The following is a 144179-nucleotide window of genomic DNA, read 5'->3' as shown; positions in this document are numbered from 1 at the left end:
AGCTGTCTGTCATGACAATGTTCTTATCTTTTATATCAAATGGATTCAATCTCCTTGGTTGCATAAAAAAGAGGGGAATATTCTGTTATATTGGTAGGCTGTCTTAATATTGCAACCTAATTCAACTCCAAAGCCTTGCTGAAGAACTGCACTATCCCATATTCTTATTGTAGAATCAGGGCTAACAGAAATAACCAATAGGTAGAGAAGATAATACAACTTAAACTCCTCAACACTGAGTTTATTTCCTGATTCATTAAGGGTTTCAGGAAACTGGTCATTTCTAGGGAAGAGATGACTTGATTTTCTCAAATATGCATGCTTTGATTTACATAATTTATACATGACATAAACTCCCTCAATCTTTGTTCTCTGTTTGGCTGAGTCCGTATTTTATCTCGTACTTCTGTTGGTTTTGCTCATTACATCTAAAGAATCAGCATCTCCTTTTTCTTTTTTTTTTTTTTTTTTTTTTTTTTTTTTTTTTTTTTTTTTTTTTTTTTTTTTTTTTTATTTTTTTTATTGGTGTTCAATTTACTAACATACAGAATAACACCCAGTGCCCGTCACCCATTCACTCCCACCCCCCGCCCTCCTCCCCTTCTACCACCCCTAGTTCGTTTCCCAGAGTTAGCAGTCTTTACGTTCTGTCTCCCTTATCTCCTTTTTCTATATGCAAATTTGTCTTATTCATTTACTTTAAATTATCATGCCAATAATAAAGGAGTGCTTTAGGATTCCAGGCTACCTTGTTTGTTTCATGGCGAGTGGTTCCCAATGATAATCCCTATTCTAAGTGAATTTTATCTAAATTGAAGTAAGCCATAAGTTGCTTCTGCATTGACTATTATGCAAAATATCATATGCTTATTTTCTATTATATTGTTTAGAAAGCAGCTGGTTTTAAACTAGCATGTCTATTTTTCTACTGACTTTATAGTTTTGGTTCTATTTTTGGTATAAACCAGTTCTTTTATATTTTACAGTGAATTTTACACACATGATTTTGCTCCTTTCATATTAAACATCTGACTATGATTTTTAAATTGGATGCTTTGATAACAAAGTATATAATTAAATAAAAACCAAACTGACTATAAAGAAACAGTACATAGTAGTCAAGTTTCTTAAGCTACTAATTTTTTGGATTATTTATTGTCATTTTAGGATGGTTAGAAACTTTGAAGGATCAAGTTTGACAATTTGGTGACAAGGATCGCTTTGGAAGAGGTATAAATGCTATGTGAATGTGTACAAAGTATGAGACTATTTGAATATCATATGAATGCATCTGGTGCCATTAAACCTTACTGGTTAAGATATCTTGTGTAGAAACGCTCTAGATGTTTACAACTTTTAGGATTTCAGAAACTCCATCAGTTTAGTTTCTATTTAATTCCTTCTAACATGATTTATTTGTTTATTTGGTATGAAATTTTAATTGAAATATGTACTAAAAAGTACATTAAAGATACGTATATAGGCCAATGAATTTCCACAGTAAGAGAGCACACCTGTGTAATCAGCACTCATATCATTGGATAAAATATTATTTAGAAGCATCCCAGAACTCACTCTGGCCCCTTCCAGCAATATCCCTTTCCAACAGTGACCAATAGCTTGACTGTAGATTAGTTTTACCTGCTTTTGAAATGTATGTCAGTATAATAATTCACTATGTTTTTCTCTGTGTCAGGTTTCCATCAATCTACATTGTAAGGTTCACTCATGTTTGCCATATATAGTTAAAGTTCAAGATTCTCACTGCTATATGGTATTCCATTTTATCAATATATCATAATTTCTTTATATATTCTTTGTCTATAGAGATATGAGGAGTCCTGGTTATCACAAATAATGCTCCCATAAACATTCATGTACTTGTCTCTTGGTGAATACTTTTTTGTTGTTCTTGGGAGCTAGGAGAGCTGCTGGCTCAGCGGTTATGCATTGGTAGGTATAAAAATAGTTTCTTCTTTTTTTTTAAGATTTTAAGATTTTTTTTAAGATTTTAAGATTTTTTTAAAGATTTTTTAAGATTATTTATTCATGGGAGACAGACAGGCATAGACTAGGCAGAGGGAGAAGCCTGCTTATTGGAAGGAGCCCAATGCAAGACTCAGATCCCAAGACCCTGGGGACCATGCCCTCAGCCAAAGGCAGATGATCAACCACTGAGACACCAAGATGCCCCATCAAAAGTGGTTGCATCAATTTTTACTTGACATTTCTTTGACAGAAAGCTATTGTCTCCTTAAATTTTTACCCAAGACATTTCACCAGCTACAGCCTAGTGCTGACCTCACATTTTCTTAATGAAAAATGAAGTTTCTGATGAATAATTTATTCATCGCTTATTTGAATATCCTTTTTTTTGAAGTGCTTGTTCAACTCTTGCACATTTTTAACTGAATTGTTTATCTTTTCCTAATTGAATTTTATGAATTCTTTATATATTCTGAATGTGTCTTTTGTCACATATATATGTATAATGAATATTTTCTTCCACTCTTAACTTACCTTTTATTTCCTTAATGGTGGCTTTCAATGAATAGACTAGTTCTTAATGTAAATGCAATATAAGTTATCATTTCTCCCTCTGTAGGCTAGTATCCAGTCTGAGATATATTTGACAACTCCAAGGTGTGGTAAATATTATCGTATATTTTTTACTAAGAGCTTTATGCTTTACTTTTCTACTTACACCCACCTGGAAATAACTTCTGTGTACATTTCAAAGTAAAAGTCAAGACTATTTTTTTCTATATGGATAGTCATACTGTCTTTTATCACTATTCTTCAATTACTTTCATCATAAATTATCATATACATGAGGACTAGAGTCTCCAAGCTATTCCATTGATCAATTTTAAAATTATTGTATCCATATCATACTGACTTAATATAACTTTATTTTAGACCTTTGTTTCTATAAGCAAAGAATATTATTCCTCCAACTTTCTTCTTTATCTTCTTTAAAATTTTCTTTGTTGATTGATTCTGTAGTTTTCATTTACATAAAAATTTTAGAGTTTGTTAATGTCTTCCACCCCTCATTACCGAAACCAAAACTAAAACAAAAGCAAAAAAATTTTAAGAGATTTTAAGGTATTGTATTGAAAGTACATCCTTATTGCATCTGGGAGCACTGTTGGAGTGGCTTAGTAGGGCATACATCTTATCACTTAGGCTACCATATTTTAAAAAGAGAAACCTATTTTCATTTACATAAGACTGGTAAAACTTTTGAATCCTTGCCAAAAGCAATCTAGAAGAGCTGCAGTAAAGTGATTTGTCACTTCTTATTACATATACAGGTCAGTAGAAAAAAAAAGTGATGAAAAAAGTGATGTTATGTGGTACTACCTAAAGAGTCTGCAGAACCTCCATGCTTTGAGTAAATTGATAGTATCTAGGCTTCTCTCAGATTCCATGCCCAATAGATTGCCAGTGGCTCCCTGGGGCCACATATGAGGCCAGGCAGAAGGATTTAACAATCAGCTAATGAAATGTACCATCAGCATGGGAGATAGCATCAGTGAGGAGTGGAAATGGCATGCATCCCACATCTCCTGCATTAGACCAGATTTTTGAAGCTTCTTAACTAAACTGTTTGGTTCTGTTTCCTTTACAGAATTCTTTTTCATATTTCAGAGTGATGTTATGATATTGGCTTCCATTAAAAGAGATGTCTCTAAAACTGTTGTTGTACATATTTTTACTCATCATAAGTATGTTGTTCGAATGTTATTAGCTGGATTATAGTGTTCTTTTTGTGAAGACAAATAAGAAAGTAAAATATTACTTTCAGGTTCCTACCTGAAAGAATTTAGTTTCTGAACTGTCTTGTGTTTTTCTTATGAAGACCATGAATTATGTCCTCCTCTTTAAGTTGGGGTTAAAATGTTGAAACAAATGTACAGATAATCTATATGGTACATGGATAGTTTGTTTTTTTGTTTTTTTCAGAAACAATTTTTTTTTGTATTAACTGTATTCCTATCTTTACTTTGTCTCATCTCTTTTTTTGTCCAACTTTTCTCTCCACTTATTTTAGGTCATGTTATTTATTTTGTATTATTGTGACTTATATTATTTCCAGTTTTAAAGTGGATTTTTTTCTTCTCTTGCAAATTATTAAGAATGTATCAATGAATCCATGAATAGAAGGAAGCTTAGAGATTCAGGTAAACACTGCATGAGAGAGAATAGCTGAGGTGAGTTAAATTAAGGACTTTGTAAACAAATATATTTAATAGCCTTTGATTATGGAATCAACAGTGTTATGACTTGAAAATGACTTAAACAGGAAGGAGAACATTAAATGGAGAAGAATTAAGACAATAAGAAGTCCTGTCAGAGGAGATGATTCTTCCTGCCAGCTGCTGAAAGGCAACAAATGACATCGTGGTTATTTTCCAAAGTAAACTGTGAGGCAGAGGCCTCAGGTAGGGTCATGAGCTTTGCATGATAGTGAAAGCAGTTTTGTATATATGGAGGCCATTTACAAGTTGGCTTTGTGGCCCTAGCACAAAGATTTAAATTTAGCTAGAGTCCTAAGTAAGGTTTCTTTGCAAAAGATCAGATTGTGCAGCCCTCAGCTGGGAATGGGAGAAGTGGTGAGCTGGGCACTTTCTTCCAGAAATTGGGGACTTTCTTCCAGAAGCCAGGAAACAATCATACCTACACACAGGCACACAACTGAGATGGCGTAGGAAAGGTTGCCCTAAAGAAAAATCTGCCTCATGATTTAGGACAGAGATAATGAGGTTAGGCCTGCTCTATTTACTCTGGACAAATGAATTGAAGATTCGCCTGCTAGTGAAGGGCTCTTTTGAGGCCTGGCTTGAGATTTCTAACCTTGCCCATGCTGGTCAATAAAAGGAAATTTCTCAAATGGGGATGAAGAGCAATGTGGCCTAACACATAAATACTACCATCATTGAATAACCAGAAGTCAAGCCTGTAATTCTGCTGAAATCTTTCTATGGGAATACTGGAAGGTCAAAAACAAACAAAACACCTTTTAGATATCAAATGATTTTCTGCTTTATGTGCCTACCCCATCCATAAAGTTTTAAACTATTGAGAAATTTAATGGATCCTAAATGTAGAGGTAATTCTTGGGGAAATGCTGGCTTATTTCAATAAGTAATACACAGAATATTGCTATTAAGATCATACCTTAACTTGTATAACTTAAATTCTCTGAAAACTCAATTTCACATCAGTAGAATATGAGTGTTGGATAAGATAATCACTAAGATGCCTTCTGGCTCTCAAATTGTATAATGCTCTAATTATGTGTGACTTCTGGTGGTTGAGTTTTCTCACATTATCTCACAACAACCACAGTGCTGCAAATACTAGGAAGCTAAAAATGTTTAATGCATGAGTGGATTTTAGTTTGCATTGCTTACATTTAAATAAAACAACTTAATGAAATAGATTTCCCACCAAAAGAGTTATTTCCCATGAAATATCTTTAAAACACACTCTCCCTACTCTAACTATTCAAAGTAAAGATAAACTTCAATTTGCTTTAATAACAATAAAACAGATAAAAATATGAATTAATACAGTGAAAATGGAATACTACACTAAAATTGTCTTGGCAATTACTTTTGTATTGCTTAGTCATGCTGCTACCCTTTTTGCCTTCTTTTCATATATAATGAGTATTCAAGAGATAATTGGACAAAGATGCCACAGAGGTATGCAATTCAACCAAAAGAGCCACGTGTGACTTATAATACAACAGTTGTTTATAAATAAAAAGACAAACATAGTCAGGTGTTATCCTGTCTAAAGGTTTGTGGTAAGGGGAGAAGAATTCAACTGACTCAGAGCTCAAGAAAAGTATAATGAAATCGCAGAACTTATTGGTTTACACATTCTTGAAAATATTCTCTCTCTTTAACATTGGAATTAGTAGTTGGCAAAAGAGTACATCAACATTTGGAAGGGTAATAAAATACAGAAGTCTCAGTCTAGAGGATGAGAAATATTCAGGCTCAAAAAGAGAAAATATTGCATGGTCAGAATGTTCTGAGCAAATTTTACAGGAACTTGGGTTAAGGGACAAACTTGAGTATAAAGATGACTAAAGGGACAGTGAGAACTTTGGAAAGATTGAACTTCCTAAAGATGTGTTATTATGTATTAAAATGGAGGGAAGGGATGCCTGGGTGGCTGAGTGGTTGAGCCTGCCTTTGGCTCAGGGTGTGATCCCAGGGCTCTGGGATCGAGTGCCTCATCGGGCTCCCCATGGGGCGCCTGCTTCTCCTTCTGCCTATATCTCTGGCCCTCTTTCTGTGTGTCTTATGAATAAATAAATAAAATCGTTAAAATAAAATAAAATAAAATAAAATAAAATAAAATAAAATGGAGGGAAACTGAAGCCATGGAGACATTGTAGGGGTTGCAAATCTAGAGACACTCATCTGCCTCCTAAAGTCTCTTATTTATATTTCAAAGTGGCAGAACTTAGAGCACTCCCTTTCTCTTCCTGAGAAGAATCTATTTACAGTAAGAAGAGTTTCTTTCCTCTCTTCAAGAGTGGGGCAACATGTATGTGAGTTCCCAGATTCATATTTTTCTGGCTCCTCACCTGTGATGGCTGAATTCCTTTCTGTGTAAATACAGAGTCTCATAGCATCAAGTAATAAAAGAGAAACATTGGGTAATGGAGAACCAATCCTGTTATTAATATAAGTAACAGTAATTCTGATCTCTGCTCCAGAAACTCTGTTTTCAGGATATAAATATAGATATTAAAATCTATCAGTCATCAAACAAATGAAGGCTTTTTCTCATACAGTTTCCACCAACCTCTTTATAAAAGTCTCTCATGAGGAAATCTTTTTGGCTATTACAATTTTCTCTCAATTAGTAAGTTTATAAATTCACTTATCAATCAATTCATTTAAATTTCAATTGTATCAGACACCCAATTGATTACAAAGATGTGCAAAACCAAGCCTTGACATGAAAAAAAAAAAATAGAGCTGATCAAAAAAGCAAAACTAGAAATAACCAACCGACTAAGCAAGAAATAAAATCTAATTCCCTTAATCACATGATGTACATGGAAATGTGTTGTAAAACATTTATGATTCATGCAGTCAAGAATAACAAGAGAATTTTCATCAGAGATTGAGATGACATTTGCCTGAAATGTACAGGGACATTTTCTTAGTGGAAGTCTTTGATGGACATCTTTCCCACCGAGAGAAAAGGGAAATAGCGTTTGTATTAAAATATCTCCACTTTGGGAACCAGAGGCAACAAATAATACCTAATTACTCAATGGCATACTCTGCTGAATAGTTTTTATTATACTGCTCATTACAATCAGATATTTTTTTCTAGTATATACATTTTATTAAGATTTAAAACATCTGGCATACCTTTCTTCATTCAGTACAAATAACTTGCATTTAATGTGAATAATTGGGGCAAATCAACAATAAAGGGCCTTTATTTTTTTATTTTTAAAAAAGATTTTATTTATTTATTCATGAGAGACACAGAGAAGAGAGGCAGAGACAGAGGCAGAGGGAGAAGCAGGCTCCATGCAGGGAGCCCAATGTGGAACTCAATCCTGGACCCCAGGATCATGCCTTGAGCCAAAGGCAGATGCTCAACCGCTGAGCCACCCAGGCGTCCCTAAAGGGCCTTTAAAATGATAATGTATTTTCTCAGCTAATCATGATTAAAAGTAGATGACAATTTTTGGAGCAGTAAATTCAATTTTTTTCTTTTTGTAAAACTTGTGATGAAACATACATAACACAAAATTTACCATTTTAATCATTTTCAAGTATTCAGTTCTGAGATATTAAGCACATTCACATTACCGTGCAACCATCATCACCACTTGTCTACAGAATTTTTCATTTTCCCCAACTAAAACTTCTTATCTATAAAACGCTAACTCCCTAGCCTTCCCCCTTCCAACCACTGACAATTACCATTTTACTTTCTGTCTCTATAATTTGACTACTCTAGGAACTTCATGTTAGTCGAATCACATGGTATCTTTTTCTTTTGTGAATAACTTATTTCACTTAATATAGTGTCTTCCAGATATATCCTTTCTGTAGCATATGCCAAAATTTCCTTCCCTTGTAAGGCTAAATGACATTCAAGCACACATACAGACCACATTTTATCTATTAATCAGCCTCTGAACATTTGAGTAACTTCCATCTTTTGGGAATGTGAACAATACTGCTATAAACATGTATGAATATCTGCTTGAATTACTGCTTTCAGTTTTTTTGGGATTGTTTCCAGAAGTGAAATTGATGGATCATGTTAATTCTATGTTTAATGGTTTTAGGAATCACTATACCATTTGTCACAGTGGCCACATCATTTTACATTTTCATGGGAAAGACAGTACTATGGAAAAACAGGTTCTACTTTTGCCACATCCTTGCCAACACTTGTTATTTTGTATTTGTTGCTTTGTTTTTATAATAGTCATACTAATAGGTAGTGAGGGTTATTTTCATTTGCTAGGTATTAAGACATCTTCACTATGTCATGTTTTACTAAGTAATGAGAATGAAAAGGAATTATATCTTCTCTAATTTCTATGTTTAAGGAATTTGGTGGCAAGCACTCTTTTTAATATCTGTGAAAGATACCTCTCTGATTACTTGTGACCAATAAATAATGCTTGTTTTATAATATATATAAACAGGAAAATATTTAAATGTTCAAGTACTATCTGCTTTATAATTGCACTTCAGAGATTAAGGGAATGCATCTTTTTTTACTATTTTATAGCATAATCAAAGGAACTGCTAATATGCTGATAAGGTACACAGTTGATAAATATCAATGGTTAACTGTGGTCTCCTTGTCTGTATTAATCAGTCTTCAGGCAAGATACATATCTAAGGAAATTAAATAGATATGCAATAATTACTGTTAATGTTAGTTTTAATTTCACATTTCATAGTACTTCTTTAAAGCACCAAAGAAAACCTACAAATAGAGGCATTCTATTTAAATCTACCATTTTTCTTTTCTTTAAACAGGTTAGTTATTTTTAACTCAAGAAACTTAATGAAAAAGTTGATTTCAAAAGGGCATAGAGCAAAGCAATATTTTTACAATAATATTTTGTTTTACTCAGCAACTAACACCAGAAAATATAAATCTGCTTTGGTTTACTCTTAATGAATGTGTAATAATATTAAAATAACAAATATCAATTTGTATTTAAATGGAAATATTTTCTGTTGTTAACCAAATTTTTCCTAAAGAATGTGATTGTAGTCCACAGTTTATAGGTTCCAATTAGAAGGAATTAAAATTCATTTCTCTGCCTCCTACTCAAATGGTAAATATTGCCTACTCCTTATAATTTCCAATAGACTATCATAGACATGTATTTCTGCATTCCAGTAAGACATTTTTTTTCCAATATGCATGCCCCATTTTTCTAGCTTCATCTCCTTATATGTTTTTATTTCACCACTATTCAACTCTGCTTCCTTATACCCTCTGTCCACCAAAAATTCTAAATTACTAACATGAGACAATATCCTTTTGTTTTCTTGTCTTCCTTGTCCTCTGACAAGCAAAATGTTTATTTTTAAAAACTCATCTTGTCTATTTGAACTCATGATATATATTAATGCCTTACTAATTTGGGGTTCTTTTCATCGCTTTAGATCATTTTAGCAGAAAAATATCTTTTTGAAAGAAACTATTTTCCTATTGACTTTCATTTTAATGTTTGGTGTGTTTTTAGAGACAGAATTCCCCTAGGGAGAAAAAAAAATAGTTAAAGTGATTAAGATTGTGTTTAGGCCTGTGATATATTCAAAATAGAGCAGTGATAGTCTTTGGAAATATATTTGGTACTATAAACTTTCATTTTTTCCCCAAAGTTGTTTATTGGAAGAGGCAAAGTATTGCAAAGCCGAATAACTGCCACAATTTTGGTTCTTCCATTTTCACATCTGTAATTTCTCCAAGGCAACCAACATGTATAGCCTTCAGTTATTTACCATAAAAAAAAAAAAGTTGCATAAAGAAAAAACAAAAAAGGAAGATTACTTTTGAAACAGAAAAAAATTCCTGAACAGCCACTTCACCTGTGAGTATAACAAAATGATCAATAAATGTAGGAAAAGGTATTCAGCATCATTGGTCATCAGGAAAATGGTAATTTAAACCACATGATATATTATAAAAGCAAAACCACTAAAGAACAGTAATAACCAACAGTGGCAAAAATCAGAGCCACTAAAGTAACCACAATGTTGATGAGAGTAGAAATTGTCACAAACAGTAATAAAAAACTGTTAGCAGTTTTAGGTAAGGCTAAATGGATAGCTACCCTATGATCCAACCATTCCAACTCTCAGGTATATACCAATGGCAGATGAGAGTTTATGTCTAATAATAAGAATTAAACATTCAGCTCTTCAATTAAACATTCAATTAAACATCAACTTTTAATGTGATAAAGAAAAACTTCCAACAGCTGAAATGGTCATAAAATGAAGAATGTATAAATAGTATATTGGCTTAAAATGGATTATTATACAACAATGAGAAGGAAGAAATTATGCTACTAAAACAACATGGATGAATATCAAAGATACTGTTGAGTAAAATAAAATTATGAAATTTAAAAACCAGTTAAAATAATCTAAGGTGATAGAATTTAGAATAAGGGTTACATATGGGGAAAGTTAGTGACTAATGGGGGAGCAGGAAGGATTCTGAAAGGTTTGTAATGTTCCTATCTTGATCCTAGTGACGATTTCTCAGTTCTATATATTTATAAAAGTTCATCACAGGTGCACTCATATGTTATATTACTCCTGTTGTGTTATACTTCAATAAATGGGGTAATAACAATAATGATGCAATAATATCTCTGTGACCTCTCTCAAATCTAAAATTCTATGAGGCTATGAAACCTCTAATTGCTCGCATATTCTATTTTCTTTCTCTATGTCTGCATAGTATTCCTTGCTTCACCTGCTTCTCGTGTCATTATTAATTATTCTCATGCCTGGCAATTCCCTAATACTTATCAGATGAATAATTCGACTCACAGTTTATGCCCTCAAAATTCCCATCCCTCCACTCTCAACTTTATCTTGATTTTCTCTTTTTCTTCCTGCAATAAATCTTTATAATTAAACAGATTAAGGTAGCAATGTCACACATCAATTGTAAACTGCTTTTCTAGTTGGCTTGAGAGAAGAGCATTAGAAGATACAAATCCTATATTGATGATATGTTCGTAGTCCACTTTTATATTTATTGACTCTGATTTCAATTTTTGATCACGTTTTATTGAGGTTTCAAGATGAATATCTGAAAAAATTTTATTGGGGAATAGTTTATTTTTTAATTGCAATTTATTTTTTAAAAAGTATTAAATCTATATATTTAATTGCCTAATAAATCAAGAAGCGTTGTCTGTTTATTTTCACATTTTACTATTTAATCGATATTCTTAGAAATCAGTCCTTGTTTATTGGTATATGTGAATTCTAAAAATATTAAGAATAAAAAACAAAGTCTTAAAATACAGGAAATTCGACCTTTCATTGATATAATAGAACTCAGAGGGTTTTTTTCGGGAATTTGTCAGAGCACTCATCTAAGATCAATTCTCACACACAAATGTGTGTTTTGAATCCTATGTTATTTGAAGAGAGCACCTTCTCCATAACAATGTGATAGCACATCTAAATTCTAGGGGATTTTATACCTCAGTAAACATCAATACAATGCAAATGATGATTTACTGGTTTTCTTTTATCTGTGATCTTTTATTCATTGCCTCATGTAGAGCAAATGTGAAATGTAGCCTTTGTTCCTCAAATACAGAGAGAAGGCGCAGAATTCTTGGATTAGCGATCCTTTATTTTTTTTAAAAAATGAGAAAGCAAGCATCCAACATTTTTGCGTTTTATTTTACGATAAGTCATTTCCAGCATTTTAAACAATTTTAAAAGCCATGGTTGGTCCTGAAGAAAATGAATTTGGTTTGGGTTTTTAGGGGTTGTATTTAAATATTTTTCTCTCTCAAAAAGGATTTTTATGCAATAAAAACTTAAAAGTGCATTTTTATCACATTCGAATATGCGGAGCTGACGTCCACAAACCTGATTTAAATTTGCACCACCTGAGCTGTGGCGGCGCGATGTGTAGTGCAGAGGCCCAGTATAAATACCAGAAAACAGACTCTGGTGCTTTATGTTAGAGGATATTGCACTTAAAGATTAGTAGTGTTTAATATTTAATTTCCAAATATAACAAGCGATAGGTCTCACGTAATCTCATAGTTCAAGAGCACCTTAATCCTTATCAAAACAAAGCATTTCCTAATGAACCAAACTCCTTCATGGACGTTTCTCTCCAGCAGTTCCCAGGTTTCTAAGTAGGTGGTAACAAAGCTGCCCATTCTCTGGTCCGTAGCTCTTAACTTTGTCACTTTGCTTTTGGTGGCTGTTGTTTCGTTTCATTTGTTTGTTTTCATGTTGAGACATAACCGTTTACCTGCAATTTCTGCCTTTAGTTCCTTACAAGTGCTGCCTTCCTTGCGCACAAAGATCTGTAGTCGCGGGACAGGACAGAGCCTGGATGCATGACCTTGCATGCAGACCCTTCTCATAACCTTGCACGCAGGCCCCTCTCGTGACCTTTCCGAGCCTGCCACCTCAAGATGATCATCTCCATCCTCATGTCCTTCAACCCTTTCTTTCAATACCCTTCCTCAACCTTCCCTCCCTCTGTCCCTTCTCATTTCTTTTTCTTCTTGTTTTCAGTAAAAACTTAATCAAGATCTACCGTATAATGAATATCACCATGGCCATTGGGGCTTTATGGGTAAATAGGATCGAGATGTTGTCTTCAAAGAACTTTAGTAAACTATCTGCTGTCAAGGAAATAAATGACTACAATTCTTTGAAACAAGGGTTATAATGGAAATAAACATGTAGATTATTACTGAGTTCAATCCTGACCCTGATACTCTTAGACATGGGTATTATGATGTTTATTTTGCTACATATAAAGGTAATAAATGCCTATTATAGAAAAGTATATACGTGTGATGACAATAACAACTATCATTGGAGTTATCATTGCGGTGAACTTCTATTACACATTTGCTCTGTGTCAGGCAATTTGCTAAGCAGTTTGCATTTGTTATCTAAGTTAAAATTCACAATAAAACTTTGTTGTGTATCCTATTATTATCCCTATTTATGGGTGTAATTAAGTGAGGTAAAAAGAGGTTTAATACTTCAAAATGGGTAATTCATCCTTTGAGCAAAGGTTGTTTGGGTTTGCACTTTTACAATGTGAATTTTAAACATGAATATCATTCAAAAGCATTAATGGACATGTTCTGGTTTTGGCCTTAGTCATTCATTTTCCCTTTTCTTTGGCCAAAGCACCCTGATTTTTCATTCAAGTGTTCACCTCAAGCTTGGAGCTTGCTCTGTTTCTTACAACTCGAGGTGTGAGCCTTAAAGCAATAGGTGACGGCTTTTTCCCATGAAACTGAATAGTTTGTAGATGCTCATGACACAAATCCAGATAATGTGATATTAAGTGAAAGCTTCTGGGCGAGAAAAATTCCTTTCTTTTGCAGAAGTCACCTGAAGAAACAGAAATTGTCCTAAGGGGAACAAGGAAGCCCTTTGAAGCTGGTGAAGTCATGTCAATGTTGGGAAAATCAAGGTTATATATTTTAGAAGCAAAACATAAACAAAATTGGTAAACTGTGCTACAGGGTAACTCTTTATTTAAACTATTTTGTACATATGCCAAAAATTTCCTTTTACTGTTCTAGCCTGTTTGGATTGGATTTCTGTTATTCAAAAGCATATATTCTAACCAGATACAGGTCAATAAACAAGGTATGCTTCATTAGCCCATCATAGTATAGATAAATACATAGTATAGATAAAACTGTCCTTTTATGGTCCCTTCCAAATTTTCCCTAACTACAATCTTATTGACTTAGTTGATCTTGACCCAGAACTCTTCCATTCCTTTCCCAAAATTCATATTGATAGTTTTGAGTCTTATTCAAATAAAATAGGAAAGAGAATAGTCCATAAAACTCATGTAATGAACTGTATCAGTAAGTTTAAAGACTGGGATGGGATGGGTTATATCCATTTATATATTTATTCAGTAATATTCACTAAGCATTTACTGTGTATCTGCCCTAGGGGATAGAAATTTGGACACAAAGAAAAAACGCTGTGCTCACAGAGTTTATAGTCTCCTGTTCTCTTCCAACACACATATAGTCTTTAATGACACTAAATGCAGATACAGTGATCAATTTAGATGTTAGTAGGAAATAAGTGTAAAAACATACAACATAAATTTTTCTAGTAGCACAGTCAACCTAGAATACCAAAAGTGATCTGAATGTTCAGGTTTAACAAATACTCTTCAACTACATAGACATGAAATGATCGATAATTAGAAAAATGTCACAATGGTTCCATGTCGTTTCTGTAGGAACCTTTGCTATGCGGAAGACGTGACATACATTCTACTGTTTTGACATGATGAAGTGTCAAGGGAGTGACATTTCTGAAGTAATGCAAGGTTGAGTTATGCTGACTAAAAATACAGATTTCCACTACCTGAGCTTGAAGGAATATATGTATAACATTTGTGACTGTGAATGATTAATAATTTAATAGAATTTGATTTCTTTTGAATGGCATGAGAAAAAAACTACTAAATTAGAGGAAAATCTCCAACCTTAAAAGCAGGTAATATAGTATTGGAAACATAATCCATTGCATCTTTTTTTTTTTCATTTTAATGCTATTATTAATGGATTTAGTTGAAAACAGATTTTTTTTATACCAGATCAATGCCCAATGGAACCTTATGGGTCAGACATTTCAAATTAGCCTTGTCTTATTTCAATAGTCGTGGTTGAGTATTCAATTGGTTCAATATTATTAGCTATTTTGTTTGTTTTAATTTTAGATATATTTCAAAATAAAATATGCAAAATATTTCCTTCTATTGTATTTTAAGAGAAAGATATTTTCTTATAGTTTATAGAAAACTGAATTTATAAAGAATAGATATCACCATCTATTCTTTCTTTATTTGAGAAAGAGAGAGCATGAGTGTGGGGTAGAGGGGCAGAGGGAGCGGAAGAGACATAAGCAGAGTCCTTGCTGAGTGGGGAGCCTGATTCAGGGCTTGATCCCAGGACCCTGATGTCATGACCTGAGCCAAAGGCAGACACTTAACTGACTGAGCCACCCATCTATTCATAATTTTTTAAAAATATATTGTAGAGTTGAAAACCTACATCATCTATAATTTACATGCAAACAGTTATCTGAACTTTTCAGCTTGTGTTTATGAAAAGAGTAGATCATTTCACACTGTTTTTTTTCCATCACAGATTGTGAAGTTATTTTTTAGGAAAGAATCAGTTAAATTTGTCAGTAATTGCTTCAAAAATAACATAAAAATGGGTTTTTGATTTTTTAAAATTTTGTTTAAATCTAGTAGCTTCTAATTACTATTTGAAGGAACTTCTTTAAATTACTGATGATGATCATATGGGGGTATTTTCAGCCTAAATAATATACTAAAGTGTTCTGCAGACTGACTTGTCTGTGCCCACCCCTCCAGATTTATTTGTTGACACTCTACAATCCAGTGACTGTGTCTGGAGATAGGACCTATAAGGAGAAAATTAAAGCTAAATGAAGGCGTAAGGGTGGGGCCTTTAAAGGATTCGTGTCATTAAAATTAAAGAGATACTAGAGAGTTCCTTTCCACCATGGGAGGACACAGCCAAAACTCAACCATGCAGGAACTCTGATCTCAGACTTCCAGAACCATGAGAAAATAAACATTGGTTATTTAAGCCATTCGATCTGTGGAAACTTGTTATGAAAGCCTGAGCTGACGGGTAGAAAGGGAGATTTAAAGTGGGCACCTAAGACTATAGCAGAAGAGAAAAGGAATAATGAGAGTGGTTACTAAAGTCATTTCTCTTTATTCCTCAATTCCTTTATTCAGCAAATTTTCATTACATACATATGTGCTAAGCAGTGAGAAATAGCAATAAATAAGGCTATGATCCTGGCTCAGCAGAGTGTGTATCTTAACAGAAGGGGTAACAATAGATATGTAATATCAGGTAGCCTTAAGTGCTACAAAAAAAAGAAAAAATAGAGATATATAGTAATGTATTGTCTTAGAGTGTGAAACACTGCTAATTTTTAAAAAGATTTATTTGTTTATTTTTAGAGAGACAGTATGCATGTGCCCACGAGTGGAGAGAGGGCAGAGGCAGAGAGAGAGACCTCAAGCCGACTCCCCACTCTGCGCAGAACCCAACTTGGTGCTCAATCTACAAGACTGTTATTTTAGGTGTAATGTCATAACAGTCACCGAGACCTGAAACAGAGTGGGGTGGATGTTGGAAGAGAATCATTCAAATACTCAGAAGAAAGGCATTCTGGGTAAATCAAGAAAGCAAGTGCAGAAATCTTGAAACAGGAGGGGTAGCATATGTGGTGTATCTGCACGAACATCTAGTAGTTATTATGGTTGAACAAGTGTGTATGTGGTGTGTGCAGTGGAAGGAAATAAGGATTGAGGAGGATGGACATCATGTTGGTCCCTGTAGGCCATGGTAAAGACTTTCAAATTTATTCCTAAAGTTGTGGAATAATAGTTTATATTGGACCTATATTTTAATTCACTATAGAATTTACAAAGAAAACTGAAAAACATGCAAGTTATTTAAAAAGTTTGATTTTTATTAATAATAAAGAAATTCACAGAGGCAAGGAAAAAATAATAACCCATATTTTTTTTTTGCCTTGTAATGTGATCAAACATTTGTGTGTAGTGAATGAGGCCTTCTCCAATTATCTATCTGATCTAAAAGATCTTCACCTATAAAAATCTTTTACTGCTTAACTTTTTTTCATAGTACTACTGTCACTCCATTTGAGTCTATATATTTATTTATTTATTATTGTTTAGGTTTATCTGTTTTACCATTAAAATGTTAGCTTTATGAGTGAAGGGATTTTGTGTCTCTTTTTCAGCGTTATATTCTAGATGGCTAGAGTGGTGCTCCTTAAATGTTGAATGACTGAATTAATGAATCTCAGCAGTTGAAATGCAATTTTGGTATGTTGATGACAGAAATTGCATTTTGTTTAAGATTTTATTTTTTTATTCATGAGAGAGAGAGAGAGAGAGAGGCAGAGACATAGGCAGAGGTAAAAGCAGGCTTCCTTCAGGGAGCCCAATGCAGGACTTGATCCCACGACCCTAGGATCACACCCTGAGCTAAAGGCAGACACTCAACCACTAAGCCACCCAGGTGTTCTGATGACAGAAATTTCATAGATAAAATGGCAGTTGTACTATACTGGAATGTTTGTCTATTTGCACTATAAAATTTCAATTCCTAAAGGACTGATTGGATCTGTCTTATTTATGTACAAAGCACCTAGTTTGCATAGCACTTTACAAATAAAGAAAGGCATCTTCTATAGATAACCTAAAGAAAAATTAGAGTTAGCAGGAACATGCCACAAATCAGCTTCTTTTTTTTTTAGGAGGGAGAGGGGCAGAGGAAGAGGGAGAAATGTGGGGCTTGATCTCAGGAACCTGATCATAAGCCGAAATCAAGAGCCAGACAGCCATTCAGGACACCCAGGTGTTCCAACTCAAAATATTTTTTGAACTCAAAGGAAATTTGTTTTAAGGACAAAATAAATTGAGAAAATAACAGGCTGAAGAAACATGTTGCAGTATAGATACCAGAAAATTAAGTGAAGGAGTGAAAAATCAACAAGAACATAAGATAAGAAGAGTAAATGAGGGGCGTCCGGGTGGCATAGTCAGTTGAGCAGTGACTCTTGGTTTTGGCTCAGATTGTGATCTCAGAGTCATAAGATCAAGCCTCACATCAGGGTGAACACTCATTGTGGAGTATACTTGAGATTTTCTCTCCCTCTCCCCCTCCCATTACTGCTCCCTCTTTCTCTGTCTCAAATAAATAAATCTTTTTTTTTTTTAAAGATTTTATTTATTTATTCATGATAGCCACACAGAGAGAGACAGAGAGGCAGAGACACAGGCAGAGGGAGAAGCAGGCTCCATGCAGGGAGCCCGACGTGGGATTCGGTCCCGGGTCTCCAGGATCGCGCCCCGGGCCAAAGGCAGGCGCCAAACCGCTGTGCCCCCCAGGGATCCCTAAATAAATAAATCTTAAAAAAAAAAAAAAGAGTAAATCAAACTAGGCAAATGAGAGTCTCTCTTTACTCAGTATTAAAAAGGGAAAGTATCAAGTCGTCTTTAAGTTATCTTTACTAACATTATCAATATAAAATGAAACTGCATATGATTCAATTAGGTAACTTCTAGTCCACTCTGAGAGAATACTGACAATAATATTTTTATAGCACCATTTCCTTAGTTACTATGGTAAGTACCTCTCTAATGTTTTTTGACTTTTTGCGTATTTAATATAGTAGATCACCTAGTACATTTTCTATATTTTTATATTGCTTAATTTTGAGGAAGCTAAAAGGAACTGTCATATTTGAAATGTATCTATTTTAAAGAAAGAAACTATTTGGTGCCTATGAATCCCAACTTGAGCAAAATCTGTATTACTAATTTCAAGAATAAAATTTTTCTTTGTGATTATTTAAACTAGCCAAGATTTCAATATCACTGGGGAATTAATGCTGGGATGATCTTGGGATTTGCATAGTAATTGGTTTGACACATATGCCATACTGTACAGGGCTATGGACACAGATGGTAATGAATATACCAGCCATGTTCCCTGAGATCAGTATAAAAATGTGATGAAATTGATTTTTTTCATTCTTTTTGGTTTATAAGTAACCATGCTGGCTAATGAGCTAATTTAGATAAGCTTTAAACAAGGATATAATCATATTAATGGTAATTATTGGAAAGCAGCACGAAATGAAGCTTTTTAGTTTCCATTCCAAGTTTTAATTAGCAATTAAACGAAGTTATTTGACCTATGATTAACTTTCAGTGTGCTTTTAAAGTTTATATATATATATATATGTGTGTAAAGTAGTTTAAGAAGTGTTATTCTACATAACAATGTCTCCAAAGGAAATATTACCAAATATGCTTTCAGTAATGAATATTCTAAAAAAAAATATTTAAACAATAGTAGAAATGTGGAACTGTTATGAGTATTCTTGTATATAAATTAAACTTTAATAAGTGGGACCAGAAAAGGTTGTATATGAAAACATCATCTAAATTAATGCCAATTCTTAAAGAATTAAGTGATTTCTGAGTACCATATCTGCTTTTCCATAACTGGGAAATTGTCTGATGGATGGTGTGCTATAATGATTGTCATTTGTTAATATGGAAAATATTTAGTATTGACAAAATAAATTAACAAATAAAAAATGAAAATATTTTCTTGAACACCTTATTTGAGATTTCAGCCATAAATTTATATAACAAAATTTTTAAATATAATGTTATAATGGTATTGTCAATCATATTGAAATATTAGAAAATGACATATAATATCTTTTTTTTTTTAATTTTATTTATGATAGTCACAGAGAGAGAGAGAGAGAGGCAGAGACACAGGCAGAGGGAGAAGCAGGCTCCATGCACCGGGAGCCCGACGTGGGATTCGATCCCAGGTCTCCAGGATCGTGCCCTGGGCCAAAGACAGGCGCCAAAACGCTGCGCCACCCAGGGATCCCCATATAACATCTTTTTTTAAAAGATTTTATTTATTTATTCATGAAGGGACACAGAGAAAGAGGCAGAGACATAGGCAGAGGGAGAAGCAGGCTCCATGCAGGCAGCCCGATGCTGGACTCAATCCCAGGACATCACAATCTGAGCCAAAGACAGATGCTTAACCCAGGAACCCCACCCAGGAACCCCAACATACAATATTTTAAATTTAGAGTTATGTCATAGATTTTAATCTTAGTAACTGCAGAGGTGAGTAGGACAATAGAGGAAAAGGATATTTAATTGAGAAATAGAAGTGTTTACTATTCTGGTTTATCAAAGACCAGTTCTTTCCAATCAGATTTAATGCATCTGCGAAAAATTTTAAAGTAGCATTGGACTTAATAGTTTACAGTTTTCACGTTTTCCTTATGAATGTTCCTGAGCTCTTTTCATATTTATTTTAAATGTGTGTTTCCTTGTTAACACCTTCTTCTACCACCGTTCCAGGGATTGGAGCATTGTTCATGCAAGACAAACTCTGAGTTACTTGTCTTTAAAACCTATTATTTTTAGTTTCTAGTACATAAAGGATACTCAATAAATTTTTTGCGGAATGCAGGAGCAAATGCAGCTTATCTACTATTATCTAAAAGGGGGAAACTTTTCAAGATAGTAACTAGGGATATTCATATCTTTAAAAATTCTGAGATGTTAGAAATTCCACTGGTAATTATACAAATTACACAGAATTTGCAAATATCTTTCAAAATACTATTAATCATAAAGTTTTACCAAATATCTCCAAAAACCTGTGCACATACAATGGCTTAATAATATAATGCTATCTTAATAATACATAACACTGGAAAATATTTACATCTCATGACACAGAGTGAAGTACAAAAATACAAGCCCAAAGAAAAAAAAAGTATCACTTGCACTTTATGATTCCTTGCATCTTCAACAGAGAAAACAATATAATTTAATGCTTTCTTGATGACTTGGGATCATTATCATGAACCTCGGTTATGTGACATTCTATTCTGTTACGAAGATAATGTGACTACAGATGTTGATGGCGTGAATCCTGTTATCAAGTTTTAATAGTCTCGTGTAATTAGGTGTAAGATACATCACAAAGCAGCAATTATTTTGTCTTTTCCATATTTTAGTCACTTTCTTTTGTTGACATTATTTGCTAAGTCCCCATAATTAGCTAAGGAAGAAGCTCAGGGCCAGAGCTTGAGTGTTTTGATTGAAGCACAAGCTCCTTGGGGCTGTGGGAGAAGAAGGAAAACAAAACAAGACCTGAAGCAAGCTGTATTCAAAAAAGAAATCCAGAGGAAAATATATAACGTACTTAAAATTTTCCATAAGCTTGGTTTAATATGTTACATGGTACCTACAATGACCTCTAAAACAGTAGAAATTTCCCAAAACACTGGCAGCTGTGCACAGTGCCAGATGTTTTATTTAACAGATTTGAAACTAAAAATCAATTTGGTTGTCATTTATTGTCCTTTTGAGGATTTAACCATAAAATGAATCAATAAAAAGGAGAAGAGGGAAACAAACAAGAATCTCTATTTTACATTAAATGTAAAAGGGAATTTTTTTGTGTGACATCAATCCATAATTGTAATAGAATCTTCTACATAGATAGATAGTCAATAGGCAGGCATACATATTCACAAACTCATAACAAATCTACCTACAGAGATACTTGGTATAAAAAAAAAACTATATAATTGGGATGATATATTCAAGGTTCCTTAAAAGGGCTTTCACAGTTTAATGTGAATGTTTGAAATCATTTAGCTTATTTCTTTTTACCTTTAAATTTTCAAGCTGGCAAAACATTTACAAATTGGGGAGAATTTCTCATTATTTTTAGAGCAACTTTTTTTTTTTTTTACATGAAACTTAAAGCCAAGCAAATACTATTTAAGGTGAGCAGAACACCTAACTTTGCAGTTTGCCTGTTTTTTTTTCGTGTTACTAATGGAGTTAGCTGATCTAATCCTTTTACAGAATTACACACCCCTTGTTTATGTCAATGTCATTTTTATTCCTTCTATGTCATTCCTATGTAGTAAATAACTCCATGTTGACCTTTACTCATGTGCCACCTCCCCATGAAGGGCATCTCACAATGTATAGACACAACAGAAAGGATCATGGAAGTTAAGATGTGCTATCCTATATACATAATGTCATCAGTTAGAAGGTGCTCCCAGGAGAATGCTGATCCTCCCTCTTGCTGTGACCAAGCATCTCAGTGATACTCTGCTCCTAAGTGGTGTCAACTGAAAAGAAATAATTTTTGAGACATGAGAAAGGAAGAAATATTTGTAAACTATTTTTTTCCCTAAGGTCTTTCCTCAAATATGTATGCCTCTAGTTCTTAAATACTTACTTATTATGTGTTCATCTATGTTTTCCATAATTTCTTTTTCATGCTGGAATCCAGAATTGAGTACAATTTACTGATAAACTGTGGTTTATGAGAGTGTCTATAAAGGAAGAGAAGTCAGAGGTTCCTGCAAGTTGTTTCTGTAATCTATTAGGGCTCATTAGTTTTTTTTTTCTTAATATCATGGTTAAATAATCAATTAATTTTAATTACACTTCTTACAGTTTGTTGTGATGAGGCTAAAACATACACCACCACCACCCCCCAAGTTGAGAAAGGAAAACGTGACAGGTAATCAAGTACAGAGGTGCTGGCCTGACCTGGCAGTGACTGGAATGGACCACCTAAAGTGTCCAGCTTTCAGGTTAATCTTCCAAGTTCTCTTAAAGGCCTTTTGGTTATAAAAATTTTAATTTCTAGGAGAGATTATGAAACACTGCATCTACTTTCCTCAAATATACGTTGCTTTTCCATAGCTTCGGGTACTCACTAATGTCTCTCCCTTCTGGAATTCATTCTACTTCACATTTTAGGGGGAGCCTAAACTATTTCTTCCTTCAAGACTTACGAGGAAGCACTTCTAGAATTCTGAATTAAGTGCCTCCCTAGATTTTAGGCTTCTGTAATACATTTGTTGCTCCTGCTCCATTAGCTCCTTCACTGCTAAATCATAGGGCACTTGCCTTTTGTTGTGGTCTGTCATGATGGCAAGATTTCCCCCACTGACTGCCTAGATCTGTCCAACATTGCTTATATAGTGATGATTCTTCTTCTTCTCTTCTTTCCTTTTTCCTATCCCCCTCCCCCTCCCTCTCTCCTCCTCCTCCTCCTCCTCCTCCTCCTCCTCCTCCTCCTCCTCCTCCTCCTCCTCCTTCTTCTTCTTCTTCTTCTTCTTCTTCTTCTTCTTCTTCTTCTTCTTCTTCTTCTTCCTTCTCCTTCTCCTTCTCCTTCTTCTCCTTCTTCTCCTTCTCCTTCTCCTTCTTCTTCTTCTTCTTTGGAAACTACTACCTAAGCCTCTCCCTGAGATGTGCCATTGTGAGTTAATAGCAAATAGAAAATATATCTATTGTGTCTTCCCCAGTTCTTGGCATAGAGCTCCTAAAACCCTTGTGGATATCTAAGTGATCAAAATACTTCTGTTCTAATATTTTTTTTTGATCCCAGACTCTGAGTTCCTAAGTCCCTTGGAATTTCCTGAGTAATAGTGTCTATTGCTCCTTTTTTTAACAGTTAAAAATATTTTGTTATCATTTTATTTTTTTCTTTTTAAAAAATCATTTTATTTTATCTCACCATGATAAATGTACTCCTTAATCTCCACCCCCTGTTTCTCCCATCCTTTCACCCTCTCCCCTCTGGTAATCAGCAGTTTGTTCTTTATAGCTAAGAGTCCATTTTTTGGTTTGCCTCCTCTCTCTCTTTTAACCTTTGCTAATTTGTTTTTTTTTTCTTCAATTCCACATATAAGTGAGATCATGTGGTATTTATCTTTCCTCTGACTTATTTCGCTTAAAATTATAGTCCCTAGCTCAATTCATGTTGTTGCAAATGGCAAGATTTCATTCTTTTTTTTATGGTTAAATAATATTTCCTTGTACATATATATACCACATCTTCTTTACCCATTCATCTATCAATGGATACCTGGGCTGCTACCATAGTTTGGCTATTGTAAATAATGCTGCAGTAAACATAGGGATGCATGTATCTCTTTCAGTTAGTGTTTACATATTTTTTTGTTAAATACCCAGTAGCATGATTCCTGGATCATAGAGTGGTTCTATTTTTAATTTTTTGAGGTGGTTCTATTTTTAATTTTTTGAGGAACTTCCATACTGTTTTCTACAGTGGCTACACCAGTTTGCATTCCCACCAACAGAGCATGAGGGTTCTTTTATCTTCACATTCTCTCCAACCCCTGTTGTTTCTTGTATTTGCTCATCTATTCATTCTTTAATCATTGTGCATCTTCTATGGTTTAGCTTTCTTTCTCAAATATAATACACTAAATACATAAGTGCATTTTGACTGTCCTTTTAAATATTACAACAATAGCTAAATGTAGAAGTACTCTTTTGCTGAAATTTGTTCTATCACTTGATTTTTTAGCTGTAATGATGGTTTCAGGATCTTGTAACAGAAACTAGAGGCTCTCTGCAGTCTCAGAAAACCCCTAGTGCTTTTCCTAGTCTTCACTTCCTGATATCATAAGATTTAAGATCACATTACCTGACAGAGATACGATAGTCACCATAAACATAAAAACAATGAAGAGTCTAAAACCATGTTAATAACAATAATTAGGATTATTTTATCACTAAATTTGTATTTTTATTTTTTTTTAAGATTTATTTATTTATTTATGATAGACAGAGAGAGAGAGAGAGAGGCAGAGACACAGGAGGAGGGAGAAGCAGGCTCCATGCCGGGAGCCTGACATGGGACTTGATCCTGGGACTCCAGGATCGTGCCCTGGGCCAAAGGCAGGCGCTAAACTGCTAAGCCACCCAGGGATCCCCTATCACTAAATTTGTAAGTTAATATTGTCCTTCCATTTAAAAAAAAAAAAAAAAAACAATTGATGGAGAAAAAAGATGGCAGTGTTCCAATGTTTCTTATTTGGAAAAATAAACTGAAGTAATATTGATAAGTAAAATAGCCACCATCTCTGGGTCTGTCTGATTTTTATTGTTGTTGTGTTAAAATATTACTGGCCTCTAGATCCATACTTTGATAAGGGCTTTTCTAGAACAGATGCTGACTATTGTTCCTGGAGATGAATCTTTGTAGGTCTAATCACAGGCAATATATCTAAACTGTTTGCTCAGAAGTAAATCTCAGAATAATAAATGCATGGAATTGACTAGGAAATAATGCTTTGCAAGTAGTATTGTGCTGCTTAGAATTGTAATATGAGTCTTATTTTCCAACAAAAATAGCATTATCTTTTTAGTTCAAAATGAGTAATTTGTGGCCTTGAGGCTCATGTGAGACAAGCTGGCATTCCACCACTGTCTTTGACTGAGCCCTCATCTGCCTACGAGGAGCCTTCGTGGTATTTGCATTAGAGTCCTTTGCGGTTGCAGCTACTCAGGAGCTCAGCGAAAGAAAAAACACTAATTATATGTTGGAGGAATAGTGAAGTCATGTAAAGGAAGGAAAAGTACTCCATAGATCACAATAGCAAAAGAACACAAATTCTCTTTGAGATATTAGCTAGCAAATTTAAGCCCTATCCTGCTAACAGCCATGTTTTGCATCATCAACTTTTTGCAACTGAAATTGTTTACCCTTTCTAATTCAAGGTTTCTTTAATCATAATTTATTTATTTACTTTTCCTTTAATCATAATTTAGAACAAGGAATCCTTATATTTCATGGTACAAAAGAGCAATATGTTGAGTAAGATAGTTTGAGAGGAAATTGTAAGATATTTTTGAATTAGCCCCACCTACTGTATGCAAAAATTCATGTATTTATTTTTAATGATTGAGTATCTTGTGAGTTGTTTTCTTTACAGGTAAATTATTTTAAGAATATTATAAACGCAAAATAATTGTATTCTTCAAATATTATAAAAATAGCTATATTTGTATATAGTATTTTTAGTTATATATAATGAATTATTTCAACTGCCTTAACAGATACCTTTATAAGTATGAAATTATTGTTATGATTTTAGTGGTGTAGGTTGAAGAGGGAAAACTCTGAAGAATATTATTGTCATTTAATATATAATAAGATTTTTATGGCATTCTAAAAAAGATAGTTAAGGCAATGTGTTTAAAATGCACAAACTAAACTCACAGGTTTAAACCAAATGCTTTTCTTAATTAGGTGTTAGACAAAAACAGTGTACAAAACCTTTTCTTTAATTAAAAAATATGTATACCTGATAACTCTAACAATAAATATTGGTTCACTGATCATAAAATGATTTTTAAAAAACCCTTAAAATATTACTTAGTCCCCTTATCTTTCTAACATTAGAACCGACTTGTTCCACATCAGCTTTGATAAATATGCTCTTTAATAAGTCATCCTGAGATACATGCACTTTGCTCTGAGGCTGTGGCATCTATTCAAGTCTCTCTAGATTCATTTACAGCTCAAAATCCTGCTCTTTCTGTGCTTTTGTCATCCCCAATCAAAGCCATTATTATGGGATTGCTTCTTCAATTTCCTGTGTCTGAGTTTCCTGCTACCACTTACCTTTAGCAGAAACCAAGGCAGAGAGCAGAAAAGAACTCAAGATAGATTTCTACCCTATGAGAATCATTTCCTCTTATCAAAAACAGGCTCCTTTTCTCTCTACCTCTCCCTGAGAATCACCATTCCACTAGTGAGGTGGATTACAGCCAGAGAGTTATTGAAATGCAAAAGGTTTTCTTCAATTTCTTCATACTCCCAAGGGCAACCCACATTTCCTCTCGTAATCTTTTGAAGTTAACTCTCTACCCATTGCTTTGTGAGTTATGTAGTCCTTTGTCAACCCCTCAAGGTGCTAGCAGTCTAGGAAAAGTAGAAAATGAATTTTAATAAAAGCCATTTAAACATGATATAATAAGGATAGAGAAGTAGAAAGTAATTATTTTTAAAAAATGAGATTTTGTCCACAGACACACAAGAACTTATTTCAATCATAACACGAGTAAGATATTTCTGTATTAATGTTTTTTTTTTTTTCCTTTTTTGTTCCCCTCAAACTTTAATGTGTATAGAATCACCTGGGAATCTTGTTGAACTGCTAATTCTAATTTGGAAGATTTTGAAAAGCTTAGACCTAAGATGCTGCATTCTTTTTTTTTTTTTTTTTTTTTTTTTAAGATTTTATTTATTGGGCAGCCCGGGTGGCTCAGTGGTTTAGCGCTGCCTTCAGCCCAGGGCCTGATCCTGGGGACCCAGGATCGAGTCCTACATCAGGTTTTCTGCAAGGAGCCTGCTTCTCCATCTGCTGTGTCTCTGCCTCTCTCTCTCTCCATGTCTCTCATGAATAAATAAATAAAAAATCTTTAAAAAAAGGATTTTATTTATTTCCTCATGAGTGACACAGAGAGAGGCAGAGACACAAGCAGAGGGAGAAGCAGGCTCCCTACGTGCTGCCTGATGTGGGACTTGATCCCAGGACACTGGGATGGGGTTTGAGCGGTAGGCAGATGCTCAACCACTGAGCCACCAGTGTCCCAAGATGCTGCATTCTTCACACTCTCCCATGGTGCCGGGTGATGCTGAAGTTGCTGGTCAAGGACCACAGTAAGCAACATGATCAGTCCTTGAAAAAAATTCAGCAGTAAAGAGGCATAGGCGGGAATTGTGAATTGTGTTGAGAAAGTAGTCTTTGGGTGGGGTTCAAAACACAGAACCGGATTTTGGGAGATGATTTTACCACCTCACAAAGCAGGAAGGAAGCCTTTTAAAAGATACCAACAACACTGGGGAAAAGGATAAACCCTGCCAAGTCAAAATAAAACACAAGAGGTAGACACCAATGTAAGTATAAGTCCCACCAATGTAAGTATAAGTATAAGAACTACCAGAAACTTGGAAGGAGAACAAAACATTATCATAATTAGCACAGCATAGTAACACTGCAAAGTTACTACCCTGGAAATGTCTACATGCAAAAACAGAGCCAAAAATAACTTGCAAATACTTGGCAGCAAATTACAGAGTGTGACATTCTTGAACCAAAAATATCAGGGGAAAGTACAAACGCTGTGTCCCACTACCGCATTTATGCTTCCGAGTTTCCTGCATTTGGGGAAATCACAGTGGGCAGCCCATCCAGAGTGCAATGGATAAGCCTGGCTCTGGGAAGACCACCTTCGTGAGTATGGTGTCTCTCTCCCAGCTAAGTATCTTTTTTTTCCTTTTTAATGAAACGTTCTTCTGATTAAAGTGTTCCTTAATCAGACCTGATGTTTCATGTTATTTAAAGGACATCAATAACAATACAATCGAGCAATGAAATAGAGAAGCCTCAATATGGTGCCCTTGCTCAGACCTCAATTTGAGACTTGACCAGAATATTCATTACAGTCAATGCAAATTCTGATTCCAAAATAGGTTGATTATTCTTCTCTCACAGAGGTGTGGACTAGTTAAAAAAAAAAAAAAAAAAAAAAAAAAAGCTAGGGCAAAGGAAAAGGAAAATTTAAAAAAAGAAAAAAACAAAGCAAAACAAAAAAACCCAAACCCAACCCAATTAGTGGTTTCCCCTAGATGTTGAAATACAGAAATTTTACTTAAGCAGAACAAAAGCCAAAGATGCAAGCATAAAATTTTAGTGGAAATGGATAATTAGTAAATTCTTTTTAACAAGACCTGTTAAAAATTCTGTAAATTCTTTTTTAAGTATCTATTATCCTTAAAAAACAGATCTTTTGACCTTTAGGAAATCTTTTGCCTTGGAAAAATTAACTTTTAGGAAATTCATCAATTGTTTCACCTATTATTTTATTCATTTACAGCACAGATATTTGAGTTCCATTGTACTAACTGTGGGTAAGACTCAGTACCTAGTCTCAAGGAGATTATAATGTAGTTCAGTCAAATGTATATACATTAAAGAGTGTATTAGGATCTATATATGACTGCCACCTGATGCTTGCTCTAAAATATCCTACATACTAGTAGTCTTGGAACTCCTCATAAACCTGATATGTAAAGCAGAGGAGAATGGAATTATGTTTACTAAAGCTTACATGAAGGTGCATGGAGCCAGAATAGTCAGAGGCAATGATAGGAAGAAAGACTTGGATCTCACTGAATTTTAATCTGGGGGGCAAGGGGACTGGGACTTGACTTGGACTCGATTCTGAGGCTTTGTCTCATACAGCTTTTTTTTTTTTTTTTTTAGATTTTTTTTTTATTCACACAGAGAGAGAGAGAGAGAGAGAGAGAGAGGAAGAGACACAGGCAGAGGGAGAAGCAGGCTCCATACAGGGAGCCCGACGGGGGACTTGATTCCAAGCCTCCAGGATCAGGCCCTGGGCCGAAGGTGGCGCTAAACCACTGAGCCACCTGGGCTGCTCCTCATTCAGCTTTTATTAAGAGAGCTAGCAGATTAGCTTTAAGAATGATTAACTTTGGGAATCAGAGAAAAACATGTTTACTTCAAAAGGTGAAAGAATAGGCTATTGACTCAAGGAAGGGGAGCAGAGGAGCTGTGTCTGGAGAGCAATGTGGTCAAGGGTCAGTGTGCCCATTCAGGACCCCATATATTCCCAGCGTGCTGAGGACCACGAGATTCAATTCTCAGATAAGCTCTGCATCTGGTTCCCCACATATCCCACCCCCCCCTTTTTTTAAGTAAAGTAATCATGACCAGCTTCCAGACCAGTTTTTCTTGCTGGTTTAAACATCTTATTTTGATCTGACAGAGGAATTACTAATGATGACTACCATCATGAGAAACAGATTAGTAGGATTTTCTGGTTGGCCTAATGCACGGAGGTGTCTCTGGGCCTCATCTGTAGTCTTTTTCACTTGCCCTAAAGTCATCATTGGAGCCTATTGTCTCTGGAGCAATGGGTCAGCCTTTGTCCCTTCATGTTGGGGCATCATCTCCTCTGTGTCCATGGTAAGGTTTCACCCAGCCACCTGGAGCCCAAATGCAAGTTTTATTATCCCCTTTTATACAAGCATAACCTCTTCCCCATGTTATAGGAGGTTCTGGCCCTTTCAACTGCCCCATTTCCAAGTGTCTCTATCTAACCAGGACCTTTCCATGGCATGATATTGATGAGAGCCCTGCATGGCATTCTGCCTTAGAGTAGCCAACATCCAAAAAAGAGAAAAAAATTGAGGGCAATAAGGGAAAGGTGTAATAATGTTCATGGGGGATAACTGTCTCCTAGTCTCCCTTTTTTGTTTTGTCAATTTTGTTTTAAGAGCAGTATTCATGCATTCCATGATAGCTTGGTCTCATGGGTTATAGGGAATATCAAAGATGTGGGTGATTCCTCATGTGGAGCAAAACTGAGCAAAATCTTTACTAGTGTAGGCTGGGCCATTGTCAGTTTTAATGGGTTTTGGAAGTCCCATGACTGCAAAAACCTCAAGGCAATGTTGGCATACATGGGTTACAGCTTCCCCAGAGAGCAGAGTAGCTCAAACCATATGAGAAAAGGGGTCTACAGACACATGCATGCAAGACAAGCAGCCAAATTGTTTTACATGAGTCACATCCATTTGCCAAAGTTCATTGGGAGTAAGGACACGAGGGTTAACTCCCAAATTTGTCACCTAGAAAAGTGATCATTGACAGAATGGACAGGAGTGTACGATCTGTTGAGCAAGTCATCATGAAACATTAAGAGAATAATTTTCAAAGGCTATGGGTAGACTGGTGAAGAAGAGCATGAGGAGCCTGTGTTTGGTGAAATATAGAACATATTATTGAATTGGCAGCAGCATTGCCAGGGCCAGGGGTGCTGGGAGTTTAGAATGTGATCAAATGTGAGTTATGTAAAGGGTGTGATGGTGAGAGTGAACAATTGTTGTAAAGTTTGGAAAAGGGAGCTAAGGTTCTTAGAGGGTATGTGCTTGATTTTTGCATTTTCAATATCATGGACTGATCCTACAATGTAATGGAAGTCGGAAACAATGTTGAGAGGTTGAGAGAAAGCTTGTAAAGCCAAAATAACAGTGAAAACTTCAACTCGCTGAGAAGAGGTATAGGAGGTGATTTCTGCATAGGAGGCTTCAGAGGTCCAATATGCAGCTTTGCTATCACTGGATCCATCTGTAAAAACGCTTGCTCCTAGTGAGAGCATTAGGATGGATGAATTTTGAATAATAGTGGGAATAACAAAGGAAGTGGAGGTAATGAATTGTAATGGTTTTTTGGAAGGTGACTGATTGGAAACTTCTCCCAAATAGCAAGGGCTATCTGCCATTCCAAGCATTCTATTCTCTGCCATAGAGAGCCAGGGTACCTTTTGTTGTCCTTGGGTAAAAAGTAACATTATTTGAGGAGGCTCTTTTCCTAATAATTGTACACATCTAGAATCCCCCTTGGTAATTGTTTTGCAAGTTAGAGTCCAATATGGGGTTAGGGATTGAGATTCCTGATTGGATAAATGGATCCATTCTAGGATGACTAGGTCAGGTGTAAACTGTATGAGCACCCCAATGGGGGATATATCTGACCAAGTGAGTTGTAATTTTACAGGAAATTGTGGATTAACTCAATGAGCTTGCAAGTGGTTAACAGCTAGCTGTGTAGCTTTCAATTCCTTTTCAGTTTGGGGGCTCAGGTGACGAGAAGAATTAAGGGCAGTGTTACCTTGTAGAGTATTGAACAAATGTGATAGGGGATGTGCAGGGATGCCCAATAAAGGGTGAATCCAATTGATGTCTCCCAATTGATGTTTCAATGTCTCCAATTAAAGTCATTTAAAGTTTGGAGGTTTGTTTTTCTGATAGAAATCTTTTGTGGCCTAATGGTAGGTTTATCCATAAGGTAGCTCAAATATTGGAAAGGAGGGGTATGTTGAATTTTTTCAGGGGCTACTTGTAAATTCCATTCAATTAGATATTGCTCTACTTGTAAGAAAAGGGTATCAAGGTCTGATCATGTGACTGAGGCCAGTAGTATGTCATCCATATAGTGGATATATAGGCTTTCGGGAAGGTTTCTCGGGGTCAACATAAAGCAAGAGCCATATAATGTTAACATTTGGTAGGACTACTAGCCATGCCCTGTGGAAGGACTTTCCATTGGTATCTCTGAATTGGTTCAATGTTATTGATGGAAGGGACAGAGAAAGTAAATTGTTTTTTTATCTTGAGTAGCCAATGGAATAGTAAAAAGGCAATTTTTTAAATCAGTGATTATTAAAGGCCAATCAAGAGGTATTGCAGAAGGCGAGGGGAGTACTGGCTGGAAAGCTCCCATAGGTTGCATGACTTTGTTAACTGCTTATTAGTCTTGAGTCAAATGCTATTTCCCGTATTTTTTAGGAATTACAAAGACAGGTATCCCAAGGACAGTGAGAAAGCTCAGTATGTCCCACCTCCAATTGTTGCTTAACAAGTTCCTGTAAATTTTGTAAATTTTCCCAGTTATAGGCCACTGCTCTACCCGTAAAGGAGTATCTATAAGCCATGTTAGAGACATGGCATGGCCTGGGGATTCTTCAGCAGTGACCACAGTTGAAAATTTTGCTTATAACCTAATCCATGTCTTCCAATCTACGAGGAGGGGGTGATGGTTCTTTGATTCCTTGCCCATATTTTCCTAACCCTTGTCCTTCTTTATAGTCCATTTGTTCCATTATCTGAAAACCCTTAGGTTTAGTGGCAATGATAACCTTCATGTGCTTCATGATATCTCCACCCCATATGTTGATAGGAATAGAGGCCACATAGGGAATGACTTAGTTCCTGAGGCCCCCTCAGGGCCTTTCCAAGTGAGAATGCTAGAGCTTTGTCCCATCCATCTGGGGGTTTCCAATCCTGTGAGGGATGCGGAGGGCTGTTTTAAAGGCCAAAATGTTGACCACTCATGATGGGCTATAACAGTTGCATCAGCACCCATATCAAGTACAGCCACTCTGGAAAACAGTGTGGAGGTTCCACAAGAAGTTAAAAATAGAGCTACCCTATGACCCAGCAATTGCACTGCTGGGTATTTCCCTCAAAGATACAGATGCAGTGACCTAATGATCCTAATGGGTAGGATCATTCCCATTACTTTTAAATGTGCCAGAATGGCATTCCCTTTGAACTTTTGAAACAATTCTCTGCCTTTTGAGGTTTTGGGGCTTTTTTTAAAGCTGCTGCCAGAACTGTTGATGTTCATGGGTACTCTCATTTTGGCTTCCTCTCCAATAATCTGAAATAGAGCCCTTATGTCTTATAGGGGCAATGACTCTTTGGCAGTCGGCATTAGCATTTTCATAGCCAGCTGCTTGACTAGGACATCTGCAGCCTGAGCATGGGTGACCTGCCCCCATACCACTTTAGTAAGGCCATCGATGAAATCAGCATAATTTTCTGAAGGCCCCTCCACCCATTTTGTAAGCGACCTTATGGCCCAAGCCCTTTGGGCAGCTGGGGAAATTTGCTCTCAGGCTTGGGAAGCATATATCAATTGATTATGGAGAGTTTGAAAATTTCCAGTCCCAACAAACAAGTTGAAAGTAACAGGGATATTAGCACGCCTGTTGCTATGGGCCTGTTCCCAAGCAAAGTCTCCAAAAAGCAGATTTCCATCGTAAACACATACTCCCTGTTAAGGAGGCCTTTGCTATTTGAAGCCAATCCCAAGGACCGAGCCACATATGAGCCATGGCCCCCAATATAGTTTGAGTCAAAGGGGCCTGCAAATGTTCGGTGGATACATGTGCCCCAGCTTGTTTAAGCAAACATTTTATTTTATTTTATTTTATTTATTTTAATTTTAAGGATTTTATTTATTCATGATAGAGAGAAAGAGAGAGAGAGAGAGGCAGAAGTAGGCTCCATGCGGGAAGCCCGACGTGGTACTCGATCTCGGGTCTCCAGGATCACGCCCGGGGCCAAAGGCAGGCGCCAAACCACTGAGCCACCCAGGGATCCCCTAAGCAAACATTTTAGAAGAGAAACAGAGTGGGTTAAGCTAGATGAATTCCGCCCCATGGTTACCCTGCCTGAAACCCAGCCCAGCCTCTGCTGGTGGCGGGACCCAAGCCACAGGTGTCGCTGCTGCAGTACTCCCCATTACCCATTTCTCGTCCCTGCTCCAGTGTCACTTGCCAGGGGCCGGGATAGTCAGCGGCGACAATATGAAGAAAGACTCAAGAGTCTCACTGAATTTTAACCTGGGGGACAAGGGGACCAAGGCTCGGATTCCGACTCCACCCCAGGCTTTGTCTCCTCCAGCTTTTATTAAGAGAGCCAGCAGATTAGCTATGGGAATAATTAACTTTGGGAAGCGGAAAAAAACTTCTGCTGTTTTTGTTGACTTCAAAGGTGAAAGAATAGGCTGTTGACTCAAGGAGGGGCAGTGGAGATGTGTCCAAGGGTCAGAGTGCCCACTCAGGGCCTCAGTATCCCCAGTGTGCCGAGGATTAGAGATTGAGTTCTTGGATAAGCTGGCAGCTAGTTCCCCACATGAAGGTCCTGAAATCATATGCTCCCATATTTCCCTTAGATATCTGGCAAAGCTTTGGAATCATTGGAATCATTGGAATTTAATAAAAGGATGAGAATTTTTCAAAAGGATGAGAATAGGGGAAAGGGAAACGAAAAGAGAATCTGTTTCCTTGGGGGCTGTTCCCAGTCTGGGCCAGAAGTTGTCAGGGAGGAAGCAGCCCTCGGAACCCAAAATGGACAAGTGTGCATAGGGCCTTTCTTTGGTGGAGGGTCAACAGCAGCCCAAAATGACACTGTGGCAGGGCTGCGTGGGAATAGATTCAACATTTATTTTTCTATTCTTAAAGGCAGAGAATAGATTTCTGATTCTGTGGAGGATCTGGCATTGTGGTTGCTGGGTCTTTTCCCTGCCTTCTTTACTTTTCTTCATGTTCATAAAACAGCACTCGATTTTAGCCTAAGCCTTTCTTCATTCCTCAGGAGTGGGTGCTACAGTTGTTATCGTGAGTTCAGCTGTCCTGACAGACAGTAAAGCTAGCCGTGGCCTGAGGAAGGATGTCATGAGGATGTCATGAGATGGAATACAGGGCAGGAGGAGCAGTGCTGCGTGTCTGGTAGATTCAGAACTCCTATGAGTAACTGGTATTCTCTGGGATTCTTTGCTGGTCTCCTTCCCTTGCACGCTCCTCTCCTCCTCCTCACACCCAAGATACAGAAAGGAGATCCAAGAGGCTACATTTACTCTCCCTTACACTGCACCTCCACCCCCCTTCCGAGTCACCAGGCTCTGCAAGCGTGCAGTGTCTCTGCTGCTGCTTCAGGCCAGGGAACCCTAACTGAGCTGGTCACCTGGTGAGCCGCCTCCAGCTTTTCCATGTTTTTCTTTTTCTGGGTTAGTGTGATCTTCCTATGCTTTAGTTTTTTTCTTTTTGTCTTATTTTAATATTATTTCAAGGACTTATCTGCATGCCAGAATTCTTTCTAATACCCAATTCTGAATATATTTATTGCTAGAAAACTCTCAAAATTTTCCCAGCATCCTGTACGTTTGTCAGCATCCCCGAATGCACTTAGAGCTTCCTCAGTCTCTTTATATTCAACACTTAACGTAATGGCAGGCCCTAATTCATGCTTCGTCTGATAATAAACACATTATCTAAAAAAATCTGAATCTTGAAAATTTTCTTCCTATAAGTATGTGCTATAGGGTAACCCAGCTATGCTCTCCCGAGGTGGATGTATAACATCAGAAAAAGTTATTTTGGAAAATGTGAAAAAAAAATCATAGAAAAAATAGCTTCTCCTATGTTTGTGCTTCTGGAGTTTTAATCATGTTCACTGTCTTATTACACAGAGGCTAAAAGTTAAGGGTTTATTTTAAGTGCCTAAAATCATTTTTAAACTTTTTGTTTCATAAAGGCTGCTTAGCACTCTAATGAAGCATCATTAGAATTCTTAGCACAATTATTGACTAGAATGATTTTTTGAGGTCTTGCTTCAGGCTGAGGATCTGGACCCTGGAAATGATCCATGATCTCCCCAGCACCACCCAGATATATAGATTTAAGTTCAAGTAGTTGGGACAGAAGGGCTCTTCCCCGTTGTGACTCCTGAACAATGTGTGAAAATTTGAGGGCATATCTCCAGGTTTAGGTAATACCCACATGTTTGGAGGTGTCTTAGGGCAGCTGAAGTTCTTCATGTTGTTGATAGACACACACATGTGAAGGAACATCCATTTCATAAGGACTCTGTAAATATAAATAGGTATGTTTCCAACATACATTCATGTTGCTAACACCTTTGATATTTTTCCTCCTGATGAGAGAGTTGCCAGTGTTATATAGCATCCTATACACACTCAGTAACCATTTATCCTAAATAAAGTCTCTTTATATTCAACACTTAACGTAATGGCAGGCCCTAATTTAAATTAACTATTTGCCTACAACCAGGAGACAGTTTAAGAACTAGGAAAATATGTGATTATACAATCATTTTTTTCAATAAATATTGGCTTGGTGCTACTGCTTTGAACCCCAAATGTAGATGCTCAAAGTTCACAATTTGAACTGGTATAATACTATTTCTTCCAGATTCACACTCCCATAGTCCTCAGTTGTATTTCTATTCTAACACAATATCATGATATAATTATTTGCCAACATGTCTGACTACATTCAAAACTGAGCTTCTCAATACAAAAAGTGACCAATTTATTGTTGTATGTATAGTAACTAAGGAAGATAATAGGCAATCAACGTATGTTTGTAGAATAAACATATAAATGAATAAGTGGGTGAATGAATACATAAATGAATGAAAGAATAGACTAGACTTGAGCTAATAAATTGATTTTAGATGTTAAATTCTTTAAAAAGGATTTCAGGCTATACACTATTTTAAATGTATGTATAGTATTAAACAACAGAAATTCAATCAAGTAAATTTTAAAGATCTAATTGGCTTTATTAATCAATTCATGAATTAGGCAGCATCCCATCTAGCATGTAAAGGGAAGCTGCATAGGGTTATAGAGAGGGAAATGTTTTTAAAGGTAGAGAGGGAGTGGGAAAAAATATTAGCAAAGAATCCATTGTTTTAGGCAAGATTGCCCTCTTACCAAAAATGGAAGAAGTCATGAGTAATTTCCTAGTGCCGACCTGGAAATTTCCACATTGACTGGCTAATTGTTTCATTTCTGGGGAATTTTACCTGTAATCAGGTTAGGTATTAAGTCTTGGTTTACTGACTCGGGACTTTAACCTTAGTAATGCCAATTTGGGACTTTGATTTCCTTTTAAAAGTACAAACATGAATTAATATATGTATATGTTCACATGCACACACACACACATATGCACAAGCTGAGTTCCTATAATGTGCCAGACATAGTTTAGTGCTTTATGTACGAATTTATTGGACCACACTTTACATATGAGAGAAGTGGCCCAGAGAGATCAGGAACTTACATCAAGTCACATAGATGAAAAGTGACTAGCACACTATGATTGCATGATTTCAAAGCTTATTAATTTTTACTATAGAATGATTCTAAAGTTTGATATTCTCCGCTAATATCATATGCTGATAAATAAAAATGTTCTGTGAAAGTAGATGTACACAATCTTAACTTCCAAGAGGTTTTGAAAGTCCAAAAATTAATTAAATATAAAGATGTCTGTAGTTGAGAATGAGAAGCAACCTTCAAATGATAAATCTTCCTAGAAACAACAGAGAAATTGTAAAGAGAATTGAGACAACAGAGACATCACTTATTTTTATGGGGAAAATGCTGAATCAAGGGCTTTGTAATAGCTATTGAAGAGAAAGAAAACATCAGTTGCTAGACTTTTTGTTTTCAAGTGATATGTGGCACTTACTTCTGATTAAGGATGAATTGAATTGTAGTATGGTGTTGTTATCATCAATTATTAGTTGAGCGCCTCATATGTACTGGAATCTTTATTATGTACTGGAATATAGCAGTAAAGCAAAAACTAAATGTTTTTGTCCCAAGAGATTTTATATTTTATTAGTAAAGACATACATTAAATAAATGACTGCACAAATATTGTGATGAATATTCTAATGTTAAAAAATATATATAGCATTGTAGGAAATAAATGTGGAGAAACAATATAGTCTAGGGATCAAGAAAAGTTACTAGTGGAGAGAAATATTTAATATTAAATATTTAAGCTGAAATTGTGGGTGCTTCCAAGAGTCACGTGTTACTCGACATTCCCCCTAAGAGAATCTCTGATTTTAAGAGTTCTAGTGAAATCAATTGCTTTTTATATGCCCATGTTTGAAGCAGAAAGGATAAGCTTTCCCCCTGCTCCATCCTCATATTCATGGGTATCTTCTATTTGCCTCTCTTTCTATCAATCTACCTATCTACTTATCTATCTACTTACTCATCAAGAAAGAGAGAAAGAGAGAGAGGGAGAAAGAGAGAGAGAGAGTAAGACAGAAAGGAAGGAAGGAAAAGTTATATAGGTGGCAGATGGACTCAATCAAAAAGGAAGTTGACAACAAAGTAAGCCAGTGGGGTAAGTATTACTAATAATGGAGCCTTGACTCTTGTCTCATGTCACACAGGTGTGTAGATGTGTTCGGTGTTTTTGCCCATATTGTCATTATAGGTACACACACACACACACACTTGTTTCCAAGATCAAATAATGCCTTTCCCCCCCCTATTGTCTACTCTATTCTAACTAATGTAAAATATTAGAGTCTGCAGTTCAAGGAGATTGAAATGATCACACTTTTGATTCATTTCATTTTTATTTTATTTTTAAAAAAGATTTTATTTATTTATTCATGAGAGACATGTGAGAGAGAGAGAGAGAGAGAGAGAAGCAGAGACACAGGCAGAGGGAGAAGCAGGCTCCATGCAGGGAGCCTGACGTGGGACTCTATCCATGGTCTCCAGGAACACACCCTTGGCGGGGCTACACCGGTGAGCTGCCTGATTCATTTCATTTTAATTCCCAGAAAACAGCCTCCTACATATTCAACTTATATTTAGATATAGTTTTGTAACCACCCTTGTGAAACAAGAACCTAATCCTCTTTTTAAATGAAATGGCTAATGTTGCTGGAACAAACACTATCTCTGACATCGAAGTATGAGAGCCATGCTAGGAGGCAAGCAAGAAGTATCCTAGGGAAGGAGACATGAATGCAGCCCAGGCCCACATATCATACGTTCAGCCTGAGTTGTAAGTTCTTCAGTTTTAGACAGAGGATTTTTCTCATTTGCAGATATGAACTATGCTCTTCAGGAAAACCATATTTATTTTGGTATGATCAGCAGTATTCATCACTAATCCCTATATTCTGAGGCTGAATATGTTACAGATTTTATTGTTGTAACAGTTTTTTTTTTGTGCATATATTTGCCATCACTATTATCTCTTTGTAACTTTAGCTCATTGAATGTTTTGTTGGTATATCATCAGCGCTAGGTAATTTTCATCACAATCACTTCATACATTGATAAGAATTTCTAAAGATAGCTCTATTGATCATCATATACGCAAAACTTAGGAAACAGAGAAGATGTGATTTCTGAAGTGCTGTAGTTATTTGAAATATAGACAGGGAGTGAAGACTTTTATCTTTCTTAAACATTTTCACCGTCTGAACGCTAGACTTAAGTCTTATGTAACAGCACAAAAATTCTTATCTTCTAAATAATTTATGGAAAAAAATCCTATGTAAGTACAGACTTTGAATGAATATATGCAATGAAAATCAATCTATTATTCATTCTTCTTGCAATTCTATCCAGAAAAAAGGTTATTATGTTAGAAGAGTAAACAAAAAATATATGAAAAAAAGAGTGAAAACAAATTAAATTTGATGATGCCACTAAACTAGCTTTGGGTTCCTCATGTCTCATTTAATATAGTCAAGTCTATGTCATCAGCACCAGTGATGGATTCCTACGAAGTACTGACAAACAACTCTGCCCTCAATCTTTTCTTCTACTCCTCTTGTGCATACTTTATGAACTATTATACAGACGTTGTCTTCTTTATGTTATTCTCCTACTAAAGAATATCGAACACTTAACAATCAAATTAGAAATATATCAGATGGTTAAGCCCACTGTCAATACTTACCTGATATTTTGAATGTATTTCTGTATACAGTTTTTCCTGAAAAGCTATTTCTTACTGCTCCTTACATGCTTTGGTGATTCTTTTTTATTATGCTTCATTTACAGTGTCTTTTCCATTTTCTCTTATTTTTAAGGTAAATATGTTCATTTCCCTTTTTCTGATTCAACAATTACTGAAATAAAATGTATAATGTTGATGGCTGGAATACAGACAAGGATTTCTACTTTCAATATCAGCACAGTGATCATATGTATTGCAGATACAGTGAAAATTAAGTACATTGCTTAAGCATAGTAAAATGAAAACATTCATTTTTTCATTCATATTTTCACTTTCAGGAAATAATTATTAGACCATACTGCTGGACAACATACAGCATCTGATTTAAAGTTCTTAACGGATTGAATTGGCACTTAATTTGAAACCAAATTTGGTTTATTGATTAATACACATCAAATGGTCCATTGTAAAATGGACCAACATACAACCTGTAGCTCGCTTCTACTGCCTACTGCTACTTATGTTGAATTCAATTAGTCCATCAGGAAATAACTGCTGTGTGCCAAATTTTGTAATTAGTACATACATTGACTTGGTTAAGTGGAGGATGGATTGGTTAAAGAAGGTAACATTAAAAAATAGAAAAAAAAAGTCAAGAAAGATGAAAACTATCTGGTCCATGCTTTGAAATATTTAAGATCTATTCAGTTATCTAAGTGTGAACTAGGGAAGTGCTAAATGGGTATATGTAGCTTTCCAATGCTTCCCAGATTGTCTACAAAGACTTGAGCAAAGTGACTGATCAACTCAATTCAGGAAATAAAGTTCGAAGGGGCCCAGAGCCAGAGCCTTTTCTATGGGGGAAGAGTCACACCAGCACTCAAGAGAACATTTTAGGCAATTCTCTGCTGGGTCACATTTACATACTGATGTTCTCGTCTTGCAGAGTCATCCAGGATACCAGAAAAACATTATAAGGTAAGAGCTTATCAAATTTTAGAACATATGTATGAATGATATTGCACTGGAAATCTAGAGAAAATAAATGCTCTTATATTTTCTTTTGAAGTATAATGAAGTATTTGTCATTGACAGAAGTATCATGTTTGAATTAATAAATATAATTGATTAAAACATTTAAAGGACATGTTTTTGATGGGCCTTCCAAATGCTTTGTTTCAGAATGGAATAGTGGGAAAATATCAACCTTGAAGATATACAAATATATATTCAAATATTAACTCATCATTTAATTTGGGGATTAATTAATCAGATTAGTTAATCTTTTGATACTAATTTACCTTCCCAGGACAATTCTATTCATATTACTTGCTTCTTTGAATTGAATAAAGTAATATTTATACCATTTGTGAATCACTGAATGAAAGTCTTGAACTGTGGTAGGTGCTAAAGGAATAGTGGTTGATTGATGATTATGAGTATGATGTTGAAGAATAACAATAAAAAAGATGTTAAAGCCTAACAGTAAAAATATTCAATAAATATTAGTATGATTTCTTTAGAAAATATCATATTTGACTTAATACAAGATTATAAAGTGTTGTAAGTAGTAGCCATGACTAGGGTCAATTTCAGAAGTGTAGTGAGTAGAATTTAAATTCACACAATAAAACAATATTTTTTTAAAGATTTATGTATTTGAGAGAGAGAGAGTAAGCATCCATGAGTGGGGAGATGGGTAGAGGGTGAGGGTGAGGAAGAGGGTGAGAAATGTCAAACAGATTCCCTGCTAAGTATGGAGCTTGATCCCACCATCCTGAAATCATGACCTGAGCCAAAATGAAGAGTCAGATGCTTAATCAACTGAGCCACCCAGGTGCCCCACAAAATTGTGAAGGAGAAATTACATATTAACATTTGAATTTCACTGTAAATTAATTTCATTCAAGTGGTGGGTTGAAAGAAAAAGAGAAGAGGGAGGGGTGGAAGATTGGAGAGAGGGAGGGGAGACCCAGTAATTGGAAAAAGGAGACATAAAATAAGCAATAATATACAGAACAGCTGCTATATTGATTTAAGGAATTCCCCATACAATGTTTTACTTTTGACTTAGTACCGTTTTAGTGAACTAGAAATTTGTCCTGTGGAATCTTACAGTATCATTAGTCACTTGATTATGTAGAAGAAAAAAAATGTAGAAAATTATAGTGATAATTTGGCAATATATAATTGAACTACCTTAAAAGTCTTTGTAACATTTAATGATTAACAAAATACACTTAACCCACTTGACATGAACATTCAATATTGCCTTCAAAAGAAGAACATCTTTATTTTTTCTGATCTTCTAAACTTTATGGCTCTTTGAAGAAATGTTAGCTTTAATATAAAAAGTTATCTTTAAGACAGGTTTGTTGTATTATAAGAGTAAACTTCCCTGAAGGAAATGCCACAGATCATATGCCATGATATTGAAGAGCTTATTTCCTGAAAGTCTGGCAAGAATTTCTAAGAAATGTGTACCCTCCTCTTAACTAAACCAAGAGTGCCTGTTCTAATGTAGAAAATAAGCCAGATCTGTATTTTGCACTGTGGAAATAAGACAGTAAGGATTTTTAAGACTGTTTTTATAATCTAAGTTATTTTTAAAGTACAATCTCTTTGTAGACTTATAGAACTCTTATGTAAAAAATCCTAAACTGAAAAAACTTCAGGGGGTGCCTGGGTGGCTCAATCTTTAAGCATCCAACTCTTGATTTTGGCTCAGGTCATGATCTCGGGGTCCTGTGATGAGCATGGAGCCTGCTTAATATACTCTCTCTTCTTCTGTCCCTCCTTCCTTCTTGCACATGTACATGTGCACATGTGGGTGCTCTCTCTCTAAAAAGCAAACAAACTTCAGAAGGTAAAAATACTGAAAATATCCCTTAGCATATTTTTATACTTCATAAGGAAAAGACATTCTTCAGCTTTATATTTTAGTGATGTGAACGTTGCTTGTATGGCATCTCCTCCTCTCTTCTCTTGTTCTCTCACACCCACACACAACCTGTTATCTGTGTGTATAGGATACTACTATGCAATATTAGTATAAATATTATAAAACTATGTTAAAATATATGCATATGTCTGTGTGTTTTTAAATTTTTCTATGCCACAGCAATTTATTATTATAAAAGAATAATCTATTAAATTGCATTTCCTACTTCTAATAAGAATATTCATTAGTAGTTTTGTTATTAAGATGACAAATTATTATATGATTATTTAAATGGTATTGAAAGGATATTGTTTTAGATGTGAAATAATGAAATTTGATTTGGGTGACCTTTTTAAAAAGCTATTGCTTTCCTTTAAAAATGCATTTTGGGTCATAATTTGATATTACAAATTAGGAAATGACATCCTTACTTATTAAGAAAATTACCAGAAGGGAACAAAGTTATCTTTGTTTAAAAGCCTTCAGAATAATTTAAGTTAATGTTACACAAGGTTTTTCAGAATAAATTTTCTTCAGTGAACATTTGAAATATTTAATGAACTTGAAAAGTATTTATAAATATTGAATAATGCAAACTGTTGGGGTGAGCTTAGTCTTCAAGCTTTTGATATCTGAGTTCTCTTTTATAATATGAATATATTAAAATTATTGTTTTTATTTCCACAATTCAAATGAATTTTTCTTATATTTTTCCTTGTATTTATATTTTATATATATAATTGTGCTGATAAAATGGAATTTTGATTAATACTGTTAACGCTATATGAGGACCCACTGCTTACACAATGTTGTCTTAGGGATAGGAAAGATTGAAAAAGATACCAGGCTTAAGACATTAAAGGGTATACACTTTCAATAGATCACTGTAAGAAGAAATAATTGAACTGTGCATGTTGTTCTATGGGAACTCAGTAATTGATTTTTTCTAAGCATTTTGTTATATATTCTACTTCAGAAATCTGAAACCATTTTGCTTTTCACCATTTCTATAATACTCAGTACTAATTGGTTTATGATACATGATCTTGCCCCCCCTTTTTTTTTTTTTTTTGGCCTTTTGCAATGTTGTTGGCAAATGCTGGATTAATATAGAAATAATTGAAGACTAGGGGCACATGGGTGGCTCAGTTAGTTAAACATCTGACTTTTGGTTTCAGCTCAGGTCATGATCTCAGAGTTGTGTAATCGAGTCTCATGTCAGCCTCCATGCTCAGTGTGGAGTCCGCTTCAGATTCTTTCTCTCTACCTCCCCCCTTCCACATGTGTGTGTGTGCTTTCTTTGTCTCTTTCTCAGATAAATAAAATCTAATATATTTTTTGAATATTTTTATTTATTGAGAGACAGTGTGAGTGGAGCAGGGGCACAGGGAGAGGGAGAGAATCTCAAGCATATTCCCCACTGAGCATGGAGTCTAATGTAGAGCTCCAACTTAGGATCTTGAGATTGTGACCTGAGCCAAAATCAAGAGTCAGATGCTCAAGTGACTGAGCCACTCAGGCATATAATTATTTACATTACATATACATACCCTATTAATGGATATATTTTCACCCATGTGTTTGCCTCAATTTATTTTGATATTACACATTTTAACAAAAGTGGTACCATTTTGATAACAATGTAATTCATTTAAAATTAGAATATTGGAACAAATGGGTAAAAATCAAAACACAGTAAATAACGTATGTGATAATATTTTAAAAATCTCAAATAATACCAATGTTAATATCTGACACAAAGTTTTTTTTTTTTTTTTTCCTGACACAATGTTTTAATTCTATTTGTTGTTAATGTGTTTTTTGGGGCGTTTCTATAAAGCTTTTCCAAGTTTCATTCAGTAAGCATAAATGTATTGCATGCAAATTTGCAGTGTCATGCAGACATTGGGTAACATGATAATGGTTAAAATACAGCCTTGTTATCAAAGAGTCTACAAGATAATAGGAGCGATTGTCAACATACAGGCTTCTGAAATACTCCATGGCACAATATAAAGCATACAGTGGAGGAACTCTGGAAAAGACAAATCAATCTGGTGGAAGATATCATTTAAGATGAGTCCTGAAGGACACATATTAGTTAATAAGGAGAAAGAGCAGTGTTGGGGAGAGGAGACAGAGCAATGAGGGAGGGTAATGCATCTGTAGATCCAGAATAAAGGGGAGGAGGAGACTGGAATTAGAGTGGTGCTAAAATTAAAGGAGTGTTTAAGTGAAGGTCATTTTGTATCATCCTTGACTGTTTATCCTGAAAAGAATGCAGGACGTCCCAGAGATTGCAGAAAGTGATAACCAAACATATATGTTCTAGAAAAGTTTATTACTGCTGAGTAATAAACATAGTGAGCATTTGTACAGGCCAATATACTGCGTTAGCAGCCTTTGAATTCTTTGTAGGAAGTACATCTTGCTTGTTGGATGTTTGGAATAAAGAAAAATATATTGTCCTGAATTGCAGTGTTTTCCACACCTTAGTAAAAAATAAGCTTCTGAAGGATGGGGACTATAACTCTTATCCCACATAGAGTTTTTTACATAATGAGATATTAATGACCAGGCTTTGAATTCATAGACAGTTTCTGCTGTGTTTGAGATTGTTAGGTTGCAGGCCAGATTACATGGAATGTAAGCTTAACAGGAAATAGTTTCTTCTCTGTGGATGCTCCTGCTCATTTTCTTCAGCAACAATCAGTTTCACTGACTTCTATTTTGGCCTTTAAAAAGAAAAAAAAAAAAAAAACCTAAAAAAACATTAATTATAGGCATCTCAGTAAGATAAGAAGATGAATTGACTTTTCTGTGTCTACATACCAATATCTTGGTGGTAAAATAAAGTATTTTTCCCTGCTCTCTTTTAAAGGGGATTATTTTGTAGAAGTTCAATGCAACCAAGAAATTGGTAGTGTTTATTGCTTGTCTCTAATGGAAATTACATTTTATGGGGAATTGAGATTGATTATCCTTATCTTGACAAGTGAAGATTGAGGGCGTATACTATGGAATAGTGTACAGTCTCAACAGTGAAGAGGAAATGTTTAACACCTTAGTTACTAGGTTTTTAAGACCAGAATAAAGGAAGGGTCTATTTGATGCAACCATTTCTAGTTTTAAAATTAACAATATTCAAGATTTATATAATGAACTATTATGCTTTTACTGATTTGTTTTCCTAAAAACAACAAAAGGTCTCACTGTATTGATTAAAAGATACCTGTTTGGTCTCAATTTTATTTACATATTGAGGATAATGAGAGAAGAAGCAGGACAAACACAGGATATAATTAAGCTACAATTATTGTGAGAAACTTAATTGTGTATTTTCCTAACCTCAGATGTAAGGAAATACTAATTCATATAATGCTGACCTCTGTAAAATATATTTCTCAACCCTCACCCTCACACTATGTTCCTAGAAATTAGTAATAAAAAGAATACATTTTCTAATAATATAATATATTATCTTAGCAATACCATTTTTATAAAATACAAATTTCAGGCCTAATTATTTTATGATTTATTTGTATTTATAAAATCACCTATGCACATATTGAGCTATCTGGATCCCTTGTATTATGTTCATTGTCTTAATGCCAATGACCTAGAAAATGATTTAAAATAACCAAGACCCAGCTATAAGGAAAAAAAAAATTCTGGAGATGTAATATACAGTATGGTGACCGTAGTTAATGCATGTTATAGTGCATTAATATGCATATAATTTTATGCATTATATAGTACATATTTGGAAGTTGCCAAGAGAGTAGGTCTTAAAAGTTCTAATCACAACAAAAAAAACAACTATATGTGAGGGGATAGATATGTTAACTAAGCTTATTCTGGTAATAATTTCATAATACATACAAATGTATATGATATCAAATCATGCCATTGTACAGATTAAACTAATACAATGTTATTGGTCAATGATTTCTTAAGAAAACTGAAAACATTTTGTAAAAATTAGCACTGAGACACAAGAATTTGATCTTATTCCTAATTTGGAAGCCAAATTTTAAAAGTTACATGAGATGAGATAAATACATATAAGATGATACAGCTGCTGAGTCTCATTATGTAATCTAATTATTTCAGTGTCAAGACACCTAAGGATTAAATATCATGCTGAACTTTGGAGAATACTAATTGAATATAATTTTGAATGGACCAATGTATAGCTCTTATGACCTAGAGGCACAGAGAAAGGCTCACCTTTCTGAAGATAAATACTGTCACTTGACATTTCACTGCTCAAGAGTGATTTTTTTGGATTCTAAAAAGTGTTTGCAGCTAGTTCATAAATACCCACAGAGGAAGAAACCCCATCATTTTACAACCATTTAATACTTTTATTATTATTATTTAGTAATCGACTTGCATTCCAGCTGACAACTAGTATCCAACACACAGCATAACTTGACAAAGGAGAGAGTAAAAAGCTTGAAGCATGAAACCACTGCTCAAAGTAGGTTCCCCTGGCTAAACACTGTGCACCCAAAATGTAGCAAGAAAGAGCTATCTACCCAGGGGAAATGAAAACAGAGGTCAATGAGATAGGTCAGGGAGCGTAGGAGCAGAGAAGGACAGTGATTACCTGGGCTTATTTCATGATTTTGCCTAAGGCAGGGCTCGACCTCAAGTAGCAGTAAGTATGTTCCCTCATTGCTGCACTAGCAGTAATCTATAACATTCAGTTAATTTGCTTCACCTACTGAACAAGATGGGTTCCTTAGTTGTTGTTGTAAATATAATACGGAACATGCAGGGTCAGAGAGAAAACTGAACCTGTGGGAAATCGTTTGGCTTAATAGCATTTTATCTGAAAGATCAATGTACAAATCTCTTTGAATTTAAATTATTGACCATCTTTATGTTATTAAATATTTACACATTGTCTGGAAGAGAAGATTTAATGGCCATTTATACAATTCAAACCAGAGATAATTTCATTATACAATATGATACACATTAGATTTTTAAAAAGACTTAAAAAGAGGAACAAAAATGTATTTTGTCTTTCAAAGAACTTTAAAGAGAATTTATTGTGACACTAGTATTTTTTAATTGCAGTCCATCAACAATTTTTAAGTAGTACTGTTTATGACTCTTCAGTCTTAAGAGATCAGTATACTTTGTGAATTTTATATTTGTATATCATGTTACAAAATCGCAAAACTAGATTTTGTATACAATACATGGAATTTTTTAAGGCTAATCTAGCACCAATACTGTTTCAAACTTCATATGTCCATAGAATGTACTCGATAAACATTTGTTGAGTGAAAGTATATCTAATTCCTCATTGAAAATATTTCATCTAAGTGTTGTTTCAAATGAATGATCAATGCTGAACAGAAACATTAAAGCCCTAAAACTAGAATTACATAACAGAAAGTCAGTATGTAATTGCACCATGATTGTCAGAGTTTATGGGATTAGGGCGTTTTATCCTTCGTGTAGGATAAAATGAATGAGTTACCATCTCAGAGCCTGATTACTCCTTACTTTCATTTATGAATCTGAATAAATGTAACACTGACCCTGTAGCTATTGCATATTCGACTTTATCCATCACCACTGCTAATGATTATTTGGCTCTGAGGATTAAGTACATCCCCTTCAGTCTGCAGGTTCCTGTACTTTGTGAATGCATTAGCCCTTCTGACCTTCCCTAACTGATCAGGGGACACAGTTGTAAATTGCAGATTGGGAGTAATTTTTTATTTCATCGATGTTTTCAAAGTGATTGAATAATTTCATTATTTCAAAATATGTGAAGTAAAAGGTATGAGACATAATTATGTTTTTTTGTTAATAATGTATCATGTTTACTCCTGTTTATGGACATTCTGTCCCAAAGAAATGTTTATTATAAGATTCTTGGAATTTTATTTATTTTTATTTTTAAAATTTTAGATATATTTTTAAAATATTTTATTTATTTATGAGAGAGAGAGAGAGACAGCACAGGTACAAGTGGGGGTCAGAGGGAGATGGACAAGCACGCTCCCTGCTGAGCAGGGCTTGATCCGAGGACCCCAGGATCACGACCTGAGCCTAAGGCAGATGCTTAATGGACTGAGCCACACAGGTGCTCCAGATTCTTCGAATTTTAAATAGAAACACCAAATAAAATTTCTAGTAGAAATCACATGTTATACTATAAATCACTATACATAAATGGTATCAATAGAACGGCTAATCCTTTTCCATGTAGAAAGTTACAATGAAATTAAACAAGGCAAAATGTAAACTGCTGTATTTACAGAAACTAATGAAGAGGAAGTAACAAACTTCACGAAACAGAGTACCCCAATTCACCTTCTTTAGTTTAGTTTGGGAAGCTTATTTGATCTTTAAACTTCAATGTCTTCTGTATAATGAAATCAATCCTGTGAGCCTTGGTAATTGTCACAAGGAGTAAATACCACAGTATACACAAAAACACCTGCAGGGTACTTGGGATTTAGAAGGTGCTAGTGGAATGGTGGCTCTTTCATTTTCTCTTTTTCAGTCATTATCTAGGGAACCCAAATTATTTCACTATTTTAAGTTTACCTTAAATGTGTCATTTTGTATTTTTTTCCCCTTCTTTCATTGGGATTTGAGCATTTACATTGACATTCAAGTGAATATAAACTTATCTTTGAGCATGGATTCTGAGAGATTTCAAAAGAACTGCAATACTTGCCTTAGCTGTTATAATAGATTCGAGAACTGCCATTATAAGAAGAGTTGTGAGATGCTGACCTACAAAACTCGAACTCTCCATTTCCTTGGTTCTTTTTCTTTTTCGGTCCTCCCCCAGATCTTAGGAGCAATGCTCGTTTATCACAGCAATATCCTCAGAAACCTGATTTAAACTCACTGCCTGCCGAAGCTGTCCCTGAATACAACATGCTTCAGGATAAGTGCCCCTTTTCTCTGCATTTTATTAGTAATTACCTTAAATCCATTAGTCATTACCTTAAATCCTCATATAAAATATCATATATTTGAGCATTAAGATTCGCTTTTTCCTAACTTGGATAAAGGCTGGAATGTTGTTTAGCTTCTTTTCCATATTAAGAAAGGGTCTGCTAAGTGAATTAAGAGTCTGAGTAGATATTTTGTGGGTGAGGGGTATTTGAATCATAAAAGAAAATACGTTTCAAGTATCGGAGGCGGGAAGGTAAGATGGCGGCGGGGAGGTAAGATGGCGGCGGGGAGGTAAGATGGCGGCGGGGAGGTAAGATGGCGGCGCAGCAACGCGAGGTGGTTAGCACTGAGTCTCTTGGCCGACTTCAGGTCCCGTCTCAGCAGCAGCGGTGATCGCTGAGCGCAGACTGCCTACGGTAGGCAGCCAAGATGCCGAATATGAAGATCTTCAGCGGCAGCTCCCACCAGGACTTATCCCAGAAAATTGCTGACCGCCTGGGCCTGGAGCTAGGCAAGGTGGTGACCAAGAAATTCAGCAATCAAGAGACCTGCGTGGAGATTGGAGAGGGCGTACGTGGAGAGGATGTCTACATTGTTCAGAGTGGTTGTGGCGAAATCAGTGACAATCTAATGGAGCTTTTGATCATGATTAATGCCTGCAAGATTGCCTCGGCCAGCCGGGTTACCGCGGTCATCCCATGCTTCCCGTATGCCCGGCAGGATAAGAAGGAGAAGAGCCCGGCTCCCATCTCGGCCAAGCTTGTGGCAGATATGCTCAGGGTGGAAGGCGCGGATCGTATTATCACCGTGGACCTGCAGGCTTCTCAGATCCAGGGCTTTTTTGATGTCCCAGTGGACAATTTGTATGCAGCGCCAGCCGTCCTGCAGTGGATACGGGAGAGCGTCTCCGAGTGGAGGGACTGTACTATTGTCTCACCCGACGCTGGAGGAGCTAAGACAGTGGCCTCCATCGCCGACCGGCTGAACGTGCACTTTGCTCCGGTTCACAGAGGACGGAAGAAGGCCGACGAAGTAGACCGCGTGGTGCTGGTGGGAGACGTGAAGGATCGAGTGGCCATCCTGGTGGATGACATGGCCGATACCTGTGGCACGATCTGCCTCGCGGCCGACAAACTCCTCTCAGCTGGAGACTCCAGGGTGTATGCTGTCTTGACTCATGGAATCCTCTCTGGCCCGGCCATCTCTCGCATTAACAGCGCATGCTTTGAAGCAGTCGTGGTCACCAATACCATACCTCAGGAGGATAAGACGAAGCATTGCTCCAAAATACAGGTGATCGACATCTCCGCGATCCTGGCAGAAGCCATCAGGAGAACTCACAACGGGGAATCAGTTTCCTGCCTGTTCAGCCACGTCCCTTTATTTATTTATTTATTTATTTTAATTTTTATTTATTTTATGATAGTCACAGAGAGAGAGAGAGAGAGAGAGAGAGAGAGAGAGAGAGGCAGAGACACAGGCAGAGGGAGAAGCAGGCTCCATGCACCGGGAGCCCGATGTGGGATTCGATCCCGGGTCTCCAGGATCGCGCCCTAGGCCAAAGGCAGGCGCCAAACCGCTGTGCCACCCAGGGATCCCCAGCCACGTCCCTTTACAGTACAGTGAGTGCTGAGGCTTTTTACAAATAAAGTGAACCCCACCCCATTGTTTTCCCCCTTGGTATTTGAGGACAGATTCAGCAGAAGGCCCGGCTTGCTCCCCCGACGCTTTCTACACCCCTCATCAGGGTATATTAGCATTTCTCCTAAATTTAGAGAAAGATTGAGATTAGCTGCTGAGATTCCCCCGCCTGGCCTGCGTCTGCCTTGTCTCATTCTAGCTTGATGCTGTGAGGCTTGAGGCTTTAACGACAGCTGAGCCCGCAGCAAGATTTCAGGCTTTGGAAGGTGTTGTAGAGGGGTGTTTGAATGTTCCCCTGGGGAGGGGAAAGTACACACTACTTAGCATGTGAATACTTCAGGGTTTCCTTGGTTCAGAACTACTAGCAACAAAGCCCTGCCCCCTTTCCCCCTCTACCCCCAACCTGTGACAAGTTCTCCAAAGCCTGCGAAATGAACCCTAGGCAGCCCCAGCCCAGCTCAGGCTGCTCAGTCCTGTAAATCTGGAGCCAGTGGGCAGTTTACAGCCTGAGCAGATCTCTGGAGTAGGGGTGGGGGGTGCCTGGGGGTAGGCAGCACACAGGGCAGTGGATGCTTCTTGGGAGGAAAAAGCCTGATCCTTCATCCCCTCCAGCTTGGGGACTGTGTTGCCTGGATTTTCCTTTGTACCTGTTCCTTTCCATTTGGCTTGACCTTCAGCCATCTTGCCCTTCCCCTGGCCATATGTCCTCTGGGGCACAAATGTTCCTCCTACCACAGTCTTCTGGAAAGCAAACTCAGCTTCCTGCTCCGTAATCTCTCACATCGGCACGGGATTATTTTTTGCCATAGCATAATCTTCCTTAGCCCACTACTGCTGTGGTTATAGGTTTTAGGTGGAGTTGTAGTGCCTTTTGATTAATTTAAATATTTCATCTTTCTGCCATCTATTTGGCCTCTCCAATGACCTGAGATTTCTGTTAAAAAGACTGATGTTACGGTCTCTTGTAGAGGAAACTAATAAAGTGTCTGTGTGTGAAGTCTGAAAAAACAAAACAAAACAAAACACAAGTATCTTTAAGAGTTTTAGGATCAGTTTGAAAATAATTGTATGCTAATTAGACACAATATCTGTACCTAATTTAATCTAATCCATTAGGCAACTCTACGTGTAGTTTGAAATATTATAACTAATTGGACAGAGTAAGGTTGTATTCTTTATAAGTATCTTTTTCTTTATGAGTATCTTTTATTTAAACATTTCATTACTTTGGGAATATGTATTCAATTGTCCCTATTTGTACATTTCAGAGTATTAAGTTATACTGGATTGGCAATTTTTTGTTTAACTGAACTTTTTTTGTAAAGATTTTGATATTTTAAAAAATATATATATGTTCTGTAGCTTAAAATAAAAACAATCCTAGAAACTCATGTAAGAAGAAAACTTGATTCCCTTCACTGACATCTTTGTTTCTATCCCAGTGCTGTGGTGTCTCAGCAAGTAGTCTCAAATATTGCTGACAAACTGATTCAGAACAGCATTTCTATATATTTCTGCACAATTTTTCCTCATTGGTTGGATAATATAAAAATCATCTCAGTGCTTGTCCCCATTTTCTAACAATGCTTTTAAAATATGTATCATTATGAATTTTTCCTTATATAAGGAAGTATTATCTTTGGGAAAGTGACAACGAGTTCATGTAGTATGAGTTAGAAATTGCTATAAGTTTAAAGGAAAGAGACTTTACAACCATTCTAAGTAAAGAAGAAATTATTCTTGTGGCACCTCAAATTATTTCTTATTGTACTGAGATTTTAAATCATTTAAAAATGGTAATGGTCCACTATTATTAAGTCTAGATGAATGTTAATTATTTCATGAGTATTAAAACAATATTACATAGCTATTTCAATTAAATTGTGCATAAAGAAAGTAAAATCCAATGTGCCTTCTGAAAATAGAGTTTGACCCTTAGCTTCAAGGTCAACATTTCTTTTCCTCCTTCACTCTGCCTAGACCATCCCAGCTCTTAAGTGTGGACTACTATTTTACTTTTAATAATGTGCATTTTGTAGTCGAATGTATACACACTATTTCTTAAAATACTCAAGCTTGGCAAGATTTTTATTCCTTATTCATAAATTAAGTCTTTTCTTAATAGATCTTCTTCAGTAAGATTTCTAAGAAGCCCATTTAATTTATAAAGTGCTATGCCAATGTAGTCTCAAAATTTATTTCACATCTGCATGTCTCATTTGTCCTTCATGCACACTCTTGATTAAATATACTTGTGCCAGTTAAAAAGAGAATTTGCTTCATTTGTTTATAACCATTTCTCATGGATCACAAACAAACCACCAGAAGTGGAAGAATTGAAATAATAGTTATAAAAATGAGAAGTTGTTCTATAGATAAACATTTATTCAAGTTTTATTCTGGGTAGCTTATTATTCTCATTTCAATACTTAATGGCTTGGTCAGAAAACTAAATCTTAAAATCAAAGGAAATACTTTGCATCAGCAAATACAAAATGTTAAATTATGCCTTAAAATCTTATCGTTCTAATCTATTGCCTAAGTATTAGGATTCTTTATTCTCTCCATATTTCCAACCCAGTTTTACATAATAAACCTCCACTCAAATTGGGCAAGTGGGAAATGGTCATCCTGTTTTTAAATATAAATCTCAGTACTGGGCAGCCCCAGTGGTGCAGCGGTTTAGTACCGCCTGCAGCCTGGGGTGTGATCCTGGAGACTGGGGATCGAGTCCTGCGTTGGGCTTCCTGTGTGGAGCCTGCTTCTCCCTCTGCCTGTGTCTCTGCCTCTCTCTCTCTCTCTGTGTCTTTATGAATAAATAAATAAATAATCTTAAAAAAATAAAATAATATAAATCTCAGTACTATCTTTGGATATGTAATTAATTCATTATTTCCCCCTTTTAGTTCTCAATTTTGAATATCAGCTATTTTTTTTTTTTACTTATCAGATATAAACAATGTCTAGGAGAATATAGTAAAGATTTTAAGTCTGAGCAACAATTATATATTCTAGTTATGAATGTATTTATCAGAAAGTAAACTTGATAGTTTCTCTCTCTATCATTATAGAGAGCAACACAAAAAATAATCTTCATCTAATATTTCATTCCTAATATGTAAACACAATCATCCATTCACCCAATCACTTATGATACCACCCAATCACTTATGATAGGTTTAGATATCTGAGGAGCCATTTTTGTTTTTTTTTCTATCTCTCTTATTACCTATAGAAAGTCAGAGAGTGAGCCCTATATGCTTTAGAAACACCCTCTTCATTCTATGTCTGCCTATATAATTTGGTCCAGGATATTACATACATATATTGCAGCTATCAGAGCTGCCTCCCAAATGGTATCTGTGCTTCCAATTTCTTTTAATCTCCACATCAGTCTTTAATTTTTCATCATTAACCAAATTTTCTAATTTTTTAAAAAAGCACATATTGTTAAAATGTCTATACTATTCAAAGCAATCTACATATTTCATGCAATCCCTTTCAAAATACTAACAACCCTTTTCACAGTGCTAGAAAAAACAATCCTAAAATGTGTATGGAACCATAAAAGACTTTGAATAGCCAAAGCAATCTTGAAAAGAAAGGCAAAGCTGGAGGCATCACAATTCCAGATTTCAAGTTTTATTACAAAGCTGAAGTGATCAAACAATATGGCACTGTCACAAAAACAGACCCATAGATCAATGGAAGAGAATAGAAAACCCAGAAATAGACCCATAACTATATCAACTAATCTTTGACAAAGCAGCAAGGAATATCCAATGGGGAAATGACAGTCTCTTCAACAAATGGTGTTGGGAAAACTGCACAGCAACAAGCAAAGGAATGAAAATGGCCTACTTTCTTACACCATACACAAAAATTCATAACTGATGGAAGAACTAAATATGAAACAGGAAACCATCAAAATCCTAGAGGAGAACACAGGCAGCAATCTCTTTTATCTTGGCCACAGCAACTTCTTGCTAGACACATTGCTGGAAGCAAGGGAAACAAAAGCAAAAATGAACTATCACTACTGTATCAAGATAAAAAACTTTTGTGGAGGGAAGGAAACAATCAACAAAAACAAAAGGCAACCTTCAAAATGGCAGATATTTGCAAATGGCACATCTGATAAAGGGCTAGAATCCAAAATCTACAAAGAATTTATCAAACTCAACACCCAGAAAACCAATAACCCAGTTAAGAAATGGGCAGAGGACATGAATTGGCATTTTTTCCAAAGGAGTCATCCAAATGGCCAACAGTACATGAATAGATGCCCAACGTCACTCATCATCAGGTGAATAAAAATTAGAACTACAATGAGGTATCACCTTACACCTGTCAGAATGGCTAAAATTAACAACACAGGAAACAACAGATATTGGGGAAGATGCAGAGAAAGGAGAACCCTCTTACACTGGTGGTGGGAATGCAAATTGGGGTAGCCACTCTGGAAAAAAGTGTGGAGGTTCCTCTAAAAGTTAAAAATAGAATTACCTTATGACCCACAATTATACTACCATGTATTTACCCAGAGGATACAAAAGTACAGATTTGAAAGGGTACATAAACCCCAATGTTATAGTAGCATTATCAATAATAGCCAATTATGGAAAGAGCTCAAATGTCCATTGACTGATGAGTGGATAAAGAAGAGGTGAGTGTGTGTGTATATATATATATATAATATTATATATATTAGAATAGAATATTACTCAACCACATATTATATATATATTAGAATATTACTCAACCATGAAAAAGAATGAAATCTTGACATTTGCAAGGACATGGATAGAACATGATTGTATTATGCTAAATGAAAAAAGTCAGTGAAAGACAGATACCATATGCTTTCACTCATATGTGGAATTTAAGAAACATGACATAGGGAGAAAAAAGGAGAGAGACAAACCATAAAAAAGATTCTTAACTATAGCGAATGAACTGAGGATTGCTGGAGGTGAGGTGGGCTGAGGGATGAGTTAAATGGGTGATGGGTATTAAGGAGGGTAGTTGTGATGAGCCTTGGATGTAATATGGAAGTGATGAATCAGTATTCTATTCCTGGAACTAATAATATGCTATATTTTAACTAACTGGAATTTAAATAAAAACTTGAAAGAAACAAAAAGCATATGTTGTATTGTTGAATAATGTTTGCATACAAGATAATATCTAGAGTTATAAGCATTCCATGCAAAAAAACGTTATTTTCTGATTTCCATCAACTTAGTCCAAATCCATCTGTTACCACAGCATCCATCCATCATCTTTTCCAACTATAACTGACTCTTGAACACATGAGTTTCCATCATCTTTTCCAACTATAACTGACTCTTGAACACATGAGTTTGTATTGTGCGGGTCCATTTATATGCAGATATGTTTTGATCAATACAGTAGCATGAATGTATTTTCTCTTCTTTATGATTTTTTAATAGTGTTTTCTTTTCTCTACCTTATTTTATTATAAAAATATATTTTATAATACAAACAACATGCAAACTATGTGTTAATCAACTGTTTATGCTATTGGTGAAGATTCTGGTCAACAATAGACTATTAGTAATTACATTTGGGGGGATTCAAAAATTATATGCATTTCTGGGGAGACCGGATGGCTCAGTCAGTTAAGCATTCACCTTTTGGTGGTTTAGGATCAGGTCACAATATCATGGGTTGTGGGATTAAGCTCTACATCAGGATCCTGATTTGTGGGGAGTTTGCTTGAAAGATTTAATCCCTCTGCCCTTCCCCTTGCTCATGCACTCTCTTTGTTTTTCTCTAAAAGTAAATAAATCTTTAAAAAATACTATATGCAGGTTTCTGACCTCACGGAAAGTCTGTGCCCCTTGTCCCTGCATCATTCAAGGGTTAATTGTACATACTTTATATTCTTGTCACACTGGCCCTACTCTTCACTGGAAATAGCATTGTATTTCATTGAATTATACAGGTATACACATATATAATTCACATATATAGTTTGTGATATATACAATTTCTTCTTGCCTCTGTCTGGGTTGTTTTTTCACCTTTCTTTTCCTAAAATGTTCAATATTTTAGAGTATGCCTCATGTCCAACCAGTTTCTATTAAAAACTCATAACCCCTCTCACTCAGTTTAGGCTAAGTAATAATTACTCTGAATTTCCCAAGCATACTATACCTATATTATAACACTCCTGACATATTTGCCAATTTATTCATGAATTTTCTTGACTTTACTGAGATCTTAATTGATAACATGCCTTGAGGAACTTCTAATACAAAGGTAATCAATAAATGGTGAATGCATGAATATGAAAGTGCCCATTCTATTAAAAACAACCAACATGATTTGAAAAATGATAATGATTTTATAAAGAAACAAAATCAGTGAGTTTTTGAAAATTTTCAATGAAAAATCAATGAATTTTTAAAAATTTTCCTTAAGAAAAAGCATAGCACAGTACTAACCCTTTAAATAATGATAATATAATCAGAATCAAAACTTTATTAAATAATTATTTAGATTAAAATGAAAGGATATCTCTAATAACCCTAAGCTTTTCAGTGTTGGAGTTTAAAAGATCATAATCAAGTAATTATAAATATCCCATGTATATCTAGGTAATTATTTGTCTTTTGAATATCAAAGTAACAAACTCATGTTCCTTTTTAAAATATTGAACATTTCTAACCATCTAGAAAATAAATCTTCCATAATCTGTCATCTACATTTAACTGATGCTAGATTTCATTTAGTTGCTTTTCTCCTTATTTTTGTATTAAATTATATTCAATATAATTTTAGTAAGTTGTTTTTGATGTTAAGAAATTATAAGATCAAAACACTGTGACCAACATTATTAAATATGAATATATTACAAGTTCATTATTTTATCAATGATCATATATGATTATTGGACAGGTCGATTGCATTAGCTGTATATAGGTGAAATAAAAGCTTCTTATTCCTAATAGGATATAATTCTATCTTCTAAAGTTTTTAATAACATAAATGCAATAGTAATGAACATTTTCCTACAAGTTTTATTAGTTCTTTTTTTTAAAGATTTTATTTATTTATTCATGAGAGACACAGAGAGAGGCAGAAATGGGAGAAGCAGGTTCCATGCAGAGAGCCCAACGTGGGACTCGATCCCAAGACTCACACCCTACACCAAAGGCAGATGCTCAACTGCTGAGCCATCCATTCTCACTGGTGTGAGGTGGTATCTCATTGTGGTTTTGATTTGTATTTCCCTGATGGCAAGTGATACGGAACATTTTCTCATGTGCTTGTTGGCCATGTGTATGTCTTTGGTGAAATTTCTGTTCTTGTCTTCTGCCCGTTTCATGAGTGGATTGTTTGTTTCTTGGGTGTTGAGTTTAATAAATTCTCTGTAGATCTTAGATACTAGCCCTTTATCTGATATGTAAATATCTTTTCCCATTCTGTAGGTTGTCTTTGAGTTTTGTTGACTGTTTCTTTTGCTGTCCAGAAGCTTTCTATCTTGATGAAGTCCCAATAGTTCATTTTTGCTTTTGTTTCCTTTGCCTTCATAGGTATATCTTGCAAGAAGTTGCTGTGGCCAAGATCAAAAAGGGTGTTGCCTGTGTTCTCCTCTGGGATTTTGATGGTTTCTTGTCTCACATTAAGATCTTTCATCCATTTTGAGTTCATCTTTGTGTCTGGTGTAAGAGAATGGTCTAGTTTCATTCTTCTGCACAAGGCTGTCCAATTTTCCTAGCACCATTTATTGAAGAGACTGTCCTTTTTCCAGGGGACAGTCTTTCCTGCTTTGTTGAATATTAGTTGACCATAGAGTTGAAGGCCCATTTCTGGGTTCTCTATTCTGTTGCATTGATCTATGTGTCTGTTTTTGTGCCAGTACCACACTGTCTTGATGATCACAGCTTTGTAGTACAACCTGAAATCCGACATTTTGATGCCCCGGCTCTGGTTTTCTTTTTTCAATATTCCCCTGGCTATTTGGGGTCTTTTCTGATTCCACACAAATCTTAAGATGATTTGTTCTACCTCTCTGAAGAAAGTATGTGGTATTTTGATAGGGATTGCACTGAATGTGTAAATTGTGCTGAGTAGCATTGACATTTTCACAATATTAATTCTTCCAGTCCATGAGCATGGAATATTTTTCATCTCTTTGTGTCTTACTCAATTTTTTTCAGGAGTGTTCTATAGTTTTTAGGGTATAGATCCTTTACCTCTTTGGTTAGGTTTATTCCTAGGTATCTTCTGCTTTTGGGTACAATTATAAATAGGATTGACTCCTTAATTTCTCTTTCTTCAGTCTCATTGTTAGTGTATAGAAATTCCACTGACTTCTGGGCATTGATTTTGTATCCTGCCACACTGTCAAATTGCTGTATGAGTTCTAGCAATTTTGGGGTGGAGGCTTTTGGGTTTTCTAAGTACAGTATCATGTCATCTGCCAAGAGGGAGAGTTTGACTTCTTCTTTGCTAATTTGAATGCCTTTTATTTCTTTTTGTTGCCTGATTGCTGAGGCTAGGACTTCTAGTACTATGTTGAATAGCAGTGGTGAGAGTGGACATCCTTGTCGTGTTCCTGATCTTAGGGGAAAGGCTCCCAGTGATTCCCCATTGAGAATATTTGCTGTGGGCTTTTTGTAGATTGCTTTCATGATGCTGAGGAATGTTCCCTCTATCCCTACACTCTGAAGAGTTTTGATCAGGAATGGATGATGTATTTTGTCAAATGCTTTCCCTGCATCTATTGAGAGGATCATATAGTTCTTGTTTTTTCTCTTGTTATGATCTATCACGTTGATTGCTTTACGAGTGTTGAACTAGCCTTGCATCCCAGGGATAAATCCCACTTGGTCATGGTGAATAATCCTCTTAATGTACTGTTGGATCCTATTGGCTAGTATCATGTTGAGAATGTTTGCATCTGTGTTCATCAGGGATATTGGTCTGTAATTCTCCTTTTTGGTGGGGTCTTTGTCTGGTTTGGGAATTAAGGTGATGCAGTCCTCATAAAATGAGTTTGGAAGTATTCCATCCCTTTTTATCTTTTGGAACAGCTTTAGTAGAATAGGTATTGCTTCCTCTTTAAACGTTTGATAGAATTCTCCTGGGAAGCCATCTGGCCCTGCACTTTTGTGTCTTGGGAGGTTTTTGATGACTGCTTCAATTTCCTCCCTGGTTATTGGCCTGTTCAGGTTTTCTATTTCTTCCTGTTCCAGTTTTGGTAGTTTGTGGTTTTCCAGAAATGTGCCCATTTCTTCTAGATTGCCAAATTTATTGCCAAATAGCTGCTCATAATATATTTTTAAAACTGTTTGTATTTCCTTGGTAATGGTTGTGATCTCTCCTTTTTCATTCATAATTTTATTAATTTGAGTCTTCTCTCTCTTCTTTTTAATAAGGCTGGCTAATGGTTTATCTATCGTATTAATTCTTTCAAAGAACCAACTCCAGGTTTGGTGATTTTTTCCACAGTTCTTCTGGGCTCTATTTCATTGAGTCCTGCTCAGATCTTTATTAACTCTTTTCTTCTGCTTGGTATAGGTTTTATTTGCTCTCATTTCTCCAGTTCCTTTAGGTGCAAGGTTAGCTTGTGTATTTGAGTTTTTCCAATTTTTTGAGGGATGCTTGTATTGCAATGTGTTTCCCTCTTAGGACTGCTTTGGCTGTATCTCAAAGATCTTGAATGGTTGTATCTTCATTTTCATTAATTTCCATGAATCTTTGTAATCCTTCTCTAATTTCCTGGGTGACCCTTTCATCTTTTAGCAGGATGCTCTTTAATCTCCATGTGTTTGAGTTTCTTCCAAATTTCTCCTTGTTATTGAGTTCAAGTTTCAAAGCATTATGGATTGAAAATATGCAGGGGACAATCCCAATCTTTTGGTATTGGTTGAGACCTGATTTGTGACGCAGTATGTGGTCTATTCTGGGGAAAGTTCCATGTGCACTTGAGAAGAATGTGCATTCATTTGGGTTCGGATGTAAAGTTCTGTAAATATCTGTGAAATCCATCTGGTCCAGTGTATCATTTAAAGCTCTTGTTTCTTTGGAGATGTTGTGCTTAGAAAATATGTCATTTGCAGAAAGTGCCGTGTTGAAGTCTCCCAGCAGTAGTGTATTATTATCTAAGTATGTCTTTACACTATGTTATTCATTGATATACTTGGTAGCTCCCACATTAGGGGCATAAATATTCATGATTATTAGGTCCTCTTGTTGGATAGATCCTTTAGGAATGATATAGTGTCTCTCTTCATCACTTACTACAGTCTATGGGATAAACTTTAATTTTTCTGATATGAAGATTGCTACCCCTGCTTTCTTTTGAGGACCATTTGAATGGTAATGGTTCTCCAACCTTTCATTTTCAGGCTGTAGGTGTCCTTAGGTCTAAAATGAGTCTCTTAAAAAAAAAAAAAAAAAAAAAAAAAAGAGTTTCTCGTAGACAGCAAATAGATGGGTTTTGCTTTTTTATCCAGTCTGAAACCCTGCATCTTTTGATGGGATCATTTAGCCCATTCACATTCAGAGTTACTATTGAATGATGTGCATTTAGTGTCATTGTAATACTTATTCAGTCCCTGTTTTAGTGGATTATTTTTTTGGGATTCCTTTTTCTTTTACAGAGTCCCCCTTAGTATTTCTTGCAGAGCGGGTTTGGTGGTCACATATTCTTTCAGTTTCTGTCTATCTTAGAAGCTCTTTATCTCTCCTATTCTGAATGAGAGCCTTGCTGGATAAAGTATTCTTGGCTCCATGTTCTTCTCATTTAGTACCCTGAATATATCCTTAGCCATTTCTGGCCTGCCAGGTTTCTGTGGAGAGGTCTGCTGTTAATATAATATTTCTCCCCATATAAGCTAGGGATCTTTTGTCTCTTGCTGCTTTAAGGATTTTCTCTTTATCTTTGGAATTTGCAAGTTTTACTACTAAATGTTGAGGTGTTTAATGGTTTTTATTGATTTGAGGGGGGAACTCTCTATCTCTTGGATCTGAATGCCTGTTTCCCTCCCCCAATTAGGGAAGTTCTCAGCTATGATTTGTTCAAATATGCTTTCTGGCCCTCTGTCCCTGTTGGCGACCTCTAGAACCCCAGTTATACATAGATTTTTCCTTTTGAGGCTGTCATTTATTTCCCTTAACTTTTCCTCATGGTCTTTTCATTGTTTTTATCTTTTTTTCTTCAGCTTCCTACCATGCCATCAACTTGTCTTCTTTGTCACTCACTCTTTCTTCCACCTCATTAACCCTTGTCATTAGGACCTCCAGTTTGGATTGCATTTCATTTAATTGATGTTTAATTTCAGCCTGATTGGATTTAAATTCTGTAGTCATGAAGTCTCTTGATTCCTTTATGCTTTTTTCCAGAGCCACCAGCAGGTTTATAATTGTGCTTCTGAAATGGCTGTCTGACATTGAATTGTAATCCAAATTCTGTATTTCTGTGCTAGAGAGTACTGTTTCTGATTCTTTCTTTTGTGGTGAGTTCTTCTTTCTAGTCATTTTGCTCAGTGCAGAGTGGCTGTATGAGTGGGTTGCGTCAAGAATATCAACCATGACCTAAGTAAATTTCACCCTAGATGATTCTGCTGAGGTCAGAGACCAGAAACTGAAAACAAAGATCAGAACAAAATAAAACAAAAGGACCACTAAAGTGAAAAACAAATTTTAAAACAAAGTAGTAAAAAATAAAAGGCCAGGAATCCTAAAGGAGAGGAAAAAAAAAAAAAAGGAAAGGAAAGGAAAAGAAAAGAAAAAAGAAAAAAAAAAGAAGATAAAAAAACAACAACAGGGGACTGGGAGATGGTGGTGGTGACGAAGTTAGTTGTAGTGGAGGGAGAATATAATCTACCTGAGGGGTCCTAGAGGTTGATTCTCTTGTTTCTGAGTATATTAAGTTCTGTATGTTAGCAGATGCTCAGTCCCAAATTTATATAAACCAGCAATAATTGTAGAGGGTCCCAACATTGATCACCAAAACATTAATGAGATAAAAGAGAGGGGCAGAATGAGAATGATGAATCTCACAGAATGAACCAGCACGGCATACCACTTGGTCCCGGGTGCATGGTGGTCATGTCTTAGAAGGTATTAACTTCCACCATTATAGAACAAAATGAGGCAGAGAAAACAAAAAACACAAAACAAAACAAAACAAAAATATCTTGTATATCTCCCAAACTTAAGTTGAGTATGTTGAAGGGAATCAAGAAGTGGAAAATATATCTAGGACCTGTAATTGTAGAAATATGAAGGTAAAAAAGGAAGCATCTTAAAAATGAAGAGGTGGTAAAATATTATAGTTATGGTGGGAAAAGAGAAAAAAAAATTGGAAATCTACAGTCTGATATAAAAACGTGTTGTAATGGAAAAAGGAAGAAAAAAAAGGAGGGGTACCCTCTAATTCTATATATTGTAAATCCCTCGACATCCCCTTGAGCTTTCCCGCGCTGCTCAGTCAAGAACTTGCTCTTCCCCTGTCCTTCCAGCTGGTGTTTGGGGGAGGGGCCTGTTGTGCTGACTCTCAGGTGTGTGCACCTGGGGAGATCCTGCCCTCTGCCAGGTGCAAGGCTCAGTGGGAGCTGTTGACCCCGTGAGACCTCTGTCCCCCGGGGGGCCCCCGCCTCTCCCAAGTGCAAGGTGAAACAAAGAGGAACACCACCACTGGCAGTGGCCAGGTCCCCAGCCCTGGGGTCAGCTCCCCCAGTAACCTCCACAGCTCCCAGTCCGCACTGGCCTAGGTGCTCCTGGGTGGGGGCGCTTACCTGCACAGCTAGGGGCGCCCGGCGGCAGGAGCGTCCTCGCTGTCCCGTGCCCTCCCCGCCTCCGCCTGTCCGGGGGGACCGCAGGGTGGGGGCTGTGTCCCTCAGCGCTGTGGGATCCGGGGCCTGCACTGCTAGAATCACGCTCCTGGGGCACAGCTCCTGAAGGAAGCAGGGCGCTGCCCCCCTCCCCCCCCCCGCCCAGAGCCCTCACCTGACCCACCGGCTTCTCCTGAGGCCCCACCAGGTGAGCTCCAGCCCTTGACCTAGATCGGCCGCGGTGTGGGTGCGCTCTCCCCGGCGCCCTCCTCTCCCAGTGACCCCGGGAGACTGGAGGTGTCCTGCCCCCTCCTGCGCTTCTGCCAGATTTCCCGGCTGAGCACTTTCCCTCGGGGAAGAATCTGAGCAGATTTCTAAAATTCTCGGGTCTCCAGGGTGAGGCTCTCCTGTCCCAAGGCTCCCGCCGCCCGCCTGAGCCAGGCTCCTCTTGGGGCCCCTTCCCTACTCGATTTTTTAAAAAAAATTTTCCACCTTCCTACCTTGTTAGAAGCTAAAACCCTTCTCTCTGTAGCGTCTGGCTGTCCTCTCTTTAAATCTCAGGTCGGGGGATCCCTGGGTGGCGCAGCGGTTTGGCGCCTGCCTTTGGCCCAGGGCGCGATCCTGGAGACCCGGGATCGAATCCCACGTCGGGCTCCCAGTGCATGGAGCCTGCTTCTCCCTCTGCCTATGTCTCTGCCTCTCTCTCTCTCTCTCTCTCTCTGTGACTATCATAAATAAATAAAAATTAAAAAAAAATAAATCTCAGGTCGGATTCCTAGGTGTTCAGGATGGTTTGGAAGTTATCCGGGGGAGTGGGTGGGGCCGGGTGAGGTGAGGACCCTGCTCCTCCACCATGTGGCCCTCCCCCTCTCAATAAATGTGTGCCTGATGGCTCCACCCACCAGCCAATCATCCCTTGTCTCTCTCCTCCTCAGGACTCTCTGTTCCCTGAGGCACAATAATATTAAAATTAGGCCAGTTAATAACTCCACAATGGCCTTTAATTATCAAGTAGGGGAAGTGTTGCATGTCTCTCCCTTTAAGTCAAAAGCTAGAGATGATTGAGCTTAGTGAGAAAGGCATGCTAAAAGCTGTGATAGGCTGAAAGCTAACCTCCTGCACAGAACAGATAGCCAAGTTGTGAATGGAAAGGAAGAGTTTTTGAAGAAAATGCAAAGTGCTAAATGATAAGAAAGTGAGGCAGCCTCTTTACTGATACGGGGAATGTTTTGGTGGTCTGGATAGAAGATCAATCCAGTCATAACATCCCTTACATCAAAGCCTAGTCCAGAGCAAAGCCCTAACTCTCTTCAGTTGTGAAGGCTGAGAGAGCTGAGGAAGCTGCAGAAGGAAAGTCTGAGGCTAGCACAGGTTGGTTCATGAGTTTTAAGGAAAGAAGCCATCTGTATTACATAAATGTGCAAGGTGAAGAAGCAAGTATTGATGTGGAAGTTACATCAAGTTCTCCAAAACATCCAGTGAAGACCATTAATGAAGATGGTCACACTAAACAACAGATTTTAAATGTTAATGAAATACTTTCATATTGGAAGATGCCCCCTTGTACTTCCAAAGCTAGAGAAGAAGCTTCAAAGATTTCTGGTTCAAAGCTTCAAAAGATAGACTGACTCTCTTGTTTGGGGTTAATGCAGCTGGTGGACTTGAAGCCAATGCTCATTTGCCATTTGAAAATCCTGGGGTCCTTAAGAATTATGCTAAATCTACTCAGCATGTGTTCTATGAATGGAACAATAAAGCCTGGGTGACAGCACATCTCTTTACAACATGGCTTACTGGCTATTTCAATCCCACTGTTGAGACCTACTGCTCAGGAAAAAAAATAAAAAATAAAAAAGATTCCCTTCAACATATTATTGCTCATTGATAATGCCCTTGGTTACCCAAGAACTCTGATAAAAGATAATACAACAGGATAACTTTGTTTTCATGGCTGCTACCAAAATATTCATTCTGTAGTCTTGGGTCAAACAGTAATTTTGACTTTCAAGTCTTATTATTTAATAAATACATTTTGTTAGGCTGTAACTGCCAGAGATAGAAATTATTCTGATAGATCTGGGCAAAGTAAATTGAAAACCCGGAAAAAAATTCACCATTCTAGATGGCATTAAGAAAATTTGTGATTCATGTAAAGAGGTTAAAATATCAATATTGACAGAAATTTAGAAGTTAACTTCAGCCTTCTTGGTTGACTTTGAGGTGTTCATGACTCCAGTGGAGGAACCAACTGGATATTTGGTAGATACAGCAAGAGAACTAGAATTAGAGGTAGTGTCTGAAGATGTGACTGCACTGCTGCAATCTCATGATAAAACCGGAATGGATGAGGAGTTGCTTCTTCTGGATGAGCAAAGAAAGTGGTTTCTTTAAATGGAGTATACCCCTGGTGAAGATGCTGCAGAGATTGTTGAAATGACAATAAAGGATTTAGGATGGTATACAAATAGGTTAACAAAGCAGCAGGAGGATTTGAGAGCAGACTCCAGTTTTCAAAGAAGTTTTACTGTGGGTAAAATGCTATCAAAGAGAATCACTTGCCACAGAGAGATTGTGAAGGGAAGAGTAGGTCGATGCATCAGACTTCATTATAGTCCCTTTATGAAAAATTGCCACCATGATCCCAATCTTTAGCATCTACCACCCTGATCATTCAGCAGCCATCAACATGAAAATAAAGTATTTTTAAAATTAAGGTACATATATATTTTTAGACCTAATGCTATAGCACACTAAATAACTACCATATAGTGTTAACATATCTTTTATATTTACTGGGAAAGCAAAAAAATTATTTGTTTGACTCAGGTTACTGTGATATTAGCATTATTGCAGTGGTCTGGAACCAAATCTGCAATATCTTCAAAGCATGCCTTTAGTGTTATGTATATTTACATGGATAAACAAAATGTGGTGTGTATATACACATATAAGTATATGTGTATGTGTGCATTTATATGTATATATACATGTACTAGAATATTATTTAGTTTTTAAAAGGAAGGGATTCTTGTAACATGGTACAACATGCATAAACATTGAGGACATTAGATTTCATTAATTTTTTAAATTGAAGCTTAATTAACATACAGTATAATTAGTTTGATTAGTTTCACATGTACAATATAATGATTCAACTAGTCTATACATTGCTTGGTGCTAATCAAAATAAGTGTGCTCTTGATTAATTTATTTGATTTAATTTACTTTTAATGACTTAACATTTTTCATTTTTAATGTTTCAGTAGGAAAATAGGAAATGTTATTTGATTAATAAAAGTATTATAACCAATTATTTGATAAGCTATCTATTTATTTTTATGGAGAACATTGCATATGACAGTTGATTGAAATATTATTTGTTAGAAATTTCAAAAATTAGATTTTGTGACATCAGTTGTAGAATCTGTATGTAGAGGCAGCCAGTTTTGTATGGTCCTAAAAGCTATATTGACATCAGGGCCCCCAGGATCACTTGTCACTTTCTAGAGCAGCTAAAATTTTGGCTTCCACCAGCCTATTCTTTAATCATGAACCTGGTCTAGGTTTGACTTCAAGGAGGGAGAGTAGAGTTCCCCAATATTTAATTTAGCCATGTGTTAGATTTATATTCATGTCTAAGTTTCAAAATGTTTAGAGAGATAAAAATTGTAACAGTACATTTTTAAACCTTCTGTTCAAATATCTATATTGTTTTATACAAAGGTAATTTCACAAATACTTTCCTCAAGCAGTCTCTAATCAGACCTAGTTCTTGGGCTCTGACAGGGAAATAACTCACTATACTATTTTTCTAGGCTAATGATATTGGTACGCATAGGTCATTTTGGTTTACAAGTCCGAATGAATTTCAGTTTCCTGATAAATAAGAATCCTTGTAAATAACCGAAGAATATGCTCTCTCAACTACTGTTATTTACACCTTGCTAGCCTAAGAAAAATAATATTGCCATTTTTATGGATTCATTAAACTAGTGGGGGGTTGCTATATTCTTCATAACTTTCCATTGAAATGAGAGCCTATATACATATTAATCTTAAAAAAGGCTAGAATTCTCTATACATCATTATTTATTCAAACACTAGATTGGAAAAAAGTTACCCCTCAAGGACCATAAGCTACAGCCTAATATTTGCTCTAAAAAGCAGAGCAGAACAAAACAACTATCAGAGCAAAATAAAAACTGTTAGTTTTCAGAAGCTGTAGGATCTGTGAGTCAGGAATACATCTGAAAAGTAAACAAAGAAATCCAGTGCTATTTCTGAGGATTAATATTAATTTGTTGCATATTATGACTGAGAAAATAATTTTAAATATCAAGTAATATATTCAAAATTGAAAAACATTTAGTAATGACTTTAATTTGCAATGAAGAAGAAATAAATGACTAGAGGCCAAATGTGACAAATCTAATAACTGTATAATATCCAGAGAATTGGAGGAATGTTAATTAAAGTAGATTTTCCCTTCAAAGATTTTATAGATATATTTTATCTCTATAATTTGTTGTCTTTTTTTATTTGTATTAGTTTAACATATGAGTTAAATTTTAGTTTATTATAAACATGACTGTTTTTCTCACTCTTCCTCAGAGAATTGATTCATGAAAAATTATTGGTAAAGCTAACATCATAATGTTCCTCTTGTGTTAATTCTTGAAAATTTATGTCAAAAGTATTACTTTACTATAATAGAAAATATTTGCATTGAAATAGATAATTCAAGATGTATACATTTGAATGGAGATACGTTGTGAGATTAAGCCCTTATTTTAATAGTATTAATTTGGTTGGGAAAAAAACTAGACTTGTTAGAATATATTTGTTATGAAAAAATATTAGGTTCATATTGAGTCACCACAAAAAAATCTCAGATTATTTAACAGGATGTTTTATGTCACAAATCACACGGAATAACTCAAGAAGTGAAATTTATTGCTTCAATGAGTCAAGAGATTTAGCTTCACTTAATCTCCATCTAGTAGCTTAAAAGATGTCTGCCTTTTTTGATCAGCTTTATGTCACATCTCATGATACCCAGCTAAGGTCTCTTCAGTGTGTTACCTGAGTGACGACAGCAGTTTCACACTCAACATTCTTTCATGTAATCCATTAGCTGGAGGCAAGAGCTTGGTCTAACTGCAACACCAGTGGCATACGTGCATCTCCTGAAAACTCCAATAAAAAATCTTCCCTGTTTTTCCAGGACAGGAAATATGTAATATGTTGATGGACCTAAGACAATCATGGTACATTCTTGGAGCTGAAAATAGAATAATTTTCATGGTAATAACATGTATAAAGATGAGAGAGGCACAAATCCCCACCCCCCCAAAAAAAAAAACCCCGCAACAATAGGGTCATGTGGGTGAGAGAAGAGGAAAAGGGAGAGAGCCAGGGAACACATGTCCATGACAAGCAATAGTAGTAATATTAGTGGGACTGGTAGATTTGAACAAATGCAAGCAATATGATAAAAATGCAACTATAATTTTGTCTCTCCCCGCCCCTCAGTTAGGGAAATATTTTTCTTCTACCACTAAATGACAACTCTGGGAAGCCTCATAATTTTTCTGTCACTTGTAGATAATAAAGAATCCCAGGGCTATCTTATGAAAAAAATGAAGTCTTGATTTCAAAAGGAGATTATTGGATCCAATGTACTTAATCCAGTTTTTCTTCAAAAGCAAGTCTTTCCCAACACCTCCTTTCTATCTAGGTTGCTGGTGGACTGCTTGACTTTTTGGAAGGTATGTGGCTGGCTTCCTTTGTCCCATACTCACCCATTTGCTCAATGCCATGACTGATCCATCCCTCCAGTGTTGAAGTACCTGAAGGGAGCAAAGGGAATGTTCTCACGTAACTGAAACTATCTTAAGATGGCTTTGGCTCTTTGGCAAATATTTGAAGCTCACTCTGGTCTTTGGTAATGTCATAAAATCTTCAGAGGTCTCTTGGAGGATGTCTCTGACTATAACACCAATAGGATAGGGAATTTCTTCCCTTTCACCAGCTCTCTGGTCTTCCTTAGCTGCTTCTTCTCTTTTCTTTATACCCTCTGACAGAAATTGTCTTGGTTTCAATCCTATTTGGAATGAGCCTAGATTGACTTCCATGTTTGGCTCATATGTGAGAGGCAGACTTGCATGTTTTACCTTGCCATTTGTGGAAGGGAAGTTACTTTCCAAATATAAGTCTCTGTCTTTCTCTGCCCAGCTGTCTCCGGCTGATAGCCACATCCTCATATCTTGAGATTCTTTAGATGACCCTTCTAATGCATCCAGTACATGCTGGTAATTTTAGAGGGACTCACATGAGCTGTCCAAGGGAGTTTTCTTGATGTTTTTTCACCTAGTACCTCCCCCTTTTTTTTTTTCTATGAGTAAGTGAAAAGCTTTAGCAGTCCCTCAAGAAATGTCTGTAGAGATTCTCTTGACACTTTTTAGACTCTCACTGGGTGAGGGGTTCCAAGTGATAAGAATTTTGGCCCCCCTCCCTACCCCATTCTCTGTCATAATTTGTAACTTAACTTGTTTCAAAACTAATTTTAGAATTTTAGGATCAATGATCAACAGTATCTCACTTAAATTTTTTCAATTTGAATATATCATATTATTAACATCAACCTAGGATTCAACACACTAAAATTAAGTACCATTATCTACACGATTTCTTACATTTTGGTTTCCACAACCTGTCTGATGCAGCACACAAGAGGAAAGACTAAAATGATAGTCAATAATAGCAAATATCTATTGACTTTTTCCTATGTGATCATCTCATTTGAAATATTTTACATGTGCTAATATATTCAATCTTTTTTAGTAGCTGACGACATACATATCAATAATATTTTAATTTTACAAATGAGGAAATGAAGGCACAGCATGGTTAAATAAGCTTGCTCAAAATCCCAGACATAACATATGGCAGATGTAGGATTTAAAGTCAGGCATACGACTCCAGACTCCCAATTCTTAACCTCTCATATTACCTCCTTCCAAAGATTACCATACGTAATACGTATATTTCTCAAAGTAGTTCATGATGCATAGAAAGTAATGTTGCAAGGGAGTTACTTTTCTATAATGAAGAAACTGGAAGTTAAGTAAAAGAGTCTATGGGCAAGTATTAATATACTGTCTTTTTAGTTCAAAGAAAAGATTGAACCCCTTCACTCTTAGTTACATATTTTATTATCTGAGATGGGTGTATGCTCTGCAATTTACACATTTTATTTTTTTTTTTATTTAAATTCACTTAGCCAACATATAGTACATCTTTCATGATTTGTATCCCTCTCTGATTTCTTCTCATTCTGTTTTCCCTCTCTTCCCCTATGATCCTCTGTGCTGTGTCTTATATTCCATGTATGAGTGAAACCATGTGATTAATTGTCTTTCTCTGATTGGTTAATTTCACTCAGCATATTACCCTTCAGTTCCATCCATGTCTATGTAAATGATATATATTCATCCTTTCTAATGGATGAGTAATATTTTATTGTTATACAGATATCGTATCTTCTTTATCCATTCATCTGTTGATGGACATCTCAGCTCTTCCCATAGTTTAGCTATTGTGGACATTGCTACATAAACATTGGGGTTCAGGTGCCCTTTCAGACCAATACTTTTGTATCTTTGGGGTAAATACCCAGTAGGGCAACTTCAAGCAATTTACGCTTTTTCAAACAAATTCTCCCTGGAGGGTGAAGCTGTTTGAGGGGAGAAGAACTTCCCAGGGAGACTAGGAGAAATGACTCCTCCAGCATGGCCCCACTGCTGAGTTAAAGGCATATATGCGAATGGAGACTCATCTCAGTAGCAAAGTATTGCACCTATACTTTTCCATGGCACAAAGCTTTGCTTAGCCATAAAAAAGTAATTTAAAAACTGCCGTCATAGGAAGTCAAACTTTTCAGTAAATAGCAGCCTTATCATTCAGAAGTGTTCAGTGGCTGGAAGTTCTTTTCTCTTGTTACAGGGAGAAAACATATGTCATGTAACATGATCGTCTCTTGCTCTCCTTGCACACAAGTTGCAATTAGGGTCATATCGTGTCATATTCTGCACACGGCAATTGTTTAATGTTGTACTCGGTGCTGCACTAAGTACCATATCATTCATCCTAGATGACTCCCTTGGAAATTGCTTCTAAAAGTTTGTGCCAAAAATGCTCATGAAGTGAACAATTTACTATCCGTTAGCTATTAAGATACTGAGAACTGTCACTTCGGGAAATTGGATACTGTACCCTGTAAAACATGTTGTTCTGAAGCTTTGCTTCAACAATTACTACCTATCATCCATCAGCTTTGTGAGTGTTGAGTTTAGTCAGTTGTTAAATTTAATACCATAATAACATTCAGATGTTAGGAAAAGAGAAATACTGATATCTCATGTAGGGTTTTGCATCTGAATGAATCGAAGGTGTTCATATCTGGGCTATTGTTTGTCTTATCTGTTTTCTTTATTTAGCTATTGAGAAAGTCAAGTTATTTCTGGGTACCTGCAGTATGTTCTACACTGTTACTCGTGATTCCTTTCATTGATGTTAGTAGACACTGTATTGGCATCACCTGCAGACAATGTCAGTGTTGAGAACAAACATTTTTATTTCAGATATCTTCCAAAAATATCTGATTGTTATTTATTGAATTTCTATGACAGAGGGGTGAACTAAAATTTCCTTATTTTTGACCAATTTAAATGGAAAACCTACTTATGGAAAGTGAAACACATATATGAGTAATAATAATTATAAAGCTGAATAACAATTCAAATGCATACTTAACTTTTAAAAGTTCAAGTTAAGGTCTTGTTCCAGTATGAAGCTTTCCCAGATTTTCTCATCCTATAGTGACTTCTCTCATTCTGAAATCACAACATTTATCTCCTTACTTGACAAGTAATCAAGTACAGCCACTCAACTTCATTTGCATGAATTGCCATTTAATATATGTGTTAATATGTCACATTTAAAACCCCAGAGTAATGAGCATAGTAAATTCAAGGTTGTTCAAACTGTTCTAGAGTCGAAATGATAGAATATCGTTGTGGCACTGAGAGAGTCACTTAAAGTCTCTCTAGCTCAGAGATTTATTCTTTATAATTTTAAATTATTTTTAAATGAGCTTAAATTTACTTTAGGGGTACCCAGGTGGCTCAGTTGCTTAAGTATCTGACTCTTTTTTAAAAAAGAGTTTATTTATTCATGAGAGACACACAGAAATAGAAGCAGAGACATAGTTAGAGGGAGAAGCAGGCTCCCTGTGGGGACTCCGATACAGGACTCAATTCCAGGACCTGAGCTGTAGACAGATGCTCAACCACTGAGCCACACAGGTGTCCTAAGCATCCAACTCTTGATTTCTGCTCAGGTCATGATCTCATGGTCATGAATTCGAACCCCACATTGGCCCCTGCACTGGCTCTGGAGCCTGCTTAAGATTCTCTCTCTCAGGGATCCCTGGGTGGCGCAGCCTCTCTCTCCTCTGCCCCACTATCCCATTAAAAAAAAAAAAAAAAGTATCTTAAATAAAATGCCTGAATATTAAGTGTTCAGTCCAATGAGTTTTGGAAATTTCATACAATTTGTAACCATTACTCAAACTATTCCATCACCCAAGAAAACTCCTCCATTCTCCTTTCTAGTCACTTCCTACCACCATTCCACTATCTGGGGCAATCACTTTCCAATTTCTATTCCCATAGATTAATTTTGCCTGACTGTGACTTCATATTACTGGAATTACTTAGAATGTGTTCTTTAATGTCTGTCTTCTTTTGTTTAACATTATATTTTTGAGTTTCATCCATCTTATTGTGTCTCTAGTCCATTTGTTATTCCGTTCCTATGAGTAAAACAGCATTTGTCTTCAATTACTGTTCTTTGACATTTGGGTTGTTAAAAACTTTTGGCTATTGTAAATTTATGTCTTAACTTGTCTTCAGTAACATGAATATATTGGCTTCCTTGGTAATTTTCTTGGTAGACTCCTTAGGATTTTCAAAATAATAATCATATCATTTAAATTTTACCACTATAATCTTTATATAATTAACTTTTTGTTCTGGCATTATTGTATCTGCAAGTAACTTTAATGCAATTTTGAATAGAATTAGTGAGAGCAAATATCCTCTCCTTGTGTTAATATTGTACCACTAAGTATGATATTGGCTGTAGGTGGTCTTTTGTAAATAGTTTTTAACTAATTAAGAAAGTTCTCTTATAAGTCTGCTGAGAGGTTTTTTTTTTTTTTTTTTTTTTAAAGATTTTATTTATTTACTCATGAGAGACACAGAGAAAGAGGCAGAGACACAGGCAGAGAGAAACAGGTCCACGCAGGGAGCCGGATGTGGGACTCCATCCCGGTCTCCAGGATCACGTCCTGGGCTGAAGGCAGCGCTAAACCGCTGGGCCACCCAGGCTGCCCTTGCTGAGAGTTTTTACCATATAAGGTAAGAATTTGTTAATAACTTTCACTGCATTACTAAGATAATACTTATCTTTTACTCTCTTACTGTGATGAATTTTATTAATTGATTGTCAAATAATAAACTTATCTTGAATTCCTGGAAAAACCCCCACTTGATCATGACTCATTATCTTTCTCTCTCTGTCTCTTATAATATCTTATTTCTCTGTCATCATTCTGTGGTCTCAAGATTAACCTGGGACCTAACCCTTTATAGCCTCCTTTTTTATTTTCTGAAAGGGTCTCTCCTGAATTGGTATTATTTATTTCTTTAATGTTTGAAGGATTTCATTGATTAATTCATCTGGACTTTGAATTTTTTTGTGCAAATGTTTTTGACTAGGAATTAAATTTGATATTCAGATCATCTCTTCCTGCTTAAGTAATTTGTTTCAGTACTTTTTGGTAAATTGTATTTTTCGATTAAAGTTGAATTTATTGAAATAATGTTTCTTATATCTTCTTGTTATCCTTTTTCGATCTGTAGTAACTTGCTCCTGATATTGGCAGTTTGTTTTATTTTTTCTTGATCATTCTTTCTCTGGGCTTATCAATTCTACTAATCTGATCATAGAACCAATTTTTACTTCATTATTTTCTCTATTGTTTTTCTCTGTTCTACATAAATGTTTCATTCATACACTATAATTATTATTTTTCTTCTACTACTGTTGTATTTAATTTGCTTTCTTTGAAGGTGTCACTGTAGAATACCAATATTAAATCTTTCTCCATTTCTCATATGTATATTTAAAGCTAGACACTTTCTTTTACATGCTGATTTAGCTACATTACATTTTGAAAAATTGTGTTGTCATTATCACTTAAAATATTAAAAATGTTAAGTTAAAAACGTTTTCTAATTTCCTTTGTGACTTCTTAGGCATGGGAAAGTGGGCAACTAATTGCCCTATTTTAGCTAAAGAAACATAAAATCTAGTTCTTTATATGTGTTGTCTTTTCAATATTTTTCTTGGCAAACTGCAACTGAGAAGGAAAAAAAAGTTTATCTATGAGTTTAATTAATGGCCTTTGTTGCTAGGTTACAAGATAAGAAAAGCAAGGCACTCAGAGCTTTTGGCATGATTCTGTACAATTTCCTTATTTAAAAATGAGCTTATAGAATATTCTTGATAAAGAGAAGGCCATCTTGACAAATTCAGTCTTAGTTTAAAAACAGCTCTGTAACTCTCCCCCATCTTACCATCATGTGAAATTTATGCAAACAATATTCTAGTTAGCACAATAGTGGGGTTAATTTCCAATGATTCAAAATGTTGAGATTTATATATTGGTTTAATATGTACAATAAACTACCGTTGATCCCCAAAATTATATATTTACAAAAATATAAAATTGTATGTGTTCTCCTTTGCTGTATCAAACTGACACTTTTAACTTAGCTGAACATAAATGTGCTTTTTGGTGGCATTTGCCTGGTGTGCTTTATTTAACACAATCTCAATGAATATTTGAAAAATCAGTGTTATACAGAACACAGTTAGTGACTATAATACAATTAAATTATAGAGCAATAAAAAATTAGTTAGCAAACAAGACAAAATCCTTCTATAAATTGGAAAAACTAATCATAGTGGAAATTAAAATTTCTTAGAAATAAGTAACATTAAAACTTAATTTTAGAACTTGTGAAATGACATGGAGTTTTGTCATTTAAAAAAAAAGATTTATTTATTTATTCATGAAAGACAGAGAGAGAGAGAGCAGAGACATAGGCAGAGGCAGAAGCAGGCTCCATGCAGGGAGCTGGATGTGGGACTCGATTCCGGGACTCCAGGATCATGCCCTGGGCGGAAGGCAGGTGCTAAACCGCTGAGCCACCCAGGCTGCCCTAAAAGCTTATTTTAAAAGTTTTTTTAAAAAAATAAAAAATTAAAGCTTTTATTTATTTATTATTTATTTATTTATTTATTTATTTATTTATTTATTTATTCATTCATTCATTCATTCATGAGAGAGAGAGAGAGAGAGAGGCAGAAACACAGGCAGAGCGAGAAGCAGGCTCTATGCAGGGAGCCTGACGTGGGACTAGATGCCCAGTCTCCAGGATCATGCCCTGGGCTGAAGGCGGTGCTAAACCACTGAGCCACTGGGGCTGCCCTCTAAAAGTTTATTTTAATTAAGGAAGTATAATTTTATTATCTACCTGGTTTGGCATTTAGGAAAATAAATCACAATGGAAAAAAAAACAAAAACAAAAAGCAAGTTTAGAATTGTGAATATACTTAAGAAATCTTATATGATACCCAGTGTCATTATGTCACATGTCTTCCTTAATGTTCATCACCCAGTTACCCCATCTCCCCACATACTCCCCTCCAGCAACCCTCAGTTTGTTTCCTATGATTTGAGTCTCTTATGGTTTGTTTCCCCCTCTGATTTTGTTTTGTTTTATTTTTTCCCTCGCCAGTTTGTTTTTTTTCAGTGTTGAAGCCCTTTGTTAGAAGTTATGATTTGATCATAAGGAATATCTTGCTTTCTAAGAACTTAGAGTCAATTCCATCCCATTTATTCATTATTCTCTCATGCATTTGCCCATCAAAGTGAATCCTTATGATGTGAAAGTTGATCTTAAGATGTATAGGTTATAGAACCTGTTTTCTAGACACTTTTACCTGATTAGAAAGGACACAGAACATAGACTATATATGTGTATATATAAAATATATGTAATATTATTATATTACACATTGTAAAATATATTTTAATATATATTATAGTATATGACTCTATTGAAAATATATAAAGATAATAATACAAAGTAGAAGCAATATGTATAAAAAGAGATACAGATTAAAAATATTATGTAAGTTCAAAGCAGAGACAACTTGTTCTACTTGGAGGAATTAATCAGGAAAGATTAAAATTAAAGAGTATGTACTGCAGTAGTAATTATTACTTTACTTGATATATGTAAAACATTTCCAAAATTACAAAATTATTTGTTATTACTTAAGGCTGAGAAACTTTTTTAGGGTAACATCAAATAGGGACAAACCAATAAGCATGGAATTTGCACAGAGTCGATATCTGTTACTTATGGAATCCAAGGTGTTTCTGCATCTTCAAGCAGGGGAAGGGCTGTGGCCAGCAGTATTGAAGGGTGTGGGCAAGGAGGATCTACTGGGAGATGAGTGTCCTTGGGTCTTTAATATTTCTATATATCTTGCTAGCAGACGCCTTGATGGCCTTTGTTCTGGACTACGTTTTCAAAGATGTTTGTAGTAACTACATCCAGAGGAAGCACCAACTATCTTTATTGTCCAGTGTAATAAAGATAGTCTCTTTCCAGACCATAGGCCTATGAGGTGCCTCCACATTGGGCCCTGAGACTTGGAGTCATGGGAACAAACATTAGCATGGAATTTGTGCCATGAGTAATCAAGTCCTTTGTCTCTGATCCAGGAATCCTGTGTCTACTCTCAGTATTTGTAAACTGTAGCACATTAACTTGTAACCTGGTGAGTAATATTTCAGACAATTTGCAAAGTGTCTATCATGACTGGAAGTGAAAAATAAACTGAATAGCCTGGAGAAGGGCAAGAATGTTGAACTGACTCAAATAGGGGAGATTTTAATTGTGTTGGAGACATAGTTTCATAGACTGCCTAGGGTCTAAAGACCTAAGGATTCTAGTAGAATTGGGTTCAAGTACTACCTATAATTTCTTATCACGTGAAGGCTCTACAGGGGTGAAATACAAGGAAGACTGTTACATAAGAACTCTTGCACATCCTTCAAAACTTGGTGTTGATACTTGGTGAAGTAACTAAGAACTTGACTGTACCATTTCCCTGCCTTCATCTAGAAATAGACATATTGGTTTCAGTTTAAGAAAAAAAAGTAAGCATTCTTATCTCATTATCATTCTGGCTGTGCCTGAATCAAATGGTGCCATAGAACTAAATTAAAGTTTCTTTATCATGGAATATAAATTACCTAACATTCAAAAACATGAATTTTAACCAGAGATCTGGTAATGTAACATGGTTAAGTTTTACAGACAACTTCCCAATGCACATACTAGGATAAGATGGCCAGTAGGTATGCCAATTCCATGGGTTCCAGAATTTAATAGGTAGTTAAATAGCTGCAGAAATGACAGGCAGACAACTGAGCAAAAGAGAAGAGGTGATAAGATAATCCAAAAAGTCTTAAATGTGACCGCAAGCTCATTACCCAAATTACAGATGGCCTTAGGCAGGTGATAAGACAAATGATACAATCCTTGTTGGGGATTTATAATGAGTATTATTTTATTTTATTTTTTTAAATGTTTTATTTTATTTGAATTCAATTAGTTAACAAATAGTGTATCATTAGTTTCAGAGGTAGAGTTCAGTTATTCATCAATCTTATATAATACCCAGTGTCATTATGTCACATGTCCTCCTTAATGTCCATCACCCAGTTCCCCCATCTCCCCACATACCCCCTTCCAGCAACCTTCAGTTTGTTTCTTATGATTGAGAGTTTCTTGTGGTTTGTCTCCCTCTCTGATTTTGTCTTGTTTTATTTTTCCCTCTCTTCCCCTTGTTTGATCTTGTTTTGTTTCTTAAATTCCAAATATGAGTGAAATCATATGATAATTGTCTTTCTTTGACTGACTTATTTTGCTTAGCATATTACCCTCTAGTTCCATCCACATCATTGCAAATGGTAAGATTTCATGTTTTTCCGATGGCTGAGTAGTATTCCATTGTAATTTTATACTACATCTTCTTAATCCATTCATTTGTTGATGGACATTTGGGCTTTTTCAATACTTTGGCTATTGTGGACACTGCTGCAATAAACAATGGGGTGTAAGTGCCCCTTCAGATCACTACATTTGCATCTTTGGGGCAAATACCCAGTAGTGCAATTGCTGGGTTGGAAGGTAGCTCTATTTTCAACTCCCTGGGGAACCTCTACACTGTTTTCCAGAATGGATGCACCAGCTTGCATTCCCACCAACAGTGTAAGAGGGCTCCCCTTTCTCTGCATTTTTGCCAACATCTGTCCTTTCCTGACGTTAATCTTAGTCATTCTGACTGGTGTGAGATGATATCTCATTTTGGTTTTGATTTGTATTTCCCTGATGCCAAGTGATGTTGAGGATTTTTTCATGGATCTGTTAGCCATTTGTATTTTTTCTTTGGAGAAATGTCTTCCATGTCTTCTGCCCATTTCTTGACCGTATTTTTTACTTTTTGGGGTGTTGAGTTTGCTAAGTTCTTTATAGATTTTGGATACCAGCCCTTTATCTGATAAGACATTTGCAAATATCTTCTCCCATTCTGTTGATTGTCTTTGGTTTTGTCATCTGTTTCCTTTCCTGTGCAAAGGCTTTTTATCTAGATGAAGTCCCAATAGTTCATTTTTGCCTTTGTTTCCCTTGCGTTTGGAGAAAAGTCTAGCCAGAAGTCGCTGTTGCTGAGGTGACAGAGGTTGCTGCCTGTGTTCTCCTCTAGGATTTTGATGGTTTCCTGTCTCACATTTAGGTCTTTCATCCATTTTGAGTCTTTTTGTGTGTGTATATGGTTTAAGAAAATGGTCCAGTTTCATTCTTTTGCAAGTGGCTGTCCAATTTTCCCATGATGATGTTGAAAAAAGAAAACCAAAACTGGTGGCATCACAGTTCTGGATGTTAAGCTCTATTACAAAGCTATAATCATCAAGGCAGTATGGTACCGGCACAAAAACAGACACACAGATCAATGGAACGAAATAGAGAACCCAGAAATGGACCCTCAATGCTATGGTCAACTGATCTTTGACAAAGCAGGAAAGAATATCCAATGGATAAAAGACAGTCTCTTCAATAAATGATAATTAGTATTTTAAGGAGCTTAGACCATTGCCAAGGGAAGAGGAATTTGAATTTTTGTTGGGATAATGTCAAATGTAGTAAGATAGGAATATCTTGGACACTAAGACACATAGGGGTGAACTTGACTTTGAAATGGTAAGTGGTAATGAGTTGGAATTCAAGATTTCATTCATCATTTTGCCAGAGTAATTAATTTATAATGAATTAGTTTCCCTATGGATTTAAATACTTTTACCAAGGGAAGAGCAAGCTGAATTTATCTGAAAATCAAAAGATTCAGAAAGAACTAGGATAAGGACACTAATGAGCACCCTTGTAAGAGACGTTACCTTGGAGAGCAGATCAGTCTTTTAAAAGCCAATAAGGAATTGAAATATAAGCCTTACCTTTGGAGTACATGGGGATCCTTAGAAAAAGCATCCTGTATTTCCATACCGATGCAGAAAGAATAGTGTTGCATCTTTGTAAGGAAATGTCTCAAAATTATGGAAAAAGCTGCAAGTCTAGGTGTGGGAAGAAGGTATAAACAGTGTCTCTTTTGCTTACCCCCACTTCCTGAAACCTGAGAATGTTGAGACCACACACACCTGCTCTTATTTGGTCATTCAATGGGAAACATCCTTTGCTTCAAATCATCTAAATGGTGTTATACTTCTGTACGTATGTTGACCCTGAAATCTGCTGTGTTGTCACAAATAATGGTTACATGTGTTGTGTGTCCAGCCTCAGGGAAACAACTGAAACCATTTTCGGTTTTCAATGTGCCACTTCTCTAATAGCCTGGGGTATATTTTTCAACCATGCTTCTCATTTATATATTGGTGTGCAAAAATAGAAGCTGGGAAAGAAAAGAACAGGATCTGGTATGTCATAGCTGACATGTTCCTAAGTACACGCAGCATTTGTTTCACTAATTCCCAGCAGTCAGAGAAAGGAAGCAGGGAAAAGGGAAAGGAAGCTCTTGGGTAGTATTAATTGGTCCCTCTAATTGGAGGAGACTTTACTGTGGATTATATCTGAAGAGCCAGCAGTGCCGCACAACAGAGACTAGAATTCTTAGGTGTGGTATTATAAACAGCAGGCAGAGATCAGGTCTTCCTATCGAATTTGAGATCCCAGGCAGGCATGCATTGGAAATCCATTGAAATGCTGAACAGTGCATTAGGTGCAGTCCAGAGACTTGGATTGGAGCTTAAGGTGTGGCACATTGTGTCCATCATCTACCAAGAGAACCTGCTGAAAGGCTCTAAAATCTCTACTGCAGATTTCTTATGGTTTGAAATATAGAACTGGAATCCAATGAAAGCATTTTTCAATATTTTCTGAGCCTTAAGTCTTGACAAGGAAGTTACCAGCCCCTAAAGAACATTATGGTAATTTATAAGGGGTGTTCTGCTGGTCACAGTGACTTGGGGGAGAGGTGTCAGGTGCTAACGGCATTTAATGGGAAGAGGTAAAGTATGTTAGACATTCTGAAATGTTGGGACAGCCTTCACAATGAGGAATTATTCTGCAAACTTCACAAAATTTAAAATCCTCAGCTATTTAAATCTTATGTGATACAAAATATTCTCTATATTCAAACATAAGGTATTTTTTCCCAAATGTTAAAGATGTACTAAAATGTCTCAGTGGGTTCATGATCCCCAGGTCCTGGGATCCAGCACCCAGCACCCCCACCCAGACAGGCTCCCTGCTCAGCTGAGAGTCTGCTTCTCCCTCTGCCCCTCTCCTCTGCTCTCCTGCTCTCTGTCTCTCTCAAATAAATAAAATCTCAAAAAAAAAAAAAAGAAAAGAAAAAAGAAATGTCCAGGGTAGGATAATACAAAATATGCAATATACACTTTAAAAGATATATTTTGTTGTTGTTAATTTTTAAAACTACCAATAATTAGTGTTCATTCCTTTCAAGAAATTTAATTTTTGATGTCAAAAAATCATGGTACTTATGTTCTCAGTAAACATTCCTCTGCCACTATGCATCTGTAGCTGGATTCATTACTATATGCATATGTGTGCGTGTGTGTGTGTGTGTATGGGTGTGTATGTGTAGACATAATTCCTTAGGTCTTCTAGTGTGCTCATACTTAAGCATATATAAATAAAACTGTTTTGTTATAAATTACTTTATGTTTTCTCTCCTTTATACTGAAGTTCGAATATTGTGTTTGAAAATTATGTATGTGGGTAAATGAGGTGTTATGAAATATTTGCTATTAAAAGGGGGACTTTTGTTCTGAGATACTTGACAACTATTTTCCTAGATGGTTGCATGTTTGGCAAAGCAATATGATCTACTCTGCTACCATCCTCACCACTCTCTCCTGTCTCTGTGCCACCCCCCCTAAAAATGGATTGCTGAATGCTCTTCAAGTTGTACTAGTTCTCTGAAAGTGCTAGCCAAGACACTTAATAGAATGTTTTGTTAACTCAATTTAAGTTAGTGTTAGGCAGGATAGGTCTCTTTTCCCCAAGCCTGAATTATTATCCCTTTTTTCAATCATTTTCCCCACATTATTTTCTTTGAATTCTCCAATTATGTATCTGACTTTTTTTATTAACATCAACAAACAGCTGAATTCATTTGTCTCTCATTGATGACTCACAATTATAACATGATACAATTTCCCCTTCTGTTTATACTGTTTCACAATTAATTAGAAATTGATAAACTTGATATGAAGGTTCACATAAAATTAGAAAAATAAATGAAGTAAGCTCTAGGAGAGATACAGTTTCCCTGATCATTATGTTTAATATTACATGAATTATTTCCTTCGGTGTTTCTGTGAGAAGCTCTGTTTCTATTCTTGACCAAATCAGTAATATATTGCCTCATGCAATAGGGTCTTGTAGGAACATAATTGTGTTTGGGTCACTCTGTGTAATTTTTAATAGAGGCCCATATAAAAATGCTTTTAGACACATACTCTAAAGACATGCCAGATCTGATAACTTCCTTTCCATCTTCCTCTTTTTCTCTATTTCTCTCTCTCTTCTTTTGTAATTTGAAAGTTGGCCTATTTTAAAGCAGTTCTGTTAATGCAACAGTGGTTTTGAAACACTGTATTAAAAAAGACCCCTTTAAAGGAGCCACTCAAGAAATCATTAGCAGCTTATATAAGAAAGAAAATCGCATATAAAGTAGACTTTTATGTCTAAGATCTGATATTCACAACAGAGAAAGGGAGTGGGGGGAGTCTTTCTTCATTAGCAGCATGACCAAAGCACTTAGGGATTTCACTCCCTCACATCCATTATTTCATCTATTGTCCTAATTTAATTTTCCATGATTTTCCTGACAGTGAAGGTTGGCAACTCTTAAGTACAGTACAAAAGGTTTGCAGCACTCACGTTAATAATTACACAAGCTGTTGAAGCTTTTTACTGAAGGGTGTATTGTCAAAAATATCAAATTTAGACAAAAGCAGAAGCTACAGATGTGAGTGGAACTGGAATCCCTGAGTGCCTTTGTTTTTTTATCCACAGACAGAAGCCACCTCATGAGGTCTAAATGTTAATAAAGCATTCATACCATTGGGAGCCTTTTGAGAGCTCTAAACAGGAAAACAAGTTCTCTTTGGAGAACTGCCATCAAATTGTTGCTGCTATTGTCTCTGCTGTCACTTACCAGGGTCCTTTTGACAATATGAAACTATGATTTCTATACTCTTTCTTAGCCAAATCAATTAGTTTTCTAATGTGTGTATTCACCAGTCTTAGAACACCTGATCCAAAAATATGGCTTCCTAATTGTGGAAAAAAGCAAACTTTAGTCCATTATCCTTCCACCTTTTCTTTAAAGATACAATAATTTGCCCTCATTTTATCCTCTTTGTTACAGGAGGCCAAAATTCCCCACAGTGTGAAACTGCCTTGTGACATACAGGACCACACATTACTAGTTTTCCATACCTGGTTCCCATGCTTTCTGAGCAAACTAGGTGGCCATAGGTTGTTATCATAAATCTTCCAATATCTGTGCCTACCAAATATTGACCTTATACTAAAGGAACAATATTTTATTTAATACCAAACCTTCTCAATCACAAGAATACGTTTTTGTGAAAAATAATAAATAACTACATTTAAAAGAGATACCTAATATACAATAATGCTACAGAGATATTTGCTATAAAACCAATACATTATTTTTCACAAACAATCCTACTTTTCCCCCACTCAGTTAGTAATACCATTGTAAATAGTTGGTTTTGCAGAATTTCTCATCTTTGAATTTTAATTAGATTTCTTGAGTCAATTGAGAAATAATAGAAATAATCATGGAAAGAAAATTTTTTAATTTCAAAATCTTTAAGAAAAAAGCTTATCATAAGTCATTGTTTGAAGGGTATGGATGTAACAAATGTTTCCTCCCCATAGGAAGGAGCATGGTGTTCTTATGGCTCTTGAAAGATGAGCCTACATGACAGGATTGGAGGAGATGATACTAGGTGAAGGCTCTACTGAATCTCTATAAGGAAAGGGCTTAAAAAAACCAACTACCCCTGCCCCTCTAATATATGTTGAAAAGGAAGCTCGGTAGAGAGAAATTTTTGTCTCATTTGTATTGTTGGAGCTCATGAAGGTGTATTAAAACAGTAGTGAGAATAAAATGTGTAGGCAGGAAGAAGATCTGAGACAAGGGTCCTATTTCCATATTGAGATGAATAAACATCTCAATTTTTGTGTCACTTTTAAATAGCTGAGAATTGAGAGGGTGGACCCGTTTAAGGTTCGGCTGAAGGCTTAGTAGAGGTGTCCCTGTGAGACCGCAACCTGTTGGGGCAGATCTAAGCCATAGTCAGAGGAAGAACACAGGAGAGTCTCTGGTTTCAGCAGCACCAGAAGGGTGTGAAAAAAGCCTAAAAGCATCATAGCAGAGTATTAACTGCATGCATTCAAGACAGTGACTGCATGGCTTTAATCCAACCATGCCTCTTGGTGACTGTGTGACTTTGGGCAGATTACTGAACTTCACTGAACTTTCATTTCATTATCTATATGAGATTATTAATAGTACCTTCCTTCCTTCCATCTATATGAGATTATTAATATACTATTAATAGGTATTAATAGTACCTTTATTAATATAACTAAATCAGTTGTAACTATAACCATTTAGAATAGTATCTGGTACCTGAGAAGCTTATGTATGTGTACTTATTAAATAAGTAGAGTCAGCAGGGGGTGATGGTCAAGTTCCTTGTGAGTAATCATGGTGTTTCTCCTTCTAAGAGAACAATCAATATGACAGCCACAGGCACCTCCTAACAGATGCTCATAGGACAGGACCAATGCCCAAAGCAAGATGAGATGAGCTTTCCTCACCACTCTCCAGGGAAGAGGCAGGAGACAACATATAGACCAGGTATTCCTTCAACGCCACCTTGAATTTGTATAAACTTCTCACTATACCAAGATGTCAGGCAAGGAAAAATAAAAAAGAAGTCTGTTTAAAAGAAATCATTAAAAGAATGTGAGCACTTACCCTAAAGGAAAACAATAACAAATTTTCCAACCTGTTTTATTCTAGCAGGGGAACTTGTGGATAAAATGAGATAAGATTAATTACAGGTAAAAAAAAAAAACTCTTTAATTATTTTATTTTTTTCATTTAATTATATATGGTAGATCTTAGTCACTGTGTTAAATTCAGATCCCACAAAAATATCGTTTTGCTTCTCTCTTTTCTTGTTTCAGTCAATGAATATTAAAAGTACAAATACTATCATGAGTCATATCAGTGCAAGTTTTTTTTCCTTGACAAAATGTGATCTTGATTTTTGACGTGTTTGAGACTTACACCTCGGACCTACTGCTTCATCCTTTGTCCCAACTCTATCAAACAAGTGGAGCTACATCCATTTCATGACTCTTCCCTTTAACTGCAAACTGAATATTAAATCTCTAATAGCAAAAATTTTAGAAACTTGAAGATATTTTAGGGAAGGGAGAAGAGATAGCATAAGCAAAATTTAAGTGACATCACAACTGTTATGGATCTACAGTGTCTTTATATTTTTAGATAGATTAGGACAATTATAATTTTCCATGATGGTTCATACTTAGTTTTTTGATCACTTGAATCAATACTGATGAAATAGTTTAACAAGTTACTATATAAAGTTCCCTAGAGGGGTACTTGGGTGGCTCAGTGGTTTGTGTGTCTGCCTTTGGCTCAGGTTGTGATCCCGGGATCCTGGGATCGAGTCCTACATCGGGCTCCCTACGGGCAGCTTGCTTCTCCCTCTGCTTGTGTTTCTGGCCCTCTCTCTCATGAATAAATAAATAAATCTTTAAAAACAAAAAGTTCCCTAGAACATGTTTTTGAAATTAATACAAAATATGGAACATCAATTTTGATTTTACAATTTCTAGAACTATTAAAATGCATATATTTTAGAATTTTATGTTAATTGAACATAATTATGAATCTTTTAAAATTATTTCAATAAATACACTTTTGTATCCGCTTAATAGGAGAGAAATTCCTGTGAAATCTAAATACTTTAATGTGAGACACCTAGGTGGCTCAGCGGTTGAGCAATCTGCCTTTGGTTCAGGGCCTGATCCTGGGGTCTCGGGATTGAGTCCTGCATTGGATTCCCCAAAGGGAGCCTGCTTCTCCTTTTGCCTGTGTTTCTGCCCCTCTCTATGTCTCTCATGAATAAATAAATATATAAATAAAATCTTTAAAAAAATAAATACTTTTATGTAGAGTTTAATTTTAGTAAAAGAAGAAATTAATTAAGTCATGTCTATATTATTGACAATGACAATCATTATTTGGTTTGAAGTAATGTATTAATCTATTACAGCCACTCGTGTTGGGAAGAAAGGATAATATTATTGGCTTTAATCCCATGATGTATATGAATCCCCCATTTCAGTATGGCAAAAGGACTTATTAAAAACTAGCAAAGTAACATTCTTTACAAAAGAAATAACTTTTTAAAAATATTTTTGCTCATAACATATAGTTTTCACAGCATTTGTACAAACCTCATAAAACTTCTAAAAGTAAGGTTTTATACCTCACTTTCTCCTAGTATAGTAACGCTTTGAAACGATTAAAGCAAATAATAAGACAACAAGGTAGAAACAGAGTAATTAAGTAACTTGTCCAAGGTCATCCAGATAATTAATGGTAGAGACTAGAATAGAAACACAAATCTTTAGGCTAAAGTAACATACATGTAATTGGCTAGAAGATAGTTAACCAGGAAAAACACAATGATAAAGCAAGCAGAGGGCTTTTAACCCCAGTTTATGCAGCTGTGGCCTTTGATAGTGAATCTCAGGAATAACAAAAGCAGACTGCACTATCATATTTACCTGCTTAAAATAGGCTGGTTTTCTCCTCCTTTTCACTGCAATAGTGGCAGTCTTTCCAAGAAGATGCAATCTTTTTATTTAAAGAATTTTGTAGAAAGCATCAGGAGAGAAAACACATTCAAAAAGAATACTTAGACTCACCTCCAGCATTTATTAGGACATAATAAGATGGTGAACAACCAGAAAGAGGAATGTAGTCTCTGAAATCTCAGTAATACTATTGAGTATTTTTCAATGTCAAAACACTACATTTGGACCAATTCCAAGATCATCCCACAAGAGGTGTGCTGGGGCAGGACAAGAGGTTTGTAGGATCAAAGAGATGTGACCCTATAGAGATGGTAGCTCTGTTGTATACCATGTGCTCAGTACCTGGAATCTCAAAATGCCTACTCTTTTGGCCCTGAGTCTGTTTTCAGGGCTTGTGCAAGCCTGTTTCCCAGTTCAGTCCTCCATGGGGTAGACCTCCAAGTCCCAAGGGATAACCCAAAGGGGCCTTTTCCTGGGGAAAGTAGATTCGTTAGAGTTTGGACTCCATACGGGAATGCTTGAAGTGTTACACTGTGTAGGATGGAACCAAATGTAGAATAAGATCTCCTTGAGTTGTCAAGTCCCAGCACGGAACGCCAAAATTTACTAATATTTCAATCTTTAACCTGGTCTTCCAGGTCATTATGAAGGTATACTTCCAGGACAGAAGGAGGGATATATGGTATTTAATAGTACTGTACCTTGATGTAAAACATACAAATACTTACACATAGGGTGGGTATACAGCTCTCCCTTTGTACTCTTGGCCCAAGCTCCACGAATCTCAGTGGTGGATAGATCTTCATACTTGTAGTTATTGCACATCTAATCTTAGATTAATATAAGTTAGTCTATTTTAATGTATGATTCCTAATGCCACCATTTGATTCCATTTTAATATCAACCAACCATTGGCAATGCCATCATATGATTATTTCCCACTTAGCCTATGGCACCTGCTTGAGGTGCAATCACTCCATCCTCATCTCATCCTTCTTCCAACCCAGACTGACCCCTTGCTGGTTAAATACATTTAACTAAAAATAATTAACAGAAAACCTGATAAGAGCATTCTGTAACTAAAATAACATGATGACTCCCTCCCCTCCTCCATTAAAGGGCAATATTCAAACTCCTTAATGTGAGGCAAAGGCATACTTAAACTTTCCTATCTGCCTACTTTCTGGGTCTGTCATCTTCCATGCATGTACATGTATTGCTCCTTCTACCTGGAGTCTATTTTCTAATTTTTCAGACTGCATAACTCTTATTCATCCTTCAAGATTCAGCTCTCGTCTTTTCTCCTCTGGGAAGTTTTCTGTAGTCCCCCAGACTGAGTTAGCTGGCTGGTCTCTCTGCTCCTACTTGTGCATATTTACACTGGCATTTTTCTTGATTTTCTTATGTGTCAATTCTAAAGGCTAAGCAATTGGAGATTAGTGGTTGTGTTATTATGCTTTATTCATGAAATCATCCACAAACATTTGTTCAGATCTGCTCCAGTCTATATATTGTGCAAGTCACTAGCTATGTAATGATAAAATACACCAGCCTTGTCAGTGAGGATACAACAATGGAGTATGGTTATGGTCACTAGACACTGTGACCTGGGATTAGATGGGATTAAGTATAGGTTGTCACAGAAACTTGGAGGAAGGCCATCTGCTTCAGTCTTCCTGGAGGAGAAAGCATGCTGCAGAAAGTGGGTCTGAGCTGAGACCTGTGTAGGATGAGTGCCCAGTAGACCCAATGTCTGTTGCATAATATGCATGCAGGGTATCCTTCATAATCACTGCCTTAGAACTAGTCCAAGGGGCATCTGGCTCAGTGGTTGAGTGTCTGCCTTGGGCTCGGATCCTGCTCCCAGGCTTCTGGGATTGAGTCCTGCATCAGGCTCCTCTCTGCCTATGTCTCTGCCTCTCTTTCTGTGTGTCTCTCATGAATAACTAAATAAAAATTCAACAACAACAACAACAACAAAAGAACTAGTCCAAGAATGTGAAAAATCTGGTGTGGACTGTAGAAGTTATAGAAGCAAGCAGGATACAGTCAGAAGAGTGAAAGAAGACGTTCTAATTAGAATCACAACAAAGTCACTATCCAGCCACTCTAAGCTGAGAAAGTATAGTTAGTAGAACCAATGTAGGGGCTTAGAAAATGGATAGATCATTTATCTAAGCATTCTAGAGAGGAGTTAGAGTCTTCATGACCCACTGCAGTTATTCTTCTTCTTTTGTAATGAACAAATATTACATATTTCTTTTACAATTTATGACCCATGTTAGTTAATTCAAAGTAAGTACTTCCCTTCAAAAACAAATTTAAAAAAAAAGTACTTCACTTCAACTTTTTGGTTCATGGGAATGGCAGTTTATCCTTTCCTTGTCTCTAGATTATGATGAAAAGAATAATCTAATAATATGGTAATTAGAAGTGAATGTTGCTTTAATCGGTTACACATTGGAATAAATTAACAATTCCTATTGTCTATCTATACACATAGGTTTATGATAGCTGTGTAGTACTATTTATTTAAAATTCATTCATATGATAGGTTCAAGTTTTCTCAAATATTTCTTTATTCTCTTTATAATATATCAATTTAAAAATATCAGTTATTATTAATAGATGGATATTTGTTAGTTTAATAAAGGTTTGCAGTCTGTATTCCCCCTCCCTCCTTTCTTTCTGTTTCTTTGTTTCTTTCTTTGTTTCTTTGTTCTCTATTTCTTTCTTTTCTTTCTTTCTTTCTTGAGGGTCTGGATGTCTGTATAGTCTTTCTTTATGGCTCTCTCCCTCCCTCTCTCTCTCTCTCTTTCTCTCTTTCTTTTTTTCTTTCTTTTTCTTTCTTTCTTTCTTCTTTCTTCTTTCTTTTTCTTTCTTCTTTCTTTTTCTTTCTTGTCCGAAGAGATCAATACATAAAACCTTGTACTGAATGAAGCAAAAAATGTGACCATTCTTGTTTAAATATGTCACGGTTATCATGGCTTCCTCATTTTCTGAGCAAATCATAATTTGGGAATACATGAAACTAGCCCTTGAGAAATCTTTAAACAAATATAATTGTATCTATGAAAATTCATACCATGAGAATAAGGCTTTGCCTACTTGACCGTTGCTGATTTCAGTTATGCCATTTCCCAAAGCAATTTTAATAATAATTATACTAGTGAATTATATTGAATACTATAGATTTAACAAATTAGTTCAGGTCATGCTACTTCAGGCCATAGAATAGAACTAAGTGAAACATTTCATAAATATAACTTAAGAAAGATAATCTTTATGAAAAGCCTTTTTCTAGGTAATCAATAAAACTTTCTGAAGTACATAATGAAAGGGAAGAAAAATCTAAAATTTGTTACAAAATCTAATTTATTTACAATTATTTTTGGAATTGTTTCAAATATTATTTACATTGAACAAAAAGTATAATTAATGTCTCTGATCAAATAAAAGAGTAGATGTGAAAGAGTTTTGAAAAATGTATACACTATTGTTACTTTCTAATCCCTTTATCATCAGATATGTTATAACTTTACTCCTTCCAAAAATCTTAACAACAAATTTTTATAGCAAGAAACCTCTTGAAGAGATTTAGCACATGGTAAATTGGACATTTAATAGACATATATATATATAATTAAGTATTATATATATTTTAACAGATAAATTGCAATTAAATAAAAGAGATGGAACCAAAGACTTCTAAAATAAAAAAAAGATGAGACTTACCAACCTGCCATAGTGTGTGACTTTATTTGAACCTTGATTAAAATAATCTTTAAGATGTTTTAAGATTTGTGAGACACTTAAAATTTGTAATACTAACTTGATATTTGATGTAATTAAAAATAATGGTTAAAATCTTTTTTTTTTTTTTTGGTTAAATTCTTTAGATGTGATAATGGTATTATTAGTACAATACCCTTCTATTTTAGAGATACACAATGAAATACTTGAAGAATAATGGTTTGGGATTTGTTGAAAACTAATAAGAAGAGGAAGGGACAAAATAGGAAAATGGATGAAATTATATTGAGCAGGGGTTGATAACTTTTTGAGTGAGATGATAGGTTTATAGAAGTTCACTGTTCTAGTCCAGATATTTTTGTATATATTTGAGATTTTCCATAACAAAGCAAAAAGGAAAAGGGCGTGTTACCATAACACAGATCATTGATTTTCTTTTCTTTTTTTTTTAAATTTTATTTATTTATTCATCATAGTCACAGACTGAGAGAGAGAGAGGCAGAGACACAGGCAGAGGGAGAAGCAGGCTCCATGCAGGGAGCCTGACGTGGGATTCGATCCCGGGTCTCCAGGATCGTGCCCTGGGCCAAAGGCAGGCACCAAACCACTGCACCACCCAGGGATCCCAGATCATTGATTTTCTATGAAATAGCAGACCAGCAGTATAAATTTGTTGGTATTCTCACCTCTTTCATTAACTGAGAGAATAAACAATGCTTATCTTGATCTATTCTCTCACCAAAAGAAAAAAGAAAAGAAAATGAAGACTCAAGATAATAGCTCTCGTTATTTTAGTTCCTTTTATGCACCATGAACTGTATTGAAGTGGAAGCCAGATTTTCTGATTTAATTCTTACAATTATCCTATAGTAGATATTAGTAACTTCATTTTACACAGGAAAACTGAGGCTCGGGATTGGAAAAGCCAACATTAACTTTCAAGTCTGCTCAGTTCCGGTGCCATCCAAACACTAAGTGCTTTGATCCAAAGCACTAATATGGTACCTTAACATTCAAGGATCATGTAATTAAAGCAGATAAATGCTAACTAAATCAATATCTGCAAAATCAGCTGACTATACGAAAGATGTCAACTTGGATTTTGTATAGGAAATAGAAACTCTAGGAATTTCAAGTATACAGAGAATTAATATGGTATTTCGAAGATTACTGGAAGGCCTATGGACATAGGAGTCAAAAGACAGCACTGCACTGGTGATTTGAAGGGCACCCAAGCCTACTTGGTGCTATAGACTGAAAAATTCCTCCTTAAAAAAATGTCCACATCTTAATCCCTGGAACCAGATAATAAATTATTTTAAAAGCAAAAGGGATTGAGGAGGATTATCTTGGATTATCTGAGTTGGTCCAATATGATCACAAGGGCCCTTAGAAGAGGAAGGAAGGAAGATCAGAGCCAACGAAGGTGACAGGATGGTATTAGGGAATGTGGCCAGGACTGTGGAACTAAGAGCCATGGGGTGTTGGCTTAAAAAGGACAAAGAAACAGATCTTCTCCCTAGAGCCCCAGAAAGAATGCAGCTCTGTTGACCCACTTTGGACTTCTTGTCTACAAAGCTGTTAAATAATAAATTTTATTTTATTTTATTTTATTTATTCATGAGAAACACAGAGGGAGAGAGAGGCAGAGACATAGGCAGAGGGAGAAGAAGGCTCCTTGCAGGGAGCCCGATGTGGGACTCAATCCTGAGACTCCAGGATCAGGCCCTCTGCCGAAGGCAGCCGCTTAACCGCTCAGCCAGCCAGGCGTCCCATAAATTTTATGTTATTCAAAGACACCAGTTGTATGGTAAATTGTCACAGCAGCAATAGAAAACTGATAGAGCTGGAATCCAGAGGCTGCTGCGTGCTCCTATCACCACTGTCACTTGTAGCCAAGAGCTGGCGACTACTCTGAAATCCTGAAACAGGCCTCAAGCAAGAGCATCTCTTTGGCCTTGGATGGCACTAGCAATAATAGCAAGCGGATGAACTCTCCTTGACACCTTCCAAATAATTCTCGCATGGCACTCTAACTACAAGGGCCAATGGGTATGTAGTTGTAAACTTTATAATGATTGTGGTACATCGAGTTACAAAAAATCAAGTGAGATTGGATATCAAGGACCAATAAACTCTACTTAGCACACATACTCTATTTACCCAAGTATTCCTTAAACTTAACACAGTAAACTTCCTTTGGTGAAATAGGTGTCCTTTTGTATTTATAAAGTTTAAAAAATGCTCCCTAATTACATTAATATTTAACCAATTTTTTGCAATATTTTCTTAAGACTATGTTTAAATTCTTAAGACTATGTTTAAAAACACATTTTGCTTCCACTTGAAAAAAATTCCTTTTGTTTTTTGGAATAAAAGTCTATGTAATTTGAATTATTACCTCATTATTTTATTCAATAGACAAATTGAACCTGACTTTCTAATTGTGATTTGTATAGCTCTTTACTATATGTACTCACCTTCAAATTTTATGACCTACTCTATTTTATAACGTACTGTATAATAGTTCATCTTTATGTGTTTTCATAGCAAGATTCAACAAAAGATTTAATATGGACTTTAAAATTTAGACAGATATTAACATTTTAGTGGTATCTTAATGTCTACATGTAAATAGTCATTTAATGAAACAGTAGTAAATTCATGATAATATGTTACAAGAGTTTTTATTGGAAATTATAAAAATTACAATGTTTTCATTTGTGACACATTTTACAATGAGTACATTCATTGTTTTCTCAGAATTAAAGAATACAAGGAATTTATGAGTTTTGTCCCAAAATATTTACACTACGATGTTTTGTCCCCAAATATTTACACTATAACAAAAAAAGAAACCTGAAATCAGCCTCAGGCAGACATTTTTAAAGGTTATAAAACATACTTCTCTAGTGTATCAACTCTTCTCGCAGATTGTTATATATAAGAATTGTATTATCAACATTATTTTACATGTACTACCAACATTTTCTTTTTTTTTTAATTTTTATTTATTATTTATGATAGTCACAGAGAGAGAGAGAGAGAGAGGCAGAGACACAGGCAGAGGGAGAAGCAGGCTCCATGCACCGGGAGCCCGACGTGGGATTCGATCCTGGGTCTCCAGGATCACGCCCTGGGCCAAAGGCAGGCGCCAAACCGCTGCGCCACTCAGGGATCCCCTACCAACATTTTCTTAAAGATTTTATTTATTTATTCATGAGAGACACAGAGAGAGACAGAGACATAGGTAGAGGGAGAAGCAGGTTCCCTGTGGGGAACCCAATGCAGAACTCAATCCCAGGACCCCGGGATCACAACCTGAGCCAAAGGCAGATGCTCAACCACTGAGCTATGCAGCCATCCCAGTACTACCAACATTTTATACAAATATTTGAATATTTGTTTTCATTTTTTAACAAAGATTTGCATATTTCTGGGTTTTTTTTGTTACGTGGGGAAAAAGAGAAAATTACAAGTCCACTCTATTTCTATATCTGAATTTATTTAGGCTAAAATCATTCCATCAACCAGTAAGAATCATTTACATAATTCTCAGTAGCTAAGGAGGCAGGTGAAGCACATAAAGGACTCAAACATGTTAAAACTTTCTGGTGAGTCTGGAGCTATTTCTCATAGAGATGACTAAAATTACTCCTCAAGATAAATTTTTGTTCTCCTTGTAGTAATTGTGGTAAGTGTATTTTTTTTCTTAAATCACCCAGATTTCTTTTTAATAGGTTTGATTTAAATATAAAATAGTTGAAGCCTAATAATTAGTAATTAAAAATAAAATAATATTTATTTTTTCTTGTAGTACTAAATGTTCAGCAGGAAAAATATATGCTATAAAACTTACATAACATGGGACATATAAACTTCACAAAATGAAGATTTATTTGCATTTGTATCTCAGGCTCAGTGCGTTTCCTAGCCCCTGGAGATGGTGAGCTCAGGATAGACACTTGCAGGCTCATGCCTGCACACAGGATGGAGATTTGGGAGTCTGCACCAAGGCACTGGGATCCCTGTTACAACCTCCTGAATGATTTCCTCTGCTGTCATCCTTTTATGCTCTGGGATGCTGTTTGTAGGATGCCTATAATCTCAAGCTGATAATGTCTGTCTCTATCTCAAAGTACCATTAATTTGGGGCTGGTGTTCTAAACTTGAGGAGCAAAGACAAACTAGCCTGCCAGTGTCTGATTCTATCTCTTGTACATGTGCCTTCACGCCTCTGACGTTTTCACCCATTATGCTTTCTGTGCCTGGAAAAAGTATCTCCATCCTGCTTGGCTCCTGTGCACCCTTCAACACTTGACTCCTGTGTCATCTTGTCTGGGAAGCATTCCAGCCCTCATCAAGGCAGAGATAGTTGCCCTTGTTCTGTGTGCACAGAAGCACCCACGGGGTTTGAGGTGTGAAAATAGTGTGCCAGAAGAAATTTTACTTTGAGGAAATATTCATAAGGTTCAAGGCTGTCTTCACATTTCTGGGCATCCCAGTTGGTCAGAAAAGTCCCAAAGGAACAATTTTCCCTCTGTGGGTAGAATGCCTCTCCCCCGGACTTCAGTGGCTATGCTTTGATCAACACTAGTTATAGCAAACACAAGCCAATCTCCACAGTCATTCCTGCTTGGGCTGGTACAAGAGGTGGGTTGGAATCTGGAATTAGCCAAGTCAGTAAGTCCTTTCTCCATGAATGGGGTTTGGGGGTACCAAAAAATATAATTAACATTTTTCCCTTTTATTTGTTTATTCATTTATTTTGCTCTGGCTGTATCTCTAATCTCTAAATCAAGTGATTTTGGCTACTACGTTTTGTTGTTGTTGTTGTTGTTTTTTAAATTGGGGGTGGAGGGCATGTATATTTTTACAGCTTGCTATATTAACCTTCCTACTTACCCTATCTGGTTCTCTTTATTTTTACTATGGATTTGAATTACCACCTGGTAGAATTTTCTTATTCCAATATAGTTTTGATTCCAGGCAACTGTGTTGTACTATTATTATCAGATATATTACTTTTTGACATGTGTTAGTCCTAACATCGCAATTACATACATATTGTTTTATGCAATGGATTGTAAAATAAGTTCAGAAAAGAAAGAAGTGTGCATTTGCACTATCTTTTATAATTACACAATCATCTTTATTGATGTTCTTTGTCATTTTTGTGTCTGGTTTTCAGGAGTCATTTGTTTTTAAACTGAAGAACTTCCTTTAGTATTTCTTTCATGGTAGATCTCCAACAACAAATTCTCTCATCTTTTTAAAAAATTTTATTTTTCTAGGTAATGTCTACACCCAACATGAGGCTCGAACTCACACCCCTGAGTTCAAGAATTATTTGCTTTACTGACTGAGCCAACCAGGTGCCCCATCTCAGTTGTTGTCTGGGAATCTTATTTTGATTTCATTTTTGTAGGATAATTTTGACAAGTACAGGATTCTTGGTAGACAGTGTTTTTTCCAGCCCTTGAACTATATCATCTCACTACCTTCTTACCTTTATTATTGCTGATAAGAAATCAGTTATTTCCAAATTAAAAGAAAAAAAGAAATCAGTTATTTTCTAACTGCAGTCCTTTCGCATGATGTGCCATTTTTGTCTTGCTGCTTTCAAGTTTTTGCTTTTGTTTTTGTTTTGGTCTTGATTTGATGTGTCTGAGTGTGAATATCTTGTGTTTACCATATTGGAGATGGCTGTATTTCTTGGTTGTGAAGATTAATATTTTTCACCAAATTTGGGAAGTTTCCAGCCATTAATTCATAATTTTTTTACTCCTTTCTCTCCTTGCCTGATATTCACATGACATGTATGATTATATGCCTGGTGTCTCATTGCTCTCAGAACTTGTTCACTTTTCTTCATAATTCTTTTTTCTTCTGTACCTTGGATTGCCTAATGTCTAGTAATCTAAGTTTGCTAGTTTTTTCTTCTGTCAATTTAAATCTCTTGTTGAGCCTCTCCAGTAAAATTTTTATTTCAATTTTAATGCTAGAATTATCATTAAGTTATTTTTTTTTAATTTTCTATCTTTTCATTGATATAGATTGAACCATCCATTCCTTGGGTTTGATTAATTTGCTAGAGCTGCTCATAGTACCCATTTTGCTTATGAGAAGACTGGCTTTTTTTTTTTTTTTTTTTTTTTTTTTTTTGAAGACTGGCTTTTTATAAAGGGTTATAGAAACAGCCTAAAGGAAGAGATCCTCAGGGCAAGGTACAAGGAAGGGGAATGGAGGTTCATTGTCCTCTCTAGTTGTGCCAGTTTCCCAAAATCTCCAAGTGTTTTTTCACCAATCCCTGTCCTCTTGGGTTTTTATGAAGGCTTCATTACATAGGCATTGTTGACTAAATCATTGGCCATTGGTGATTGAACTTAACTTACAACCCCTCTTGCCTTGGAGCCTGGTGCAAGTGGGAATTGAAAATTCCAACCCTGCAATCATTTGTTTGGCTCCACTGATAACCAGCCTTCATTCTTGGCAAGAGTTCAAAAGTCACCTCCTTTACATAACAAATGACACTTTTGTCACTTTCATCACTTAGGAATTTCCAAAGGTTTTAGGAGCTCTGTGCTGGGAACAAGGATGAAGACCAAATATGTATTTCTTATTATAAATCACAGTATTTGCAGGTATCATTTTTCTTGACTGAAAGTTTGAGCCATAGAGAGAAAAGATCCATTTTGGCAGCACTTACTTGATGTGACACTTTATCAAGCTGAGCTGAGGGGTGGAAAGAAATGGGTTGTACCTTAAATGTAACAGACTCTTGCTGTTCTTACTGAAATTTAGTAGATTCTCTTGAATAAGTGTTCTTGTTTGCTGTATGCTCTCTCAACAATTTCCAGAGACTCTAAATAGTGGTTGTTTGTATAATCTTCCCCAATTATTGTTTCATAGGGTAATGGGTCCATGGGGCTGCTCATGTACACATCTGCTCATGTACATGTCTGGCCACTGTTTTTAACTATGAAAGAAGTAGCAAAGATCTATCTAAATATGCAAAAGGAAGCAGACACATAGAAAGAAGAAGAAATAAGAAACTGAGAAAAACATCTCCCTGGAATCCCTATGGCTTTCCAATCTGGTTTTAGACTGTAATCTTGCTACCATGTTCTGAGACACCACTATAGCCTTAATACACATGAACTTTTTTGTTATTTGTGGGCAACTCCAAAGGAACTCCAACCAAGTAAATAATTTATGAGTTAAACCACAGAAATTTTGAAAGCCAAGTAGCAAGAGGTGTGACTCAAGGATGGCACTGTCCACATTTTTATTTATGAAATTCTTTTTATAACAATCTAAACTGTCTAGAGTTCCAATAGAATTCTCTTCAGAATGGTTACTCACAAGGTATATGACTTTGAAAATATTGTTGCTTCTATTTTCCCATTGGCAGGAAAGATATAATAGTATTTACTAAGAGAACTAAAATGAGTAAAAGCCTATAAAGTGTTGTTTTTAATTTTATTTATTCATTTTTTAAAAGATTTTATTTATTTATTCATGAGAGACATAGATAAAGAGAGAGGCAGAGACACAAGGCAGAGGGAGAAGCAGGCTCCATGCAGGGAGCCAGACATGGGACTTGGGACTTGATCCCAGGACTCCAGGATCACACCCTGGACTGAAGGCGGCGCTAAACCGCTGAGCCACCCAGGCTCCCTGCCTATAAAGTGTTTTTAACAATGTCCAGCATAGTAAACAATCAGTTGGAGTCCAAAAGTCCTTAGGCAAAACTTTGCAGACAGTTTTCTTCGGACTTGGCACAGTTATGATAAAAACCATAGTGCAACTGTATTAATACACTGATAATATTTATTCTTTTTAAGTTTTAATTTATAGTGTTTAAATCATTTAATAAATTTAATTCTACTTAACTAGATTAATGTAACAGGGGCCTAATCCCCTGTACTGTTATTAAACACTGAGTCCCATGTAAAATTTACATGTCTGTTGAGTATATCTAAAATATTGATAGTATTTTACTTCTAATTACAATAAAATTAAAAAGCTTGTTTCCATGCCTGTTCAATTGCATTCAATCTTATTTCACCACATTAGTTCAACACTTACCAAGGCATAACTATTCAACTATACCAAGGCATATATAGCTACCTGGTCAAACCATGATCTATTCTGGTAAGGTGGTACTGTAGTTAAGTTGACAAGAGAAAGTATCATCATTGCAGAAGATGTCAGTGCACAGTTATATTCTGGGCAAATTATTGTTATTCTAAACATAGACGATTTCAAAATCTGACAAGTTATGCGGTTATATCAGTGAAGAACATGATGGACTTTATTACTTTTGTATATAAATAGAACATGCCATGTGAATAAAACATTTAAAAATTAAGGAAATTTGGGGCATCTGGGTGGTACAGTCAGTTAAATGTCTGACTCTTGATTTCAGCTCAGGGCGTGATCTTAGGGTCATGGGATCGAGCACCACATTGGGCTCCACATTCAGCAGGGAGTCTACTTGGGATTCTCTCCATCTCCCTCAGCCCCTCTACCCCCACCTCTCTCTAAAATAAATAAATAAATCTTTTAAAAAAACTGTTAGAAAAATTAATCTGTTGTTTATAATATACTATACCATATAATATATACACATTTTTAATAGGAGGCTGTAAAACTTCTATCCACATACCAGGTTCAGAGTAATTTAAAAAAATCTATTAATTAATAAGGTGTGGAAATAGGAGAAGACTAAAAAACAGTAGCAGAATACAAGTGGTTTCTTTTAATAATCTTTCATCTTTAATTTATGTTTGCCATTGTGATGATTTTCTCTGTAATCTGAAAAGGAATTAAAAAATATTGAAATGTAAAAATGCAGTCCTAGAGCTTTGTGTTCTATTTTTAACATAAAAACTCATAAAAAATATTTAATGCCAACTCAGTGCTAATTTTAAAGGATGTATAAAGCACTAAAATATGTTTAAAATAAACGATGCTTTTTGCTTACCTTACCTAGGAACTGTAAATATGAAAATGTATTTAGAGTATGGATTAGACAAAGCACAACATACACTTCATAATTTCAGAGATATCGAGTTCTCCAAATAAGTACCAAATCTTCACACTTTCATAATACAAATAAGTCATATCCCTTAATATTTTCTGTATTTTTATATTCATCTATTTTCCCCCTCTGAGAATGAAAGAAACATGCTATAAATCAAACAAATAACTTCTGCATGATAGATTATGAAAAACATTTGATCTTTTGATCTTGAAACTGCATAGCCAAAATGCTTTTATTTCCTGGCATGAGTCCCAGACTCCAAGTGTCATTCAACGGAAACATTTTCATGATATAGTGTTTGATATTTTACATTTTATAATTCTATTTTTTTTCCTGTTGGGTTTCTTTACAATTTTTCTTACAAATAGCTGCAAAATATGTTCCTAATGGGAAAAAATTATGAAACTAATTAAAGCATGATTTCTTAAGGATTTCTTAGCTATAAAAATAGCTGAGATATTGTAAAGAGCAAAAGGGAACTAAAATTAAACATGTAACAAAATCTCTCACCTTTACTGCCAGCTATAGACAAAGGTTTATGCTCAGTCCCTGAACACATCAGCCCACCATATCTGTGAACATCATGAATACTTGATAAACCCACAGCAACAATAACAGAATAAAAACTGTGCTAATGTTTGCACAAGCAGAACTGTCCAAGGATTTTAACTACCCCAGGGCTAAAAACAGAAAATAAAACATGAATCTCTTTTTTCCTATGACCTCTGAAACTTCCATTAGCTTCAGACACTCAAAATAATGGAAAATTAAAGATATTTCAATTGCAAGAGTTCATTTATTGCTATTTTAAATATCGTTTGTTCATACTGCAATGTATAGAGCTACAGTTATTAAATGAATAATCATGCCAGCAACTATATTTAATAAATACATCTCTTCTGGGCATTAGGCAAATATGTTTTGTACATTACAAAACTAAAACATATGATACAGGATATTCAGTTAAGTATAGTGTGAGCAAGCCTGCTGGTTCTTTAATACACAATATTTGACATATTATATTTGAAATATGTATGAAATATGTATGTATATTTTGTTCAATACTACTACCTACTTTATTGAGAAATTACCTGAACTTGGCCTTCATTAAGCTATAAAACATTCAAACAAAAATATTTGGAAAAGCTTCATTGAAGAAAATAAATTTACAAGTCTACATTTTTTTTTAATTTCAGAGTAATACACCTAAGTTAATTTATTTGTAGGTAAAATGTCTTTTTTATAATGTGGTTTTATAGAATTAGAACTTAGAGATATGAAATATAGTTTCAGCTTTCTGTCTGCCTAAGTGATTTGTCTCTCTGGGTCTCAGTTTCCTGATTTGGTGATTTAAAAACTGTATGCCTTACACTTATATGAGCAAATTATGTTTGGTGTCAGGAATACCATTGTCAGGTAGTCACATCTTGGTTTTCAAATTCAAGCTAGTCATGAGACTACTTTCTTTGTAAAATTATCTGAGGGTGATGTGTCTTTGGTCATATTGCAAAGTAATTTTACATTGTCAAGCCTTATTCAAAAACTGGAGCAATGTTTGAGGCAGATAAACTTTATGATAAGGCATGATAAGTTAAATAAGCTAAAATTCTTGTGACTCAGCCTAGAAAACTAATAGCTATACTATAAGAAAAACCCTTGGTTGGGTGGATAGTGCTTTTGGACTTTTGTGGGAGAGGTGGAAAATTGCTTGTTAGAGAAATTATACTCCACAAGGCAAGAGCCAATCAGTATCTGTTAGAAGAAATTTTTGAGTACATTTGCCGATCATTGACACCTGGGAAATCAGAAGCAAGTCACAGAGCAGGAAAGGAATACTATGGACACTAAAATTAAAAGAAGACTGAAGGGATTCTCAGAAATAATTCACAGATTACACACAATCATGGTAGAAGAGGTGAATTATTCAGTCAGCCAGGAATTTCTGGGAGCTGAATTCATAGTCATTGAGACCTGAGACTATGACGAAATATTAAACCACTGACCATTCTTTTAATCCTCATTTTTGTTTCTTAAAATAAGTACAGTCTGCATCAACGAAAGTCCTGGCAAGAAATACACTTAGCTATGATTTTGATGAGAAGTTAATAATATAACATTTCTGTACCTATTTCTGTATCTACTATCTATCTATCTATCTATCTATCTATCTATCTATCTATCTATCTATCTAATCTATCATCTATTTATCTTCCTATCTAATCTATCCATACATTCACCTAAAAAGACATCCAGAGACTAGTAGTAGCAAGAAGCCACCTACCGGCCAGAAGGGGCAAAGGGAGAAAACTGTGTCACCAGAAGTGGTTGAGAGCTAGATCATAGAGTTGGACTTGATTGACAGGAGCTATAGTCAATTTAGAGAAATGTGACTACTGCAAGAAAAAAAAAGAAAAAAAAAAAAAACGGGAGAAATGAGGAAGGGCTGATGAAGGGAGAGAATGAAGATGAAATATTTGAAAATATTTGAACTCTGTCCTCATACTCTCAGATCTTTGGTCTGAGCCTCCCTTGGCTCAAATCCAATTGGATACCGGAGGGCAAGGGAGCTTGGGTGATGCTTGTAGGAACCAGTCTCTTTGGGACATGAAATAGAGCAGAGGTGGCTGAGAATAAATGCATGTGTAAGGACAAGGGAGAATGAGCGAGTGGAGATTAGAGATGAGAATAAATGTTTTCAGTCCAACTAGAATTACCTTTTCAGACTCTTAAATAGTTGAGCCATTAAATGTCTTGATTAATGCTTGAGATGGAGAGCTTCATACCAACTTCCACTCTACAGTAAGATTACACAAAGACTGGAACTAACCATACATTTTACCATAGGTATAAAATGTAAAATTTAATTCTTAGAATATTAACTGTGTGTATATATATATATATATATGTATATATATATAAATATATACACATATATCACAATTTAAGTGTTTGATACAGTATAGATACACACATATGTACATATATGATATAAATATACTAATAATTATATATATAAATATGTATATGTGAATATAAATGAGTTTTGTTTAAATTACTTTCTTCAACATACTCTATTCCCTGTGAAAATCTCTTAGAAAAAAAAAAAGTTCATTGAAATTGACTCCTAGGGTCAAATGTCTCCGGATCTCATACAAGGTCAAGCATGTTATCTAATGTAAGCATTAACACAGGACCAAAAGAGACTCTAATAGTATATGAAATCATTTCAAAAGGTCCAAAAGGTAGGGACAAGGACTAGTGATTCATTCTGCTAAAGATTGATGATGTTTGTAAAGCAAAAGAGATTTATTGACTTATTTATTGATTTGATTTATTGGTTTAGAATGATTTTGTCCCCAAGAAGCATTCATGAGTGTGCCACAAATACAATCAGAGAAAATGCAGCGTCTGCATCTTGGTAGAGAGGGAAGCTCACCAGGCAGCTGTGGGTAAGAGGATTTAACGAAGAAGGATGATTTTTGTGGCAGAGATATATTACATAGCGCAGCACTATTCTAAGTCAATAATGATGACTAACCAAGATGGGATGAGAATTAGAGTAGCAAATGATGCCTGTGGAGTGAATACAGTAGGAGAGAAGGAAAAGACATCATGTAATTACAGCTGTTTTATTTTTCTTCAACTATGGAGTATTATAGAATAAAAAATTAGTAAATGGAGAGGAAGTCACACAAAATAAACAAAATCAATAATGGATTTCAGTTTGAATATATAGCCAGAGAACATGAATTTATGTTATAAATGAATAAAGCAAAATAATTTATAAATCATATAAAATGTTGAGGCCCCAACTGCTCACACAGGTAGAGTTAATTCCAAGAGTTCATAGTAGAAAAAAGAGGAACTGATTCTGGATAATGTTTCTAAAAAACAAATCCATTGGAAAGATACTGGACAGCTCATAGGATCTTGGAGGTGACGTAGCCAGAAACAGTTTTCAAGTCGTTGTGCAGATCTGGTCAACCAAAGACACAACTTCCCCTGCCTCTGGGAACCAGATGATGCTTGTTTGCCCTAAGGAAACCTCTGAGACCAAGTCATAGAAACTGCCTCTAGTAATGTAATCACTGCTGAGATTGGCCTCTGGATTTAGCTGCAGTCATCTCAGACACCTGTCACCAGATAGCATTTTATTATGTTCCTTCTTTATGTCTCTAGCTTCTATTTTAGAGTCAATGTATTATCAGCAGAAAAGTAGGTGTTACTACTTTAGTCATAAAGGACTGAGAAAGCAAGGATTCAGTATATTTGGCTTCTACATGAGACTGGGTATATTTCATTAGTTGGAGGATTCTTGAAACACCGTATGGAGATTTAGACATTGGGTGGATAAAATGAATGACAAAAGATCTCTGTGGCAAATAAGCAAATAGAACTAAAATATCTTAGGACACATCTATTAATGGAAAAGGACAGAGGTTAGAATAAAGGTGTGTCCTGGGGAATCATACACTTAAATTTGACTCTTAATGACTCTACAAACTCCTCTATGGAGTAAATGACCAAATGAGAGTGTGACATAAGAAGACAAAGGTTAGAATTTGGGAAGCGGGCACCTCGGTGGCTTAGTCGGTTAAGCATCCAATTCTTGCTTTTCGGTCAGGTCATGATCTCAAGGTTGTGAGATTGAGCCCCAGGTTGGATTCCACCTCAGTGCAGAGTCTGCTTGGCATTTTCTCCCCTTTTCTGCCTCCTTTTCTGCCCCTCTCCTCACTCTCTCCCTCCCAAACAAATAAATCAAATCTTTTTAAAACAAAACAAAATTTGGGAAGACGTTTGCATTTAGAAAGTGAGCAGGGTTAAGAGAGCCAAAACTTAGTGACACTGGAGGTAGGAAGGACTAAGTATGAAGTAACATAGTATAAAGTATGAAGTATGAAGGCATAAGTGTGAAGTAACATAGAAGGGAACAAAGTACCCAGTATGAGTTGGACAGTAGAAACAAAAATGACAATTATTGTGGAGAATGAAGACCCTGAAAAGGTCATTAGATTTACCAACATGAAAGTTATTAGTTACCTACCTTGAAAGTCTAGTCCTGGAGGCACCCGGGTGACTCAGTGGTTGAATGTCTGCCTTTGGCTTAAGTCATGATCCTGGGGTCCTGGGATCAAGTCTCACATTGGGTTCCCCACAGGGAGCCAGCATCTCCTTCTGCCTATGTCTCTGCCTTCTTCTCTGAATCTCTCATGAATAAATAAATAAAATCTTTAAAAATTTTTTTTTTTAAAAATGAGCTTAGGTAGCATTTATATTGAATGGAATATGGTTTTGCCAGAAAAACCAAATCAGGTAATATGAAACAATGCAACAACTGTTTTTATACTTTAATCAATGTCTAAAAAGACAGTGGTCATTTGGGTCATTTATCTAAACCATCAACATGAGTTTAATCTCCTTAAAAATCTAGAATGTAGGGCAGCCTGGGTGGCTCAGCAGTTTAGTGCCGCCTTCAGCCCAGGGTCTGATTCTGGAGACTGGGATCGAGTCCTACATTGGGCTCCCTGCATGGAGCCTGCTTCTCCCTCTGCCTGTGTCTCTGCCTCTCTCTCTCTCTCTCTCTCTCTGTGTCTCTCATGAATAAATTAAAAATCTTTTAAAAAAAATCCAGACTGTAATAGTAATTCTATTCAGTTATATACATTTGATGATAAGAAGAACCATCAAACGATGGTGAACTTCATAACATTGGGCTTCTTTATTTATAAGATATTATATACCTTTATTCTCAATCCTTCTTCCAAGCTCCTATTCCATTTTCATAAGTATTGCAAATTAAGTATTCACGAGGTCAAATCCATAATATTTTCTCCCAAACTTGCTATCCCTGTAGACTTAGGACTTCCTTGTTATATATACTTTAAGGCTTAAGAAAAGCCTAGTTGCAGGACATCTGATCCACATTCCTATCCACTAAATCTTAATCTAATTCTACTAGATCTGGGATTCTGTTATGTGTGTGATTCTGTTATGTGTGTGATTATGTTCGTTACATTTTCCAGGGATACCAAATCATTAAATACCTCAAAGAGAATGATGACAATTAGAGAAATGAGAAGCATAACACAGTATTTTATCTTATATTTATATATTTTATATGTAAAATAGATATATTTTTAAAAACTATATATGGTCTTCATTGTCCTTTTATTCAACTTTTCCATGAGCCAAGTGATGAAGTTGGTACATTGTCTTTAAAGAATTTACAGTAATAAAATTTCAAGTTCCCAACTATGAATGGCACATCTGAGAGAATTTTTTTTGTTCCTCATCAGCATTTCATGGCATTCAATTTATTTTAATTCTAGTAAAATCCCCTAGTATTCTGCTAGTCAAAGTTCCTCTTCATCATTTATTTACCCCTTCAAGATATTACGTGCACACATGCACCCACACACCATGTACAAACACACTGCTGCCATGGACCTTTTTGCTGAGCACCATACTTTCACTGGCCTTCTGACTAAAGAACTGAACATAATACTCCATATACATTCATTCTCGTAGAATGATTTATAATTGCAGATGCTTGCAGTATTCTTGGAGTTTTTATAGGCTGACCTAGCTAAAGCATAACATTTCAACTATGACATAAATTGTGCAAAGCTAGAGCTATTTAAAATAAGCAAAGGGTAGTGATGAAGCCCGTTTAATTAAAATGTTGAAAAAGTTTTGTGATAATAATTGCACAAAACAATAAATAAGATTAAGATATTCTATTTCTCCAAATAGTTGGGATTAGACACTGAATTGTTCTCTTAAAGCCCAACTAAATTAGATGAAACATTAAAAATGGTAATTTGTGAGAACCCATAATGTGCCGTCTCATTCCCACCTGTATGATAAATTTGAGAGAGGCAAAGATTCAAAGTGCATTTTCTTAATAATGAATTCGAGAACAATGTCATTGCTACTAATATTTCAGAGCTGAGATTGTCAGTCATTGATTAATAGTCATGTATAATTTATCAGACGAAATGATTGCTGACACATATGCACAAGAATAGGTGTTATGAATTAGATCAATTCTGTCAGATTTTTATGTTGAGAAGCCAACATTCCTCTAACAGATAAAAACATAGGATCTCCTTTGGGATTAGTGTTCTAGTTGCAAGTAAAGAAACTCAGTCAGCAAGAAGATGATGGAGTGAATATGCTTTTTGTCTCTTTCTTAAAGTCAGTTTCTCTGGAATTAAAAAAGAAACTGGCTTTTAAGTACGTTTATTTTTCTATAAGAGATACATGGTTTTTGTATGTTTAAATTTATGAGCAGAAGCTGATGGCCAAAAAACAAGTGGGATTGAAAAAGAGGTTATGTCTACTTGTCTTCCTTTTCTTTTGTTATTAAGAATAAAATTACTTTGAACATTAGTGTAAATGTCTTTATTACCCACATTCACATAGTAATCATGGTCTTTAGAATGTAAATATAAAAGGGCAAAAATGTAAAATAAATGGTCTAATTCCATCCAACCCTACTACCAGCAGCATCCATAGTAATCATGGTCTTTAGAATGTAAATATAAAAGGGCAAAAATGTAAAATAAATGGTCTAATTCCATCCAACCCTACTACCAGCAGCATCCACCAAAGTCACTTTACACTGCCCTACCCTGTTGTTTTATAATGTTCAACAACGGGCATTCAACTTTTTATTTAGATATAACATTTAAACCATTGACTCCCCTTTACAAAGTGCTGAGAGTTTTAGCCTCTTACATTATTCCCATGTGCTGATCAAATCTTTTCTTTAAATTTTCTAATGATATTTTCTTTGAGCTTTTCTAGCACTTACTCTTATGACTTTAAATATAATTAAATTTCCATTTCTAGTTCCAGTAACTTCAAGCAGAACATCTAATGAAAGATGAGTAAAGTAGAATGCAGAATTTCTTCCAAACATTCACCATCAATCAGCCACTTTTTTTGTGAGTGTGGAGGGCAGGAAAGGTGTCCCCCCAAAGATGCATTAATTTCCTAATCTCTGAAACCTGTGAACATGACCATATGGAAAACGAGTGCACATTACCTTATACATCAAAAGATGTGATTCAGATAAGGCTCTTGAGAGGAGGAGTTTCAGTTGGGTTAGCCGGGTGTGTCTAAATGCAGTCATGTATCTTTGTGAAAGAGAGGCAGAGGGAATTCAGATGGGCATACAAAGAGAAGGCAATGTGGAGATGGAAGCAGAGATTGGATAATGGAACTATAAACCAAGAAATGCCAACGACTAGCAGAAACTAGAGGGGTCAAAGGAGGATTCTCCCCAAGAGTCCTGGGAGGGAGTGTGGCCCCATCAACACCTTGATTTAAGTCTTCTGGCCCTTATAACTGTGTCAGAACTCATGTCTGCTGTTTAAAACCGCAGGAATAGGTCTGTTGTTTTAAGCCACATGTCTGTTGTTTTAATCCTGTTGTTTTAGCCACAGGAAACTGTGGTTGCTTGTAACAGATTACAAGTAATTTGTTATTTGTGGCAATTCCTTACAAGCAACCAGAGGAAATCTATACCTGAACATACATTATAAAGTGTTTCAAATCTTAAGTAATATAAATATACACTAGGGAGGAGGTGCTGTGACCAGACTCATAGAAAAATGTCAGTAAATTTTGGGTACTTGAAGAGTGTCTCAAAAGGAAATCCTTTTTTGGTTTTGTTTATTCCACCAAATACTCAAGATCATTTCATATTTTATTTTATTTTGTATTTGGACTATGACTTTATTGTATAGCTTTTTCCTGTCTCTTTTCGGGTTGTTTTCCTCTCTTCCCATTCACTAGAGAAGCACTGCCTTCACCACATTAATCATATAATTTGGGCAATACAATCCACTGTATTATTAAAGACATTCTTCTCAGAATCTTTTGACTTCATATTCCACATTAGATTGATTGCTTTCGACTGCTACATAGCTGCTATCCTGGGGCATTCTTTTTGTTGTTGTTGTTGACTTTTGAATTACTTTCAAAGTTTTCTATTATATCTTTCTTTTTATTTTAGTCCTTTCCTGGATTCCTGGAATTTATCAAATGTTTTTTTTCTTAAGATTCATTCATTTATGAGAGAGAGAGAGAGCGAGAGAAAGAGATATCAAGTGGAGGGAGGGAGAGAATCCTCAAGCAGATTCCCTGCTGAGCCAGGACCCCATAGTGGTGCTCGATCTCATGACCCATGAGATCATGACCTGAGCTGAAACCAAGAGTTGGACACTTAATTGACTAAGCCACCCAGGGGCTCTACAAATGATGTTTTTTAGAAATACTCTAAATTTTTGTGTATCTCTATTCTGCTTCCCTGCTAGCATATTTGCTTAGCTTGCTATTACATTTTTGTCTTAAATCATCTTTCCTAACAATTTGAAGACATTTTCTTAGGATTTATAATCAATGAAAATTCTGACAAATATTGTGTGGCCTTAGCCATTTTCTGTATTCATGGCCAAATAATTAATGTCTTTTCCTTTTATTTCTTATCTCTGGAAGGTCTTAAGGGTTTTCTTTGAAGGGACTTGTTTTTGTTTGTTTTGTTTGTTATTTAATTATTTTATTAGCCTTTATTCATCCTTGAAGAATTTTCTTCCATTATTATTTTTTTATCCCTTTATTTTACTTTTTCTTTCCTTAAAATTGCTAGTAGATAGATGTTAATGTTCTGAACGTTTCTTAAATTTTTGTCTCATTTTTCATGATTTAACAGACTTCCTCAATTTTATAGTCCACCTGTTCCATTGACTGAAGGAATCTCAGTGGTGAAACAAAGTAAAGGAATTTTGGGCTAAGGCAAAAATGACTATTGTCTACCTATCAAGTGAGGCTCAACTTGACTTCATGATAAGCATGGGCATGTAAACCTAAGTCAGGGTCAAGGAGAGAAGCTAGTTATTATTATTATTGTCATTATTATTATTATTTTAATTTTAAAAGGACTGAGATTTGTGATTTAAATGTAAAGTAATATAAAATATTCAGCATACAACTCTTATCTGATTAAACCTTTCCAAACATAAGAAGTGTCAGATTTTGGGGCAGCATGGGTTGGGGGGGCGGGTGCTGAGTGGTTTAGCGCCACTTTCAGTCCAGGTCCTGATCCTGGAGACCAGGGATCGAGTCCCACATCAGGCTCCCTGCATGAAGCCTGCTTCTCCCTCTGCCTGTGTCTCTGCCTCTCTCTCGCTGTATGTCTTTCATGAATAAATAAATAAAATCTTTAAAAAAAAAAAGTGTCAGATTTTGCCACAAAATACACCTCCGTATGTTTTTTAAGACAAGAAATGCAAGCATTTCTGAAAACAGTAACTTAGTAGGTCTGCTTTATGTTTCTGTTTCTTATATAATTCAAACTAGAGAAAGAAAGATTTAATTCTATTGTAGTATTCTACTTTCTAAAACTGAAGAATGACATACTTGTATCCTTGTTTGTATCTCTCCTTTGACACACTGAACAAATATTTATTAAATATAACATGTCAGATGCAGTACTGGTTTTGAGAAAAGATTCCCAAATAAATTCAGAGTTTATATACTACCTTAAACATGATTAAGTTTGTAGTGTAATTCTTCAGTACTAGCATAATTCTTTTAGTAATAAAGCCAGAGTGAATTCAGTTATCATACCTTCTCTATGATGCTAAGTATGTGGGTAAAGCTTTGACTGGTGGCCAGATGGCTATATTTTATAGTAATATTTACTGTAATTAATGGTATTTTAAATAATAATGCTCAATTAGGATGAAATATCACATGAGTGTTAAGAAAGTGTTTCTTCAATCTGTCAATATTCTGAAGTAAATTTATTTTACTCAAATGATATAGTAGTTTCCTAAGTTTGCTACATAATAAAGTATCCCAAGCTGCATGGTTTAAAGGAACCAATATCTTTTCCAGGCCTCTCTCCTAGCTTCTGGGTGTTGACTGGCATCTTCTGCATTCCTTGACTTGTAAAGGTGTCTCTCCAGTCTCCGCCTTAACTTTCACACAGCATTTTCCAGTGTTTTCACATAGTCTTCTCTCTGGACAGGCCTTTCTCTGTATCCAAATCCACCCTCTATTTTTTTTTTTTTAATTTGAGTATAATTGACACACAATGTTAACATTAGTTGCAGGTGTAAAGCTTAGTGATTTGACAGGTTCACCACAAGTGTAGGTACCATCTGTCCCATTAGATCATTATTACAGTATTGTTGACTGTATTCCATATGCTCTGCTTTTTATTCTGGTGACTTGCTCCTTCCCCAGCTGGAGGGCTGTATCTCTCACTCCCTTTCACCATTTTTGCCCAACTGCCCACTCCTCTCCCCTCTGGCAATCATCAGTTTGTCCTTTGTATTTATAGTTCTGATTCTGCTTTTGTTTATTCATTTTTTAAAACTTCCCCTTTTTGGAAGGACACCTGTCATATTGGCTTAGGCACCACCCTAATGATTTTATTTTAACTTGATTAAATAGGGTCTTTACAAAAACCCTAAAGTCACATATATGGTACATATAAAGCCACATAATAAGGTTACATTCTGCAGTACTGTAGATTAGGACTTCAACATATCTCTTTTAAAGGATATGATTCAACTCATAGTGGATGAATAATGATTAATCAAGGCTATAACCATATTTGCAAATCTCAAATAAAAAACTAAATCAAATTATCCACTTTACTGAGAAGTCATATTTCTATGGCATTTTTAACCTCATGGAAAATTATAAGTTATATAGATTTAAAAAAACAAAAGCTCTTCTATCCTTGAAAATATCCTATCTTGTGTAACTCATGTCTTTTGTACATTTGATTTTTCTGGGTATGCACTAATACACAAATAACTTTAAAGCCTATGTTTTAAATCTGCTTCAGTCTACTTCTATATTAATTTTAAGGGGCTTAATACCCCAATAACTTTGGATCTAAGATGAAAAAGAATACACATTTAAATGGAATCAGTTTTTTTTCTTAATTCCCTTTTCATGTTCTATTTTATCACACACTTCTTTTTAATCTTCCATAATGTCTATATGTATATATTTTGTAGGATATGATTTTTATTAAATATAAGGCTTTATAAGGAATGGTACATAGCTTTGCCTGCACTAAAAAAAATAACTTGGGGAAAAGAAAATATTGAGAAATTTCATCAAAATCATCTTTTTAAATGAATAATTAGACCACTATAAGGAAGTAATGGCTGTAAGTTGGTTGTACTGTTAGTTTATATGTCTTTTAAAAAGTTTTCCAGACAGCTTGTGATACTTTGACATTCAAGTTACTTTAGAATGATTTAATCACTCAATAGGCTTAAGACATCCAGAAGGAAAATCAATGCAGTTATATCATTCCAGGAAAAATAAAATAAAAAAACCATTTTTTCATAAATGCATAATGTACCATAAGAAGAAATATAGCTCTTATATGAATTATTCAAAAACTTTTCTTCTGATAAAAATAGATGCTATAGATAGACTTTTATTTAGCATATTGAATCCTCTTTGTTCCATTTTGGAAATATCACCAAATCTTTTGGATTTTTGACCCTTTTCAATCTACTATTCTTTACCATTTTCTACCTTATCAATTAAAAATGGAATCATCTCTTATCAGAACCACTTCCATATTTCCCTAAATGAGATAAAAAAAAAACACTCTAAAATACATTTAAAAAACTTCTCTCATTGAAACCAGATTAATTACTTTAAAATACAAATCTAATAGCATTACTTATCTTCTTAAACATTTTAATGGCTTTCTTTTACTATAATAATAATATAATAAATATAATATAATATAAATATGGGCTCCGTAATACTGAGCATCCATGTTCATAATCTAGCCTAATGTCAAGCAAAATGTAAATGCTTTTGCAGTATGTTTTTGATATTTCCTTTCTCTCCAGATTGAATGTGTGGAATTGCCTTCGCTTTCATGCCACAACCACTTTCCTTATTCTCCAATTTACTAATCCTCCATTCCACATCCTTGATACTACTTTTCATGTCTTTGGTGTAGAATCAGATGACAAAAAAATGAATAACAATAATATTGTGATTCTACATATTACTTTATTTTCAAAAATGTCCCAAAGACAATGATATTAATTAGGTTAACATGATGAATCTTTTTGTGGAAGTACACATTCTGGAGCATCTTCGTGATGGAGATTTGTTGGGTTCATGGGATTTTGTTTGTAAACATAGATACTTGCCATGTATGCAATCACCTAATGCCATTTTAAATTTCTTACTTTGAAATACGTCCAGACAATGTTGGAAAAATATTTCTTGATATGATGACACATTGAATAACAGCAAAAGATTATTGACCAAAATTCTTGCAGAAAATTCAAATACTCAATGTTAAGAAGCATCTTAAAAGTAAATATTGAAAAGAATTCCATTAGAGGAACAAGTGTCCAATTATAAAATAAATGTCATGGGGGGGAAAAGTAAAGCATTGTGATTATGATTATTAGTACTGTATGGTTAATAATACTGTAAATATAGTGTATGTATATTGCATATTTGAAAGTTACTAAGAGACTAGATCTTAAAAATTCTCACTACAAGAAAAAAAATTTCACATATATGTATGATGATGGATGTTAATCAGACTCACTGTGGTGATCATTTCACAGTATATACACTTAATATATCATTATGTTGTACATCTTAACAACATAATGTTACATATTAACTATCCTAATAAAAAAATAACTCCACAGGAAATTAAATCAGATTTTATTTTCTTGTTTATGTAATTAGTAATACCTTATTTTTATTTTATGAAGTTTTTATTTATAATTTTAACCTAACCTCTAAAAATTTATTGAGTTTATTCAACCAAATATTCTCAAACACATTTAAAATTAGATGATCTTATTCTAAAATTAATACATATAGATCAGCTTAAAAGTACACAATCAGAATTAACTAAAGATTTATAAATGAATTCAAGGTTATGATTTCATACATGTAACCAGCATAACCATAAGTGAATCTGACATCTAGTTTTATTTTTAATTTTATTTTTTAAAGATTTAATTATTTATTTCTAGAGAGAGGGAGAGAGAGAGAGAGAGAGCAGAGGGAGGCACAAAGGGAGAAGGAGATGCACAGACTCCCTGCTGAGCAGGGAGCCTGATGCAGGGCTCAATTCCAGGACCCAGACATCAGGACCTGAGCCAAAATCAAGAGTCAGATGCTTAACCAACTGAGCAGCCGAGGAGCCCCTGACATCTAGTTTTAATATATTTCAGAAAATCCTTCTCAAAAGGCATTAAATGAATGCTTTCCAGTTTGTAACCAAGTAAGAAACAGAATTTCCCAGAAGCATGAAAAGAGATTTTCTGTAAAATTCCTCAATGCTGTGCACATCATTCATTTTTATTTTATGTTTTTAATAAATTGAAGATTGCATATACTTCAAAGCATATAACTAAGACAGAGTTTCTGGCCTTCACTTTGTCAGAAAGAATGCTTTTTAGTCACTTCTTCATTGAAATACATGAGGAATTTGTGTGGAACATAAATATCTGTTGAGAGTTGAGAATTATGGAATATTATAGCTTGTGTAAGGCTGGGTAGTTGGTACATGGAAAGCATGGGATTGATGTGCTGAAGAGCTAAGGCTGGAGGCTAAATAAACAGATTTGTGTACTAACCCAAAGTACATTATTTTAATCCTCTAGGACAATGGCATTCAAAACTTACTCTATGTAATAATAAAGAAATTATTATGAAATACACATTCTCAGATCCTGAATCTTCCACTAGAAATTCTTATTAAAGGATGATGAATACTTTGTTTTTACAAAATCTTAAGTGATTCTGATAAAGTTGTATTTGAGAAACACTACTCTAGACCATGAATAGCTAAGAGATATTTTAAAAATTGGGGGATGAAAACTGATTGATCTACTACCATTTAACATTGGAGAATATAAAAGATATCTTTGCATATGCATATTCTATGTTAATTTTTACTAAAATATCATGTGCTTCCAAATATAGAAATAATTCTACATGGAGTACATGGCTGAGAAAATAACACAGAATCTATGACCATGTATACAAATAAATATGCATCTAAAAAAAAACAAATAAATATGCATCTAAATGATAGATGACATGCTAGTGACATTGAATATTACAAACACTTTTTGCTATTGGTATTGAATGTCAAGGTCTCTTTAAAAAATATGAGTTTTTAATAGGGTGCCATTTTACATAATATCCTCTGTCAAAAACATTTACATTTATAATTGGTATATAAAGGTTCATGAAAACTGAAATATTCATAAGGCAAGGAAAAAGTTTTATGAAGAACAAGAAATTGATGGATGCTTCTGTAAAAATGAACCATCTGCATTAAAGAGTGACAAGTTTTATCACTGTTCATAATGGTGATCTCTTACTAGCTTTAAACAGTTAGCAATATATAAAATTCTGATGATAAAAAGATTCATCATATTTTATTGCATTATAGAAATAATGCTCATTATTTTTATTCATATATTTTTCAGTGTATTTTTATTTTAATATAAAAGTAATTATGTTTTATATTTAAAATATGTATTACATCATTAACATTGAAATTTTCTCTTATTAATAGAAAGTAAATCTCAGAACATGGATTCCTATTAGTTTTACTTAACATTTACTATAGTCATTGCATTTTCTAATATAAAATGTGTGAGATTTGAAAAACCTCCCAGGAGTATAAATTTCTGAAATGCTCTCTTATTTTATTTAGGTAGTGAGTAGTTAATGTAGTGGAGATTTGTACTACATTCAATATTTTTCTTCACTGTATTTCCAAATTATTTTCAATTATCAATCAATGTTCCCTTAAAGATTTGCATTATTTTTTAATTCTATTTCTAATTCTAGACTTAAAGTTTCTCCTTATAAATGCATGCTCTTATTTTCATATAATGATACTAATGATTATTCAACATTGCTTGAGATACTACACCCATTAAATTATTGGCCATTACTCTTTTATCAAGAAAATAGATCTACAATAGAAAAAAAAATGTTTTAAAGATGCTTTTTTATTGTTTGTTTTTAAGCTTATAAGCAAAAACTATTTTGAAATGAGAGATCTAGACTCTTGAGAGAAGAAATACTTCAGGAAGATCCCCAAAATTTGGTTTTAATATCAAACGTTAGATCTAGGGTGAATCAAACTATATAGAATTTTTGCAGTGCACCAGTAAGATGAATGTATAAAGAGTTTAAGCAGAGTTCTCCTTCCCCAACTTGAAGAGACAAAACCAAAACAAGAATGGAATTCCTAATGGGAACATTTCCAAACTCTTAAAATAAATATTCAAATCTGCCCAAAATTAGATACGGCAATGGGAAATGAGAGAGTACCCACTAGTAGAGACTCCAGAGTTGATGTAACCAGTGTCCGACTTCTCAGGGTGGAATAATACACCTCACAGAAAACCTTCATTTCAGGATGGCACTTGAGTAGTGGTGACAGCAGCTAACAATTCCTGAAACTAGTCCAAAGTGTGAAAGGTCAAAAAGGACAGCAGATCAAAGGGGATCCTAGAGTTCTTATCAGGGAATACTTAGCACATGTTTTCTTCTTAATAATTGAGACACTTTTGGTCTCAAGGATATATTAGTGAACGTCAATGAGAAGTGAGATGAAAACGTATAGCTCACTGGGGGTCAGTGGTGGCTCCTCATGTATGAAAGCACACATATTTCTCATTTAAGTCTCTATGAGTTTTGGGAATACAATTTTATTAGAATTCATAAGTATAAATATTTGTATTTCTGAGGCTACAAAAAATTCTTTTAAAAAATGCCTCTGTACAGACCTTAAATGTAGATATAGTATCAAGGAAAATGCAAAATTATCTAAATAGTTTATCCTGTAAACAACTTGATTCCCACTGTTTGTGTTTTCACACACACACACACACACACCATATATATATATATACATATATGTATATATATATATATATATATATACTATACCATTTTATATAATCTTTTCATATGTGATATATGAACAATGAGATATGTTAGAATTTAGAAGTGTTTCATACCTGGTTGGAATGCTTTCAGAAGAGGTTTAACAGACTTATTTATGAATCGTTGCTCTCCTAAGTGAATATTATTCATATCAACTATATTAAGTCTGTATACTCATTATGCATGTATTATTATGTTTTAACATACAAAAAGGAAATCTGTGATTCTGGCCACATCCTTTGGGCTCAGTATAAACAAATACATTACATAGAGTACATAATTAACACATTTCTTTTACCTGGTCCTCCAAATTTTATGTGTAAATAAAGTCTTTCCTTAAACTTCTCTTATGTTTTCCAATTGTGATTAGAGTATAAATAAAACTCTTTCAGGAGGTATTTATTTATTAAAGGTAAAGTTTTTGTTTATCTATTCATAGAACTATTTTATTCATTTTTGTTTAGGGGATAATTAAAGAAGCTTTATAAACAATAGAAATTGGGCAGCCCTAGTGGCGCAGCGGTTTGGCGCCGCCTGCAGCCTGGGGTGTGATCCTGGAGACCCGGGATGGAGTCTCATGTCGGGCTCCCTGCATGGAGCCTGCTTCTCCCTCTGCCTGTGTCTCTGCCTCTCTCTTTGTGTCTATGAATAAATAAATAAAATCTTAAAAAAAAATAGAAATTGTAACCAGTAAACATTTGATATCTGGGTGACAACACATAGTTCCAAGTTACTAGAGCATACATTACAAAGGAGTATTTATGGAGACTTAAGTCTGTAGAATTATGGAGGTCCTTGGATATTTTGCTAAGACATTTGATTCTGACAGAAAAACAATGAAAGTCTAAGCCCTGGAGGGACATCACCAAATGTATAACTAAGGAATAAATATCTTGAGTACAATAATATATTTGGGAGGATGTTGCCATCTTACTCATTTTCTTTCATTCATTCATGCAGCAGTTATTAATGAGGCACTGTTTCAGACACTGGGAATATAGTGGTAAACAAACAAAAGTCTTATCCTTATGGAACCTACATTCCAGCAAGAGACTCAGGAAATAAACAGATGAACAGTAATCATAAATGAAAATATGAAATTCTGAATAGTGATAAATGTTACTCTGAATAATAAAACAAAGCCAAGGAGATCCAACATAATGATATGGTTATTTTAGGAAACTTATTTTAATAGGGAAATATAGATCAGAAGTAAATCTACCAGGGAGACAGATATGACACAATACATGAAGAAATATAAACATATCACATTTCTCAAACATAATGATCTTAAGACCCTACACACTTAAAATTACTGATGATCTTAAAAGGCTTTTGTTTATCTGAGTCATATCTATGTCTATGTGCCTACACCGATGACTACAGCTACATCTAAATCTATATCTGTATCTATATGCCCATATATTGATATCATCTTTCTATATATATATATATATCTTATTAGTAATTAAAATTAATATTATACAATATTTATTAATTCATTTTAAGATAACAGTAGGAATTCTTAATATGTAATAGAAAGTATATTTATAAAAGGCAACTCTTTTTCAAACCAAAAAAATATGTGAGGAGTTTTTTACATTTTTACAACTTTAATTTTAGGTGACATAGAATCTATCTGGGTTCCACAATCTATATATCGCAATGTGTTGCTTAGGTTGAAGTATATAAATATGGCCTCATGCAGATATGTAATTGGAAAACTAGTATTTTAAAAATCTTTTCAGATAATTATGAATATTCTTTGTTGATACTATACCAAAACTCAACAAGCAGTTGTTTCTTAAGTTAATTTCAATGTGGAATTTGAAATCATATCAATGAGTTTCTCATGCTCTAGTTCAATAAAATCCATTGATATATCTTATAGTTTCCATGGCTATTTTATCTATATATGACTTTATAACATCTTATATTGGTCATTTGGAAAATACTGATTCACTGAGTTATATATGGCTTAGTGAATGTTGGTATTTTCATTATAAAAATACCAGATAAAATTGCATTTGTCATGATCACCACCAATCACATGAAAAAAGTCTTTAAATATTTACAAATGTTATATCCTCTTGTTGGATTATCCCCTTTATCATTAACTAACACCCTTCTTTGTCTCTTATTACAGTCTTTTTTCCTCAGTCTATTTTGCCTGATATGAGTAAAATGCTCTACCTTTCTTTTGATTACCATTTGCTTGAAATCTTTTCTTCCATACCTACACTTTCAGTCCATGTGCCCTTACATCTAAAGTGTGTATTTTAAAGGAAACATACAGATGGATCTTGGGTTTTTTTTTAATTTATTAACCATTCTGTCTTTTGATTGTGGAATTTATTTCGTTTATATATAGGAGTACCTAAATACACAAAGCAAATACTAACAGACATAAAGGGAAAAAACAAACAGCAATAAAATAATAGTAGTGGACCTTGATAGACATAAAGGGAAAAAATAAACAGCAATAAAATAATAGTAGTGGACCTTGATACCCTATTCACATAAATGGATAAATAGTCCAGACAGAGAATCAGTAAAGAAACATCAGCGTTAAAGGATATATTAGACTAGATGGACTAATAGATAATTTGCAGAACATTACATCCCAAAACGACAGAATACACATTCTCCTCAAGTGCCTGTGGAACATTTTCTAAGGTAGATTGTGGAGGCTGAGAAAATTAAGGCCATTCCACCTTAAGTTCAGCATTAGCACAAGTACAGCCATCTCAGGCCCCTGTGAATAAGAGCTGAACTTGACCTTCAGTTAAGCCCCATATTAGAATGAGAACAGAGCTCAATGCCCTTGAAAGCCCCATATCAGAATGTAAACAGAACATGAGAAATTCCTCCACCCCTTCTGGAGGTCCCCTAGACCAGCCATAAAACTAAGCTGGAACCCCCTCGGGGTCCAAGTCCCTGCTCTGCTGTGTCGGGTACACTTGGACCCAAGCTCGAGCTTGTAAATAAACCCTCGTGTGTTTGCATCGGTGTCGGCTCCTTGGTGGTTTCTCGGATTTGCGATCTTGGGCACAAGAAGATCATGTAGTAGGTAACAAAAGAAGCATTAGTAAATTTAAGAGTATTGAAATCATATTAAGCATCTTTTCTGACCACAATAGTTGAAAATAGAAATTAATTGTATAAAGGAAACTGGAAAATTTGCAAATATGTGAAATTAACTTGCTACTGAACAAGCAATGGATCAAAGAAGAAATCAAAAGAGAAACAAAAAATAGTTGCAGACATATGAAAATAGAAATGTAACATACTAATATTTATGGGATGCAGTGAAAGCAGTCCTAAGAAAGAATTTCATAGTAATAAATGTCTACCTCAAGAAACAAAAGCAGTCTCAAATAAACAATCTAACTTAAGACTTCAAGGAACTAGAAAATGAAGATCATAACCCCAGGGTCCTGGGATGGAGCCCCACATCAGGCTCCCTGCTCAGTGGGGAGTCTGCTTCTCCCTCTCCTCAGCACTCCTGCTCTCTCTTGCTATCTCTGTCTCTGTCTCTCTCTCTCAAGTAAATAAATAAAATCTTTTAAAAAAATTTTAAAAATCAGATAATGGGAAAGATATCAAGGAAATTAAGAGCTAGTTCTTTGAAAAGATAAATAAGATTGATAAAGTTTTAGCTAGACTCATCAAGAAAAAAAGAGAAGTCAAATGAATAAAATCATAAGTAAAAGAGAAGGTGATGCCCTAGGAATACAAAGCATCATAAGGGGCCACTATGAACAATTATGGACCAAAAAATTGTACACTGGAAGAAAGGGATAAATTCCTATAAACACACAATGTGCCAAGACAATCATTATGAAAGAAAATCTGAACAGACTAACCACTAGTAAGGAGACTGAATCAGTAATCAAAAACCTCTCAACAAACCAAAGTCCAGAACAAGATGGTTTCATTAGTGAATTATACTAAACATTCAAAGATAAATTAATACCTATCCTTCTCAAACTCTTCCAAAAATAAGTTGGGCACAGAGCTCTTTCAAATATATTTTACAAATCCACTATTAGCTTATATCAAAATCATATAATGGTATCACAGAATAAAATTATAATCCAATATCCCTGATGAGTATTGATGCAAAATTCCTCAGCAAAATATTAGCAAACCAAATTAAAAAAAGAATACATTACAAGGATCATACACCATGATCAGGTGTGATTTACTCCAGGGATTCAGGGATGATTCAACATCCACTAATCAATCAACATGACACATCATATTAACAATATGAAGGATAAAAATAATACAATCTTCCTGCAACTCAGTAGCTGCAGGAAAAACACCAAACATCAAAGTTCAACATACATTATGATAAAACCTCTCAAAAAGTGGGTAGAGAGGGAACATACCTCAACATAATAAAGACCATATATGACAAACCCACAGCTAACATCATACCCAATAATGGAAAGCTAAAAGTGTTTCCTCTAAGATTAGGAGCAAGACAATGATGTCCACTTTCACCACTATTATTCAACATAGAATCGGAGGTCCTAACCACAGCAATGAAGTAAGAAAAATAAAGATACATAAATTGGAAAGGAAGAAATAAAACTGTCAGTATTTACTGATGGCATTGTATTATATATAGAAAACCCAAGAGTCATCAAAAACTGTTAGAACTAATAAACAAATTCAGTAAAATTGTAGGACACAAAATCAATACACAAAAATCTATTGTGAAAAACAAACAAACAAAAAATCTATTGTGTTTCTTTACAGAAATAACCACCAACTATCCAAAAGAGAAATTAAGAAAACAATTCTGTTGGGGAGCCCGTTTGGCTCAGTTGGTTGGGTGGCAGCCTCTTGATTTCAGCTCAAGTTATGACCTTAGGGTCCTGGGATCAAGCTCCATGTCAGGCTCTCCACTAAGCAGGGACTCTCCTTGAGAATTCTCTCCCTTTCCCTCTGCCCTCCCCCCACCTTTCTCTGTCTCTAGAATAAATAAATCTTCAAAGAAAAAAGCAATCCTATTTACAATTGCTCAAAAATAATAAAATAGTTAAAAATAAATTTAAGCAAGGGGATGAGAGACTTATATATGGAAAACTAAAAGACATTGAAAGAAATTGAAGACAACACCAATAGAAAGTTACTTCATGCTTATAGATTGGAGAAATTAATATATTAAAAATATCTTTACTGCCCCAAACAATCTCCAGATACAATTTAATTCCTATCAAAAGTTCAATGATTTTTTTCATAGAAATAGAACAAATTATCCTAAAATGTACATGGAACCACAAAAGACCCTGAATAGTCATAGGAATCTTGAGAAAGAAGAGCAAACCTGCAGCCATCGTTCTCTCTGATTTCAAACTATATTTTAAAGTTACAGTAATTTAAAAAAATGTAGTATTGACATAAAAACAGACATATAGATCAATGGAACAAAATGGAGAACACAGAAATAAACCCACTCATACATGCTTGATTAACTTATGACAAAGGAGCAAAGAATACATAATGAGGGATGAATAGTCTTTTTAATTAATGGTCTAAGGAAATTGGGACAGTCACAGGCCAGAGAATGAAACTGGGCCACTATCTTACACCATACACAAAGGTTAACTCAAAATGGGTTAAAGACTTTAATGTGAGACTTGAAATTATAAAATTCCTAGAAGAGGGATGCCTGGGTGGCACAGTGGTCGAGTGTCTGGCTTCCACTCAGGTGGTGATCCTGGAGTCCTGGGTTTGATAAACACATCGGGCTTCCCATAGGGAGCGTGCTTCTCCCTCTGCCTATGTCTCTGCCTCTCTCTGTCTCTCACGAAAAAATAAAAATCTGTAAGAAATTAATTAATTAATTAATTAAATTTCTAGAAGAAAAATAGGCAGTAAACTCCTTGACACAGGTCTTGGAGATGATTTTTAAAATCTAACACCAAAAGCAAAAATAACTAAGTAAGATTACATTAAACTAAAAAGCATCTGTACAGCAAAGGAAACCATCAACAAAATGAAAAGGCAAACTACTGAATGGGAAAAAAATATTTGTGAATCATACATCTGATAAGGGGTTAATATACAAAATTTATAAAATGCTCATACAACTCAATGGCAAAAAAATCCAATTTAAAAAAATGGGCAGGAGATATGAACAGACATTTTTCCAGTGAAGACATACAGATGGCCTATAAGTCTATGGAAGGATGTTCTACATCATAACTCATCAGAGAAATGCAAATCAAAATCACAAGTAGATATCACTCCATATCTGTTAGAATGGCTATTCACAAAGCCAAAAAATAACAAGTGTGAGTGAGGACATTGAGGAAAGGTAATCCTTGTGCACTGTTGGCGGGAATGTAAATTGGTGCAACCACTATTGGAAATGGTATGAGGGTTCTTCAAAAAATTAAAAATGAAACTACCATATAAACCAGCATTCCACCTCTATGTATGTATTCAAAGAAAATAAAAACATTAATTTGAAAAAAAAAATATGTGCACCTCCATGTCCATTGCAGCATTGTTTATAACAGCTAAGATATGGAAATAATCTAAGTGTCCATCATTGGATAAATGGATAAAGAAATTGTGGTATACGTATACAGTAGAATATTGTTCAGGCATAAAAAAAGAATAAAATCTTGCCATTTAGGACAACATGGATGGACCTCAAGGGCATGATGCTATGTGAAATCTAAAGGAAAAAAACTATAAAACCTCCAAAATTAGGCTCATAGATACAGATTGGTGTTGTGAGAGGTGTGGCAGGGGGAGGAAAGTGAAAGAAATGTGTAAAATACATATATATATATATATACATATAGATATTAGTTAATATAAATTTTGTTATTCATAAAATGTTAAAAAAAGAAAAGAAAAAAGTCTTTAAATAATGGAAATGTTTAATATCATAGTGGTCAGGACAAAATTTCCAAAATTCCAAATGCTTGAAATTAATACTTCTCTGGCTTTTTACCTTGAAGTGATAGGTGGATTCACTCCATTCATTTTTGACAAGGTAGCTGTCAAGTCCCAATATACATAGTTGAACAGTTATTATGAAATAAAATAGTGTTCTATTAAAAAAAAAAAAGCAACTATTTCAACTCAATCACCCAAGTTGTTTTCCTTGAGACAATCTTTGTACTTGAGCATACATCAGAAACGCTTTCCGTATGCTTCCTATTTTACCATAAAGAATATTAAAAAGGTGCTTACTCAAGACTCAATATTCAAAAAATTTTACTGCTTCATCAAGTATATTTTTAAACCAAACTGAATTTTGTTGTTGTTGTTGTTGTTGTTTAGCTCTGTGAGTGTTGGTGAAGAATTCGATGATTTTTATTATGACTTAGTGCTGCCTTTTTGGTTCCTAGAGTGCCCGTACTTTTATATCCATACCAAAGTCAACATGACAAAAATGGCAAAGAACATCATAATACTGTGAAGAATATAGTGTTGAACTACCAGATTCCCAGTTGCCCAAGGCTTTACCTATTTCTTGATCGTCACTGACTCTCCTTGATCGTCACATGACTTCTATGTTGGATTGTGCAAGAGGGCTGAGTTGATATAACCCACTCTTTATCAAAAAGTTTTAATATTACAATTTGGTTTAGCTTTGTCTTGTATTCTTTTGTAAAATAGATTAAACAATACACTTCCAAAGCTTGAGTTAATTATTTGCCAAAAGCAATCTCTCCAGTCAATGATAGTCTTGGAAAGAGACGGTCTGAGATTAGAACAGAAGAGCAGTAAAGAGCTTATGGAAAACTTATACCTAGTTATACATTTTTCTCTCCTTCCATCAGATGCAGTTTCGTTTCATAAAGGGATTAGTACCCTAAAAGCTTTGGGTAAGATAAGCATCTCAGCTAGTATCTGTTTCCAAATGCCTGCATATCACATGCAATGTCAGATAGCTAGTGAGAGTCGCTGTAGCACAGTTGATTACACATGTACAGAAGTCTCTCATTCCTGGCAGTTTATTTTGGGAGAACCCTGGAAAGGTCATTCTTACATTTACTGAACCAGCCAATATACAGAGACAATTTTAATATTTGTCACCTGTCTCCTCATTCTTCATGTTGCTTCACCACTTCTGAGAACATGAGTGGCCATGAATCAGATTGAATTTAGGAGTCATCAAAGTGGCCACATAAACTATAGGTTCCTGGTATAATTCTACTGTATTCCATCATGTACAACAAATTGACAATCTACATCGTTTGCACCAATTTCCTATAAAACAGTATCTGGAACATTTCCTATATCTGAAATAAAATGCTTTCTGCAATTACTAGCAAATGTCTCTCCTGTTATGTGGCTATCGATATTTTGCTGCTTCCGTACACGTCAATACTTGGGTGGATGCCAGACAGAATAGAAAATTGAAAAGTGATTAGGCATATCTACAGAACTTCTGTGAATGAACCAGCTCTGTTCTCAATATTAGTCCTTTTCTCTCTCCTCACAGCTCTATGTTTAGCTGAAAAAGTACTTGAGACAAGCTCTGCAGCCACAAAGTAAGATCCTGCCCCAAGTTTGCTAGATCAGTTTAACATCTCCCACCAGTATCTGCATTGATTTTTTTGTTGTTGTTGATTACCATCTGATCACAGTTTACTAATACTAGGTTTAGCATGGAAACTTGAAATGTGACTGAAATAAAAGTGAAATTTCATCAAACTACCTAGTTCAATTTCATTAAAGGCCAAGACCTGTAACATGTTACTTTAATTCTCTGTAATTGTTTTCCCCAGGAATATAGTCATTGTATCCACCTCTTTTTCTCTTTAAATCTTTTAAAAGAGTTTTATTTATTTACTCATGAGAGACAGAGAGAGAGAGAGAGAGACAGAGAGAGAGAGAGGGGCAGAGACACAGACAGAGGGAGAAGCAGGCTCCATGCAGGGGGCCTTGATTCTGGGTCTCCAGGATCACACCCTGGGCTGAAGGCGGTGCTAAACCGCTGGGCGCCCCCGGGCTGCCCCATTGTATTCACCTCGTTGTAAGGTGGTTTTTGAGATTAAATATATTAAATGAGGATAGAGAAAATTATCTGTCCCTAGTAACAGTTTAAAAAATATTATTTTGTCATTATTATTATTATTTATACTAGTTTATATGTTCAATCTTCTCTTAGTTAATTTAGCAAATGTATTGCAGCATTCCTACATTTATACCTTAATTTTGCTTTTTGATTCATAATGATGAATCATGATGTACTAGTAGCAGGGTTATTTTCTTTATAAATTAGCTTCTAGATGTGTGCCTTTGGCTGCAAAGCCTGAGGCAAAAATTGCTCAAATGCATTTTCAAGAATCTAAAGTATAGAACTAAAAGCATCCTTCTCAAAAAATTGTAGAAGATAAAAAAATATAGCACAGCCGAAAATTATAGATCTCTTTCCAAGACTATCATTGGCTGAAGAGATTGCTTTTGGCAAATAATTAACTCAAGCTTTGGAGGTGTATTGTTTAATGTATTTTAAAGAAGAATACAAGACAAAGCCAAACCAAATAAAACCTTAACAACCATTCTTTGGATATATCAAGTTAGGGCTGTGAAATAAGAGTAATTGCTGGGCGGCGGATATACGATTTATTATTATTTTTTTAAATATGCAATTATAATTGAATAAGGATGAAATAAGATTGTAATAAAACGCTGGTAATTTTTGGAGTTTAAAGATAAAAGCTATCATCTCCCTCGTGTGTTGGACAGACATGTGTTTTTGGCAAACACCTTGAATTTTGCCCGGGCCCTATTACAGCCGTCCTTATCTACATTTCATACAGAGAAATAGAAAAGAAAGAAAAATCCCAGCCCATTGAGGCAGGAATAAATGCATTGTGCATCTGATATAGTTCATTCATTTCATTGAAAAAAATTCTGGCAACACACCAATATGCAGTGAAAAAATTTTCTTTCAGTGGTGAAATTAATTTCTATTAAAATTGCAAGACTCCACTAACAGACTGTCTTTTGTTAAGATGAATCACAAAAAAAAAAAAAAAAAATTAAGAAAAGTAATATGAGAGAATAGAGGAAATTGATATTAACAAAACAATGTATATCCTCTAGCAGTTTGTACTGTTATCTATGGGTGAGGTAATTTACACTACTTTGATGAGCTTGGGAAGGGAAAACTGGAATATTTAAAATATCAAAAAAAAAAAAAACAATTTACAGGTGAAAAGGTAATAAGAATTTGAGTGTTAAGAATGTACTTAAAGTACATATGCTGTCATATAAACCATGTATTATATATAATGTATATCTATTCTTTTCTTAATAAATTATATATTTAACTGAATATTGATCATTCCGTTATAATATGATCAGTTTCTGGAGAAAGTAATTTAATTTTATTATTGATTATAGATTGATGAAGACTATGAAACAGAATGAAATGATTTCACATGATCAGAAACAGGAGAAATTTCTTGCTAATGATAACCATTCTTAATGAAAATAATTGATTTTTGTAACACTACTAAAGCAGACTTTTCTTACATTATCATTAATCTGTGGAGAATTCTTTATATGACAAAATGCTAGGCATATCTCAAGAAAATGGGAAGCAGAGCTAGGATATAGTAGAATCCTTATCACAGGAGGAATAATGAGCAGATTAAAAAGACTTTCAGATAGTAAACAAAATCATACACACAAACATACACCTCCATAAGTAGAGACAATTCGGTTTCTCTTTATAAAGGTCAACGTCTTAATTTCTTAGTGATTTTTTTGTGTTTAAATTTTAATTGGTGACAAATTTTAAAAACTATCATTAAAAGTCCTAAAATTTTTATCTTTTACTTTCTCCTGAAACATGAGCAATGGCTTGATTAATTTATTCATTTGTAGGAAAATATTATCGAATTAAGAAAGCATTTTTTTTTAGGAAATCTACATAGTTAAAAATTTCTATGGGGACCCCTGGGTAGCTCAGTGGTTTAGTGCCACCTGTCCTCGCTCAGGGCGTGATCCTGGAGACCCGGGATGGAGTCCCAGATTCGAGTCCTCTGTCGGGCTACCTGCATGGAGACTGCTTCTCCCTCTGCCCGTATCTCTGCCTCTCTCTGTGTGTCTCTCATGAATAAATACATAAAATCTTTTAAAAAATTTCTAGCAAAGTTATTTTTGTATACTGTAGCTAAATAAGAGGTATTTACAAAATTTACTTAATAGAATATATAGCCTCTTATTTAAAGGCTATGAAATTTTTCCCACCTTTCTTAACTTCAAAAGGTAAAATATATAATTTTTCTTTTTTTTAAAAGATTTTATTTATTCATGAGAGACGCAGAGAGAGAGAGAGAGAACGAGGCAGAGACACAGGCAGAGGAAGAAGCAGGGTCCATGCAGGGAGCCTGATGTGGGACTCCATCCAGGGTCTTCAGGATTACACCCTGGGATGACGGCGGCGCTAAACCACTGAGCCACCAGGACTGCCCATAATTTTTCTTTATGCATATTTCACAGTGATGGAAATGTCTCAGGTAGGTTTATCTGAAAAAAGAGAGCTGTCAGAATATTTCTACATGAGTCAATTCCTTTCCTATATTCTACTATCACTCAAATATCAATTATCCAGAGTCAAATCATTCATTCTTTTCTACCTACATTTATTATGTTGCTTATTAAGTACTAGCAAGTATGCTTGGTTGAGGAGAAAAATTGACTGAGCTTTATCTATGCCTTCAAAACACATAGTTTAGAATAAGATTTTAGTGCCTTTTCTTGAGGTCCATACATTTTTTTTTCTGCCTTCTTTGCCATTCTTTTGTTTGACAATCCTCTCAGAAGACTACAGAAAGATGAGACTTCATGTGTCAGGATATGAAACACTCAAGCTCAACAGATGCTCTTTGTAAATGGGAATGGTATTTTCTGTTCATCTCTACTAAATGTGGAAGAAGAGTAAGTGGGTAAATAGAAGAGAAAGAACCTAGCTGCAAGAAATAAAAACAACTGGTTCTAGTTCAAAGCAAATGAGAAAACAACAACAAAGCAGCTATGGAGACAACAAATGCTAGGAAGGAAGGGAAGAGATGGCCCTTAACAATAAAATGCATGTGTCTATTTTCTGCAGCAAATTTTTTGAGTCATTTAGGTGTTAGATTATTTAGACTAATCTGAAGAGAATATTAAAAAAAAAAACAAACAGAAATGTCACTATACTTGCATGCTTCATATAAAATAAGATGAAACTGCCATGCTTTGTAATAGTAGAGGTAGAAAGCAGAATGAGGATTACAGTAGTTTGTAGTATTTTATGTAGTTTTTAATTTAAATATGTTAGTGGTACCTGGGTGGCTCAGTTGGTTGAGCATCTGCTTTCGGCTCAGGTCATGATCCTGGGGTCTCTGGGATCCAGCCGCTCCCTCTGTTTGTGCTCTCTTTATCAAATAAATAAGTAAAATCTTTTATAAAAAAGATTTTATCTATACATTTCTTTTTCTGTTGAATTGTATTTTATGATTTAATTTTTATCATTTGGTATTCTCAGTTTATCCTCTAGATTGACAACTGGATTATTATGTTCTATATTTCATTAAGCATCTAAATCTGCTTATTATGAAATGGTGATTGTAAATAACAAAATACTTTTTCAAATGTACTGACCTTGATATGATTGAATATCAATTCAACATTATATTGAATATTAATATAATATTTTATAACCTATTTTTAAAAGTTCTACACATTACAATTTAGCCAATGAAATTTATTAGCAAAAGATAGTGCTCTTAATTCTTCTTCACAGGTTTTGCTGAAAAGAGAACCAGTTCCACTAGTAAATTAAGAGGGAGATGAAATAGCAATGTGAATGAGGAAACTCTGACAATTCTCAGTCAGTGGGAACCAATTTTGTTACTTTTGGTAATGCTTTAAAAATATTCCACGTTATAAATAGACAATGTAACTGCTTTACGTGGATGTGGTAGATCCTTCTAGCTTCTCTGCAGGCCCCATTTTCTCCTCCAAGGCGCTCAGCCAAAGTGCATCTTCCAGTTTCTTTAGCATTTGAATGTGGCTTCTTGCCTAGTTCTTATCAAGAGAATGTGAGCCCTGTGACATGGATCACTTCTAAGTCAATGTTTTTGAGAAGTATGTTTGTTATGCTATGATCTTTACCCTCTTCTTCTGGCCAGATGATGATGTGGCCTTGGTGGCAGCAGAAATGAAGATGAAATTGCCAGATTCATGGATGTTTGAGTGGAGGAAAGCTGCCCACAAATCAGCTCCCTGTGTGCACTGTAAGCAGGAAGTTCACTGTCACTGTGCTCCAGTCAGTAAACAGAGGGTTTCATGGTGACAAGCGCTAAAATAATTCTAACGTGGTGAGGCTACAGGCTTATGTATTAACCATAAGTCTTTTTTAGGAATCAGCTTATTATCAAGAAATCAGTAAAACCAAACCACAGTCTAACTTTAATCTAATTCATATGTCCCAAAGTTTCTCTACTACATCATGAGGCAAGACCTTTGTGACATATATTAAATATATAAAATGACCTCTTTTTGTAGACCAAACAGGTTGAATACAATAGGCAACTGCATATGGCTCAAACTTGCATGCCTTTAATGTCATAGAAAGTACATTTTGATACCAATATAAAAATCAAGTATGAAATTTCAATGTCATTTTCTGGATTCTAGAATATAAAAAAGTACCAGTTGGGTTTTCAATCATTTTAATTCCTAACCCCCTAAAATAAGATTCCTTTCCCTTAATTCACTGTGAGTTCCAATTTTTTAAAAATCACTATTTAACTGTATAAAAAGTGTATTTATGAAATTTTGGCTTTTCTTTTTGAGAATAACATTTCCCAACCTCATAAATGTGGGAGGCCGAGAAAAATCAAGGCCATTCCACTTCAAGATTAGCATTAGCACAAGTACAGCCATCTTAGGCCCCTGTGAATAAGAGCTGAACTTTATAGGAAAAACTGCAGAATGTCCTCAATGTCCTCGCAGGGAATCCCATTTCAGAAAGACTACAGAGTGCAGAATTGCCCTCAGCAGAGAATCCCATATCAGAAAGACAACAGAGCCCACACCTGTGGTAGAAAGTCCCATATTAGAATGAGAACAGAGCTCAATGCCCTTGAAAGCCCCATATCAGAATGTAAACAGAACTTGAGAAATTCCTCCACCTCTTCTAAAAATCCCCTAGACCAGCCTATAAAAAAACCCAGCTGTAACCCACCTCGGGATCCAATCCCTGCTTTGCTGTGTCGGGTGCACTTGGACCCAAGCTCAAGCTTCCTAATAAACCCTCGTGGGATTGCATCGGTTTTGGCTCCTTGGTGGTTTCTTGGATTCGCAATCTTGGGCACAACATATGGCGGCTCGTCCGGGATCTGAGAGACCTTCAGGACCCCATCTGGAGGTTTTCATGCATGGTGAGTGCACTCAACTTTTTCCACCTTTTGCGCACATATTCTCTGAGAGCTCTAAACTATACTTTTACCTGTAGGAATTCCAATCTGTATTGGGTCGGCATTGGCTTAGGCGGACACGCTGGCGGGCTGTCGACCAGGGGTCTTGAGGAGACATCCCTTGCCCTTGCCTGGAGGATGGGGTCCTCATCTGCAAGGAGGATGGGAGTCCTCATTTGTAAGGAGGATGGAGGTCCCCATCTGTAAGGGGGATGGAGGTCCTCATCTATAAGGGGGACTGGGGTCCTCATCTGTAAGGAAGGGGGTCATTATCTGTAAGGAGGGCTGGCTGCCAGCCCTTCGGGTTACTTCTTGTCTTGTCTCTGCGGCCGCACGGGAACGTTTGTCTGTGTTACTATGTCCTTGTTAACTGTGCATTTGTCTGTATTACTGTGTCTTTGTTCATTGTCATAACTGTTTACATAAGGAGAAGGAAATTTCAAACTTACTGCATGTCAGAATGGCCAACCTTTGGCGTGGGATGGCCCCGAGAAGGAACTTTCCACCTACCTACTGTCTTACAGGTTAAGGCCGTGATCTTCAGGGACAAACCAGACGGCCACCCTGAGCAGGTGCCCAACATCCTGGTCTGGCAGGACATTATCGAGAATTCCCCTCCTTGGCTAAAACCACTTTTACCCCCCAAAGCGCACAACTCGGAAAAGGTAAGGAGAGACTCCGGGTCCACCGCCAGACTCTAGGGGCAGGTCTCCAGGCTGCCGCGCACAAGCCTACCAATCTGGCCGAGGTATGGTTATGGAAAACAGGGTAAGGATGAGAGTCCAGCAGCCTTCCTAGAGAGAATACTAGGAGAGAAGAGCTTGCAGGACTTATAGTAGCGGAAAGAGTCTAGCAACAAACCAAACTAAGTGACCAGCAGACCTGAAACCTGGCCAAGATCCTGCTGGCCACAACCATGGATGACCCATAGGAAAGACGGAGGCACCTCAAGAAGCTGGCTTCAGGGATAGGTAAGGAGGATGGCCCTGGTCCCCGTCAGGAGCGCCCTAAGCTGAACAAAAACCAATGTGCTTATTGCAAAGAAGAGGGCCACCGGGTGAAAGACTGTCTTAACAAAAGACCTAAGGCCCCTGCCAAGATCTTGGAGATGGAGGACCTGGACGACTAGGGGAGTCGGGGTTCAGCACCCCTCCCCAAGTCCAGGGTAACTCAGAGTGGAGGGGCAACCTGTTGAATTCCTAGTGGACACTGGGGCACAACATTCGGTTTTATTACAACCCCAAGGGAACTTGGCAAACAAGACTTCATGGGTGCAAGGGCCACAGGCACCAAACAGTGGTGTTCTTCATGGACTACCCGAAGAACTGTGGATCTCGGCATGGGCCCAGTATCCCATTCCTTCATGGTCATCCCTGAGTGTCCCTACCCGTTGTTAGGTCGGGATTTGCTCACCAAGATGGGGGCACAAATTTGTTTCCACCCCGAAGGGGCAAAAGTCCTAAACAAGGAGAGGCACCCTATTCAGGTACTTCTCCTGAGTTTAGAAGATGGATATTGTCTCCACCAAATGCCCTCAGCCCCAATGACTGACATTGACCGTTGGCTGCAGAATTTCCCCAAGCATGGGCAGAAACTGGAGGAATTGTGCTGGCCCAGCACCGACCGGCCATATACATAGAACTAAAGCCGGGGGCAGACCCTGTCAGGGTCTGCCAATACCCCATGCCTCTTATAGCATGTAGGGGAATCACACCCCACATACAGTGACTACTGGACTTGGGCATATTGAGGCCTTGCCAGTCGGCGTGGAGCACTCCCTTGCTGCCGGTTCGAAACCGCATTCTAACGATTACAGGCCAGTCCAGGACTTAAGGGAAGTCAACTGGTGAGTAGAGGATATGCACCCTACGGTCCCAAACCCATACACCCTCCTCTATTTAAAAGATGCCTTTTTCAGCCTGCCTTTAGCACCCAAGAGCCAAGACCTCTTCACCTTTGAATGGACGGACCCTGAGAAAGGCATCAATGGCCAGCTCACCTGGACTCGACTACCACAAGGATTCAAAAATTCACCGACCATCTTCGATGAGGCCTTACATGAAGACTTGGGTGAGTTCTGTTCTGAGCACCCTCATTTGATATCCTGTTGGCGGCAGAGGACCAGGACACATGCCTGCGAAGCACCAGGGACTTGCTCCAAACCGTAGCTAGCGGCTCTAGGATATTGGGCCTCAGATAGAAAAAAGCCCAGATCTGCAGAGCAGAGGTGAGCTACCTTGGGTACAAATTAAAGGATGGACAAATATGGTTGACGGATGCACAGAAGGAAACCGTCTAAAGTATCCCACAGCCACAAGCTGTCCGCTGGGATGTGTTGTGCCCAAGATCGCAAATCCGAGAAACCACCAAGGAGCCCACACAGATGCAAGCACACGAGGGTTTATTTACAAGCTCGAGCTTGGGTCCAAGTATACCCCACACAGCGGAGCAGGGACTTGGACCCCGAGGTGGGTTACAGCTGGGTTTTTTATAGGCTGGTCTAGGGGACCTCCAGAAGGGGTGGAGGAAATTCTCAAGTTCTGTTTACATTCTGATATGGGGCTTTCAAGGGCATTGAGCTCTGTTCTCATTCTAATATGGGGCTTTCTAGGGCGTTAAGCTGGAAGCTGTTTTCTTCCTGTAACTGAAGTAAGGTAAATTTCAGCTCTTCTTCCCAGGGGCCTGGGATGCTTGTATTTGTGCTAACGCTGAACTTAAAGTGGAATGGACTTGCTTTTTCTTGGCCTCCGCAGATGGACAGAGGCATTTCCCACCAAACATGAAACAGCACAGACCATGACCAAGAAACTGCTGGAAGACATCTCACCGAGGGATGGTTTTCCTATTAAGACTGGATCAGACAACGGCCCAGGATTCGTCTCTAAGGTAACACGGGGAGTGGCCCTAGTACTTGGGGCAGATTGGAAATGACATTGTGCACATAGGCCCCAGAGCTCAGGACAGGTAGAGAGGATGAGCAGAACATTAAAGGAGACCTTAACTAATTTAGCCCTGGAGACTGGTGGGGACTGGGTGACTCTCCTCCCCTTTGCCCTATATAGGGTGAGGAACTCCCCATATAAGATGGGACTGACTCCCTATGAGAGGATGTTCAGTCTTCCTCCACCTATTATCCCCAATTTAAAACTCGAGGTGCTTGCTGAATTTGATGATCACCAACTCCTTTTCTCCTTCCAAACGTTAAAACAAACCCATGAGCAGGTGTGGCCTAAGCTGAGGGCCCTCTATGAGACTGGGCCACCCCCAGGCCCCCATCGATACCGGCCAGGTGACTGGGTGTATGTGCAGAGATACCAACACCAGACACTTCAACCTCACTGGAAGGGACCCTACATCGTCATCCTGACCACTCCCAGGGGTCTCAAGGTCGACGAGATTACTCCCTGGGTCCACTACACCCACGTCCGGCCAGCTGACCCACACCCTGTTCTCAAGGACTTTGTTCCAGAATGGAAAGGCCAACCAGACAAGGACAATCCCCTAAAGCTAAGACTGTGCCGTTCTCACTTACCCCATTAATATTGCTTCCCTGTTAGCCATTTAAAAATGTGCACCCAATTCAGCCTTGCTTTTAAAGTAGTTTAAGGGTTAGGGATCCCTGAGTGGCGCAGCGGTTTAGCGCCTGCCTTTGGCCCAGGGCACGATCCTGGAGACCCGGGATCGAATCCCACGTCGGGCTCCCGGTGCATGGAGCCTGCTTCTCCCTCTGCCTTTGTCTCTGCCTCTCTCTCTCTCTGTGTGACTATCATAAATAAATAAAAATTAAAAAAAAAAAGTAGTTTAAGGGTTAAAAAGATGGGAGCATCTTAACTGTAGAGAGGCTTTTGCAAGCAAGGGGTGGGGGGGTTATGTGTTGCCCCAGATAAGGAGTGTTGCTTCTTTACTGACCACTCAGGAATAGTCCGGAAATCTATGGCAAAAGTCAGAAAAGGTTTGGCTAGACGTCAACGGGAGCGAGAACAGCACAAGGTTGGTTTGAATCATGATTTAATCATTCCCACTGGCTCACTCTGAGACCAACCTGGACCCATGATTGGGTCCTTCCTTAGGTTCCTCTGAGAGGGGGAAATGTGGAGGCCAAGAAAAATTAAGGCCATCCCACCTCAAGTTTAGGGTTAGCACAAGTCCAGCCATCCCAGGCCCCTGAGAATAAGAGCTGAAATTTACATTACTTCAGTTACAAAGAAAACAGCTTAATGTCCTAGAAAGCCCCATATTAGAGTAAGAAGAGCCCAAGCCAAGGGCAGGAAGCCCCTATTAGAATGAGAACAGAGCTCAATGCCCTTGAAAACCCCATATCAAAATGTAAACAGAACTTGAGAATTTCCTCCACCCCTTCTGAAAATCCCCTAGACCAGCCTATAAAAAACTAAGCTAAAGCCCATCTCGGGGTCCAAGTCCCTGCTCCGCTGTGTGGGGTATACTTGGACCCAAGCTCAAACTTGTAAATAAACCCTGGTGTGTTTGCATCGGTGTCGGCTCCTTGGTGGTTTCTTGGATTCGCAATCTTGGTCACAACACAAACATAACCTTTAACTTAAATAAAGGAAAGCTTTTAGTTGAAGATCTTTTTTTTTTTTTTTTTTTTTTTTTTAGTATCTAAGTAGATTGAGTCAACAATCTAGCCGTCCTGTATTCTCAGAAGAGAAGATGCTTCAGCTCCAGTAAAGGAGCTTTGGGTTTGATAGTTTTGTGAGCTGAAGTTAACTCTTCTTTCTTATTCCATCGTGTCTTGCTAAAGCACGCTCCTCGGCGGTCAGTCATTAACCTGATTCTTACACACCCTGAAGAATATTTCTTTACCTCCCCACCCCTCTTAACTTTCCAATTTCAAATCACTTTTGTTTACATTAATGTGCCTAGGAAGATACCTTTGTATATGGAATACTCTTTTTATTTACCATTCTATTTACTCTTCTCTCAATTTTGCAACTTCACCAGAAGTCAGGATATATTTGTAAACTGATTAATGACTTAAAGATCCTCCCTCATTTTTTTTTTTAGTCATTGTTGTCTCACATTACAAGGATTTTTATGCTTAAATACTTCAGAACCTAAAAATACATAATGTAATATCTATTTGAAATGTATACATTACATATATAGTTGTAATAGATAAATTTGATGCTAACAAATTTTCTTTTCAGCGATATTTAATTTTGTTATAAGACTTAATTCTTTCATTTTTTTTTTACAAAAAACATTGTTAGTATATAATAGTGATTAGATGTACTTTGACTCCTCATTCCTACAGGAGTGTTTCTGGACCCTTTATAATAACATTTGTTACAAACTGAGGGTCACTGGAGGGGAAGGGGTGTGGGCAGATGGAGTAACTGGGTGATGGACATTAAGGAGGGCATGTGATAAGTACAGTGTATTATGTAAGACTGATGAATCAGTGACCTCTGCCTCTGAAACCAATAATACATTTTATGTTAGTTAAATGAATTTAAATAAAATTTAAAAAATAATATTTGTTATAGACTATGACATTTAAAGCAAACATAATCTTCATAAGGACAAAATGGTATTTAACCTCCTTGAAGAAAAAAAATAAGGTATAGCTAATTCTTCCCTCAACCGCCTAACAGCTTATGGGTTAGAGTTATACACATACCAGAACTTGAATCTCAGGATTCCCACCTAGAAACCTGTGGCATGTTTACTTTGAAAATTGGGGATGATACTACCAACCTTTTTGACTTGGTATATGGAATAAATGAGATGAGTTGGTTTAAAATAAGAGCTAACATCATTAGGATATTCCAAGAAGAGTACTATCATTCAAAACCAGCTTTAGGAACACATCAGACTCAGTTTCACATTTTGGTTTGTTTTTGATGAATAGTCTCAATTGTCATATTGGCACTATGGCTGTTTTCCTTTTCCTATTAGGACAGAGCTCCTTCCTTTTATATTAGGGCATCCCACTGTGGCTAGGTCATTATTTAACCATGACAAAAGTTTGAAAATTATTAGCATGTGGGACTGGGGCTGCCACATTTTGCTTTAGCCATTACCAATGGTTTGTTGATGCTAATGTATGGCACCCCGTGGTGATTTTTTCCTCCCTTACTCTTTGACTTTCTCTTTTGTAACATTTCACATGAGGAGCTGCAATGATTAATATTTTATGCAGTTGTTTTTATGTGCAGCATGATAGTGCAGGTTCCATTTAACTCTCCAGTAGCTCTGCTGCCATTGAAAGGTAACTAATAGCTCGAGCTGGGCCGCTCATGGCTCTGGGAGGTCTCCTGTGAAAAAGAAACAGACAATATCTTGTCACATCATAAATTTATAAGGAGTTAATTAAAGGCTTTCCCTTGCATCTTAAACACATTCGAAGTCCCATATCACAAGGAATGATTCCTGTTTAATTACCAATGGCTTGTAAAAATTTGCTGCTCAAAGTGTATTTTAATGTCAGGCAGATTATTAGTACAAATGGAAAACTGTGCCTGGAAAATGTCCAAAGAATAAAACTTGCACCAAACTATGTGCATATTTTTAAATTTAATTATTTGTGTAGAGAGACATATAATTTATTATCAAAACTTTTGAAAACTGTTATCATGAGTATTTATGATTTTATTTATCACATTAAACTATAAAACTGAATATTCATTTCTTATGCTATTTGAATTTTCCCAACTAGTACACTCTATTAACTGTTTCTTGCTGTTTTAGACTATATATTTTTTAAAATAAATGCATGTTCAACAATTGCGCAGCTAGAGGATTTGATGGTCAATTTTTAGTCTTCCAAGGGATATTGCAGGAGCATGTGTTTTAATTCTGATGTGGGACATTGTCAATTATTACATATTTTATTGGGAATGGAACATGATAAAAATCAAATTCTAACAGGGTTCAGGAAAAAAAATGAGTTTAAAAAATCAGTTTAGATTAATCTGGAAGGAATTTACCCTGAAGGATTCTGATTATTTCTGTTGGATAACCTATTCAAGCTAATGTATAATGGATAATCCATTTAAGTGCTCTTATCAGAAGCCCTGAAGCTGTTTGTTGTAATCTCCATAGATTACAACTCTTCTGCTGAATAGTAAATAATCAGAATTATAATAGGTGACTATGAGATATGGTGAAATCATTAGGTGATATAAACAGTTTTTCCTAGCATCTGACCACTGATTATTCAGATGAATTTGTTTATTGAGAAGACCACTATTGGCAGATGATAATTTACATGGTAACACAAGAGCAAAATATACCCCTACATGCATTTTATTTTTATTGCTTAAAACATAAAGGTTTAGTAAGGGCAGATATAAAATCTGGAAAAATTCCAGTCTGTTATAAAAGAATTCTTAAAAAATAGATACAATTGTTAGGGGGTAATAAAACTGTCTTGTTTGTTTTATTTTTATTTTTTACGCCCTTAATCTTAAAGTAAAATATTTACCACTTCCTATTCAGTTAATATTAAGGTTAGGAAAGTAATTTTTTCTATAATTTAGGACCCTCTAAGGCTTTTACTAAGCAAAACATCTGCCTATATTTGGAGGTGACAAACCTAGAACAACTCCTATTTTAAGTACATTCAATTATATTTATGCATTTCTGTTCTCTCTCAATCTTCTTTGTGGTTCTGGTATAATCATGTGACTTAGGCCATCATGAATCCACACTAGATTGTTTATTGGAAGACCAATGCAAGAAGCAGATGATGTGTGAAAATTTTCTTCTGGGAATGCTAGGGGAGACAACTTTCAGAGACAACAATGTAAGGGGGCCAGGCATTAAGAGAGACATATGGCATCCACACTAAGGAAATTGATTAGTAGTGACTGAGGTGTAGGGTACTGATGTGGTTTGGACATTGATCTTGGACATAGACCTTGGTCTGTGCTTAAGTCTGTATCCCCCAGAGATTTGGTGAGCTACCAAATATTCTTTAAGAAGTGCATTTTTTTCTGAAATTGATCAGATTAGCCTGTGTTGATGACCAAGGAGTTTGTTTGTATGGAAATTAACATTATATCTAAAAGTTAGCATATTATAGTATAATATATTATAGGTTTTATGTACAGATCATCTTCCTTGAACATACACAATTGGTAGCTAACTAAAATTCTTTTATTACATTTTTCTAGTTTCAGAATTACTCTTTACAAAGCATCTTTGGTAAGGTTTTCGCAAATTGTACTACTGTACCTTAAGGATGGATTTACTATGACTGGCCAAGATTTAGTTTAATAAGACCAGTCTAGAGGTGCCCTGGAAGCAGAGGGAATGTGATGAACAGTGAAATTTTTGAATCAGGACAAATGAAGAGCCATTTTACTTCCTTTGCAATTTTGCTAAGAAATTCTTAATCACATCCCATATATGTTTCTCTTCTAGGATGCACTTACATGTTCTGCTAATTGTGTTTGTGCTTCTTTTATATAACCGTTACAACTCACTCTTATTGATACTGAATATGTATAAGATGAAATAATGTATGCCAACATATCCTAACCATTTATAATTTATAGCAATCTCATGAGATATGGATACTACAATTTGAAAGGAGGGGAACTCACAGTATTTAGTAATTTGTCAGGGTATGAGAGATGCACTGGGTGCATTAGATGTTGGCAAATTGAATTTAAATAAAATATTTTTTTTAAAAAAGGAAAAAAAGGGTGTGAGAGATGATAAATATTGCAGCCTAGATTCAAACCCAAGCTTGTTTGCCTCAAAATTCATGGTTTTTTCCACTATATCCTCTGCTGCAATGGGATACATTATGATTTTATTACTCAGTTTGGTTGCTAAAGGAGTTTTTCAAATCTACTAGTGATACATTCCTAAATATCTCTGGACTTTGTGTTCCCAAATGAGTACTTAAGAGACCCAATTCATCAAAATATTGGCTTAGGTATATAACATTTATAATAGTGTATGGAAAGTAATCCCATCCAGTAAAACATAGACTAAATACATTGACTACATCTGTACACCTACCCCTGCTGCTTGTCTTAGCTGAGCACTTTGTTTAGTTCTATTTCAGAAATAAGTGTTATGATTTATTTCTTGTGCATTTTAGTACTTGAAGAAGAATAAATTTATAACTCCAAAATTGATAGCCCAAGCTCTGAACTGTCTTCTGAATTGTAGATCCAAATCCTGATTGGAAAATTGTAGTGAACTTAATGATGAACACTCCAAACGATATATCTATATTCAAAACCCAGAACCTATTAGCATAAACTTTTGGAAAAAGAGGTTTTGTTGATGTAATTAAGGATCTGGAGATGGCATACATCTTGGATTATCAAAGTAGACCCTAAATCCAAGGACAAGTTTCTTCATAAGAGACACACATGAAAAAGAAGACCATGGGATGATGCAGGAAGACACTGAAGATATGAAGCCATGAGCCAAGGAATGCCTGGGACCACCAGAAGCTAAGAAAGGCAAAGTTAGATTTTCCCCCAAAGCCTCTGTACCACAAACTCACAAACAACTTGATTTAGGACTTCTGGACTCCAGAGTGCGAAAAAATAAATTTCTGTTGTTTTAAGTCACCAAAATTGTGATAATTTATTTTGGCAACCCTGGGAAATGAATAGACATTTTAAAAAATATTTTGTTTTAATCTCTAACATAATCTATTTGAATGCAGTTTTTCATTCTTGCTTTGACATTTCATTCTTCTTTACTTTTCTATTAAGCTGAAAGTTTTAAAACTTTGGAGATATTTTACTCCTCCATGATTTTATCACTTAATTCTATCTGGTATCATTTTTTAGAAGTTTTTTAAAATAAGTTTTTCCACTTATAAGCTTTTGTAGGTTTTTTATAAGTTTCCTTATAAAGACTTGCTTTTTCCTTTTATAAGTTTTTTTCTTCCTATTGCATGCCAGTCATTGTAACAGATGATAGGGACACAGAATTCTAAGAGACACACATAATCGCATAGACTGTTCAATCTAATTAAGGCCTTTAACCAATAATAACATGAATTAAAAAATAAAATCCTTGATACTTTGAATTTACGTTTCCCCACCCCCAAGATTCCTGATCTTCACCCACATGATATTCATGCCCTGCTTGTTCCATAGGAATCAAGAAATAAAAGTAGACAGAATAAAGTGGATTTATAAGTGAATAAATGAAAAAGAAAGAAGCATAGATATCTAGGGTGGACATCTTAGAGAGCTTGTGAACAAAGGAAAAGGAGGGGAAAACACAATTAAATTTGGAAATTAAGTCCTATTTAATGTGGCATTCACCAAGGAGAGAAACTTATAAGAGTTCACAGTACCGATCAAGCAATACATAGTCTGAATGTATGTGTGTCAAACTGTTTTGGTAGCAAAACTTGACCTAACTGAGCGTATATGCTATATGGATATATTTGTGTGCGTATATGTCTGTGTGTGTATGGATAATTTTTATTTTTTTTTGTCTAAAGTGAGAGTAGATTTTGCTTCATAAATGTTAATGTTCTTTTTTGGTTTTTTTTTTTTTTGGTTTTGTTTTTTTATGAAGAACTCAGATTGTATTGGTAGTGTTATATAATACATGATACAAGAATGCTTCTATCTTGTTAAAATCTGGAAGGTTATATATTCCAGACCTCATCTGTACCTCTTTCAATTTAAAAAATGAAGTGTCTATAGGGGACATTTTTCCTTCAAACATTTGATAGAACATAGCTTTGTAGAAAACACAAAGTAGCACTTTGCAAACATGGCTGTAATGAGACTTCTTGCAACTTCGAGGAGGACCAATGATGAAGTAAGAAACTGGACACTTCAGTATATAATAAAAAGAACAAGAAATGCCTTAGAGTCAGTCTGTGAGAACAGATATGCTTCCTACTTTCATCCTGAAATGAAAGAAAAGGCAGAAACTCTGGGATTCTTGGCCTCCCTGACAAAGTAGATTCTTCACTACTGGAGGGCTCTTTAGACCAAGAAATTTCCTAAGTTTCAATGGAGATAATAAGGGGTTCATTGAATAACTGGAGTTTTGATTTGTAAAAACATTTCATAAGGGTCTCTAAATGCAAAGATGACCAGACTATCTGCCTAGGAAAGTTCTGTTTAATTAATATTGCTACTGTGTAATTGTCAATAGTTCTCTCTTTGACTCTCAAAAGCATCTTAATCTGTATAATAATGTATATACTCTAACGGGCTGAATAGTGTTCCCTCCAAGTTCATATATTGAAACCCTAACCTCCAGTACCTTAAAATGTGGCTGGGTTTGGAATTACAGTCTTTAAAGAAGTGGGTAAGTTTTAATGAGCCCAAATCCAGTTTGACTGATGTCTTCATAAGAGGAAATTTGAACACACAAAGATCCAGGAATGTGTGGGCACAGAGGAAAGACAGATGAGAACACAGCATGATAACAGTTATCTACAAACCAAGGAGAGAGACCTCAGAAGAAATCAACTGGCCAAAATCTTGATCTTGGATTTCTGGCCTCCAGAATTCAAAGAATATAAATTTTTGTTGTTTTTGCCACCCAGTTTGTGATATTTTGTTATGACAGCCCTAGCAAGCTAATGCATATGTGTACTCTACTTACCTCAGTCTCTTTCTCTTTTTATCTCTCACTAATTAATTAATCTAGTTGAAAAATTAATAAGAAGGAGAGCTAATATTTCGGAAGCACCATGGCAAGTTTGAAGTAGCCACTGTATATTTTCACCATTTTTTTTAAAAGTAGGCTCCATGCTGGTCATGAGCCCAACACAGAGTTTAAACTCACAACCTTGAGATCAAGACCTGAGCTGAGATCAAGAGTCAGAGCTTAAATGACTGAGCCACTCAGGCACCCCCTGTTTATTAGCATTTTTAAAAGAACAACAACACGACCAGATTTGTTGGGACCAATGATCCTAGTATTTGTAGGATTTAATAAGTTTCTTCTCTATAGGTAATAGAGTCCCAGAAACTTGCTGATATATCAGATTTGTAGACTCTCGGGGTAGAAAGGGAGGTTGGGTCCCATTTT

At 35.7% G+C, this 144179-nt stretch overlaps 1 protein-coding gene and 1 non-coding gene across 2 annotated transcripts; one reads left to right on the top strand and one right to left on the bottom strand.

The window, feature by feature from the left end:
• Window positions 1–27874: 27874 nt before the first annotated feature.
• On the bottom strand, window positions 27875–28036 carry LOC119867140. The gene has a single exon (XR_005382506.1). It is a non-coding gene; the product is annotated as a U1 spliceosomal RNA (small nuclear RNA).
• A 22028-nt stretch (window positions 28037–50064) lies between these two features.
• On the top strand, window positions 50065–132386 carry LOC119867100 (ribose-phosphate pyrophosphokinase 1-like). The gene is made up of 2 exons (XM_038581723.1): window positions 50065–51195; window positions 132218–132386. Exons 1-2 carry the CDS (start codon window positions 50201–50203, stop codon window positions 132384–132386), a joined length of 1164 nt encoding a protein of 387 aa, XP_038437651.1. The 5' UTR covers window positions 50065–50200.
• The last annotated feature ends 11793 nt before the right edge of the window (window positions 132387–144179 follow it).

Source organism: Canis lupus, chromosome 31, assembly GCF_011100685.1.
Source record: "Canis lupus familiaris isolate Mischka breed German Shepherd chromosome 31, alternate assembly UU_Cfam_GSD_1.0, whole genome shotgun sequence".
NCBI classification, from domain to species: domain Eukaryota; kingdom Metazoa; phylum Chordata; class Mammalia; order Carnivora; family Canidae; genus Canis; species Canis lupus.
The sequence above is the reverse complement of the archived record's forward strand: the minus strand, read 5'-3'. Positions and strand labels throughout refer to the sequence as shown.

Excerpts from the sequence above, each read along its gene's own strand:
- LOC119867100 (XM_038581723.1), top strand. The coding sequence starts at position 50,201 with ATGCCGAATATGAAGATCTTCAGCGGCAGCTCCCACCAGGACTTATCC. Across the intron at positions 51,196-132,217 it reads ATTTTTATTTATTTTATGAT|GAATTCCAATCTGTATTGGG; the intron begins AGTCACAGAGAG and ends TTTTACCTGTAG.